The 144,179-nt window shown below is 37.3% G+C and overlaps 3 protein-coding genes across 5 annotated transcripts in view; 1 reads left to right on the top strand and 2 right to left on the bottom strand.

Moving 5' to 3' along the window:
* TMEM123 (transmembrane protein 123) overlaps window positions 1-16,470 on the top strand; it is a 74,976-nt gene extending 58,506 nt beyond the window's left edge. Inside the window, exons 3-5 of the mRNA XM_027849529.1 lie at window positions 2,721-3,041; window positions 6,125-6,275; window positions 14,402-16,470. Of these exons, the coding sequence (XP_027705330.1) occupies window positions 2,721-3,041; window positions 6,125-6,275; window positions 14,402-14,426 (497 nt within the window). The 3' untranslated portion in view covers window positions 14,427-16,470. The remainder of the gene's footprint in view (window positions 1-2,720; window positions 3,042-6,124; window positions 6,276-14,401) is intronic.
* A 9,898-nt stretch (window positions 16,471-26,368) lies between these two features.
* On the bottom strand, window positions 26,369-67,611 carry LOC114033884 (baculoviral IAP repeat-containing protein 2-like). 3 transcript variants are annotated; one of them, XM_027849510.1, is made up of 11 exons: window positions 67,459-67,611; window positions 67,208-67,271; window positions 66,747-66,968; window positions 56,458-58,647; window positions 56,248-56,347; window positions 47,938-48,016; window positions 45,921-45,969; window positions 36,967-37,209; window positions 32,931-33,185; window positions 27,889-27,930; window positions 26,369-27,713 (listed from the first exon to the last, which is right to left on the bottom strand). In XM_027849510.1, exons 4-11 carry the CDS (start codon window positions 57,299-57,301, stop codon window positions 27,520-27,522), a joined length of 1,806 nt encoding a protein of 601 aa, XP_027705311.1. In that variant the 5' UTR covers window positions 57,302-58,647; window positions 66,747-66,968; window positions 67,208-67,271; window positions 67,459-67,611; the 3' UTR covers window positions 26,369-27,519. The 3 variants fall into 3 exon arrangements, with proteins under 3 accessions (XP_027705311.1, XP_027705312.1, XP_027705313.1); XM_027849511.1 differs by lacking the exon at window positions 32,931-33,185; XM_027849512.1 differs by lacking the exons at window positions 27,889-27,930; window positions 32,931-33,185 and having other exon boundaries at window positions 67,459-67,610.
* An 8,402-nt stretch (window positions 67,612-76,013) lies between these two features.
* Window positions 76,014-95,199, bottom strand: LOC114033883 (baculoviral IAP repeat-containing protein 2-like). Its single transcript, XM_027849509.1, has 9 exons — window positions 95,096-95,199; window positions 89,225-91,555; window positions 89,022-89,121; window positions 84,125-84,203; window positions 82,385-82,433; window positions 81,708-81,950; window positions 77,874-78,128; window positions 76,763-76,804; window positions 76,014-76,661 (listed from the first exon to the last, which is right to left on the bottom strand). The coding sequence occupies exons 2-9, from the start codon at window positions 90,105-90,107 to the stop codon at window positions 76,468-76,470; spliced, it is 1,845 nt and encodes a 614-aa protein (XP_027705310.1). The 5' UTR covers window positions 90,108-91,555; window positions 95,096-95,199; the 3' UTR covers window positions 76,014-76,467.
* Between the last annotated feature and the right edge of the window lie 48,980 nt (window positions 95,200-144,179).

Raw genomic sequence — 144,179 nt, 5'->3', positions numbered from 1 at the left:
TGAACCTCAAAGGAGAAGACATTAGTGAGTAATGGTGGTAGAGGGAAAGCCTAGAAGTGACAGTGAGGAGCAAGGAGTATTCTAATTCTCCTGTTATACCACTGGGTTGGGGTATGAGTGAAAGCGCAACCAAAACTGAAAAGGGTAGCCAAGGATGTCACATCATGGGCGTGTGCATGCACTCACTTGGGCCTGTGTGCTGGAAATCAGCAAATGCTACAAATCAGAGCTTGATTTTGGTTTGTTTTGTTTTATTGATTGTCTAGACTTAAGAAGTGATGAAGAAAATGTTAGCAATACAGATTAAACTTAAAAGTGTCTCATGGGGACATTTTTTTTCCCTGGAGAGCTAGTTAAATTTGTTACCTCTGGAGTAGGAATTCCAGAGAGCACCTTGAAAGGTGTGGGTAGATCTTGAATGGAGTGTTGGGAACAAGGGAATAGGCAGTGAGGGGTGGGGAAAGGAGCATTTGTATTATTACAGCGAGGGGTTCAGAAGCACTGGGATGGGAAAGGTATGACAGGGAATAAGTATGGTAATCACAGCAGAATGAGTTCAGGCAAGCCGTCAGAGTTCCCAGGAACCCAAGCAGTTGGTATGTAGATGGGCAAAGAAGGTGAGCCAGTATTTGGAGAGTGAACAATGAGGTTGGGTCCGCAGAGGAGCACAATATAGAAGGGAAAGATTTCATGTCAATAAAGACAAATCTAGTTGACTTCCATTTTGCCAGAGGTCTCCTAACATAAATAGCAACTGTCCCCAGCAAGGACAGATAAACCGGTTTGGTGAACAACAACTGATGAAGTCATCACTATAATGTATTGAAAAGAACACACTGGATTTGGAGCCCAGACAGCTGGGACCAAATCCAGACCCTGTACTACCTACCTTTTTAGTGTTGGATTACTCAGTAAACTTCTCCATTACTCAGTTTCTTTATCTGTAAAATGAGGAAATAATACAGATAATACCTGAATTTAGGATTGTTATAAGGAAGGAGCTTCTCAGCAATTTAGCAATCAGTTTAGGTTAGCCAACAACACTAGGATCACCAAAGCCTCGTCTAAATTAATAACCAGACTTTTTTTTTTAATTTGGAGTAGAATCACTGCATTCAACAGGATAAAAACAGTTGGGGAAGTCATGGCTCATGAAGTCATATCATCTGACAAGATAAGAGGGTATTAAGGGTATTAATGGGCTGTTGTAATCTCAACATGAGTCAACAGTGAGGGTATTGGCCACTGGGAAAAGTGATGTGATCTTAGGCTTCTTATAAGAGGCTTTGTGGCCAAGAAAAGGGAGGTAACTCTGGTCAGATCAAAAATGAAATACTGTGTTCAGTTCTGAGCAATACGTTTTAGGAAGGACATTGATTAGCACAAGCATTTTAAGAGGCAGTTACCCAGGATGGGGAAGGGTCTCGAGTCAATGAAACATAAGGATCATTTGAAAGAAGTTGAGTTGTTTAGCCTGGAGAAGAGAAGCTGTAGGTGGGACAGAATGGCTGACTGCTAGTAAACTATTATTATTGCCAAATACATGTCTAGGCAATATCTGAGCTCAAGGAGCCCAGGGGAAGGCTTAGCAGCACATGGTATTACTGTGACAAATCCTGACTGGTTCATCAATTCCCTTACAAGTTCACATAACTTTTTAACATTGATTTTTGTTTTTATCCTGAACTTAACAAAGAAATAGAATGGGCATTTGCGTATACGAGGAAAAACAACAACAGAAAGCTTGCACGTGAAACTGCAGTTCTTTTAAAGTACAGTTTGCTCCTCATTTTAAGTGTAGGACAGGATTAACCAGTGTGGCTTTCAAAGCTAGTCTGCTTGTCTGGCTTTTTTTCTCTTCTTTTAATTTTTTAAAAAAGATGAAAAGCCACATACTAACTGTATCTGGAAATGGTCATATATCCGTTTTTTATTGTTCAAAGAAGCCTTTACCACCTCCTTTGCTGATGTACTTTGCATATTCCACAGGCAGTAATAGGAGCTAACATTTATACAGCGCTTACTATGTGACAGACACTGGGCTAAGCACTTTATTATCTCATTATTATTTCATTTGAACAACCCTGGGAGGTAGGAGCTATCATTATTCCCCTTTCAGAGATGGGGCAAACAGGTAAGTGACTTGCCCAGGGTCACACTGCTAATAAGCATGTGAGGCTGGATTTGAACTCAAGGCTTTCTGACTTCAGGCCTAGCACTCTATCCACTGTGCCACCTAGCTGCCTCTTTAGATATAGGAAGTTCTTTCTGAGAGCCAATCTAAATCCAAATCGGTTTCAGTCTGCTTATTCCCTCCTTAACTTGTTTTGAGTGAACGGTGAAGAATAACATTTTCGAGATATACATACATTGCTTTGTTATTTCCAAAAGTGCTTTCAGGTCCATGTTCTTGTTTGATTTTTGTAATTCTGAGAGATGTATAATATGAATATTATTGTCATTTTACAGATGAGGATAGTGAGGTCCAGAGAGGTTGTGACTGATCCAAAGTTAGGAGCTAGACCCTAGGCTTTCTGACTTAATTGTCCAGTGTATTCCATGTTATTGAATGTACCTTTCTCAATTATGCCAATTATAACTATCATTTAATAGAAAATGATGGAATTTTCAAATGAAACGGGCTCTCGTTTTCCCCACTCCCTCCCCAGCCTATTTCCAAAATTAATGACATTTTTGTTTTCTCTTAATGAAAATCACAGATAGAACACAGACCAGCCAGACCAGAGAAGAAATGCCAAGAGTTACAGCCAATGACACAGTAATCCAATTAAACCCGCCATCTACCACCACCAAGCCAGTGACATCTCCACCTTCCACAAATACATCAGCCTCTTCCAACAAAACTACAGAAGCACCTCAGGTAACGACCAGACTCCCAACACCTGCAGCCAACAGCACCGTGACACCTGTGGCGACAACGAGAAGTAGCCCTCAAAGCACAACAGCGCATAGTACCTCAAAATCATCCGCTGCCACAGCCAGCAACAGTACAATGACAACCACCGCCGCCCTGGCCACAGGTATGACCCTAACTAGCGAATGTTTCTTGTCTTGAGATTTCTTTACAAATTCTCGCCTTACCAAGGCAGAGGGGCATAGGCCTGTTAGTCACTGCCAGTAAGGAGGCTGAGGCTGCTAGGTTGCTCATGAGTTCTGAACTGCAATAGGGCTGAAAGCTCTCTAAGAGGGCATGGAGGGCCCAGATTGGAAAAACAAAGTGAAGGAAAGGTTCCATGCCCATCAGTAGTGGGGTCGAGTCCTAAGTGGCCACTGCACATCCCACTTTGGGCAAGGTTTTTGTTTTTTGTCATTTTCAATCATTTTTTTCCTACTCTGTGTGGTTTTCTTGGCAAAGATGCTAGAGTGGTTTGCCTTTTTTTTTCCTCCAGCTCATTTTACAAATGAGGAAACTGAGGCAAACAAGGTTAAGTGACTTGCCCAGAGTCACACAGCTAGCAAGTGTCTGAGGCCAAATTTGAACTCAGGGAGATGAGTCTTCATGATTCCAGGCCTGGCACTATATCCACTGTACCACCTAGCCACCCTATGGGCAAAGTAGGGAGACCCAGTCTCAAAAACAAAACAAAAGCCAAATTCTAGTCTTAAGGGATTGCCTCGTTTTGGTTTGCTTCTGCTGTAGACATCTGTATCAGAATCACATATACCAAATATTCTTAAGTTACCGTAAGCTCCTGCTCTTATTTGAGGTTGTATGGGATAATGGAAACTGCATTTGACTTGGAAGTCTAAGGTACCTGGGTCCAAATCTTGACTCTCCTGCTGCTGTATGACTGACCCTATGCAAGTGACATAACCTCTCTGGGCCACAGTTTACTCATTTTTAAGATGAAGAATTTGGATTTGATAGTCTTGGGACCCTACCAGCCTGGTATCTGTGATGTTCTCATTAGTGCTGTGGATCTTATTGGATAAATTGGTTTTGAAAAAATGTTACCTTACTTAATGGTCTGTTTCCTGATGAGCTTCTCTTTTCTCATCTATATAAAGGGTGGTGGATGATAATACATGCACAGCCTCCATCATGAAGTTGTTTTTAAAAAAAAAAAACTTTGCAAATTTTAAAGCATGTTAGGAAATTCAGTGAAGTTAACTTTATTGTCACAGTTGCTGTCAAGTGCCAAAATTAGAATAGTTTCCAAATTACACAAAAAAAGCAGTTTTTAAGGAAATGTTTACAGTAGTAGAATTTCGAGGCCTGTATTCAGCAAGCAGCAGCTGCTTTTGTGAAAGAACTTTGGAGTTAGAGTCAAGGAATCCAAGTTCAAATTCTAGCCCTGCTGCTTACTACCAGGATGACCTGTGGCAAGTCATTGAACCCCTAAGAGGCCTCTGTTTCCTCCTCTGTAAAATGAAGTGCTTGGACTAGCAGGAATGTCAAACTCAAATTGAAATGGAGGCTGATAAATCTTAGTAAGGCTTCCTGAGGGTGACAAACCCCAGATTATGGGGTCTATTTTTTTTTTTTTAATTTTTGATTATTTATTTTAATTTTGTTAAATATTTCTCAATTACTTTTTAATCTGATTCAGATACACTCTTTAGTAATATGGCCCTTTTGTGTGACGTTTCTGGACTAGGTGACCCCAAAGGCTTGTCCAGCTCTAAATCCTGAGATCCTGAGTTTGATCTGGTTCTAAAGTGTTTACTTTTCTGCGTAGAGCAATTGAAATATGTTCGGTCTTGAGATCATCAGAGCAGAAATAGGTACATGTATTTTTGAGGCAGCTAGGTAAGTGGCTCAGTGGATAGAACTCCTGGTCTGGAGCCAGGAAGACCTGAATTCAAATCTAGACTGGTACATTTAATAGCTGTGTAACCCTAGGCAAGTCACTTAACCTGATTGCCTCAGTTTCCTCATCTGTAAAGTGGGGATAATAATATGTAACATAGGAGCCACCACCTACGCCAGTTGTAAGGCAGGAAGCGTTGGAGGTTTTGGCCTGTGGCCTCTAGCAGGTTCACTCTTGATCTGGGCAGCCAGAAGGACAGGAATGGAGCCATAATGAGGGGTTAAACAATTTATTCTTCTTTTCTTCTCAATGGGATTGCTGATAATGGGAGCACCAACTACAGCATCTCCTAATTACTCTTCTCACAGGAGCTGGTAAGAATATACAAAGTAGGAGCACAACTCCTACGTGTCCCCCAAGTCTCGATGGGGGCCACTTGAAGCAGCACAACATTCCAGCTTGTGCATTCACCTAAGCCTCAATGGGAGCCAGTTGAGGCAAGCACAGCCTTACACTAAGCCTTGTTGAGGCAGGTCAAGGCATACACGGCATTCAGCTGGCGCCTTCCCCAAATCCCCACTTACTGACCAGTGCTCACTTGATTTATAGGGGAGCACACAAAGAAGGCAAAATTGCCAGCAATAGCCTCACGAGGTTACATTAACTTTAGCAATATCATGACGTAGCATAGCACACGCACAGTGGGTTGTTTACAATTAAACTCAAATGCTCAGATGTTCACATTATCTCATTATTATATCTCATTGCGCAGTAGCAGTAGAAATTGTTTACAATGTGAAATCCTGGGAACTAATAGATTGTTATAGCTGTGGATCCTGGGAACTATTATCTATAAAAGAATAACAAAATCCACTTTGCATATATAATAGCACCTATTTCTCAGGATTCTTGTGAGGATCAAATGAGATAATAATTATAAAACACTTAGCACAGTGCCTGGCATATAGTAAGCACTATGTAAATGTTAGCTGTTATTATTATTTTTTTGCACATGTAAATAACTTTACAGAAAACCAAATAATTTGCCTTCTGGTTCTTAGTAGAATATGACACTTTCAAGAATTGATCCCAAGATACAAGATTACCCAGGACCTGAACCTAAATAGCACTGGAGGTCTGCTTCAAATTAGAGTTCTTAGAGATTTCAGTTAAAGGAAGGGTATAGATTAAGATAAAAGAAAGGAGAAATGAGCTACGTGAGCAAGGAAGCCCTTTTGTTATCCCAACGCCATGATACTAGATTTGCTGGCACTAAAATTCAGAAGGATTTTTGGCTAATACAGTGTTGAAAAACCAAATGCTAAAACCCATTTCTCCCCCCTTTGTCTTAGCCACAGCCAACATCAATGCTTTGATGAACAAAGGATCAAAATTTGATATCGGCAGCTTTGTTGGTGGTATCGTACTAACTCTGGGAGTTTTATCTATCCTCTACATTGGATGCAAAACGTATTATTCAAGAGGCATTCGATATAGAACCATGTAAGTTTGAACATATTGGGACATTGTGTCTTCTATCTTTTTTAAACATATAAACATATGGCTAAATGGTGAAATCTGTCTAATAATGTCCAAAACAAAGGAAAAACTACGAGCAAAACTATATCGGTAATTTACACTGTGGTGGTGTCACTACAGTGGAGGTATAGACAACACCCCACACAAGGCTCCCCCAGTTATAACAGGGGTCATGGTATGGTGAGTGATATGTGCTGTGAAAAGCCTCTTACCAATGTCACACAAAATATAAATATCATCCTTCTCACAGAATGTGTTAACACACCACTCTTTCTTTGGGTTGGCTCAGTCATTCCAACCTGCCCTCACATTAACAGTTCTGAATTCCCAGCATAGTCCAAATACCATGTGGTTACACACAAACTCTATCAAGGACCTATGGATAAATCTGTTGAAGGTAAATAATACTCTCCTTACTTAGTACTTTAACTCTTGAGCCCTCATATAATGTCTACATATTTTGTCCATACAGCCAGTCATACACAAGGTAACTCATCCCACTGTGCATGATAGTTACACAGTTACTCACAATAATGGCACTTTTAGATCTTAAACATAACCACAAATTTAAATAATTAATGTATCTACAAATTAAAAGATCTTTCTTTAGAAGCAAGATAAATAATAACATTAATATTAACATTAAAGTCAGTGCTTAAATAATAATAAAAAAATTTCCAGATCACATTCTGTCAGCAATATACTGAGTGTCTTAGGTTGAACAGTGGGTGTACACTTAGAGGATTCTGGCAGAGAAGTACATGAGGTGGGAAAACCTATGTGCTTAGAGTAATTCACAACTCTGGTCAGCAGGTTTTGGTATCTTGAAGTCATTCAGAAGCATCAGTCAGTCACTAAATATTTGTTAAGCCCCTGCTATGTGCCAGGCACACTGCTAAGCCATAACCATAAGAAACTGCTTTTCTGTTCATTGTCTGACTATTGATGCTCACCGCTCTTCAAGCTCTCAATTTACCATTAACCTTAAAAGGACATTTAGAATGCCTTACCTCTTCATATGAATGCCAGTTCTCTTTAAGCCAAAGAACTGAAAAGTTCATCAAACCCATTATCTCTAGGTTCTGTAGACCACTCTAGCCAGTAATTCACTCATCCAAGTGCTGTGTTGTCAAATCAGAAGTTGACTGTTTAAATCAGGCGAACAAACCTAGCCAGCCCCATATTATCAAAGCAGCTGCAAAGTGCTGCTTTCCTTCTCCAGCCAAAGGTAGCAGAAGAGAGTAACCAGGACTTTACCTCTCCTTTGAGATGGTACTGAAAGGCAATAGCTGTTACTCTCTTAGCCTATGAAGTCAAATCTCAGTTCCACAGATCAGGAATCACTCAGCTGAAGCTTTCTGACTGCCACAGTTCCCACAGCTTTTCCAGCCTGTCCTGCTCTGGTTTCAGTTCTTCTCAGAGAAAGAGAGATGTCAAATTCTTCTTTTATGTGTCTGGGTCCTAAAAGCAGTTCCTCTGCATTTCAGTGGCTTAAGTGAAAGATTCCTGATGCTCAGTGACTCACCTTTCACTCAAAAAGTCACAGTTCCTTAAGTTTCTCAACAAATCAGTAGTCCTTTAAAAAAAAAAACAGTACCTCAATATCTAATTATATGATTTCTCATTTTTCAAAGTTTTATTCTCTGTAGTCATAAAACATGCCTGTGCAAATGAGCTGAGGTACCCTAAGGCTCTGCAGCCCAGAAGGCTTAAAAGTGGTCCAAATTCTCCTTGGTGTCGTTAAAACTGTTTTTCCTTACATTAGTATTTCTCCAGTTACTGATAAATTTAAAAATCTCTTTAAGATTGTTTGAACATAAGTGAGACATCATTCTACATCATTCACAAAAGGGATGCACTTTCAAGTACAATTTATTTTCTCTAAAACTGTTCAGATCCATCTGAAAACTGTATTTCTTTACATACATATTAGCAATTTTTATTTCTAGAAAAAAAATTTCCTGTTCCTTTTAGGTATCGAAATGTTCATCTTCAACAGTCGTAATATCTTACAACATTCAACAATATAAATCTTTCTCTTTACAAAAATAATTTCTATCCTTTTCATCATAAAAATGTCTTAAAGGAACAGTGTTCTTTGTACTACCATTCCTAAAGTTAGTTGTTTAGAGAGCTCTTCTTATGAGCATGGCCATCAATGGTTGAAAGAATGTCAACATTCTACAAGTACATGTGAATTTCACAAGTCTTGCATTTTATACAGAGAAACCAGGGTCAGCAAATGCTTTCATTTGCTAACACCCCTGATCAAGGCAGAAGGCTTTAACAAAGTAAAAGCCTTTTGAAGGCTTGTCCATATTGAATCTATCTATCTAGTAATCTTTCTAGCTCAGTATTCTGTATTTGAGGGTGGCACCAAACTCAGCTCTGTGGGAGAACATAGTACTTTTTCTCCATATTATCTCCATTGACCTCCCCATGTTCCCTTTTCCCTTAGAGCCATTAACAGTAAATGATGGTTGTAAATAACTTATTTTTATTTGCATAAAAACTAATTTGTTTAAGGCACCCCTTGTTCTAGTATTCTAAATTTGACCCTAAAATCTGTATTATCTGTACCATTTAGGGGTTCTCAAGAATTTCATCATATCCCTCATCTTTTTTCATTCTTACCCAGTAGAAATAAACATTTTTAAGTGACTGTTCTGTGGATGACACCAGAGTTTACATTTTACTTGGGATAAATACAGCATCTACATGGATAAGTAAATACTGGACATTTAAGTAGGAAGAAGATATTAGTAACTTGTGGGATATGGAAAGGATTCACATAAAAGGTAGTAGCTGAATTGTGCCTTAAAGGAAGTTAGGATTCTAAGAGGTGGAGGTTAGGAGGAAGTATTTTCTGGGCATGGGGAACATCTTGTCTTGAAGGCATGATAATTGAGTTTGGAAAACAGTTAGTTTTGCTATTTCTGCCCATATCCTCAGTCTTATTTAACCTCTCCTGTCTTTTTCAGGACTTTGTTCTACCAATCATCCCTCTACTTCTTTCATACTTTATAAATCATTCCTTCTACAAATACACTAGTCTCCTTTTATTTTTTTAGTAAAATATTGGTTCAGCTATACTTCTAAGCCATTTTCTATTCTTTCTCTGCTTTACTATTACATTTTAAGAGTTGTTATTTAGTTGTTTTTAAGACTCTTTGTGACCCCTTTTGGGGGGTTTCTTGATAAAGATATTGGAATGGTTTGCCATTTCCTTCTTCTCCAGCTCATTTTACAGATGAGGAAACTGAAGCAAGCAGTGTTAAGTGATTTGCCCAGGGTCCCACAGCTAGTAAGTATCCGAGGCCAGATTTGAACTCAGTAAAATAATTCTTCTCGACTTCAGGCCTGGCAATGTCTCCACTGCGCCACCTAGCTGCCCTAAGAAAGAGTTGGCTACTCTTGGTATTATTCTCTCTTGAATATTCTCCTTTGACTGCCAAGATAACGATCCTCTCTCAAGGCTCTTCTGCCTTGACCACTTTTGTCTTTCTTCTGCTGGCGTTGTATCCTGCACCAATCCAAAGTGATGGTGTTACTCAGATTTCTGTCCTTGACTTTTTCATTCTCACCCTTGATGATCTCAGCTACTCCCATGGTTTCAATTTTATTACATCTTTCAGATTGCCAGATCTTTTTCTACCCTCTGCTGCTTGTAGACCAGTTCCATCAGAATATACTACTAGCACAATAAGTTCAACATGCCTAAAACCAAGCTTTTCCTCTTTCTCCCATAATTTCTATTTCTTATTTTGATATCCTATTTTGATACCCATTTTGTAACTTCAAAATGATGATTAATTCCTTCCTCTCCTCTACCTTCATCTGTTGATTACACCCTGTCATTATCAGAGGCAAGGCCCTGGCATGGAAGGCAGAAGACACAAATCCGGAAGGGATACTCACACCCATTCACTTCTTTCCCCTACTATTGAAACTTTTTCATAACTGCCCAACTCTTGTTAACAGTCATAATATATGCATCTTAATTGGGTTTTCCAGAGTCCAATCTGTCATTTCTTCCTTTAGGCCTTCATTCCACCTTCCTGTTCTATTCACCAACCATCTATTTTAAAATCTTCAGTGGTTCCTCATAGCCTGAAGCATTTTGTTATAATTCTGATAGGCAAAAAGTCTTTACAATCTGACTGCAATTTTTTAGTTTTATATTATTTTCCTAGATAATAGTGTTGCAGCCACAGTAGACTGCTCATCCTTTCTTCTTTTTTTGCCTTTTCCTATGCCCTATGTCTTTGCTTCCATGATTCCCTATATCTGGAATGGTACTCCCATCTCCAGCTGTTAAAGTCCTTTCTTTCTTCAGGGTCCAATTCACAGAAGTATCTGCTCCATGAAGCTTTAATTTGCCTCATCCTCCATACCTGAAAGTGATTTCACTTTACTCAAATTTGTCATAGTTCTTGGTGAAGACCTCACTTCTTGGCACTGTCATGTTCTCTGTTATGTGTATACATGTTTCTTTTGATCTGTGTTGTGTTATAAGCCCTTGGGATCAGGGCCTATGTTATAGCGGTCTTTGTATCTCCAAGAACTTGGCACACTGCCATGTATATAGTAGGCACTTAATAAAAGTTTGTTGAATTGAATTGTATTGTATCTTCATATCAGAGCTAATCTGTTACCTTGATCAATTAGATGCCCTTCCCTGAATTTTTGCTAGCTTCTTTATATTTATCTTAAAAAGAAGCATGGTACAGTGAATAGAGTATTATACTTGGAGTCAGGAAGAACTGTATTTGAATACCACTTGACACTTAATAGAGTTGCAAGAGTATGGGCAAGTCACGAAAACCTCTCTGAGCCTCAATTTCCTCATCTGTCAAATGGAGATTCTTATATAGGGAATCTCAAAAGTCTTAATACAGTTTAAGTTTTAATAACTTCAGAAGTATAAATGCTACATACAAGTTAACAAAAAAGATTGAAATGTTAAGTTTTGAAATATTGGTATACTTATTACAATTCAACATCACCATTTTGTGCTATACATTGCTCTGGTCCATTTCTGACATTGCTCTAGTCAATTTCTGAACTCTATAAAAACTTTCATTAGCTGATTCTCAGTGACTGAAAGGATTGCATTTGTAATCCTAGCCTTAAGATCATATGAAGAATGAAGTTTTTTGGTTCTTTCTCTCCCCGCCCCCCCATTGGGATTAAGTGAATTGCCCAGGGTCACACAGCTAGTAAGTGTCTTGAGGTAGGATTTGAACTCAGGTCCTCTTGATTGCAGGGCTGGTGCTCTATCCACTGTGCCACCTAGCTGCCCCTTGAAGAATGAAGTTTTAATGCATGCATAACAGATTTGACATGACCCCCCACCCCACTCCTGTCCAAGAAAAAGTCTAATGGAAACAGATTGGGTAACTGAAGTGACAAGGCACGAGGACCTTTATCAGTCCCTGGTCTGAGAAAAGTGCCATCCAGAAACTGTTACACACACAATGCATAATGACAAGGTATCTTATCTTGCTAAAATTAAATTGAAAATTTTATTATTAAAAATCTACAAAATTAAATAAATATAGAGTAAATTAAATCATTAAACTGTCAAGTTATATTTTTGTAAGTTTGTGAGAATTATACTTCTGAAGTTATTAAAGCTTGAAATTGTACTAAGACTTTTGGGACACCCTGTACTTCCTTCATAAAATTGCTGTGAGACTAACATGAAATTAAGTATGTAGAGTGCATGCTTTATAACACTAAATAAATGTTAACCTCTCTTGTAGGTTGGGTGACCACACATGCGTTTTCAAGTTCAGATTGATTTTAGTTTGAACAAGGGGTAATATTTGTTCTTTAAACAAAGGACATGGAACATATTTACACTAAAGCATAAATTGTAAATATAAGTTGAATCGATTACCTGTTCTTTCCTGTTAGGACGTTTACTGTCTTTTGGTCATTAGTCATACCACACAATGAAAATATATCTCTGAATTTTTACATCAATATTTTACTTCCATAAATTTATAAAAGGGTTAATGGACGGAAAGATTTTATAATCTTATGCTTTCAGTTATCACCCTACAAAGACTAAATGTTAACATGTTAAATCTTAGCTTGTATTTATATAGAAATGTGTTTCTGTATAAATGTTATTTGTAATTCATCAGAATAATAAATGTGTAATTTTAAAATTCTTAAATAGAAATATTAAAGAGTTTTTAAGATCAAGAATCACTCAGATATGAACAAATGTTCAGAAAATTAATTGAGAAATGCCATGGCATTTTCTTTATTCTTCTGCAGCAGTAGAGGTTCTTAACCTAGGATCCATAAACTTTTTTTAAGAAAAAAGATTTTGTTAACTTTCTGTATAATTGTATCCTGTATTTTCTGTATAATTGTATTCCATTGTTATCCTGCTTTATCTTAATGTACTTGAAAACATTCTGAGGAGGGGTCCATAAGCTCCCTGATTATACCAAGAGTCCACAACACAAAAGGCTAAGGATCTTCTGATGTATTGTCATATGGTTGAAAAAAAAAATCTAGTTGGTGTTTTATCAAATTAGATGCAAATTTGGACAAATGCACTTTTTTTTTTTAATTTTTGTGTTTGGCCAGCCCACTGATTCAAGAAAATGTCTGATGTGACCCAAACCCAGTCAGCCTAGAAATACTTTTGAATATTGAATATTTTTTAATATTGAATATATCACCTACCAAATCCCACCAGCAAACTAAAAGTCATGATTTGATTATATTTGTTATATTTAAATGCCACTCATCTTTTATGAGATCAGAATTTGTAAAGCTAGCAACTGGTGTAGTAATTTTGTTCCAGCTCTGCTTTTCTTCTTGAAACCATTGTTTTCAGTGGAACATAATGTAATTTTAACTTTTACTGACTTGGTCTTTCCTCACAACTGTCTTAATTGCCCACCTGCTTATGAATTGCCATGAGATCTGTGATCTCCCTCAGAACAATGGATCACAATGGATCTCTGCTGGCAGGAACACTCCTTGTTCTGCAAAGGAAGTTTGGTTTTCATAGTCAATATTTACTGAAATAAAATCCATAAAGAAAAAGGGAATTTATTTCTTCCATTAAATTCTGACTTTAAAGTAAATTGATTTAGTAGTGATTGGGTTTAGTTGTAATCTGCAGCTGGGTGTTGCAGTGGTCTGGGCCTAGGGTCAGAAAGACCTGGCCTTAGACACCTACTAGCTGTGTAACCCTGGGCAAGTCACTTAACCTCTGCTTGCCTCAATTTCCTCATCTGTAAAATGGGGATAATTATAACACCTACCTCTCAGGGTGCTTGTGAGGATCAGATAAGATAATAATTGTAAAGTGCTTTGCACAGTGCCTAGCACATAGGAAGCACTATATAAATGTTTGCCATTATTATTACTGTCATTTAGTGATCTCATTTGGTAGTAAACTCTATTTGCTCAGCACTAAAGTAAATACATTTGTTTTAAATAAGGTGTAGTTCCTGCACTCTAGAAGCCAAAGAATTAGAAGTTTTTAAAATTTTGAAGTCATAGGCTTTTCTTAATACTTGAAGCATGCATGATTTCATCCATATGGGTACTCCCTCCACAGTGGAGATTTCTTCCTGTCTGTACCTTAGTGTAGGTATTTGTCATGAGTTGCACTCACCAAAAGTAGAATCACCCTATGGTGTCCACACAGTGGTAAATCTCAACTTAGTGAGGCTGGTCCTCAGGTTACGTACGGTCTGGCACCAGATGCATACTTGATAAGCTCTGCCACAGAACTCTCCTAGCCTCTAAGAACTCGGAACCACATCTACCCCATGAGGAAGCATCAAGAAGTACCATAGAGAAGTTACAGTTCTTTGAATTTAAAAAAAAATAGCTAAAATTTGGGAATGCTGACTAGGATTTTTGGCTTCCTGTTTCTTATAATCAAGTATGCCTTTATCTTTATGTAAAAAATGAAGCAGAGCAATGGAAATGAATCCAGATTGTCAGGATTTAAACTCTCCTGTAAGGTAACTTTCTTAATGAATGTGAATAATCAGGTATTTTTAGTACCACTACAAAACTGAGAGTAATTCTAGTATTTCATGTTGTTACAGCGATGAACATGATGCTATCATTTAAAGAAAACCATCCAAGAACCAAAGCAAAGGAAGAAGACAATGCAACCCTCGTCATTAATTTCAGAAAATGTTTCCCTTTTGAAAAGCATATAAACAGACCATACCAAGTAAACTGTATTCTATGAATGTGTAAAACTTCTCCATGGTCACTAAAGGTAAAAAAGGGTTGTTGCATTTGTTTCCATGTTTGTTTGTTTTTTAATGAAAAGGCTTGACAATTTCAAGATCACACAAATTAACACAAAGTGTATATCCTTTTCCCACAAATACACTTAAAAACAAATGAGTTTTGACACAGTAAAGCCATTCATGGTGCTGTGAAATTGGCTCCATAGTCAGCAATTGGAAGTCATCCACATGGAAAGGCAGGGATATCATCTGGGCATCTGTCCACATGGGGTGGGGGGAGGGACCACTGCTGCCTTGGTTGATCATGACTCTCAGTCTTTGGAAGTGCCCTTACTGTGGGAGCACATAACTTCTAGCTGCTGGAATACTTGAGAAAGCACCAGTTTGCCGATGATGTAGTAAAGCAGAAACTACCACACCAGCTAGCAGAGATTAGGCGGTGCTAATTATAATCAGTCTTCAAATGTGGCCCTTGTTTCTTTCATGCTAACAATACACACAAAATTCAGTGCAGTTTATTAAAATCATTCTCCAAGCCTTCCCTCCACAAAGAAACCCCAAACTTTTAGAGTAATTCAGAATTTTTGCTTCAGAGTTTTACCTGGGCTGTGTTCTATTAAGGATACCAGCTGGGACTTTGGATTTTTATTTTTAAGTACTTCATTTGAGCTTTTAATGGTAGTTGATAGGCAATCTTATTTTTACTTTTCCTTGCCATGGTTTCAGTGAATTATGTTTTACATGATGTGATTACAGAGTTAGGAACAAACAAATCAGATTGGCATGACAGGAAAGAGCTTACACTGTAGATTTTTTAAAAAATACTGTGAAAATATAGATTGCCACTGGAAATTGATTCTGTTTCAGCTACATTCAGAAATGTCAAAGGAAGTCTCTCCCACCCTCATTTAAAACAAACACCTTTGCTCTTTTTGTGATTCTTGGCCTCTTTTAGGACAGTGTATATTGTAGGGATACTATACTAATGAAAGCACAGTTCATTTCTGGGACATTTATATTAACAAAAGTATTGTTGGGTATAGTTAGGAGTAATTAAGTATCCAGGGTTATTCTTTGTGCTTGACCAAGTGTGTAGCCTAGCATGTGAATCTCAGGGCAAGTCAAGATTGGGGTATCAGGCAACCAAAGTAAACCACCATAAAATCCATATATCTAGGGTGCAATGAAGACTTCCTTAGATGCACTTGGAATTAACAGGAGCATAAGGAATATTTTTGTAACCAGTTCTTGTTTCCAGCAAATCCTGGGCATCAAATGACATTAAAATACTATGCCTTAAGGCACACACAGTGGCTAAGGGATGTGATAAATGTAGGACCATAGCCACTGATCCCAAAGACAGACTGTGTAGTTAGAGTCTGTCTGACACCGCATTTAGTAGGAAAGATTTTGTATGGCACACATCTGCATACAACAAATAGGCCAAACAGGCCCTCTGAGTTATATGCTACTGACATCTCTGACCCTGCATAGGTCATGCAACCACTCATTGCTTTTGTTTCTTCCTCTGTAAAATAAGATGAGAGAGTAGGAAGGCCTTCTTCCCAGGTCTGGTGCAGGAATGGGGCTGTATTGTTTGTTCCATGCCCACCCTGTGAGCCTGTTGTTTGAAGTCTACAGTAACTTGTGTGGAGCAGCCCTCCTGAGTTTTTCTAAAATACTTGTGTTGCACTTTGAAGATGACAAACTCCTGAAATTCTGAGTATCATTATTTGCTTTGAAATGTTCTACTTTGTCTTGTGCTTCTAAAGAATTTAGATATTGCTTTTCTCCTATTCTTTTTTTTCTCCTATTCTTTACATGACAATTAATTTGTTAATATGAAAATACCATTATTTCCAAAAGCCAGCTCTTGATTCTGTTCTCATTACCCTTCCCTCCCCCCCCCAAAAAAATTAGGGGAACTAATACAGATAATGAGAAGTAATTTTTATTTTATTTTACTTTGGATTACATGCTGGGTTTTTGATTGTGTATTTATTTTCTTAATTATGTTGACTTAGGCATTTATTAAAATTAGTTTGCATTTGGCTGACTTGACAACAGATAAGGCAGTTCAGGTGCATGGTGGGTGATGGGCAGCAACTAGCTCAAGTTTTAAAATAGTCCATTGATAACACACAGAAGGTGTGTCAAATACAAGTAATTGAGAGTTGGCAGCATATTAAAACAATTTTAATTTTGTCTTTTCAGAAATATTTTTAAAGCAAATTCCTGTTTTCTTTCTGTTTTTCCTTTTCTTTTGTTATAGCATTTGGGTATATTTTGTTGTTATTGCTGAGGTCTATTTTTAGATAAGTAATAAAATGAAAATTTGCACTTCATCAACAAATGGTTCCAGTGTTTTGATTTATTTAATTTGATTTAAGCAGTTGGGTAATCAACAGAAAAAGCCTGAAAAACAAGAGGCAGCTGTCAGGTGCTAAACAGACACTATAAAGTATTTTGACATGAAATCAGTGTTTTTCTCTGAGTGAGCAGAAGAGGGAGAGCAGAGATCACCTCATAATTCAAAATTGTAAATGCCTTCATAAACTGAATTTGCAAATGAAGCAAAACACAATAATTCTTTCATTCCACAAACATTTATGGAGCATCTTCACTGCTAACAAAAAAAAAAAAATCACACCTGGGGAATTAAGCAGTAATTTGGTAAATAATTCAGTCTGGTTTGGTTTTGTTGTTTTTTTAATAGTTTGCGCTGCTTGTGTTCTGCAGCTGGATGTTACAGTGGTGGTCTTAAGTAAGGCTTAAATGTAGCTCATCCAGACAACCTGGATGAAAGGATGCTATCTTCTGAGTTTTTTGTCCAATAAAAACTATATTCCCACCCTTTTACAGAGCCTGTGAAAAGTAAGCAGTCCAAATTTGTTACAGCTGCATATTAGGAAGACAAGCTTACCTAATATCCTTTGCTCATTAAAAATAAGCTCATTGAGGGCAAGGATGTAATTTTTTTTATTTTTGTTTCACCCAGCACCCTGCACAGTCAATGTTTAATGTGTATTGACTGACTGAAATAAGAGAATTAAACATTTTTTATCCACACTTGTGAATTCAATGATGTAGGGAACTTCCTCTTCCAAAGTAGTTTATTAGTGATTCTGTAATTTATAATATTTAGAATTGCTTGTCATTAAAAGACTGACTTGCCCATGTTCGCATAATATGTATCAGAGGTAAGCCTGAACACAAGTTTTCCTGACCCTAAGGCCAGTTCTTCAAATCCAGTGTATGGTATTGCCTTGCTTGAAAATGTGTAAAGGTACCAAATTTTACTCAACTTTTCCAATCCCCATTTCAAGACATCTCTGGGTGCTGGCAATGTAGGCTGTTTCATAGATAGGCTTGTGCTCTTGGTTTTGGCTATTATGATCACTTTCCATTCCCCCCCACAGCAGTGATTTTCAGTTGGAACCCCAACACACACATTCCTCAAGAGGAAGCAGCCAGTGTACCTGCCTAGACACCTGAAGGAAAGGGAGAGAAAACGGGAAAGAAAACAAGGCAGTGTAGAAGAGGGTTGGCTAGAAGGAAAAGGGGACTAGAAACCTATCTGAAGTCATCCACAGTTTGCCAGCCATTCCTAACATAGACCTTGGAAGTGGAAGGAAGAAGGGCTAAAGGGTAAGCAGGGAATTCAGAGAAGAGCCAACGGAAATAAAAGAAAAACGAAAAGTCAAAGGGAGAATGCCTAAGTATAAATCTAGTTTGCGAGTAGATAAATCACCAAAGAGGGGGAAAGACAAAAAGAAGAATGAGTTTAAAAAAATTTAAGGCCAAAACACATTCAACACATATTATACCATGAAGGAAAATTAACCAAAATTATCAGTGGAAAAAAGACTTTTACCTGTGTGACCCTCGGCAAGTCACTGAACCCCAATTGCCTTGCCAAAAAAAAAAAAACAAACCAAAACCCCTTTTGTGGACTCTCCAGAAATCAAAATTAGTGCAAAAAAAATTTTAATGGTTCAAGAGGGAAAAACTCTTAAAAGAATTACTAGAATGGAAACTGGGTCTGAAATCAGAACTCTCAATAAAGGATTAAAGACAAAGAACAAGATACAGAATCTAGATCTTACAGTGGAGACTCCTCAATAAGTTAATTACCAGTGAGCATTTTTAATGCTCACCAGGGATACAAATACAAATGCTCTTAGGGATGCTAGAAGCTGGGGGATCAGGAAGCATCTCATGTAAAAGATGGTATTTAAGCTTAGTCTTCAAGGAGAATAGGAATTCTAAGAGGAAGAGGTGGAAGGGAATGCATTTCAGGCACGAGGAATATGCCAATGCAAAGGCACAGAAATTAGAAAACAAGTGTTGTGTGTACTGTCATCATACATTAAGAATGTCAGTATAGCTGCACCATAGAGAATGTGAAGTAGAGTAATTGATTAAAAAACTATAAAGGTTCAAATTTATAAGAATATAAATCATTCCCCAAATGATAAATGGTCGAAGGATATGAACAGGTAGTTCTCAGAGGAAGAAACTTAAGTTATCTATAGTCATGTGAAGAAATGTTCTGAATCATCATTGATTAGAGAAATGCAAATCAAAACAACTCTGAGGTACCACATCACACCTAACAGAGACCTAACATGACAAAACTGGACAATGATAAATGTTGGAGAAGATGTGGGAAAATTGGAACACTAATGCATTGTTGGTGGAGTTGTGAACTGATCTAGTCATTTTGGAAAGCAATTTGGAACTATGCCCAAAGGGCTATAAAAATGGGAAAAGGATACACATGTACAAAAAATATTTATAGCAGCTCTTTTTTGTGATGGCAAAGAATTGGAAATTGAGGGGATGCCCATCAACTGGGGAATGGCTGAACAAGTTGAGGTATGTGAATGTAATGGAATACTACTGTGCTATCAGAAATGATGAGCAGGCAGAATTCAAAAAAACTTGGAGAGACTTGTATGGTCTGATGAAGAGTGAAATGAGCAGAACCGGGAGAACATTGTACACAGTAACAGCCACATTATGGCATCACTGACTTTGATAGACTTGACTCTTCACAACAATGCAAGAATCTAAGACAACTCCAAAAGATTCATGATGGAAATTGCTATCCACACCCAGAGAAAGAAATATGGAGTCTGAATGCTGATGGAAGCTTACTATTTGCTCTCCTTTTCCTTTGTTGTTTTGTTTTATCGCTTTATTCTTGTGGTTCCTCCCATTAGTTCTAATTGTTCATTACATCATGACTAATGGGAAAATATGCTTAATAGGAATGTATATGTAGAGCCTATATTGGATGGTGCACTGTCTTGGGGTGGGGGGGGGGGTGAAAAAATTTAAAACTCAAAATCTTATAGAAGTGAATGCTGAAAACTAAAAATAAATAATTTTTTTTTAAAAATTTAAAAAAAACTATAAAGGTAATTTGGGGCCAAGTGGTGAAGAACTCTTAGAAAGTGACAGATTTACAGAAATACAGAAGTAGAACAAAATTTGGTAGTAGAGAGGCAAAAGGCAATAACTTTAAAGGACACATTAATTCTACACAAGCCAGAATGACTGAACTTGAAGACAGATAACACAAAAGTGATTTAAGGACTGTAAGTCTTCCAAAAGAGTATGATTAAAAAACAAAAACAAAAAACACTGAGTATCCTACACTTAAGGAAATATAAGATAACTGCCCAGAACTGAATATCAACAAAAAATTACTGAATAGATCACCAGTGGAGAAATACAATGATGCTTAAAACTCAATGTAACAAGATGGTTAATTGTAACAATTCCATTGATAAATTTCGTAAGCATTCAGGTGAAATACCATCAACTGTGAAGGAACATCAATTTGAATTACTCAGGATTTCTCTTCAGTGACAAGAAATCAAAGAAAGAATGGAATGAGATACTCCAAATAGCAAAATGTCCAATCTTTAACCCAAAATGATATTCTGCAAAGCTAAGTGTAAATCATGGGGGAAAAAATGAACTTTCAACTAAAAAGAGGTATGTGAGGTGACAAAAAGAAGTGAGCAGAATATTTAACTTACAGATACCTGATAAGTGACAACACAAAAAAGGCAATGGAAAAAAAAAAAACCTAATCAATTCTGCTGTCTTTAAGCTATCATTTTTTTTTAAGAAAAAAAAAAATTGGCACAAACAAAAGGAACATAAATTTCCTAAGGGACTAAAAATTTAAGGAAACCTTAAAGAATTAGGTGATGATTTGAATTAATCCATGGACTAAATTCTGTCCTCCCCCAAAACCAAATCCATATCTTGGGAAGCCAGGAATAGAACAAAGTAGGAAGATATGTGAGTGGGGAAATGGAAGGCAAGAAACAAAACGGAGCTGAAAATGTATCTACGTCTATTCCACAGGTGAAAAGATACAGTAGTTTCTTTAGTCTCTTCACCAATGGGAAGACATGATAGAACTGGATAAAAACAATGATGGGGATGGAATGGGTTGTGGGGAACTGAAGGTTAGGTCTCACCCCTGAAGAGGAAATGAAAGGTTGCCTCTAAAGAACATTTCTTAGGGGCCTGGGGGTGACATAGTTAAATCTGCACTTTAGTCTCTTTTGACAGCTGAGTGGAGAACCAAATAATAGAAAGCAATTTGAAACTACGCTTTTAAAAAAGTGATCAAAATGCCTATGCTCTTTGACCTAGAGATTTCACTGTTACATACATACATCAGGAATGTCAAAGTCAGAAAAGTACCATATATACCACAATTTAATGTAATAGAAAAGAAATAGAAACAAAGTCAGTGTTTGGTCCGAGGAGGCAGAAATGTGCGCAAAGAAAAATGTAAGAGTGATATAAGGAAAAATTCCCTAATTTTTTCAGTCATGTCCTACTTCTTTGTGACCTCCATGGACCAACGCATGCCAGGCCCATCTCCCAAAGTCTATGCTCTTCCTGACACGAGGCCCAGTGCTTTATCCACTGAGCTACCCAGCTGCCTTTCCCTAACAATTAGAGCTGTCCAAAAATGGAATAGGGTGTCTTAAGAGATAGTACCTAGCAGCACATGCTAGGCAGTTATTAAATGCTGATTGATAGGAGTTACCTCTCCACTAATAGTCTTCAAGCAAAGGCTGGATGACTACAATTATGCTGTAGCGCGATTTTTGTCCAGGTGAGGGTTACATAAAGCCAACTGAGATTTTTGTGATCTCTTTCATCTTGCCTTCCACATACTCAAATACCTGAAAGAGCTGTTAGGTTAACAGTGTAAGAAACACCTCAAGTGAGAACTCCTCTTACCAACTTAGCAACTGTCTTTGACTTAGAGTTACCTGAAGTACACAGAAGTTAAATTACTTGTCTGGGGTTTGGAATCTGGTAAGGGTCAGCAACAGGGCACCATACTACCTCTAAGCCTTATCCATTACAGATGCTTAATGAATTTATTCATTTGAATAAAGGAGGTAGTGTAGGCCCACGGTGAAAAGTCACTGGATTCAGAACAAAATTTCAACACAGATGTCTTTTGACTCCATCATTTACCATTATACCACACTATTTCAAGTAGCAGAACCAATATTTGAACCCTGACCTTCTGATTCTATATATCACATTCTTTCAACTACCCCATACTGTTCCTTCAACTCTAAATTTAATGATCCTAATGAATAAACTTAAGCATTTGAAGCAAACTGCATGGGTTTTTTTGCTTTAAAGTTTGGAGAGGTCATTAAGAAATAGGGAAAAGCCTTCCTCCAACAAAGGAAGAACAATTCAAGAGAGACGCTAAATGAACAGTGGGACCCATTGATTTTCTGTTCTTAACCATGGAAGGGAGGCAGGACAAGAAAAAAAAGTGAATGACCTTTTTTTTCTACTAACCCTAGGATTCTGTATCTAAAAGCAATTAATTACAGTAGAAATTAGGAATTTTTGACATTTTATCAAATTGTAAAAATAAATCTTAGGACCATAACAATTTCTATCTTTTAAGCTAAACAACTGGGGTCAGATCTACTCAGGTCTGGTGTAACCTGGATAAAACTTAGCAACGATTGACTTGGTTTTTTTTATGTACTAATCTGTGATTTAATTGGCACAAGAAACCTCTTTTCCAATACATATTGGTATTTGCTCTGCAACTTACTCTTACAGAGTTTCGTAGGACAGTAGGAAGTTAAGTGACTTTCGCAGGGTTTATATAGCCATGTTGTTGGACAACTTCAGTCCAGGCTGACTGGTGAGGCCCAGGTCACTATTGATTAGATTACACTGTCACTCCAAAATACTTAAAAGTGCCAAGTTGTACCCAAGTGTTTGTATGCATTTAAATTAAGCATCGCCCTTTAAAATTTATCATATTTTAGCTATATTCACAGAACTTTAAGAGAATACATTTTTCCACTCAAATAAGCTGCTTTACCTCAAGTACTTTAGTTGACCTCTATTGTAAGCCTGGTTGCTCAAATTATAAAGTTCTAAGTACCTGAATGGCCATAGTATCTAATCAGAGGAAACAGAACAGCTACTGGAATGCTGTTCTTAAAACTTAAATGTATGGAATTATATGCTACTGCAGTTTTCTAATTTTTTAATGTAATCTTTTATTTACAGTAAGATTGTTAGCCCTACAATACTAGTCACGTAAGCAAATACTATGTACTGTCCCTGTGTTTATGTTCAAGACACCTGTAAATAGTGTCTTGAGCTATTTTTTCCAAGAAGTAATGGGTATTTGCTGATCTAACCTCAATTACTCACCTGGTTCTTCTTGTATTGCAAGTTATATCCTATAAAATGGGGTCCAGTCTATCAATCAAATAATCAATAAACATTAAGTGCCTGTGTGTCAGGCACTGAACAACAGGTTCAAACTTTATGCTTAAATCCAGCAGTTCATAACTTTTTTTTGTATCATAGACCCCTTTGGGAGCCTAAAGAAGCCTACAGATTCCTGCTCAGAGTGTTCAAAGGAATACAAAGGAAGACAATTATACTGAAATAGTAAATATATATGTATATATATATATGTGTGTGTGTGTGTGTGTATTATGTATATATATATATATTTTATTATTTTGCTAGGCAATGGGGTTAAGGGACTTGCCCAGGATCACACAGCTAGTAAGTGTAACCTCTGAGGCCATGTTTGAACTTAAGTCCTCCTGACTCCAGGGATGGTGCTCTATCCACTGTGCCACCTAGATGCCCCTAAAATATTTTTTAAAAGTTCACAGACTCCAGGTTTAGAATCCTCACCTAATCAAATGAACTAACTAGTCATGATACTAAAAATACTACTATCCTTTTCCAATCACCTAAAATTATTAACACTGTCTCCTTGTTGAATTTACTTTCACTCATCATTCTTCTCTGCCAAAGCTTCCTGATCTCTAATTCTACAGCTATGATCAAATCTACTTTATAATTATTCATGGAAGAAGTGTGCCAGGCTACTACCCTACAGCCTCAATCACCATAACTAACTTTCCAGACCAAAGTAACCCTCCCTGGCCACCATTACCCTCTATGTGCTGTCTCTTCCATTAGAAAGTTAAGCTTGCTGAAAACAGTGACTGGGAAGCCTTCCAAACTTATCTTTCAAATGAAAATTTCAAAGCTGCCTCCCTCTCAAATTACCAGTGATGTATTTGCCAATTCTAATGTTTTCTTCTTGATCCTCTGCTTTTTTGACCTGCAGCCTTTTAACACTGTCAATCACCCTGATCTCCTGGATAGTCTCTCCTCTCTAGGTTTTTGTGATACTGTTTTCCTGGTTCTTGTTTTGTTTGTCTGGCTACTCTTAGTTTTCTTTGTTAGATCTTCCACCACCGTCTCACCAACATTGGGTGTCCCCCAAAAGTTTTATCCTTGGCTCTTTTCTCCCTCTACAGTATCTTGTACTTTGAGATCTCATCAGTTCCTGCGGATTCCATTAATATTTACATATAGATGATTCTCAGATTTATTCATCTAGCCCTAACCTCTCTCCTAACCTTCAGCCTCTCATCACCAACTGCCTATTGGATATCTTGAACCGGATATTCCAGAGACATTTCAAACTCATCATGCCCCAAAGTGAATTCAGTATTTTTCCCTCAAACCCACCCCTCTTCAGAACTTCCCTATTCCTGTTGAGGGTACCACTATCCTCCTCATTTACTTCACTTACCTAATCTGTTACCAAGTTCTACTGTTTCTACATTCTTAACATCTCATATGACCTCATCACCTCACACTAAACTGCTGTAGTACCTTCTGGTTGGTCTCCCTGCCATAAGTCTCTCCCCACTCCAGTTCATCCTCCATTCAGCTGTCAAAGTGATCTTCCTTAAAGCATGTTGTTATTGTGGGAATTCCTTTCGTGTATAGACTATGGCCACTGAGAAATAATTCCCAACTCTCAAAATTTGGGGGTTTTATAAAATCTTCATTTTAAAATCACTGAAGATTAACTACTAATTAAGATTTACCTAGAAATGAGGATAAACTGAAAAGAGAGTCTGGCCAAGTATCATAAGGTCCCTAAAACTACACACAAATCAGTCTTTATAGATAATCACTTAGATAATAGATAATAATGTCCTTAGGCAATTCTGCCCTGACTGATTTTCAAGACAGTATTAATAACTTCTATTTGTAGGGTATAGTAGAAAACACACTGACTCTGGATTCAAATCACAACAGTGATACTACCTGTATGACCTTGAGCAAGTCACTTGAGTGTGGTACAGTGGATAGAGTGCCATGCCTGAAGGCAGGAAGACTTCATCTTCCCCAGTTCAAATCTGAGCTCAGACACTTACTAGCTGTGGGACCTGGGGAAGTCACAAATGGGAAATCACTCCAGTATCTTTGCCAAGAAAACCCCAAACTGGGTCATGAAAAGTCAGATATGACTGAAACAACTGAACAATAAAAAAGTGAGAGAATCAGATTAGACCTCTAAGATTCCTTCCAGGACACAAATTTATAGGAGATAATGCCTGAAACCTACAAAATTCAGGAGGGACAAGGTTTTCCTCTCTTTGGAGGTCTTCAATTAAAGAGTGGACAATCACTTGTCAGATTTGTTATAATGAGAATTCCTTTTGTGTATTATTTGAACTAGAGGACAACTGAGTAAGGTCCTTTCCAACTCTCAATTCTGTTATTCTGTGATTCAAAGATAGTAACAGTCCTTCGCTCTGGGGAATAAATGGAAATTAACAAAGTTAACCTAAAGTGGAACCACACAAAACAACTGTTTTGCTCTACCACATATGCTCTTTTCCACAATTAACAAGTTGTTTCTTAGCACTAAGGAACTGAATTCTATGAGGCAGGTGGCCTACGATATAATCTATGGCATGTAAAAAATAAATATATATTCTTCCATTTGTTCAACAAGCACTTATTGAGCACCTATGATGTGTAACATATTGTGCTAAGTGCTGGAGATACAAAGACAAAATTAAAAGTCGCCGTCCTTGTTTCTTTCCACCCAAAACATAATATACATACTGTGAATGTACATACACAAATACACAGACATATATACAGTTCTAAAATTGTAACAAATTTCTTTTATATTATCCTTTTTCTTTGTAAATTAAAATGTCTAGATTTTTTGATGAATATTAAGTTTATAATATTTTTTTAAAAATATTCCAGGATCCTAGTTCTTGCCCTAAACACATATGCCAGAAAAAAAAAAACAATACGGTTTCAAGGTTAATTATATTTTTAATTGTAATTTTTTTACAATATGAAAAGAATTACCAGAGAACAAGGCACACAAGGAGGCTTCTACAATGACAACTCCATAAGAAGACTATCAAAGCACAGGACTCACTGTTTCATTGCATTTGTTTGTTCTTTAATTAACAAAAACTTATTGAATGACTATGATGTGCAAGGCACTGTGGGAAACACAAAGATGACAACCAGAAAGTTGTAGATATCTTCACACTAGGTGGCATCATATGCAAACATTTTATTAAAACTATTAACACTACAAAGAATACATAAAAACAAATAATTACAATAGACACACATTATAAAAAGGGACATTATTACCTAAGTTTCACAAAACAAATATAATTTAGCTTATAAAGAATGTGGTATTATCATTCCACCACATCAGCATTATTTAGTTTTTTACAATGAACACATACAACAGCTACACTCCTGAAATAGAATCACTTTACATACACTACAGATCACTAAAGAAACTCTTTTGTAAATCACATTATTATAATGTAAAATGCTACTTTCTAATCTTATCTGTCCTAAATTCAGATACTCACTTTTTAGAAGAGTTTTGAGAAAATGAGATGTAATCTGAAATCTCTTTAAAGACAAGAAAACATCACACCAAATATATATATATATGTGTGTATATATATATATATATATATATATATATATATATGTATATAAACTCAACCGAGTCACAACATTTAAATTAAGTCTCTCTCTTTTAAATATTATGCTATTAATCCATTCCTCCTGTTAGGGAAATTTTTCACCTCAGCTAATCAGACATAGTCTCTACTTTACAACAAATTGTAAAAAGCACCCAAAAAAAGTGGCACCATAGTTATGATAAATTTGGGGCTCCTGGTTCCCACATCTGTGACTACACTTACATAGTATTCAAAGCTTCTAGTAAAATAATCATGTTCAATAATCCAAAAATGCTACATAATAGCAGTATGTCTGTACACTATCCTTATACTTTCAAGCATATAGAATCATATCCTGTTCTTCCAACACAAAAACATGCACACAAACAATATACACACAAACTTTCAAGGAATTATGACTATAGTATATGAACACCACGTAATTTAAGAAAATCAAGTAACTAATACCAACACAGAATTGTACATTAATTTGTTACTAAAAAGCCTAATAACACTTTCCTTTCTTCCAAAAGGCTTCAGTGGCTCATGACTGACCATTCTGAAGTCTGTTCCATACAAATTTGGATGTATGGATTCTTTTCATGAAAGAAATGTACGAACTGTACCTTTGATTATACCTCTGCAAATGGGGCATTTTCTTAGAGAAGGAGCACATTCTTTGCATACTACCAGATGACCACAAGGAATAAATACAATAGAAACTTCTTTGTCCATACAAACTTTACATGTTCTTTCTTCCTGTAATCTCCTAAGCTGTTCTTCCATAGGAAGACCTAGAAAGAAAAGAAATAATTTTAAACTAATTACAGTTCTTTTCCTCGTTCCATAATTCTAATTTCTGGTATAAGTGAGTCATGAAGAATAAAAGTAGAGAAAAGAAAATTAACAGCACCTAGAGTCCCTTTTAAGTATTGTTAACAGAGGCTTGATTGATTTTAACAGCTTTACCTGAAACATCTTCTGTTGGAATATACTTCATGTTCTTTTCCACTAGAAAAAAATATACAGGCATCACCATACGAAATGTCTTTTCCTCAAAATGAGAATATTTTGTCAGCGTAATATATAACAATTGGAATAAACTAGACTCTGAGGGAATGTTATATTCATTATAATCAGTTATAACTCAATTTTTTTAATCATTTAAGCATGTTCTATGAGTAATGAACTATCTTAAGTATGGAGGATACAAGCATAGATATGGCACAAACCCTGATCAAGGAATTTGAGATCTAATTGGGAAATTAATATGATGCAAAGGGAAATGTTATGTATGCATAGAAGAGATTTGCACAAAATGCAATGATAAATTTGAGGATGGTGAGATGACTTTCAGCTGTTAGATGAGGGATAGTAAGGGTTTTAAAAGATGGAAAACAGTATTATTTTACTCTTCTTCCCCGTTATCTAGAAATGGATGAAAGCATGAGCAGGATGACAACATGGGATAGAACAGTCAAAATCAACTAGAATGAAAAGTACAGAAAGAAAACATAGGGCACCAGATTGTGAAGAACCACCATTAAATCAGGCTAAGTTTACACTTTTTTTTTTTGTGAGACAATCGGGTTAAGTGACTTGCCCAGGGTCACACAGCTAGTAAGTGTTAAGTGTCTGAGGCTGGATTTGAACTAAGTTTACACTTCTAAGAGATAGTGAATGAAAATTTTTTGGAATAGGGAAGTGAAAGAGTGTAGTATTAAGAAGATTACATGACAAGTAGATTGGGTTAAAGAAGTAACAAACTGGACATAGGAAGACCAGTTAGGTAGCTATTGAAACAGTCCATTCTAGAGGAACAAAGATAACTGGAAACAGTGCCAAGGTACAACAAAATTTGGCAGCTGTGGTGCGGGCAAGGGAAGAGGCAAATGTAGGCTACAGACTCAAGGCTGGTGGGCCTCATTGAAATTCCAAAAAAAATTCCAGAATATATTTTGAAAGGAACAGTTAGTGAATATCTAGATAGATAGTGATCTCAAAAGCTAACACTAGTAAGTGGTGAACTAGGGTAAAGATGTACGTGTGTATATATGTATGAACACACTTTTTATATATCTATATCTAGATGCATATACATGGTTGTGTATATATGTACATATATACACATATATGTGTGTACATATATGTGCGTATACATATGTAAAAGAAATATAGTTTATCTAGATCTCGGCAAAGTCTCAAACTATTCTTATGGGAAAAATTGAGAGCTATGGGCTTGATGACAGTAAAATTAGATGGATATGGACGTGGCTAAATGACCGAACTCATAATCATTAGTAGTTCAAGGCCAACATGGAAAGTATCTTCAGTGGAATGATCCAAAAGTAACCCTGTGCTTAGTCATGTGCTAATAATTAACATATTTATCAATGACTTGTATGACCCAGAGATAGAAGGGATTCAGAACAGGATTCAAACAGCTCTTGGAACACTAAAATACTGACTTGAATCTAATAAAGTAGCACATAATGAAGATAAAGGCTAAGTCTTATTTTTGGATTTTTTAAAATTAACCTCACAAGAGGGAGATTTAGCTGAGAAAGATGACTGTTTTAGTGTATTACAAGCTCAACATAAATCGACAGCGTACTATGTAGCCTTGAAAACTAATAAAATCTTAACTTTAATGTCTAGAATGAGGGAAGAGATAGCTCTGAATTCTGACCTGATTAAACAACATTTGGACAATCATATCCAGTACTGGACAACACAGTTTAGTAAATACAATGAAAAGTCAAAGAACATGTGAAAAAAGGACAATCAGAATGATGAACAGTTTTCAGATGAAGGAACCAGGGATGTTTAGTCTGGAAAAAAGGCCAGAGGTAAGGGACAGAGGGTGGGAGAGGAAGGAATGGGGGATGGGGAACAGGAACATGGTAGCTATCTTCAGAAATTAAGGACTGTCATGGAAGATGTATTAGACTTGTTCTACTTGGCCCCAAAGAGTAAAATTAAGAAAGAAAAGGGAAAATTTAGTCTTGATACAAGGAAAACTTTCCTAATAATTAAGAGTTCTTCAGAAGTGGAACAGGTCTCCTTGGGACATAATGAGTTCCCCCTAAAAGGAGGTTTACTAACAATAATCCCTTACTAAGTATGTAGTAGTAGGATTCTTGTTGGACTGGATAAACTCCAAGACTACTTCCAACTCAAGATTCTGTGATTTAGACTTCGAGATTAAACTGAGGTGACTGTGATAATGATCAGTCTGAGCTTTACTTTTCTAATCTGTAAATGAGACATTTGGACTTGATGGCCTCTAAAGTTCCTTTCAAATCAAAAGGTATCATCCTACAGCGTCAACAACAGAAATCCAAAACAATTCAACAAATACTAAGAGCCTACTATTACCTGCAATGTACTATGAATACAAAGATCAGAAAAAAAAAAGGCAATCTTTACCTTCAACCTTTACTAAGAGTTGACATGAGAGATAGACAAATATACTAAAATGTAAAGAGTGTTAGAGGGCAAAGGAAAGACTTAGAGAAAACAAGAAATTTTAATTAGGGGTAGACTGAACCAGGCCTTACAGAGGTGGCATCACTTGAGCCAGGCCCTTGAAGTTAAAGATTAGGAAGGAGGCATTATTCTCTAGGCATGGGGCACACTCCCATGATTACAGAGACCCAGGAGGGATTATAAGGCAAGTTCAGGGAATAGCCAGTAATTCAATTTAACTGGAACAGAATGTCTGAATGGTAGTAATGTAAAATTAAGATGGGAAGGTAAGACTAGAGTCTGGCTGATGAAGACCTTAAATGTTAGGTTGAGGAGTTGGAATTTTATCCTATAAGCAATAAGGAGGCACTAAAAGTTGTTGAATAGGGGAGTCATGAGATCAGTGCATCAAACAGATGATTTTCACAGTTCTATGAGGGACAAACTAGAGATGTGGGAAACTCTAGTAGCAGGGAAATTAAAACTATTAGAATAGTCTAGGTGAGAGCATCAAATAGAAAAATTAGAAGGGGCAAGGATGAAGATGAACCACTATGATTTTGGGTATGTTAAGGTCATCCAGTTAGAACTATCTTGTAGGAAGCTGGAAATGTCTTCTGCACAGCCAGAGAAATGAATAAGATGAGCAATAGTGGGAGTGTAGAAAAAGAACAGAGCCAAAGTCAAAACTGGAGAGAGTCACATTTTAGAGAGAGAATGAGGAGATAGGTCAGTCAAAAAATTATGAGAACAAAATCACAAGCCAACAGAAGAAAAGCTATCAAAAAAGGGGTGAAGAAATCAACAGGCTACAGAGATCAAGGTAGGCGAAAACTAAAATAAAAAACCACACATGCATTAATTTGATACGGTGGTCATTAATAACTTCAGAAAAAGTCATTTCAGTTGACAGGCAGAGCTAAACTTTAGGAGTCTGATGAGTGAGTAGGTAGTGAGGAAATATATTAAGTGTAGATTAAAACTCAGCAATGAAAGGCAGAAGAAAAGCTTGAAGAAATAAGCAGTTATCAATATATAATTTTTAAATTTAAGTTCAAAGGAAAGAGGAAGAGATTCTATGTTAGGATATGGGAAATGTGATGTCTTTTGTCTAAGGAGAAAGAACCGGTAGAGGGGGGGAGAATGAAATGCATAAAACAAGTAAGGTTAACAGATGAAGGTCCTAGAGAATATATCAAGAAGAGCTAGCTTTAATAAGGTACCAATTTCTTTTTATTCTTCATCTTTAAGGAATATTAGTTAGTTATACAGGATGACTCTTTGGGAGAAAAAAGGTGAAAAAAGGGAAAATTTTGGTGATACAAAAGAAAATCAAAAATATGTCAATAAAACTTGTTTTTTAAAAAAGGCAAGGAACAAAGTTGCCTTTTCTTCTAATACTAGAAAGGAGAAAGAAATGATGGGTAAAGAGATTTAAAAGGGGATGAAAAGAGGGCTGCTGAAGGAGTACAAGTTGGATAGCTTCAATCTTTTCAATAAAGAGGGTGAGGACATTTCTTAAAACTAAGGTAGAACTGGAATATAATTTGTAGTGGACCCAATCAACAGAATTTCATGATTTCTTCAAATAGGGTTCATCTATTTGGGAATAAGAACAGAGGAAATGAATGCTGGGAAGGGATGAAGATGAATAAGTAGACAGGAGGGTCAAGGGTAGAAAAGGAAGACTTTACTGAAATGACTTCTTAACGATAGAGAAAAACTAAGGCCACAAGCAAATTGATGGATTGCAAAAAAAGCAAGAAAATCAAGACAAAGGTCATGATGAAAGAAAATAATAAATATAGAATAAGTAAAAGAAGAGACATAGAAAATAAGAGATTGTTGTCTGAGAGTAAAAATTCCAAGTTTAAGATCTTAGACATGGGGCAGTTTTAAGGTTATGGTGAGGTCTAAGCTATAACCACCCAAGTCGGTACATTAGGCAAAAGGATTTGGTTAGAATCTGAGAAACTGAAGGACCTGTACAGGTAGTAGGTCCATCATTAGCTGGGACACTGAGGCCTATAAGGATAGTGGCTGAGGAAGAGGTAGATGGCAAGCGAAATTAAGACTGCTAGTCAGGTAACAAAGGCATGGAGAACAGTAGAAAATTATTCTGGAAATCAAGATTCAGAAGCACACAGGCTCATCAGACCAGCAAACTTTCAAAGGATTGTGTGATGGTGGCAGAACAACAATCTAGAAGTGGCAGTGCAGAACAAAGAATATACTAATTCTACCTTTAGGCACTTTGAGATGGAGCAGTAGAAAAAGAAGCAACCAGCACAGTAAAGGAACGACGAAGAGCAACTTAGAATAGAATAGGGGTTTCAAGGGCACAGCAAGAAAGCACTAACAGGTGAAGAATAGAGAGGGAGGAAGGGTACTGCCGTGACAACAAGGTGTCCATTGTTTGGCAAAAGAATGAAATCTTTCTTACATTATTTGTATTAATTGATTGATTTTCATTGATATACATCAATGAAAACACCTCTCAACTGATCCACTGTGTTCCTAAAATAATTTTCCTACAAACTTACCAAATAAATTATTATATAACATAGAATCAATTTCTTTGAGACAGTTTTTAAAAATATTTGCTGCAGCATTTCCTTTGACTAAAATGGTATCAATCAGTTCTCTTGCTTGTAGAGATGTCTGTGTTTTTTGTTTAATAACATCATGTTCCTGCTCATTAATCACACCCGATGTTAAGAGACTATCCAGGATAGGAAGTACACAGGTCAAATGCTGAAACAGAGCCATTCTATTCTTCCGAATTAATGTCAGGTCATCTTTATTGAAAAGAGAAAAAAATCACATCAGACTTAAAACCACATAAATGATATGATTCCAAAGTGTGGAACTCCCAGTGTAGGGATTCCTTCCACCAAGACACTTGCAACTTGTGACCTGAGGCACAAAAAAATTAAATGACTTGTCCAGCGTCACAAAACTTGCATCAGGAGGCAGACTTGAACCTTAAGCTCTGCTTTACTCTGCTGCCTTTATTTCCCTCTATATACCTTTTTTAATCCAAACCAGGGGTAGGGAACCTGCACCTCAAGACCACAGGTTTCCCTCCCCGGTCTAAACCATCAATGTGAAAAATTCTTGGTGGAGAAACTCCCTTTCAAATACAGAATAGCACTCATCTATAATTTAAGTATGAATATAATAGGCACTTTAAAAAAAAGAAGACATGTTACGATTTTAAGGTCTCTACCATATACTTCTTTCACAAATTAAGAAGGTTAACAGAACATAGGACTTCTTAAATTTTAAAAAATCTTACATATTAGTATTCTGCTTTTACATTTTGCTGATGTTACAACAATATTACATCTGTTATTATGCCATTTTCTATTTCCATTCAACTGCTAAAAAAATTTTTTCATGTTACTTCTCAATCAAACTTGCCAAGAAAAGGAAACCTTTTTCACACTTCTCATAAACACTACAAAAATATTCATCTGGAATTTCTCTGCTTTGTGTGGTATAGGTATGAAATTACAACAATCTATCATTTATATTTAATTGAAATTTCTACTCTTACCTTCCCAGTATATTCTATCATACTCAATTTCCAAAGTGCATCCATTCTCTTAAGAAGCATACTCTCCTCAACCAGCACAATTTATCAATCTCATTTTTGTAATGAAAATGACAAATATTTGCAAAAAGTTTAAGAAACAAAAATCATGAAAAGAATACAAGGTCCAAAGAAAAAGAAGCTTCATAGTACAGAAATATCATATGAAAAAAATGATGCTCAGAATTCAATAAAATTATAAGAAATCATAGACTGTCAAGAGTTAAAAGGAACTTCAGAATTTATCTTGTCCAACCCATATTTGAACAAGAATTCCCTCTATAAGAAGCTCAAGTGGTCATTTCACCTTTGCTTAAAGAGCTTTATGAAGAAGAAAACACTACCCCTTCCAAGGTAACCATATCACTTTAGAACTGCTTTTAATTGTTAGTCAGTCAATAAAACGTTTATTAAGCACCTACCATGTTCCAGGCATTGTGCAAAGTGTTGAGGATACAAAGAATGTTTTTCTTTTCAACAGTCCCTGCTCCCAAGGAGTTCACAGTCTAAAACTGTAATAATTTTTTTTTCTAATATCAAGTCTAAATTTATCACTCTGCGACTTTCCTTCATCATTCCTGGTTGTATCTTCTAGGGGTAAACAAAACAAGTCTAATCTCTTTGCCACAGGACAGCCTTTCAAATACTTGGCAAACCACTATCATATCCTCCAAAGTCTTTTCTCTAAGCTAAATCCTTCAGCTGATTGTCATAAAGCATGAACTCATCATCCTAGTTGTCCTCAGGATGCTCTCCAGCTTATCAATGTCATTACTGAAAATCAGCTACCAGAACTGAATACAGTATCACAAATGTAGTCTAAGACAAAGCAGTGTGACTATCACCTCTCTAGCCTTGGAACATGATACCTCTAATGAGGCCTAACAAAGCATTACATAGAGAAATAAGCAGTAAAAGCTGAGATTTGAACCAAGATCATGTGTGACCAGGAAATAATTCTGTGAAAGTTAATTTAATTTCCATTTTTCTTTAAAGAAAGTACTATGTATCCATGTCACTTTAAGGTGTAATTTTTTTTTTTTGGTTCTCTCAAATTAAGGCAGAAGTTATTATTTTTTCAGTTAATATTTCCTAGGGGAAAAGTACTAAGTGCCATTAGCAACCCTCTGAAATAATATACTTATTCCTTTTAAATTACTATGCCAGCATGAGATGATCAAATGAGACAGATATAAATATAACTTGAAAAGTAGAATGCAGTCAACATATGTGGGGGTTGTGTGTGTGTGTGTGTGTGTGTGTGTGTGTGTATACCCCCCACACACACACTTAGCCCTTCTAGGTGTTGCTTAAAAAGCCCCTCTCCCTCCAATAGGAAACCCCTTACTAAACTTATCCCATATTCTAATTACTATAAATTCTCTATATAACATTTCTTGTGTTATTCTGTGCTTGTTTTAACACTTTTTTGTGGTATTCTTGTTTGTACCATATTTTTTTTCTTCCCAACTATGTTGTAGGCTTTCAAAGATAGGGACTTTGTCTTTAATGGTCTCTTTATCTCTTTCGGAACTGTGTGAGATAGCTAAAACAGCCATTAGATCTGGATATCGGAAGACCCACTAAAATATGAGCTCTGTTACTTATGATCTTGAGTAAGTCAATTAAACCTCTCTAACCTTTGGTTTCCTTATCTGTAAAATAAGGAAAACTGAACTACAATATCTCTAGTTCAGGTCCTATTCTCTATCTCTACCCTATCAGAAAATATTTATATATTTGTAATATTTTTTTCTCTAATTTAAAATCTGGCCTCAGACTCTAACTAGCTATGTGACCCTGGGCAAGTCATTTAACTTGTTTGTCTCAGCTCCATCATTAAAATGTGAATAACCACCACCACCTCCCAGGGTTATTGTGAGGCCCACATGAGATAATAATTGTAAAGAGTTCAACACAGTGCCTGGCACATAGTAAATGTTTTTCATATAAGTGTGTGTGTGTGTGTGTGTGTGTGTGTGTGTGTATTTTATACACACACACACCCCCACCAGTAACATGGAGGTCAGGCTCTTCATGAGATAAAGGAGAAGGCTTACCAGAGCTGGAGGGAATAACACTGATAATGATGATAATAACAGCTAACACGTACACACGTACACATATCTACATACATAGACGTGTGTTAGTGATTATCATCATCATTACCAGCTGATAAGTCTTCTTTATCTTACAAAGAACCAGATCTCCGTATCACTGCCTCTTCCTGCAGTCTCGATACTATATCCCCTCTCTCTCACTTTTCAGTACCCCATTATGTGATTTGTTCACCCATTAGAATATAATCTCCATCAGTGCAAAGACAATCTTACATGCTTTTTTTTGGTATCTTTAGAACTTAACACAATGTCTAGCACAAAGTAAATGCTTAATGTATATAGGTACCATTCATCCATCTCCAAGGTCCCTTCTAGTTGTAAATTCCTGACAATACAGTACAGTACTCTACACCAGAGGTGTCAAAAGCGTGACCTCTCAAGTGAAGCAGAAACCAAGTTAAAATGTAATTGGGAAAGGTTTAACAAAATAAAAAATATAATAAAGCATAATGTTAATTTGTAGTCTTCTAAATCAATAGGTTGCCCTCTGGGATCTATTTCTATTGAGTTCGAAACCACTGCTCTACACAAATTCTTGTAAAATAAATTCAAGGGCCAAAGCCAATTACAATTTCTCTAACACAACTGTGACAGAATGTAATGAATAACACTATCAGAGAAGCAAAACAGAATTATGCTGAATAAGGTATATTATGATAGCATTTGGAGGTAAAATGGGGGGAGTAATAACCTCATTTTATTATTTAAAATCTTATTTTTCAAGAAAAGTCATTTACAGTATTATAGGGAAAGAAATGCTACAAAACTCAAGAAAACTGCTTTTCCAAACACTAGGAGATTAAATTCTACATTAATGTTATGAACTAAAGATTGACCGCCTGTGACTAAAAATCCAATACATACCTGATGCCATTTCTTCAGTTTGTCTCTCTTTTTCCTCCTTCCTTTTTTCATCTTCTGCATTGAGGAGATCTGATACAACCTCATTGACTGTTTTATAATTTTCTCCAGTTGTTAAGATTTTACTCTGAACAATCTGTTTTACTAGACTTCTACTGAAGCCCATTTCCAAAGCAGCTTTAATCACTGGAGTGTTCATCATGACTGCATCTTCAGAATTATTTTCTCCAGGTCCAAAATGAATAACTGAAAATAACATATATAGGAATAAATTTTAAATTAGATTCATAGATTAATTTATAGATTAATAGATACAGAATCATAGTATAAATTAAACTACTATGAAAATACAAACCACAAAAGGCAAAGTGGTAAAGGGGAAAGAACACTTGACTTGAAGTCACATGACCTGGGTTTGAGTCTCAGCTCTGCCACTCTCTAGCTACTTGACCTTGGATAAATCACAATCGCTTTGATTTTAAGATCTTCACCTTCAAAATGGGGATATCAATTGCCTTGCTTATCTCACATAACTATTTAGAGGATAAGAAATCATCTATATGAAGGCACTTAGTGAACTATAAAAACCTCTATGAAAGTATAAAGTATTATTTCATTACTCATTCAACATATATCTAATATCAATTATTAAGTGCAAGCCCTGTTCCAGATGCTTATTAAAGCCTGGTAAAACATCTCTCTGCTCAATGACCTTACAATCTAGAAGAAGAAATAAGGCATGTGAGTAAAACTATAATCGAGACAGAATCTGTTAAATGTTGTAAGAGGACCTGAACAAAGATCAGTGGAAGTTCACAGAAAGAAGAGAATGTGCTTCTGGGTGAAGCAAAGGCAGGAAGGAGGCAAAGCACATATACGAATGTGTCTGGAGCATAAGGTATTTACAGATGGCTGTTATATATAGCCTGATTTAGAATGATGGAAGTGGGAATGGAAAGGAAGGGGCAAGATTGGATGTGGAAGGGCAAAGGAGAGGAAGAAGCTAGAAAATAACTAAGTTTCTATCCCAAATGACCATTAGAATAGTGCTTTCCACCAACAGAAATACAGCAATCAAGAGGAAAAAGAAGTTTTGGAGGAAGATGAGTTTGATATTTGGATATGCTGAATTGGACCTAGCTAGACATCCAGCTGGAAATGACCAGCAGTTAGATATGGAGGTCTAAAGAAAAACATTTGTCAATCAACTGTATAGCAAAAAGGCAATATGATATAACAAAGTCAGCAGACCTTGAAAATACTGATTAGAATCAAGCTAGCATACTTATTATGTAAACATGGGTAAATCACTTATCTTCCCTAGGTCACACTCATCTGTAAAAAGGGAGACAGTACTACTGAGCATTACCTCCCTCGCAGTTTATAGGATCATGGATTTAAGAGCTAGAAGGGATCTCTGAGGGCTTCTAGTCCAACCTTGTCTTTTTAAAGGTCCAGAAACTGAGGCCAAGAGAAAGTGATTTGCCCAAGGCAATATACATAGTAATAGAGTTGGGAATGTGAACCAACACTACTGTAGAGAAGCACGCTGTAAATCTTAATGTAGTACAGAAATTTTGTCTTCAGGTGGTAGCTTAACCATAATAGAAGATATTACCAAAAAAGAGAAAATGGAGAGGGGAAGAGATCGAGGGAAGGAGGGAAGGAAAGATGAAAAAGGGGAAACGTGAGGGGAAGAGAAGTGGAAGAGATGGAGAGGAGAAGAAGATGATGGAGAAGGGGAAAAAGAAAGAACACTGAAGAATACCAACATTTATGGAATAGGAAGAGGGAGACAATTCAACAACAGAGATTATGGACAGAATAATGACATAGGAGGGATAAGCCAAAATAGCAGAGTGCCACAGAAGCCAAAGAAAGGATGGCTAACAGTTAAATGCTGCGGAGAGGTAAAGGGGACCAAGGACTCAGAACAAAAACATTGAATTTGGTGATTAGTTGTTTGATAGTGAGCTTGGAGAAAAGAGCTTCATTTATAACATCAAGCAGAAACTAGATTGCAAGGGGGCAGAAATAGTAATTAGGTAGTAAGAAAGAGGCAGTAGGTATGAACTACTTTCGACAAATTTGTTGCTAAAACAAAACACAGGATATCCTGCCAAAAAAGCCACCTGAACAAAGGACAGACCCCCCCAGCTCTCATATCCAATCCAGTAAAACCCTAAGAATGTACTGTTTCAAATATTGGCCAAGAAATCCAACAAGAAACTACATTAAGTGACTTGTTCCACCCCAGAAATGCAAAAAGTCAGTGATGGCCCTCCAGCAAAATTAGAGCCAGTGCATGGTTGACCTTCTAGCTTTAGAAGAGAAACTTTCTATGTTCAGAGGCAATAAAAATGGACAATAAACAGTCCCCTAAGGAAGCCACAAGGTGGCCAAAAAGCCCCAGAATAGGTATCCTGGAAACCTGGTGAGTGGGTAGGGTGCCAAGCAGCATTGTACCAAGCAGCACTGTGCCACAGTGCTCAGACTAGGATACTTCAGGTCCAAAGGTTCTGAGGTCCCTAACATTCTATCCTGAAAAGGCAAAAAGGGACTTGAATCTGAACCTCAAAGATAAAGAGAGCCTGAACCCCAGATGGTGGACATCAGTGCAAGAACATAAGACCAGACCAAGCAGGAGAGACAATTACAATCAAAAAGCTCAGCAGGAGGTGGAACCAGGCCCTAGCATGAAGCACTAATTTAGGACCTAAAACTGGAGAGATAAGTAAATCAACACCAACCATTATCCAAAATTATTACGAATATAAGTGCATAACAACCATAAGCAGAGACTCAATGGGAAAAAAAAATGTATTTTCCACAAAGACCACGTAAGTATACAGAAGAAATGAAGCAAGATTTTTCCTGAGGAAAAAATTGGAAAGCAATTGAGTAACTTAGAAAAGTGGTAAACCTTACCCATGAAAAGATCTCCCTTAAAACAGGATGAACCAAAGATAAATGACTCCATGAGACATCAAGAAATATTAGAACAAAATCAAAAGACTGAAAAAAATTAAAGAAAATAAAAACAATTGACTTGGAAAACAGGTCAAAGAATAATTGAAAAAAAATTACTGGACTCTTTAAAAACCGTAATTTAAAAAAGAGCCTGAACACTATATTTCAAGAAATCATAAATGATTTATTACAAATTAGAACCACAAGGTAAAATAAAAAGAACCCACCAATCAATTCCTAAAAGGAATAATTCAAAAGGAAAAGTATCATAACTGTCATATCCAAAAACCAGAGCTCCCAGGATAAAGAATGCTACAAAAATCCTGAAAGGTGTTCCAAGGTCTGAGGAATTAACAGTCAAGATTGGATTACACAAGACCTGATAGCTTCTCCTAAAAACCAGAAACCACCTTCGAATACAATATTCAAAAAAAAACCAAAAAACTCAAAAGATACAGGCTTGTAACCAAGAACTTTTTGCCCTATAGAGCTGAGCAGAATTCTAGAGACGTAAAAAAAAAAAACCAAAAAAAAAAAACCACTTTTCATGAAATAGAAGATTTTCAAGCATTTCTGATGAAAAGACCAAACCTGAATCTTAGATAAGGAGGACGATAATAATACCAGGAAGGGAATAATCACAATGGAAGCAAATTTCTTGGTGGCAAACAAAAATAATCAGAATCTAAGAGAAGGGGAGGAGTTGATTTAGCCTGCCTCTTAGGCAGCTGTGGTATACAAATTTAATGGAAGAGTGTGTCATGACTGTAGGTTACCATGATACATAATAATCATTGGACTACCTGAAATCAATGATAAAAAAAAAAAAGGCCTGAAAAACTTTCAAGATATCAAAGAAAACTGCCTGATATATTAGAACCTGAGAGCAAAATAGAAATTGATAGAGTCTGCCGATCACTGCTTGAAAGAGATCCCAAAATGAAAACTCTGAGGAACATCATAGCCAAATTCCAGAGCTCACAGATCAAGAAGAAAGTATTGCAAGCAACCAAAAAGAAACAATTCAAATACCGTGGAGCTACAGTCAGGATTACATAGGATCTGGCAGCTTCCACATTAAAGAACCAGAAGGCTTGGAATATGATACCTTGGAAGGCAAAGGAGTTAGAATTATAACCAAGAATCACCTACCCACAAAAGTGAATATAATCTTTCAGAGGGAAAGAAGGACACTTAATAAAATAGAAGACTTTCAAGCATTTCTAATTAAAAGACCAGGGCTGAATAAAAAATATAACCTCCAAATACAAGACTCAAGGGAAACATAAAAAGATAAAAAAATAAAGAAAAAGGGAAAACATAAGAAATCCAATAAGGTTAAACTGTTTATATTTCTAGATGGCAAGATAATATTTGTAACTCTTAACAACTTTATAAGAGCAATTAGAAGGAGTATATGCAGGCAGAGAGCATGGATATAAGATGATTTTGATGGGATGATACCCAGAAAAACAAAATGAGAAAGAAAATTGCACTGGAAGGAGGGGGGAGATTGAATGAAGTAAATTATCCCACATGAAACAGCAATTATAATGGAGAGGAAGATGGGGATGGGGAGCAGGGTGGCGGGCAAAGCTTAAACCTTACTCTCATCAAAACTGGCTCAAAGAGGGAATAACATACATACTCAGTTGGATATAGAAATCTGTCTTACCCTCTAAAGAATTTTTTAAAAAGGATAAGGATAATAGAAGGGGTGAGGGAATTGATAAAAGGAAGGGTAGACAGGGGAAGGTGGTGATCAGAAGTAAAATACTTGTGAGGAGAGAAAAGGTGGTGGGTAACAGAGAGGAGGATAAACAAGTGAAAAACAGAATGGAGGGAAATATTAATCATAACAAAAAATGTGAATGGGATGAATTCACCCATAAAACAGAAGCAGAGAGCAGAATGGATAAAAAGCCAGAATCCTACAATATGTTGTTTACAAGAAACACATCTGGGGGCAGCTAGGTGGCACATTGGATAGAGCACTGGCCCTGAAGTCAGGAGGACCTGAGCTCAAATCCGGCCTCAGACCAAACACTTGACACACACTAGTTGTGTGACCCTGGGCAAGTCACTTAATCCCAATTGCAAAAAAAAAAAAAAAAAAAGAAAAGAAACCCATCTGAAGCAGAGAGATACACATAGGATAAAGGTAAGGGGCTGGAACAGAATTTACTATGCTTCAGCTGAAGCCAAGAAAGCAGGGGTAGCAATCATGATCTCAGTCAAAGGAAAAGCAAAAATAGATCTAAGTGAAAAAGATAAAAAAGGAAACTATATCTTGCTGAAAGGTACCATAGAAAATGAAGTCATATCAATACTAAACATATAGGTACCAAATGGTATAGCATCTAAATTTTTGGAAAAGTTGAATAAGTTATAGGAGGAAATAGATAATAAAACTATACTTCAATTTTTCTCCAGACATCTATCATATCAAACTTTTCTAGAATTTTATTCACTTCCTTAACTTCTTTCTTGTTTATTTTTTGGTCAGATTTATCTAGTTCTGAGAAGGGAACTATACCCAAAGGGCATAAAATGGTACACACCCTTTGATCTAGCAATACCACTGCTAGGTCTATATCCCAAAGACATCTAAAAAAAAGGGAAAAAAAAACTATTTGTACAAAAATATTTATAGCAGCTCTTTTTTGGTACCTAAGAATTGGAAATCAAAGGCATGCCCATCAAGCTGTGGTATGTGATTGTAATGGAATATTACAGTGCTATAAGAAATGACAAGCAGGATGATTTCAGAAAAACCTGGAAAGACTTTCAGGAACTGATACATAGTGAAGGGAACAGAACCAGGAGAACATTGTACACACCAATAGCAATATCGTTTGTTGAAGAACCATGAATGACTTGGTTATTCTCAGCAAGACAATCCCAAAGGACTAATGAAGCATACTATCAACCTCCAGAGAAAGAATAGATATTGACTGAATACTGACTAAAGCATGGTATTTTCTACTTTCTTTTTTTAAATTTTATTTGAATCTTCTTGTCTAAAATGACTAATGTGGAAAATTTTACATAACAGCACATGTATAACCTATATCTGATTGCTTATCTTCTCAGAGAAGGGAGAGGGAGTGAAAGGAGGGAGGGATAGAATTTGGAACTCAAAACTTCAAATGAAAATGTTAAAAAAAACTGGAGGAAAAAAACTGTTGCAACCACAAATTGATTATGTGGCAAGGTGTCTGGTGTAGTAGAAAGAGCATTGAACTAAGGAGTCAGAAAACCTGGATTGTCTTCCTAGTGACACTGCCTACCAGCCATATAACCTTACACATGTCATTTATATGTTATATTTTTAAAAAATATTTTTATTGTGAAATAGAAAATTATCAATAAACATGAACATTTTCTTATTAAAAAAAAGGCAAGGTCAAACATGTCTTTGGATGTATGATGAGACATGTTACCCACTTCCTGACACATGTCAAAGAGACATAAATTTCTGGACATGCTAATTGTGTAGATTAAATTTGTCTGGCTACTTATATGTTACAAGAGTTTCTCTCTTTCCCCTCCCTCCACTTTCTTTCTCTTAATTAGAAGGAGACAAGCAGGCACAGTGATGACCAAAAAAGAAAAAAAAGAGGAACCACTTCAACTTTTTTAAATGCAAAGAAAAGGATGCTCAGAAGGAAGCAGAGAAGAAGCAGGGCAACTTGAAAAGTAACATTTGGAATTTATGTACTTTTTTTTAAAAAAGCAAGTAGTGTGAATGGAAAATCAGTTTTATAAAGAACCCTTTTGTGTGTTCTTTGTGTTTGAATGTATGGAAGTGCTCTAATGTTTTAAGTTCAGGATTTTAAAAAAATAATAGTAATAAAAGCAAAAAGAAAGTGATGGAATAATAGTTGGAGGAATAGGCTGGGCTGAGGAAGGCATTTTTTAGGGGGTGAGCACTCAAGTCAAGACCTGCAACATGTTTTTAGGTAGAGTACTCATGGAAGAGATAAAGACTGAAGATAGAAAAGCAGAAAGAACAATAAAATGTCAAGATCCTGATTGAGACAGTAGAACCAAAAACACAAGTGGAAAAGCACAGGTTAGCCTCAGAAAAGAGAATACTTTAGAGAGAGGAAAGAAGGAAGAACAGAAGAGTGAAGGATATAAAGAAGTTTTGTGGTAGTGCAAAGACAACAAAAACTTACAGTATTCAGAGCTTAAAGGGATTTTGGAAATCGTCTAGTCTGTCTCATTTTATAGATGAGGAAATTAAGGTCCAAAGAGGTATAAAGTTATTTGCTCAAGGTCACTGTGTTAAAATTATTTCTTGTTCTGGTCCTCCTGACCACCTCACCCCACTTCTAGTCAATATGGTATAATAAGTAGCTAGTATAAAGGAACAACAGCAGGAAATAAGATTGCATTGGGGAACCTGGAAGTCACACACAAACTGTCCCAAATATCAAAGGAACATAATTTACAAATTGTATTATATATTAACCAAATTCACATTCTGGTAATGATATGTGCCAAAACAGTAGAAGCGAAATAGACAATGTAAATCTCAGACAAGTTCTAGACATCCACAAAACACCAAAAGGTACTGATAATTTTGAGGCAATATGGACATGTTAGCTTTAAAGTTTTACTAGCAATTCTGAAATGACCTGGATATTTTAACAGGTTAACTCTGGAAAAGAGTTAGTCCATTTCCCCCCACCCAAAAAAAACTTACAAAACTCCGACCTCAAACTCCTGCCCCCACCCAAGCACTCTTCCATGGGGTCCATGCTGCTAAGTGCTCCCCATGCTAACCCATGGTTATATAAGTGATTGTGCCTTTCTGCCCTCCCCATCTTCCTCTCCACACTGCCTGCCTTCCTCCACCATTCCATCCCATCCCCACACCATACCCCTTTCATTGCTTGTCTCTGCCATGATGTGCTTTCTGCCCCCATGCCCTACAAGCTTATTATTGAAGTGTGTTTGCAGCCTCACTTCCCACCACCATTGCAGACTTTCCCAGTGAATACTCAAAGAACTGGACATGCCTGCCCCCAATTCATAAATTACCGATTCACTCATGAAGTAAATAATAATGACAATGATGATGATAATGATAACAATAGCTAACGTTTATATTAATACTTACTATGTGTCAGGCTTTGTGCTAAGTACTTTACAAATATAATCTCAATTGAAGCTCACACCAACCCCTGAGAGGTAAGTCTTATTATTATCTCCATTTGACAGATGAAATTTTGGCTAACAGAGGTTAAGTGACTTGCCCAAGGTCATACATATATCAGAGTCTGATTCTGAACCCAGATTCTCTCACTCCAAATCTACTGTTCTACTGTAAGACTGTCTTAGGGACAATTCATTGAATAGCCTAGATCACCTTAGTAAAAGAGAAGACAAAGTCATCGGCTATGAGTAAGGAAAGGAGCAAGTAAGTTCAGGAACCTGAGGAGAGTGGAAAAGATATCGAATGTTCACTGTCCAAACTTTAATTTTTAATGTACTATTTAAAACAGACATTGCTAGAGGTGGATTTCTATAATAAGTACAAGGAAAAATTCCTATCCTTGCATTCAAAATACAAAACATATGACATCTTATGCAATTCTTTACATAACTTGGTAAAAAGTGAAAATTCATTTTACAATCACTATCTCCTTAGAAATAACTTATTCATTTTTCCTTAATGTGTCTATACCATTAATCTGAGGCTTAGCTAACAATACAAAATAATAGATGATATCTTTGTGTATTTGTGTTTTGTCTCCCCAGCTACAATATAAGTAGTTTAGGTGCCAGGTCAGTGTCTTATACTTCTCTGTATTCACCCAATCAAAGAGTCCGATGCCACATGCAGAATACAATACATAATCAAAACTCCATGCCTGATTCATCTTTTTTTAAATTAATTTCACAATTCTGTTACTTTCATTCTTATTATTTTTTTGCTAAGTCTTCCTTATATAAATTCAAAGTATTATTTCACATACTTGGTAGATCAGCACTTTCGTCCCCTGGAACATCTGAAGTTGACAACAACTACAGAAAAGAAGACAGAACAGGAATCAATATAAATTTCACATTATCTGCATGTAGCAAAAATGATAAGAATTCAGTACACATCAAATTTTGGCAAAACCTATACAACAGTATATTTTGTGTGTGTGTGTGTGCGCACACGCACGCGCAGTGTCCCAAAAGTCTGAGCTAATAAAATTTAAACCACAATAAAACTTTTTAAAAATTACATGTTTATAAGTCAATATGTGTGTCTCAGATAATAAATGCTGAATTCTATCATATGATCCCATTTACAGCTATTTTTAACTAACCCAATTATAGGCAGGGCTAAGGGTAAGACTAAATACCCTGCAGAGAAAAGAATTTGGGGGGGGCTCTCCTTCTAGTTAAAAGCAGGCAAGAGGCTAAAATTAAAAGTATAACAATATTTTCCATTAAGCTTAGCAAGTCTTATTTAACTGGCTTATATAATAGCTTCCAGAAAACTCTCACTCTAATGCATCAGGGTAACGTAAGGCATGATCCTGGATAGTCAAAGGCTACACCAACAGAACAAAAGCCCTGGACGGTCTAAGTTAAGACAGCCTTCTAATTTCTGTCCAAAGTTAGATTTTGTGTCATCTAGGGACCAACCAATGTATGGAAATAGAAAACCATCAAGTGATGTATATTTTTGACGCAACTAATGAAGACTGTTACTTAAGGTATGAAGATCTGAGAAAAGTATACTCAATGTTGATGAAATCATCCATCTAGCAATGTATTCTTTAAATCATACATTCATTTGGACCAACATTTCAACTCCTCCACCAAATTAGAAATATTTTAAAATTTATTTTTCTAAAAAAGACGAGGGAAGTACTAAAATCCTTTCTCCAGTCTCCACAAAAATTTTTAAGTTAGCCTATTCTCTGAGTGGTCCCCTTAAAAAAACTATTATGCCTCATTGTAAGATGTATAATGGATGTATCAGTATGTCTTTACCTTCTAAGATTCATATTTTAGAACTCTAACTTAAAAAAAATGACAAAATGTAAATATGTGTACTCTCTCTACTTGCATGTATCTTGAACCTTCTCACACGTTCTCATACTGTGTGGGTCTCTTTCATGTCTTTTTTTTTACCCCCCACTCCATTCACCCAATAAGCTGGAGATCTTTCTTTAATCCTTTAAATATCAAGGATACCAATGTACCACTCAAGGTGTATTTGCTCCTAAGGCTACTTAATTTTCCAATTTTACATGTCCTTTATAATAAACTTTTATGTCATGGTTCATAGCAATTAATCACTGATAATAGGCTAACAGACTACTTATACTTGCTGTGCATCTTCCCCTAGGTCACTTGCACTCTTTTATTCTTATGAGTTTGTGGTACCTCATAGTACTAGTGTCAGACATACATTTTTGTGGGAATAAACAGTTTGGAATTATTGAAAGTTCTGTGCAATTCAGTCTAATCTCCTGCTCCTACTATTCAATTAGTACCACTATTCAATTGTAAGCCCAGCTCAATGACCATCTAGAGCATTTCTCTGAATTATAAATAATGATTGATTCAATGGACTGCCTTCCCAATTATTTGTCACCTGGGGAAATATGCAATTTTCATTCACTTGGTTTTTCCAGTGAAGATAGTTAAAATGATCTCTCAATTTCTTACATATTCATGAAGGAGGCTTTGCATGTTCTAAGGGCTCAAAGCACAAATGTAACAATATCGTTGATTTTTCTCTAAAAAACATCAAATCATACAGTTTCATAATCATCAGTTAAGAATTACTATCGGGGGCAGCTAGGTGGCACAGTGGATAGAGCACTGGTACTGAAATCAGGAGGACCTGAGTTCAAATGCAGCCTCAGACCAAACACTTGACACGTACTAGCTGTGTGACCTTGGGCAAGTCACTTAACCCCAACTGCCTCACTTTAAAAAAAAAAAGAATTACTATCAGTACAGGCAATTACAATAACTCTTTTTTACCTGTTCAAGGAGATGAGGGTACCTGGCTTGAACTTGATCAACAAACTCTTGTCCTTTCATTCGTATCAAATATTCACACCTAAAAGATTAAGAGAAAAGAACATTTAAAAATTTTGTTTCATAAAAAGACAAGATATGATTCTTCCAAACAATTTACTTCTTAGGTCTAACCTGGATCTTTAAAAAAAGGATTAAGTGTTTCAGACCAGTAATGTACATAATAATTTGTATTATGAGGTATGTTTCACTTTAAAAGATGAAATCTTTAGCATTTAGTATTTATTTCCAGCCAAAAATTCATGAATGACATCCATAAGCTGGAGAGATTCCAAAGAGTAGTCAAGGACATCCAGGAGCCAAGACAATGGAGTAGTAGTAGGTAACCATAACTCTCCCATATTCACCTCCAAACTACCATAATAGTACCCCAAAACAAATCCTGCAACAGTAGAAGCAACAAAAAGACAGAGTGAAACAATCTCGAAACAATCTTTGAACCCAAGAAACTTGAAAGATCAGCAGGAAAGATCTATCTCACTCGGGCAAAGGGAGAATGCAGTCCAGGACAGGAATCATCCCAGCAAGCCCCACTTCAACAAACCAGGAGTAGATCCTGAGCCCCCATGCAGTGGAGCAGGCAATACCAACACCAGGATCCCCCACATGCCTCAGAATAACCAAAGGAATTGGAAGACTCCAGCTTTGAGAAGCAACATTGCTTCAGCTTAGCCCTGGGCAAACTGGCAACCTCCAGCAACCAGACCAGCATGTGCTTCAATGTATCCCCGGGGAAATGCTGAAACACCTCACGAGCCTCAGCACACACCAGACACCACCACTAGGACTCCAACTTAGCAACAAGTAAGCTGCCAGACCCCTAAGGCCTCCAGTAGCACCAGCCACCCCCCACCCTACCCCTTCAGCACAGCACCAGATACGAAGATCCCCCGTTGGCCTCAAGGCAACATCATTGCAGTACCAGGTGAACAGGCCACAAGAAGCCTGAGGCAGTGCCCCTTACCCCAGATACAGAGATCAAATTTAAAAGAAAAAAGCCAAAAAAGATGAGAAAAAAAAAAGAATCTGATCATAGAAAGTTATTAAGGTAACAGGGAAGATCAAGACAAACTCAGAAGAGGACAATATCAAAACTCCTATGGGCAAAACCCCAAAGTAAAATGGGAAGTGGTCTCAAGCTCAGAAAGAACTCATGGAAGAGCTCAAAAGGGGACTAAAAATCATTTAAGAGAAGCAGGAGAAAAATTGGGGGAAAAAATGAGAGTGATACAAGAGAATTATGAAAACAGAGTCAATTGCTTGGAAAAAGAAAACAATTGCTTAAAAAGCAGAATTGGCCAAATAGAAAAGAAAGTACAAAAGTTAATTGAGGAAAACAACTCCCTAAAAGTTCAAAATGGGCAAGTGGAAGCTAATGACTCTATGAGACTTTATGAGAATCAATCAAATGAATTCAAAAGAATGAAAAGATAGAAGAAAATATAAAACACCTCATGGAAAAAACAACTGACCTGGAAAATAGATCTAGGAGAGACAATGTCAGAATAATTTGCCTACCTGAAAGCCAGATTCAAAAAGAGGACATGGACAGCATCTTTCAAGAAATTATCAAGGAAAATTGTCCTGTTATCCTGGAACAGAGGGCAAAACAGGCACTGAAAGAATCCACCAATCACCTTGGGAAAGAGATCCCAAAATAAAAACTCTAAACAACATTGTAACCAAATTTCAGATCAGAACAAGAAAAAATACTACAAGTGGCTAGAAAGAAACAATTCAAATATTGGGGAGCCATAATGAGGATTACAAAGGATTTAGCAGCTGCAACATTAAAAGATCAGAGATCACAGAATATAATATTCCAGAAGGCAAAGGAGCTAAGACTACAACCAAGAATCACATACCCAGCTAAATTAAGCATAACACATCAACAGGAAAATGGTCATTCAATGAAATAGAAGGATTTCAAGCTTTCGTAAAGAGAAGACCAGAATTAAACCAAAAATTTGGTTTGGTAATATTAAGATCCAAGAGAAACATAAACAGGTAAAATGGGAAAAGAAAACATAAGGGATTCAACAAAGCTAAACTGTCCTACATGGGAAAATGATACTTGTAATTCTTAAAAATTGTACCACTAATAGTACAGCTAGAAGGAATATACGTAGACAGAGGATACAGGTATAAGGTAAATCTGAAGAAATAACAAAGAATAATTAAGGGATAAGAAAGAGGAGTACACTGGGTGCAGAAGAAAGAAGGGGGTTAATGATTTCACATGAAGAAGTGCGAAAGACCTATTATAGTGGAGAAAGATGGGAGGGTGGACAATGGGCATCACTTAAACCTTACTCTCATCAGTACTGGTTCAAAGACGGAATAATATACACAATCAGTTGAATATAGAAATCTATCTTACCCTACAGGGAAGTAGGAAGGGAGGAGATTAAGTAGGGTGGAAAGTGAACTGACAGAAGGAAAGGCAGATTGGAGAAGGTGGTGGACATAAGCAAAACACTGAGGAGGAGGGAAAGGATGAAAAAAGAGAGGACAAAGAAGAAAAATAGGATGGAGGGAATTATAGTTAATAATCATAACTGTGAATGTGAATGGGATGAACTCTCCCATAAAATGAAAGTGGACCAGAACCCTACAATATGTTGTTTACAAGAAACACACTTGAAACAGAGAGACACACACAGAGTAAATTAAAGACAATGGGCTGGAGCAGAATCTATTATGCTTCAGCTGAAGTAAAAAAAAACAGGGGTAGCAATCCTGATCTCAGACAAAGCAAAAACAAAAACAGATCTAATTAAAAGAGATATAAGGAAGGAGCTGATGGAAGTCTGAATGCAGATTGAAGTATACTCTTTTCACTTTTATTTTTTTCATGTTTTGCTTTTGGTTTGTTCTTTCACAACATGACTAATATGGAAATATATTCTACATGACTGCATGTATATAACCTTTGTCAAATTGCTTACTATCTTAGGGAGAAGGGTAGTGAGGGATAGAGGAAAAAAATTTGGAACTCAAAATTTTTAAAAAATGGTAAAAATTGTCTTTACATATAATTGGAAAAAAACCATAAAAAAAAAATTAGAGATATTAAGGGAACATTTCATGAAAAAAATGGGCATGATAAAAGACAAAAATGGCAGGGACTTAAGAGAAATAAAAGAGAATCAGTTGGTGGCAAGAATACACAGAACTATACGAGAAAGATCACCAATAATCCTAATGATGTGGTTACTTATCTACAGCCATACATCCTGGAGAATGAAGTGAAGTGGTCCTTAGAAAGCATTGCTAACAAAAAGGCTAGTTAGTGGAGAATTCTAGGTAAGCTACTTAAAATCCTAAAAGAGGATGCTGTTAAAGTGCTGCACCCAATATGCCAGCAAAAACAACAGTGGTCACTGGATTGGAAAACATCAGTTTATGTCCCAATGCTAAAGAAAGGCAAGACCAAAAAATATTCAAATTACTGAATGATTATGCTCAATTCACATGCCAGTAAGGTTATGCTTGAGATTCTGCAAGCCAAGCTTCAGCAATATGTGAACTGAGAATTACCAGAAGAGCAGGCTGGTTTTCAAAGAGGCAGAGGAACTAGAGATCAAACTGCCAACAGTAGCTGGATTATGGAGAAAAGCAAGGGAGTCCCAGAAAAACATCTACTTTTACTTTACTGTCTACACTAAAGCCTTTGTGTGGATAACAACAAAATGTGTCAAGTCCTTAGAGATGGGAGTACCAGATCATCTTACTTGTCTCCTGGGAACCTGTATGCAGGCCAAGAAGCAACAGTTTGAACTGAGCATGGAACCACCAGTTGGTTTAGATTGGAAAAGGGGTATGACAAGGCTATATATTGTCACCTTATTTAATTTATATGCAGAATACATCATGCAGAATGCCAGGCTGGACAAATCAAAAAGCTGGAATTAAGGCTGCTGGGAGAAATATCAACAATTTTAGATATGCAGACAATACCACTCTGATGGCAAAAAGTGAAGAATTTAGAAGCCTCTTGATGAGGATGAAAGAGGAGAGGGTAAAAGCTGACTTGAAGTTTAACGTCGAAACAAACTAAGATCTTGGCAAGAGAAGAGAAATTGAAGCAGTGTCAGATTTTATATTCTTGAGCTAAAAAAATCACTGCAGATGATGACTGCAGCCATGAAATTAAAAGACACTTGCTCCTTGAAAGGAAAGCTATGACAAATTTGGACAGCATACTAACAAGCAAAGACATCACCTTGCCAACAAATGTCTGTATACTCAAATCTATGATTTTTCCCAGTACCAATGTATGCCTGTGAGAGTTGGACTACAAGAAAAGCTGAGTGCCACAGAATTGACACTTTTGAATTATGGTGCTAACAAAGACTTTTGAGAGTCCTTTGGACAGCAAAACAACAGAATCAGTCAGTGGGGTTATTGTTCAGTTTTTTCAGCTGCGTCCAACTCTTCATGATCCCATTTGGGTTTTTCCTGGCAAAGATGCTAGAGTGGTTTTCCATTTCCTTCTCCAGCTCATTTTACAGGTGAGGAACCTGAGGCAAACAGGGTTAAGTGACTTGCTGGCAGTCACACAGCTAGTAAGTCTCAGAGGCAAAATTTGAACTCGGGTCTTCCTGACTTCAGACCCTCTGCTCTAATCCACTGCGCCACATAGCTAAAAAATCAGTCAGTACTTAAAGAAATTAATTTAAACTAGTCAAATATGGAAGCTGAAGCTTATATACTTTGGCCACATAATAAGACAGGATTCATTAGAAAAGACCCTGATGTTGGGAAAGATTGAAGACAAAAGAAAAAGAGGACAGCAGAGGATGAGATGGATAGAGCATTAAGGAAGCAACAAACAGGAACCTGGACAAACTTTGGGAGACAGGGGAGGAAAGAAGGACCTGGAATGCTATAGTCAAAGAGTCAGACACAACTGAACAACAACAACAAAAGTCAATATGTGGCCCAGAGGAATCTGTTTCTATTTGTTTTTTTTTTCTTTTTCTTAAATTAATTTATTTTAAACTTAAATACACAATAAGAAAAGAAAAACATTATAAACTTAATATTAAAACTTTTATACAAAATAAGAGAAGGAAAAAAGCATTGCCATGTACACACAGCAGAACATATGAGAGGATTCAAAATATACAGCAATAAATTTCCATTTCAAAAAAGCCTATATAATAAATACTACATTGTGTTCAGAGCTGTCCATCTTTTCTTTGCTTCCTTGTAAGTTTTCTTTTGTTCTCTGCTGTGCACTTTTTATTTTGTTCTTTTTTTCCCCCTTTTTCCCCATCTCTCAAGGAAGACACAATTAAGCAGACATATATGTGTATAGATACATAAAAATGTATACATATACACACATATACACAGATATCAATAATTATACTCATATATAGACATATACATTCATACCCATCTATGTTAAGACCATACTATACTTGCTTGTCCTTTTTTTCTCTGAGGGTGGATAACAACTTCCTTCATAAGTTCAAGTCTTACCATATTTTTCTAAGTCTGACAGATCATCATTTCCTACACCACAGCAATATTCCCAACCTTACACTATCTAGTTATTTTAAATAGTCTACTCTAAAACATTATTAATTCATATGGCTGACATATAGTGTAGTTTCCCTATTTTTCTCTTTTGAGTAAATCTATTTTAGCTTTAACGCTGTCTAAAATCATGATTACCACCCCTACTTTTTTTCCTAATAAATTCTACTCTTGATCTTTATTTTATACTTGTGTATCTCTTATTTCCTATCCCTCCTGACTCCTCTATTTTACTTCTACCTGCTACCTTGTCCTCTTAGTACTTAACCAATTCTACCTCCAAAGATTCCTTCCTTATTCTCTCCCCACCACCCTTTCCCCTTTCTCTCTTGTTTCTAACTGAATTTACAAAACTTTTATAGCCTTCCAAATATGTTATTCCCTCTTTATCCCATTCCCATTAATCTGGACACCCTCTGTTTCTATTTGAATTGAACACCATGGATCTAGTGGAAAATCAGTTGCCTGTTAACCACTTCTTTAAATAGAGGTAGTGAGGTCCATAGATGGTAGGCTATGTATAAAAATATGTAATATTGATTATTTTAATTGTTAATTTAATTAATTATATTATTATATACATGCATACATGCGCGTGCGTGCGTGCACACACACACACACACACTCTCTCTCTCTTAAAAATCAATAGGAGCCAGGATAAGCTACTCAACTACTGATATAACTGATATGCATGCCAACCCCAATTTTTGGAAAAGATTTAACCTGGAATTATATCAATTTCTACCACACAATTAATTTTTAAAGTCACCTTTTTATTATATTTACTTTCACAATTTACCTGCCTTTATCACTAAAAAAGAGAAGGGAAAAATAATGTAGAGATATTGTTGTAACAAGCAATAAGTCCTGAAAAAGAAGTAGTCTAAAATATAAATTTCCCCCCTGGAAGGCTGCTGCAGCTATAAGAGCAATTTCCTTCTTAAAAAAGTTTTGAAGCTATTTAGAAGATATGAACAGTATTTAGACCTTTAACTTCCTCATCTGTAGAATGACAGTAGACTAAGAGGAAAAAAAATTCATTTCAAATTCCAGTTAAACAGTAATTAGCTCCTAATTCCTTAAGTCTACTAGGTAAACAGGCAGTGATTTATTCTATGAAGAGGTTTTTCTTTTCCTTCACAATAAGCAGTAGCAATAAATAACACCTCAGCAATCTAAACCCCATAAAATCCAACCATTCTATTTTAGCTAGTTTTGTCATCAGTGCCAATTACTATATTTTTACTGAAGAGCATTAAAAATGCCAATTTTGAGAACTTTCTAGTTGGCAAACTGCTAGATAGCCGCTTCTAAATTAAACCCAATTCATGGCATTATTCATAGTAAAAATACTAATTCACTTATTTAAATAGTGCTTTGAGATTTATAAAGCACTTTCTTCACAATCACCATACTCTGGAGAGGATTCACCCAAAGACAAACTACAATTGTATACTATAAGAAGACATGGTTTGTGATCTACACTAGTATACTCAATACCAGTAAGATGACAAATTCAGCTAAATATTTAAGAACAAATGTTAATATCTATGGGTTATTTTAAATAAAAACCACAAATATATTCAAGAAAAGTCTAGAAAAAAGTCATTACTATAAACAATGTAATCTAGACTCATTTTAGTGATGAGGGAAGTGAGACCTAGAGGCTGACTTGCCCAACATCACAAAACTAGTTGAGGAGAACCCAGTTCTCTTAGCTCTAGGATCAGTGTTTTTCCACCACATCATAATGCCACTAATTCAGTTGTCCTAAGTTACAGCAAACAATCAACAGGTGGGCACATACATTCAAAATGTCAGAGAAATAACAACTGACACACAACATAGCAGTTTGGGGCAAAACAGTAAAGAAGCAAACAACACTGTCTTACAGAACCACTGCATTACAGCACAGTACAAATCAAGACTACCCTGAAATTTAAAAAGCAATTTAATTATATTTAGTATTATTAGCTTCCTGTCATAACAAATAATGTCATATTTTAGGAAGATTTCCAAAAAGAATGATTTAGATGGAAAATGATTGCTGTGTGGTAAAATTCAATCGTTTGGAAAACTTACACCCACAATTCCTTCATCATGTTAACAGCTAAAATTAAGGTAGACTGCAGTACAAAGAACTGAGCATGATCAATTTAGTAGAAAAGTATGAATTTACCAACAGATAGGATCTCAGCTTCCTTAGCTAAACTAAGACTCCAAATGAGGGGGTCAGCTCTTTTATTGTTTTGGGGACACTAGAATCATAGATGTAAGGAAATATGATTGGATGGAAATTGGGAATGAGAGCTCGCAACAACCCAGTCCTGTGACTAAGAAAGTTCACTGTTTGAATCCATCTGCCAGGTTAGAAATAGTGCACCCACCTTCCTTGGATAACAAAACAGACATCCTTCAGAAATAACAGGAGAACTGGACTTTTAAACTTAACTCATTATAGGACAGGTGAATTTTTTAATTAAGTTCAGAGACAACAAATCATGACTCAGGCAGTTACAAGAAAAAAATCAATTAAATTAATTGTAAATAAAATCAATTTCAAAAAAACACACATAACTAATCTGGTTATTTCAACCATAATATGTACATGAAGCTTTAATGTAATTTGTATTTTAATCTGATCATTTAAGTAAGCCTACTTCTCTTAACAGAAATCTTGAGTGAAGCAATCATCAGAGTACTTGCCTTGGGAACCATTTGGCATGTTCCACCCAAGGATCATCTCCTGATTCCCAACACCTCAGTCCACCATCACAGCAAAAGCATTTGACATCATCATTTCGACCTAACAAAAAAAAGTGAACCAAAACTTGAATGTGCACATTAAGTTATAATTTACAGATGAAAATTTAATGACTAAGACTTACAAATATTTCTTCTACTCAGGTTTCTTACCCACATAATAAAAGCCAGCACTTGCAAGCTGCTCTGGATGAACTGGAATTTGAGGTGGCCATGTCACAAAGGTTTTCGCACGGGCTGCATGTGTTTGCATGCTCAAATTAGAGACACTGAACCTTGATGTTTCTTGGATTTGATTTTCCAGGAAAGGGCAGTTAGGAAAATGTCTCCGATGTTCTGACATGGCATCATCTTTTGGTTCCCAATTACTCAGTTTCCCACCACACGCAAAGCAAGCTACCATGTCTCCAGGTCCTATGTAATAAAAACCAGCTCTTGCCAGATCTAATGGTGACAGAAATGTCAATGGCCATGTCTGATAAGTAAGAATTCTGGCATCTTCAGTACTCATTGAATAACTGTAGGGGCTGCTGTTCAAAGGGGACAAGTCCTCAGCTGCTCTGGAATTCACGGGCTCCAACGGAAAACTGCAATAAGAACCACTGAAATATCCACTCTGTCCTGAACTGGAAGATAATGAACGAGTGGCATTATTCATAGAAGAAGAAAATGTAGACTGAGAAGATCCCAGATTAACTGCAATCAAATTCTGAATAAAGGCACAGCTAGGATATAGCTGTTTATGTTTGTCAATAGCATTGTCTCCCTGTTTCCAATTATCCAGCATTAAGCCACAACAGAAACATTTAACTCTGTCATTCACACCAGTGTAATAAAATCCAGCCCGAGCAAGACTTCTTTCTGAGATTGGAACATTGACTGGGAAAGCAGAATATGTAGACATTCTGTAGAGTTCACATGACAAATCGTATTTCATTTCATGTGCGTCACTATTCATCAAACGTGATAACAGCACACCGTCCTCTACTGCGTTCATAATTGAGTATTTAGGGAATAAAATGGGACAAGTCTTTCTCTGGGAGGTAGTTTTGTGCGTGGGTTTGTAATATTACTTATACATTTAGCTAAAAACATACAAGTGTACTTTTTCATCTTACACTGAAACAGAGATCTGAGTAAATTATGTGCGTTATTGGATGTCCAGCATTAGAATTACATCAAGTGACCTCTGTAAGAAGTACAGTAATTCTCCCTGGTCACTTCAAAGGCGTCTACTACTGTATTTTGGATTTAATTAACTCTTTCAGGCTTACAGGGTGCTATTTTATCATCACGTCCCTCGTTTATTACAATGCTACTTCAATGGACTGAAAGTTGATGTATTTTTAAAGATGTGTACCTTAAATGCACATCTGTGTTCATATACATATGTATATTTCTATATTTCAAAAACCTTAAGTTGGAGAAAACTCAAATTACCTATCTTTGCTTTTTGCTTTTTGCTTTTGCTTTGATCATTAAAAAATATGTACTATACTAAAGAAAAAAAATAATTGCTTTAGATCCTAGTTAACACTTATTTTCCTAAAGCCATTTTACAAAGAATGAAAAATATCTTAAATACTTGAAATCAACTTTATAGTGTTAGAAATATTTTAAATTATATTGCTAAATTGAGGTGGTGCTTGAAAAGTTAATGGAATGCTTTACAATCTAATATTCTTTAACTTCACTTTCAAAGCCCAACACACACAAATTTGTACACTGAATATAGATATGATTTCATGTGACCAAATTTTGCTTTCCTTCTGTATCTTGTCACTTGCTAAACTGCACCCAAGTACTGATTCTTCTGTTTTGAAGTAAAATGTTGCTGATTCATTCAGTGTTTTTACAGTGTTTGTTACTCTTCTACTTCACTATAACTGGCACTCAAATTTTCTACAATTTAGAACCACTGGATGTTACACTTTGCCTACAAACTTCAAAAAGGTATTTAATTTCTATAACAGAAACTTTTCTTTACATTTAAAAAATTAAATTATAGCATGTTCATCTGGGGACCACATATATAGAGTGCTGCCATTTTTACCTAAGGATATACTAGGTCACAAACAGTTACAGAAAAACCTTACAGTTTTTTTCTATATGCTTAAAAATTGTTGCCCTATCAAGAAATTATTGTATAGATGTGTAATGCATCATTAACTCTGAAAAGGTACTTTTAAATCATCCTTCATTATTTAATCTATATTCAAGCACAAAACTACCTCCCAGGATTCAGACTATGTCCCTTTAAGAATTCTAGGTCTCCATACTGGAATTTATTGCTCTGAAGAAAATGAAAATGTCTACAAAACAGAGTCTTCTTTGATGTAAGATCTGAAAATAAAACATATGAAAAAGCTATTAGAAAATAGAGCATTTGTTGATATTAAATAGAACACAAAAAAAAACCCTGAAGCACAACAAATTCTAGAAATGATTTCTTAGAAGAAAAAGGAATTCAATTTCAACAATTTATTAGCAAAGTGTATTAATTGTTCACCATGGGAAATGGCTGGTACCTGTAGGTAAAAATAACAAGAAACTAAGGATATCATACTTCCAGAAAACATGGAAAACAGGAAAAATCCTTCCTACCTGACATCTCCTTTGCAGGCTTACCCACATAATGATACCTAACAGTGAGTATTCCTCAAGGTTTTTCTGTCCTTGGCCCTTTTCTTTTCTCCTCTATCTCGTAGCTTGCTAAACTCACTAGCTTGTACATATGGAGTTAACTGTCATCTGTCCGCAGATAGCTCCTATCTGGGGTAGGGAACTTGCTGCCTCAAAGTCACAGGTGGTCCTTTAGGCCCTTAAGTGCGGCCCTTTGATTGAATCCAAATTTAATAGAACAAATCCCAGAACAAATCCCCTTAATAAAAGGATCTGTTCCGTAAAACTTGGACTCAGTCAAAAGGCCACACCCAAGGACCTAGAGTGCCACATGTGTCCTTGAGGTTGTAGGTTCCCCACTCCTGTGCCTAGATCTATATATCCAGCTCCAATACCCCATGAGCTTAACTCAACATGATTTAAACTTAACTCATTCTCTTCCTCCAAAAACCTTTCTTCTTGTTTCCTTTCTTTTTCTTTTTCTTTTTTTTTTTTGGTGAGGCAATTGGGGTTAAGTGACTTGCCCAAGGTCACACGGCTAGTAAATGTCTGAGGCTAGATCTGAACTCAGATCTTCCTGATTTCAGAGATAGTGTTCTCTCTACTGTGCCACCTAGCTGCCCCCCAAAACCTTTCTTCTCTTCAAATCACCATTTCAGCATTATCCTCAATTCCTCATTCTCCCTCACTCTACCTATCCAATCAGTTCTACCTTCACAACATCTCTTTCATCAGACCCATCTTTCCACTTGTGCAGCCACCACATTGTTTCAGGCTCTCTTCATCTCTCACTAAGATCACTGCAACAGGTTTTCCTGTCTAAAATCTCTCAATTCTAGTGCATTCTACACTCTGCTACCTTACACACATATCTGACCATGTGACTCTTGAATTAATCAACTCCAACAATTTCCCATTGCCTCCAGAATATAAACTCCTTTGTTTAGATTTTAAAATCTTACATAATCTACCTTCAACCTGCATTTCTGGCCTTGTTGTACCTTACTTTTTCTCCTTCACTCTACAATTGAAACCAAATTAGCCTTTTCTCTATTTCTTATTCACTACATTCCAGAGTCTTTATGTACTCACTGTTTCCCATGCCTGGAATGTACCTCCTTATAGAGTCTCTTTAAGATGCAGTTCACATACCCTGTGCATGAAGCATTTCCCCATTCCCCACAAATGCTAGTACCCTTCTTTCCATGGTACCTTATATCAAACTATTTTGGATGTTTGTCTGTGTCCTCATGAGTGAATGTCTGTATTTATTAACTTGTTATTTATGATATATGTATTATATATGAATTTGTTGTTTCTTCCATTAGAATGTGACTACTCATTGTGAGTAGAGTTCATTTCATTCTTTGTAGTTTCATCCCCAGCATCTAGCACACAATGTCTGGCACATAGGCATTTGACTGAATGACCTGTACAGGAGGTGCAGCTAGGGGAGTAATAGATAAGAGCACTGGACCTGAAATCAGGAAGACCTGAATTCAAATTCAAACTCAGAGATTTACTAGCTAAATTTACTACTAACCCTGGCCAAATCACTTAACCTCTGTCTACCTCAGTAGACAGAGGTCTACTGTAAAATGAGAATAATAGCACCTACCTCCAAAGGTGTTGTGAGGATTAAATGAGATATTCCTGACACAGAGTAGATGCTTAATAAGTGTTTGTTTCCTTTGTTCCTTCCTATCGGGTACAGAATTTTTCTGTTCCACAGGCTTACATAACCACACTATCTATCTGGTCAATCAATATTTATCAAACAAATTGTGTTCTATGTGCCAGATACTGTGCTAAGCACTAAGCATGCTTAGTTGAATGAAAGTTTAAAGATGAAGGCTTAAAAAAATGTATACTGGTCTCCCTCCTAGAAGACAGAGTAAAGGAATTAGAGGTATACCATATCCTTATTATTATCTGTGTGACCTTGGGCAAGTCACTTAACTTCTCTGGGGTCAATTCATCATCTGTAAAATGAGAAGATTGAACTAGATGACCTTCCAGCTCTTCCATCATCTCCCTACTCTCCAGGTTATCTATCATAGAGAAGTTTTCCTTTAAAACAGAATGCTTTTACATAAAAACAAAAATGAAAGGATTTGAAGAGGTAAAAGGGATTCTTGCCCACTTTTCGGGAGGTAGAAAAATAGGACACAGGCTAGGCTGGACAAGAAGACCGCTAAACACTCCCAGTAAAGATATTAGGCTTTTCCCATAAAAGGAGTTGGATCCTTTAAGAAAGAATCAGCTGCTTCTCTTACAAGGAACAATGATATGTATCCATAGTTGTAATCAAGACAGAGATTATCTGGAAGATGAGACAAGTAGTGGTGGTTAGTGACTAACTCCCCATCTGAAAGACCACAGAAAAATCTGCAATCTTCAATGAGCAAGTATTCAAGACCTGACAAAAAACTTTATAAGATAATGTTAATATTGATGACTACTATCTACTTAGGGTTGTGTAAAACAAATGAAAGAAGGATTGCATTGCTGAAAGCATTTTGTTAAATATTATGAATAGTCCTGGGCAAGAAACTGAAGACTTTTTGATATTTTCATCACTATTGTTTTAAGAAAGCACGGGCTTCAAATAGGACGTAAATGTAGGAGTAAACAGTATTGGGTTTCTCAACACCTTAAAATACAGAAATGAACTCTTGGCAAGGGACAACATGCAGATAAAATGTTGCTAAGAATGTATTTGCCTGGAGTCTTATAATTCAATAAAAAGGATTTTGAGCTTAAAGAGGAAAAAATACGATTATACATAAACATATACACATATGTATGTCTACCAAGTTTCTGAAGAGTTTCTACAACGTAAGACAACGAATACAGCTAGAGAAAGCCTGTTATTCAAAACAGCCTTCAATAAAACTTATGGCCTCAGCTGCCTTTACACAAACACACAAAGTATGAGTAACAAGTAAAGTGACCAAGCTAGTGTCAAGAGCCAACTCTAACCTAACATGAATCACTGAGATTTGGCAGGAAGTGCTCCATAACTGGAATATGGCAATCAAAGGGAATACCTTATTCAAAAGGCACAAGTGCAGTAGCACTACATATGCAGAAGACTCATGTATATTCTTGTGAAGAAATCCAGAAAAAAGAAGATGGGAAAAGAGCAAAGAGCACTTGGGTACAAAGGGATTAAGAGAAGTGATACTGTCGTTAGAGTTTACTAGGGACATATATCAAAGTAGAGAGAGAAAATATCACAAGTCAAGAGAATACAGTGATAGGAGATTTCAAATTTCTAAGTATTTGCAGAAGCTCTCTCTGCCCAAAACAGAACTTCAAAAAACTTCTTGGTTTGCCTTAATAATAATTTACTCCTTCAAAAGGCTGAAAGAAATGGCAAAGATTAACTTATTCTGGATCTGATTCTTACCAACATGGAGACTTCATTAAGGAAGATACTGTGTTCAAATGAAGGTTATAATCTTGTTCAATTCTGCCATCACACCATATCTGGAGTATTGCATTCAGTTCTGGATACCATAAGTTAAGAAAGACACTGATAAGCTGGAAAGAATCCAGAGGAAAGCAAACAGGATGGTGAAAAGCCTTGAAATTATGCCATGTGAAAACTGGTTAAAGGAACTGGGGGGTTTTCGCCTGGAGAAGAGGAAACTTGGGCAGTAGGGGCATAACTGTCTTCAAACACATAAAGGGCTATTACATAGAAAGGGTCTATTAGACTTTTTCTGTTTGGCCCCAAAGGGCAAAACTAGGAGCAAAGGAAGTTGCAGAGTAGAACTTCAGCTAGTAGTAAGGAAACATCTTCTAGCAATTAAATGGCTTTATGCTTTAAAAGTAGAATAGGTTACACACCTCAGGAGTTGGCTTTCACTGAAGGTCTTCATACAAAGGCTGATGACTGACTCTTGCCAGGTAGGGTATAGATCTCTATTGACTTCTCCGTAGCATCTTACATCACTGACCATCTTCTCCTAGATATTCTAACTCTTTCCTGGGTTTTCACAAAAATACTCTCTCTGTTTTCTTCCTCCCTATCAGTCTCCTTTGTTGGCTTACTATCCATATCATGTCCCTCAATTGTAGGTTTAACCCAAGGTTTTATCCTGGGGAACCCAACTACTCCCATGGATTTATTATAACTCTGCAGATTTCCATTATCAGCCTCAACTAATTTGTTTCTAGAGCTCCAATCTTACAGCAAAGTGTGTACTGGTCATTCCCAAATCAATGTTCTCTAAATTTAATATGTCTATGACAGGACTCATTTTCCTCCAAACCTACCCCTCTTCCAAAACCTTTCCTATTTCTGTTGTGGGCACCATCGTAAGTTTGTAAACTTGACATTATTCTTGATTGTTCCCACATATCTAATCTTACTGTTTCTTTGTGTACAACATCTTTCACATCCAATCTCTCTACTCACAGAATCAGAACCTTAGTTCAGGCCCTGTCACCTCTCCCCACAATTTGGAAAGCCTACTAATTATAATTAGTCTCCCTACCTCAAGTTTTTTTCTCACTACATTCTATCCTTCACATAGCTACCAGTGACTTTGCAAAAAAAACAGTTATGACCACATCACACCCCTATATAAAATTCCACTCGCTTCCTATTGCTTCTATGGTTAAAATATAAACTCCTCTGTTTAGTTTTCAAAGACCTTCACTTCATGGTACACAACCTATCTTTCCAAAGTCATTGGCCACTATCTCCCCCCCCACAACTCTTTGATCAGCCAAATTAGACTTCTGTCAGTTCCTCTGTGGATAATTACAGTGACAAAAACAAAACAAAATAGATTCTAATTTAGGAGGGAAAAGTCAAACAAAAGTTTTCATATCCAGGAAACAAACTATTCCTGAATGATGTCCCAAGTTCTTCTTCCTACTCAGCACTTTTGACTAACACTTTCACTATCTGTATCCAGATCTACCATTCATCTCTAAGAGCCACTTTGTAGGAAAGAGTGGCAACACCATCCACTCAGTCTCCCAGGCTTAAAACCTAGGTGTCATCCTTGATTTTTCACACTCTCTCTCATCACCTTATCCAAGCTGTTGCCAAGGCCTGTCAATTTCACCTTTGCAACATGTCTCAAATACATCCTTTTCTCTCCTCTAATATTCCCACTACCCTGGTGAAGGCTCTTATCCCGGTACACATAAACTACCGCAATAGTCTGCTGATTTGTCAGCCTGCCAAAATCTGTCCCTACTCCAATCCATCCAACATTCAGCTGCCAAAGTGATTTTTGTACCATGACTGTATCATTCATTACCTCTCGAATCAAATATAAAATTCTATTTGACATTCAAAGCCCTTGATAACCTAGCTCTACCCTACCTCTACTTTTCTAATCTTCATTAACCCAAACCCCCCCCCCAAATACTTTTTGATCTAGTGACACTGGCCTCCTTGCTGTTCCTCTTACAAGACACTCTATCTCTTGGTTCTAAGCATATTTTCTGGTTGTCTCCCATGCCTGGAATGCTCTTCCTCCTCATCTCTGCCTCCTGGCTTCTCTGGTTTTCTTCAAGTCCCAATTAAAATCCTACCAACTCTAAATGTATGAGCCTTTGAAAAGCATTACTAAATTCAAAGCTTTTTGTCATGTATTCCCTCAATCAATAAATATTAACTACTCTGTATATATCTGCATATATTAACTGCATAATTATGCTCTCTATATTATTATGTGTACTAGTTTCTCTCATTAGAATGGGAAAGCTCCTCACAGAGATTGTTACTTTCTTTGTACTTTATATCCTTAGCACCTTAGTACACAGTGCTGGGCCCATAATAGATGCTTAATTAGATGCTTACTATCAGTGACATTAAGATGCTTACTATCATTTGACATTAAGAAGGAATCTTCATGCCAAAAAGGCAAAGAACCACTAGCCAATCTTTCATATTGCTGCCCAAATTTTCCTAATGCACACATTTTGATTATGCTATCCTCCATTAAAAAACAAACTTCATAGGAGCAGCTAGGTGGCGCAGTGGATCAAGCATTGGCCCTGAAGTCAGGAGGACCTGAGTTCAAATGTAAGCTCAGACACATAGAACTTACTAGCTGTGTGACCCTGGGCAAGTCACTTCACCCCATTGCCGAGCCACAAAAAAAAAAAAAAAAAAAACTTAATTCTACAGAGTATCAACCTTATCTTGGCATTCAAGACTACCACATCAAGCTCCAACCTGTTTTCCCTCTTTATATATGCTGCTACAAACCAGCCAACATGAACTACTTCCTATCCTCTATCTGCATCCCGCCCTTACTCATTTCTGTGCATTTGCATGTGTAGTCTCAATGCCTAATATATATTTTCTCCAACTCCCCACCCCCCACAATGCCAAATCTATTTAAATTTCTCCTTTCTTTCAAGGCTCTATTCAGATACTACCTCCTTTTCAAATTTCTCACAGCACTTTACTTAGATTCTTCTTTATACTTATCAATCTCCCATGTATTTGTGCCTGTCTCTCCTCCCTCATTTAATTATAAGCTCCTCCAGAACTAGTGCAGTGTCTTGCATATTTATTAAGTACTTAATAAATAAGATTAGCTCACATTTATATATTACTTTAAGGTTCCCAGAGCACTGTCCCCACCAGGCAGGTACGCAGTGCGAGTATTATTGTCATTTCACAGATGAAGAAACAATTTTAGAGAAGCTAAGTGAGACTTGCTCAAAGTCACAGTATCAAAATCAGAATTCAAAAACAGGTCTCTAGCAACCAGGTCCAACATCCAAAGTGCCTGGCATGTAGTAAGTTTTTAAGCAATTTTTAAAATAATGCAAAACTACAACTCTAGTTTAAATTATTATACATGCAATCTCTCTTATCCTAACAGGTAGTGTGACAGTGACAAAAGTCCTTAATCTGGAATCACAACACCTAAGCTGGATCTCCTTTTGTGACAATGGACAAGTCACTTCACCCCTCTGGCCATCAATTTCCTCATGCCAATCAGTCAATATTTATTAAGCACCTACTATTTGCCAGACTCTGTTTTAAAAACTGACCAAAAGTCTGAAATTTTTAACCCGAGGTCCATGAACTTTCAAAATTTTCCTCACTGTATTATAATTGACTTCTTTTATCATACTATGTATTTTATTTTCTGCATTTAAAAATAACGATACGAGGTGTTCATAAACGTCACCAGATTGCCAAAGGGGTCCATCTCTCTCTCTCGCTTTCACACATACATACATACATACATACATACCCACTACAAGGAGATGATCTCTAAGGGTCCTTCCATCTCTAAAATCTTATGAACAGTATATGTTGCTACTAAAGATAAAGGGCAGGAAGGAACGGGTTATAAATAATATATATTCATTCTAGATCTCTGATCACCAAACGAAAACGCTGCAAACACTTGGAAAAAAGTAATCAAGTTGAATAAACATTTATCAAGCGCCTACGATGTGTGAAAGAAAAGCGGCGTAGCCTGGCATTCCCATCTATTAGCTGGGGACCGGGAAAAAAAATAAAAATGAAAAAACAGGCAGCTGGGAAATGCCCAGGAACCTCGCGGAACGGACAATTTCCCCTAGGGGCAGCCCCGACCAGCCCGCTCTCCAGGCCTTGGGCCCGCAGGAGGTCCGGCCTAGGGACCCCGCCCCTCCCCTTAGCGTCCCCTCCGACCCCCTGGGGCGCTTCTCCGGGCAGGGCCCCGCCCAGGGGCAGCGGCCGCCCCTCGGCCCCTGCCTTACCCCCGCGTTCCCTAGGGCCTGGATGCCCGCCTCCCCTCACACTCGGATCGCTGGGATCCAGGGAGAAAAAAAAGGGCCGTACTCACCGTAGCCCCCGGGGGGCGTGGCTGGCAAAGGGAAAAAGAGACGCAGGTCCGGCTCCTAGGCGGCCTCTCAGGGCCTCGGCCGATCTCTCCTGGAAAGCTGAGGCTGTGGGGGTCCAGGGCCAGGGGCAGTCGTTAGACCCGTACCCTTCTCACAGACAGGCGCCCCCGGCCCTCTCCCGGCGGAGGCTGACGTCGCGCTGACGTCATCACGCCCCCTCCTGCCTGGAGTAGAATGAGAAGCAGCTGCGCCAACCGCCACCCAGGGGGCGGAGGCGGGGGCGGAGGCGATGTGTGAGTGGACTGAGCTGCAGAGCCAGAAACTGGTGGGGATGAAATGCCAAGGGTTGGGGTGCGAAAGAAGCCGCCGGCAGTTGGCTTAAGCTGAGTCAAAGGCTAGGCAGGGAAAGTAAATAAAATCCACACTTTTTTGTTGTGAGTTTCCCACCACCACCCTCGATTACCTGGGATCACCTAAACAGCGCTTCGCTCCGCGTTTTTTTCACCAAAGCAAACCCCGGCCCGAGCCTTAAAGAGACCAAAAAAGGGACAAGTCGTTTTTAAACGATAACAAGAGCCGCCTTAGGGCAGGTGAGGGCCTGCGTCTTCTGATACCTGCGCATGCGCGGGGTGCCTAGAGCCGGCCTCCGCCCTTCTGAAAAGGCCTGAGCTTGAGTCTTTTTTCGGCTTATGTAACCTTAACGCCCGCACTTACTTCATTCGTCCAATTCCTAATTCATCTTCTTTTTGAGGACGAAAACAAGCCCTTCTTTTTAGGGGAACTTGCTGAAGGACGCAGACTTGATATGAGTTCCTGTTAGGCCTGGAGTAGTAACCAGTCAGCCCGGGGAATTCCAGGACCCTCAACCATTTCCTGTTTCCAATGTCTTGTTGGCCCGATAGTCACTTAACTTCCTGTAATAGAAAAGAAATGTCACATCCCCCTAGTGAGCAAAAACAAGAACCTCGACATCTATTGAGAATTGGTTCTGAGTTTCATTTGTCAGATGTAAATGACAAAAACACATAAGGCAGGGGAAAAAGTCATATAGAAAGAGAATAGAGGGTCACAGTGCAGGAAAGGAGGTCATCTAGAGAGACTGATGCTTTCATTTTATAGATGAGGAAACTGAGGCCAAGAAAGATGAAATTACTTCTCTGAAGTTCCAGAAGTGATGACTGTAAACCTAGGTTTTCTGACCCTGAATCATCTGTTCTTTCCCCTACACTCACTCATGGCTTCAACTATTACCACATCACTAGTTTTCCTGGATCCCTCTAAACCTGTCCGTTGGACTAATCTTAGGTATCCAACTGACACCTTAAATTGAAGTGCTAAAAGTGAATTAGTCGTGTGTTATATTTATTGCATACATGTCATCTCCTCTACAATACATCTGTAAGCCCCATAGTATTAGGACCTGTATCTTATTCTGCTTTGTATTTCCCTCAATCCCTAGCAACTCCTTTGCTATTAAAACCAAGTAATTATTTGCCGATGGATTGGCAGTTGCCAAAACGAGAAGCAGACCTACTCTTTGTAGAGCCATTATCAGATTAGCTTTTAACTGATGCCTTAGACAAGGGTGGAGAATCTTCAGCCTTGAGGCCACATGTGGACCCCTAGGCCCCCAAGTGCAATGCTTTCACTGAATCCAAACTTCACAGAATCTAGAGGGCCACATGTGGCCTCAAGACGGAAGGTTCCCCACCCCTGCTGGAAGAACCAGAATTAGCTGATTCGTTGACAAGAGACTGTTAAAAGCCACTACCCAAAGTTACCACTTTAGACCACCTTGAAGCTAAGCAGATCAGCTGAAGGGCAGCCCTAAAAGTTTATTTATTTTTCACTATGGAGCATTCTTCATAGTCAAAACAGCTGCTTTAACCAGACATTTCCACTACTCTGACCTTCTCCTTGGATTCATACTTTTTTAAGACCTCCACCCCCACCCCCCGCTTTCTGTGCTCTTTCTCTGCTGCAAATCCCATTATATTTCCTCATTGTAACTACTTCCTGTAGTTTATCTGCTACAGTTCTCCTGTTGCCATTCTGAAGAGGTTTTGGGGTACTGGGACCCTGAGAATGCCAAGGCAGAATTGCCTGGAATGAATTCACACATTCAAGCCTTCTCTTAATCAAGTGCCAAAGAGTTTATTGTAATGCTTTAGTAAAAGTGGAACCTGCCAGGGACTGAATATAGTGGTGGGGTTTATATGGTAGAGGGGCATGGGAAAGGAATGCCAGGGCTACTAATCTAAAGGTCCAGGTGTATTTGGAGCTATGAATGGGAAGGAGTAAGGAGTATGCTAGATATTGAGGGAGTTGTCAGAGGCAAGGACCTTGGGGATCTGGAGGGAGGAAGAGTCCTTGGGCCAGCCAGGGACAAAAATCATTGGACCAGGAGCCCCTCTGACTGTTCTGATAAGAGAATGTGTTCTGCCTGGAGAGACTTGTATGGACTAGTGCTGAGTGGGGTGAGTGGAACCAGGAGAACATTGTACACAATAACAGCCACATTGTACGATGACTAATATTGGTGGACTTGACCCTTCCCAGCAATACAAGGACTTAGGACATCTCCAAAGGCCTGGTGATGGAGGGTGCTATCCACATCCAAGGAAAGAATGCAGATTGAAGCATACTATTTGCTATTTTTTTCCCTCTTCTGTTGGGTTTTGTTTCCTCTTTCTGGTGGTTCCTCCTATTGTTTCTAGTTCTTACTTGCAACATCACTGATGTGAAGATGTGTTTGGTAGGAGTGTATATGTCTAGACTATATGGGATTGTGCGCTGTCTTGGGGGTGGTGGTGGGGAGGAGGGGGGAGAAGGATTTTAAACTCAAAAGCTTATGGAAGTCATTGTTGATAAATCAGGATAAATTAATAAAAAAATTAAAAATAAAAAAAAAGAGAGAGAATGTGTTCTGCAACAAGAGAAAACTTTCCCCCAGGATAGGGGCCTACCGAGAAATTGGGAGGCTTCCAGAGACATGAACTTAAGGCTGGGGCCTGAGCACCCCATCAATTACAGCTACCAAACAATTCCCTTAGAACTATCCCTATCCAGCTTACAGCAGGCTATTCGAAGACTGTGGGTATACTGCAGCCCTACTTTCTCAGATAATTGATTCAAGGTCTGAGGAGTTTCCTTTTTCTTTTGGAGAAAAGGCCCTGGCAAGGCCTTAGTATGCAATCTCTTTCTAATCTAATCCCCTTGAAACAGTAAGAATCACAGGGATGTCTGAAATGCAATGTTTTCTCCAAAGAGGTATCATTGGAACCAAACTGATTCTTGCAAAGGCCTACACGTTTACCCCAGCCCTACAGCTAGTATAACCCTTTGACTACCATAATAAGGATCAGAACACTAACTTTAGACAAAGTATATACATAGGTACAAGCATTTTTGTTGGGTGTTTTTTTTTTCCAGTTGTTCAGTCATATCCGACTCTTTGTGATCCCATGAGCCACAGCTTGGCAGCCCCTTCTATTCTCCACTGTCTCTCAGGGTCTATACAAGCTCAAGTTTGTTACTTCTGTTACACTATCTATCTCATCCTCTGTCATTCCCTTCTTTTGCCTTCAATCTTTCCCTACATCAGGGTCTTTTCTAATGAGTCCTGTCTTCTCATTATGTGGTCAAAGTATTTAAGCTCCAGCTTCAGTATTTGACTTTCCAGTGAATAATGTGAATTAATTTCTGAATAGCTCTGAATTTCTAATAGTTCTCGATTAATTAAAAAGTATTGATTGATTTGATCTCCTTGCTGACCAAGGAAATCTCAAAAGTCTTCTCCAGCACCACAATTCAAAAGCATTGATTCTGCTGTGCTCAGTTTTCTTTATAGTCTAACTCTCACAGCCGTACATTGCTACTGGGGAAAAAAAACATAACTTTGACAATGGGGGGGGGTGTGCAGCTAGGTGACCTAGTGAATAAAGCACTAGCCCTGGAGTCAGGAGGACCTCAGTTCGAATCTGGCCTCAGACACTTAACACTTACTAGCCGTGTGACCCTGGGCAAGCCACTTAACCCCATTGCCTAGCCCCGTGCCCCCCCCCCCCAAAAAATAGAAAATGACAATACAGACCTTTATCTGCAAGGTGATATCTCTGCTTTTTAGTATGCAAATACTATAAATGAAAAATTTTCCTCCAAATCTTTTTGGAAACAAAATAAATCCCAAATCTCAGAAGTTATCTAGTCTAACCTGAACAGAGTCCCCTCTAGAAATAAAAAGGGCTTTAAACTAAAAAAGCCAAGGGAAGAGAGAAACTTCCAGTATATCCACCAATATATGTCATAGAGAGTAGCTACATTGTAGGAAGAATAGCAGTAGAAATTCAGAAGAGACAAAAATCTGAGGGGAAAAAGCCAGCAATAAACATGTGACTACAGATGTTTATGCACAAATATACAAAATAGGGGCAGCTAGGTGGCGCAGTGGATAGAGCACCGTACCTGGATTCAGGAGGACCTGAGTTCAAATCCAGACTCAGACACATAACGCTTACTAGCTGTGTGACCCTGGGCAAGTTACTTAACCCCATCGCCTAGCCAAAAAATAAATAAATAAAAACAAATATACAAAATATAGGTAACAAGAAAGGTAAACCTGATCTTGTTTGCTAATCTGCTGGGTGAACCCCCTGTGGCAAACTTATGGAAAGGCATGGTGGAGTCATACAGGATGAGTAAGTATGGTCAAGAATTACACAAGATGGGGATAAGAACTCACTACTTGACAAAAACTGCTGGGAAAACTGGAAAAGAGTATGGCAGAAACTAGGCATAGACCAAAATCTTGCACCATATACCAAAATAAAGTCAAAATGGATTCACGATTTAGATATAAAGGCTGATACTATAAGCAAACTGGGAGAACAAGGAATAGTTTACCTCTCAGATTTATGGAGAACAGAAGAATTTATGACCAAACAAGAGATAGAGAACATTATGAAATGCAAAATGGAAAATTTTTATTACATTGAATTGAAAAGTTTTTGTACAAACAAAGCCAATGCAACCAAGATTAGGAGGGAAGCAGAAAACTGGGAATTTTTACAACCAGGGTCTCTGGTAAGGGCCTCATTTCTAAAATGTATAGAGAACTAAGTCAAATTGATAAGAATACAAGTCATTCCCTAATTGATAAATGGTCAAAGGATATGAACAGACAGTTCTCAGATGAAGAAATTAAAGCCTTCTATAGTCACATGAAAAAATGCTCTAAATCACTATTGATTAGAGAATTGCAAATCAAAACAACTCTGAGGTACCACATCATATCTATCAGATTGACCAACATGACAAAACAGAAAAATGATAAATGTTGGAGAAGATGTGGGAAAATTAGAATACTAATGAATGCATTGTTGGTGGAATTGTGAAATGATCTAACCATTTTGGAGGGCAATTTGGAACTATGCCCAAAGGGCTATAAAAATGTGCATATCCTTTGACCCAGCAATAGCACTTCTAGGGCTGTATCCCAAAAGAGATCATACAAATGGGAAAAGGACCCACATGTACAAAAATATTTATAGCAGCTCTTTCTGTGGTGGCCAAGAATTGGAAACTGAGGGAATTTCTTATCAATTGGGGAATGACTGAACAAGTTGTGGTATATGAATGTAATGGAATACTATTCTGCTATAAGAAATGATGAGCAAGTGTACTTCAGAAAAACTGGAAACACTTGTATGGACTGATGCTGAGTGAAGTGAGCAGAACCAGGAGAACATTGTACACAGTAACAGCCAGGCTGTACGATGACTAACTTTGATAGAGTTAGCTCTTCTCAGCAATACAAGGATCTGAGACATCTCCAAAAGTCTCGTAATGGAAAATGCTATCCACATGCAGAGAAAGAACAATGGAGTTTGAATGGAGATCGAAGCATACTATTTGCTCTTTTTTTCTTCTGTTTTGTTTTGTTTTCTCTTTCTTGTGGTTCCTTCTACTGATTCTAATTCTTCCTTACAACGTATGTGAAAATATGTTTAATAGGAATGTATATGTGTAGCCTATATCAAATTGTGTGCCGTTTTGGGGAAGAAGTTAGGGAGAGGGAGAAAAATTTAAAACTCAAAAGCTTATGGAAGTGATTGTTGAAAACTAAAAATAAACTAATTAATTTTAAAAAAAGAATTACACAAGATGGTAAAAGAAAAATCTACCTGAAATCATATTCATTTGAATATTTGAGTGTAGCATTTTAAAATTTCCGAAGTGCTTTATATGTTGTGTTGAGCCTCAAAACATGCCTATGAAGTAGGTACTGAAGATATTATTATCCCCATTTTACCAATCAGGAAATCAAGGCTCAAAGAAGCTTAGAAACTTATCGATGGCCATTAAAGAAATAAGTGGGATTTGAACCCAGATTTTCCCAACTCCAAATCTGACAAATACATTGTACTGAGTATGTCACTGTCTTGATGACAAATCTGCAATGAATTTTTATTGCCTAAGATAAAACACAAACTCCTCAGCTTGGCATTTAAAGCCTTCCAAAATCCTAACACTAATCCTCCGACTCTAATTCCAATGCTAACCTCAAATCCTAACCCAAAACTCTAACCCTAACCTAACATGTATTTAGAACAATGTATTTGTCAGATTATTTTGGCAACTGTTTGAAGGATGCGAGAGGAGAAATACTGAAAGAACGGAGACCAATTAAGAGGCTAACTGTTAAGAGGTAATGAGGGCCTGAATTAGGGTACTAGCTGCATATAGAGAAGGCTACAGTTGCAGAAGATTTGGGGATAGAAAGATTCAAAAAATGACTGGCAGTTGTGAACCTAAGTCACAGGAAAGATGGTGGTACCCTAACAGAAAGAGGAAAGTTTAAACAACTGACTCAAAGGAGAAGAGGCTAGGTGAAGACATAGAATGGTTTTGAGGTATGGAGTAGTCGGAAGAAGTACCTTTTTAATGGATAGATGACTTTGATTTTCTCAATAAAGTAGGGAAGGAGAAGCAGCATGGGCTCTTAAGGAGAAAAGTTCTTGGAATAGCTAATAAAGGAATGCAATGATAAATAGGGAAAAAGAAAAGGAAGTAATCCTTTTCTTAATTGGGCAGTAATGAGGGCCCAGTTAAAATTAGATAACATTAATTATTTTGGGGCCCAATTAGCATGCTTGCATGACTTCTCTCAGTAGTTTTCAGCAGAGAAGGTGGAAGGTGGGGATAACCCAGGATTGAGGTTTGTCAAGGTGTGAGCAGCAAAAGTGTAAAAAGGCAAGGTATTCAAGAACAGAGGGCAGATAAACCTCTCAACTACAGGGACAAGACTGAAATGAGACTGGAGGAAAGTTAATAAAATGCCTCTCCTTTCATCATTATACAAGTAGAGAACTATAAGAGTTGTGTATTATATATGCTAACAGACCCGATATGGATGTTAGTTATGCTGAATTTCTTTTTTTTTTTCTTTTACAATCTTTGTTCAAAGAATGGTTTCCTAGGTCACAAAAGAGGGAGGGTTATGAGATGCAAAAAAAGTGAAGCAGAGCAGAGGGTGAGAGAGCAAGAAAGTATAGAGGGATTGTAGACAGTCATGAGGGTGAGACTGAGGCAAAAGGAGAAATGGAAGTACAGGATCATGACTGTGGTAAGTAATGGTTATAGTGAGATCCAAAGTGTGGCTCTCTCTGTGGATGGTTTGAGGTACTATCGTTGGAATTATTGAGACTGATGATCTGGGAGGTGAGCATTTTTGAGGGGACATAAACATACATATTAAAGTTCCTAAACATAAAGGCAGGGGTTTGAGTGAACTATATTTTGAGGAAGAGTGAGCTGGAAAGGTAGATGGAAAAAACCTCAAAGGAATACCCAGACCCGGAGCAGATGATCAGGGATATTGTTTTCCAAAGAATAGTTTCCATGAGAATAAGATGAAAAGTTCAAAAACAAGAAGTTTAGGATGAAGGGAAATTTGTTGATAACAGAACACAGACTCCAGAAGGTATAATAGGAAGGGAGGGCAGAAAAGAGTAGGGATAGGAATGGGTGGGACTGAGCTTAATTATGGTGAGCAGAGAACGGTAGCAGGGGAAGGAGGTTCACATCTTGAGATACGGCAATTCTGAATCATAAGGATTTGGGGTACAGAAGACTGTCTTTTGAACCAAACAGAAGTTTCTATGTTTTCATCATTGCTACTGATTGAAGGTAGGGGTCTCATTCTAGATAGGTGGATTTAAGAAGAGATTAAATGGATTAAGATACTGGTGTTGGTATTGGGCAATGAGATTTGGATTTCTAGATCACCTCTTAAAATATAGGAGTGGTAGTTCTTTATCTTGCTGTGTAGAATTGTTGAAGAGCTGAAGAACAAATGTCCTGAAGTTTAAAAAAAAAAAAAAGCAAAAGAGGATTGAGTCTTCACATAAAAGACGGGTTGGCTTCAGTTGTTGGCAAAATTCGAGATAGTATTATTTAAAGAAAAAATAGTTTGTGAGGACTTAGGAAGAGAAGTAGTGACTTCCAGAGCCACACTAGACTCCTCAAGAATAGGCCATTTCCTTTTTGTCAAAGCATTACTAGAGTAGATCAGGAGAGTACTATAAACATTATCTGTTCATTGAAAACCCCAGAGTCCCAAGTCTCTGGACCTTTGCGTAGGCTCTCTGACAAGCCTGGACTGCACTCCCACCTCCCCTCCATTTTGTAGAAATATACTTTATATGTACATTTTTTTTCCTCCCTGAGGGTTGGAAATATTCTATTTCTGTCTTTGTATTCTTAGCACCTAGCACAGTGTCTGGCACATGGTAGGTGTTTAATAAATGCTTGTCAGGGCAGGTAGGTGGCACAGTGGATAGAGCAATGGCCCTGGAGTCAGGAGGACCTGAGTTCAAATCCCATCTCAGACCAGACACTTGACCCTTACTAGCTGTGTGATCCTGAGCAAGTCATTTAACCCCAATTGACTCACCAAAAAAAAAAAAACCAAATTGAAAAACAAAGTGCTTGTCAATTTTCTGAACTAGTAGTCATTAATGGTTTGATGTCAACGTGGAAAGAAGTCCCCAGGCTTTAGAAGTCTAAACATTCTGTCTTTGTCCTCATCCTGTTCAAGATTTTTATTGCGACTTTCATTAAGGCTTAGATGGCATCCTACTCCAGTTGTCAGATTGTACAAACCAAGAAGAATAACTACCATATTGGATAATGGCATTGAGGTCCAGAAAGCATAGCATGGAAATGATTACATTGACGGTTTGTATAGTAAAAACATTTGGACCAGAGTAGCCTTTTTGGATTACTTTATTACATTATTCATTATAGATTCATTACATATGAAACTTCTCCCTATATCATGTTTTATTTCCCATTTTACCAAGAGGTAGAGTGCAAGAACTATGAAATGCTGTATTTTTCAGTTCCCATCATTCCCCCACAGTATAAATAACAGTCAGAAACATTAAATAAAAACTCTCAAAAGTCTGTTCATTTACAAATTTCACACTGTGAAACATTAAATTATTACAACCCCTCTAACAGTCTACATTCCTTTCTTTGTTCAGGAGCAAACTGTGATACTTCCTCTCATCTTCCCACCTTTATTTTTGGTGGGAGAGAGGGAAAAACAAGTCAGAATAGAAGTTAATCAGGTACAAAGAATAATAATCTTTAGTTCTGAAGGTTTAAGATAACATCTCAAATTCCTTAGCTATGAAAGTTTGGAAGATAATTGACTTTTCTTTATGAAAGAAATGTACGAACTGTACCCTTGATTGTACTTCTACAAATGGGGCATTTTCTTAGAGAAGGTGCACATTCTTTGCAAACTACTAGATGTCCACAAGGAATAAAGACAACTGATACTTCTTTGTCCATACAAACTTTACATGTTCTTTCTTCTTGTAATCGCCTCAACTGTTCTTCTATTGACAAGTCTAAAAAGAAAAAAATAATAATGAAATACAATGTGCTTTTTCACATTAAAAACAAGAAAAAAGACCATTAATATTAATTTTAAGTGATAATATTATTTTACCTGAAACATCTGTTGCTGGAATATACTTTATGTTCTTTTCCACTAGGGGAGAAAAAAAATGAAAAAAAGTATTATCATATTAGAGATCTACTTCTTAAAATATAAGCCACAGAGCATATCTTCACAGAACATTGTAGTTGGAAGGAACCTCGGAGGCTATGTACTTAAATGAGAATCTCTACAAATGGCAGAAAAGTGATCTTTAAGTGTTTTCTTGTAAGAAAAAATAATAGGGAACCCAGTATCTCCACTGTATCCTATTCTACTTTTGGATAATTCTAATTATTAGGGAGTCTTCCTTTACATTGAACCTAAATCTGCCTCACTGTGACTTCTAACCATGCTCTTAGTTCTGCTACTGGGATGCAATCTAATCCCTTTTCCATAAGACCATCTTTCAATACCTGAAAGCAGCTATCATGTCTTTCTTAAATATTCTCTTTGAAGGAACATCCCTCCCTCTATCTTTGCAGAGGTTGGGAACTATGGTTGTGGAGCACTGTATACAACATCAGCCTTTTTTGATGGATTGGTTAGTTTTGATGAACTGTTTTCTCCTCACTTTTTTATTCTTTGTTTCAAGGGCTAGCTTTCTCCAGCCCTTAGCACAGTGCCTAGCACATAGTAGGTGCTTAATAAATGCTTATTCACTGACTGACCCTGAGAGAGGAAGGAGGAAGAGATATATTAGATAATATAGATAATGTAAAAGCAAAATATATCAATAAAATTTATTTTAATTAAAACATTTTTTTCTTTTCTGGCTAAGCATTCTTTATATTCCTCCAACTGATCATCTGAATATTCTGTGGCTCATCTATGTCCTTCCTAAAATGTGGTACCTACCCAGAACTTAATAGAATAATTCAGATATGAGTACAGTACAGTGGAACCATCATTTTTCCAAAGTGTAACAATTGAGATTCAGGTTGACTGTCATAATTACTTATGATATTCAAATAAGCTGTGATGAGAATAAAATCCTTTAATCTTGTCACAAGTGAAATGCTTAAACTGTTGACTATAACTTGGGTTAAAATGATCATAGATATTGATGATATATGGCCAAAGATCTATAATGTTTTTAAAAATACTTTTTCAGTAAACTCACCAAACAAATTCTCATGTAAGACTGGGTCAAAATCTCTGAGACATTTTTTGAATATGTTGGCCGCAACATTTCCTTTAACTAAGATGGTATCAATCAGCATTCTGACTTGCAAAGATATCTGTGTTTTTTCTTTAATAACATAATATTCTTGTTCACTGATCACAGTGGCAGTCAATAGGCTATCCAGAACAGGAAGCACACAGGTCAAATGTTGAAACAGAGCCATTCTGTTCTTCCGAATTAATGATAAGTCATCTTTATTGAAAAAGAAAAATACATTAATTTAAACATATTAACTCTAATCATAAAACTTCAATATTGCTTCATTTCCTAACTTTGTTTTCTTTAATTATTCTATAATCTTAAGAATTATAACTGACAAAATAATGAAATACCTTTTTTATGCAGTCTTCATATGAAAATAACAAAATAAAATAAGCAGAGATAGGCATCATGGTGAAATTGATAGATATAAGTTGAAATACAATGAAATTCAGATTTCAAAAATATAACAAAATAACAGATACAGTACACAACTATATCTCATGTTTCAACAGAACCATAAAATTCATGATATGCAAAACCAAATTTAATATCTTTCATCTAAAACATCTTTTTTAATCTCTTTCTTCATCAGTAATATCACTGACCTAATCTGGGTTTAAACCTTGGTATTATCATCAACTCCTCCATCTCTATCACCTCTCATAGATAGTTCTGTCAATTTTACCTTCCCAATTTAATTCATAGCCATCTTCATTTCTCTGTTCTTACTGACACCATCCTAGTAAAGTCCTCATCTTCTCGGCTGCTACAATAGCCTCCCATTAGGTCTTTCCTCCAATATGTAATAGGATCATAGATTTAGAGTAGGAAGGAACCTTAGAGGCCATTGAGCCCAGCACTTTCATTTTATTAATGAGGAAACTGGGGCACAGCGAGGATAAGTGACTTACTCAGAGTTACCTATCTAGTAAAGGTCTATGACACAATTTGAGCACAGGTCTTCCTGACTCCAAGTCCAGTGCTGTATCCACTGTACCACATTAATCTTACTTACACATGGTTTTGGTCATGTCAGTCATCTGTTTACAACCTTTCAATGATTCCCTATAGCTCACCAACTAAAGTTCAAACTCCTAAGCCTAGCATTCAAGGCCTTCTATAATATGATGGCAACCTACCTTTCCTGCCCTACCTTGTACTAGACCTCTCCACATACTTTATATTGCAGAAAAACGAAACCACTTACTATCACCTTCTATATGACTTCATTTTCTCGCTCCTGTACCTTTTATTCAGACTGCTCCCTTTTTTGCATCATCCTCTGGCCTCCTCCTACTCTTATGAATTCTTGCCCACCCTTTAAAATCCAACTCAAATTAATCCTATACCTGAGCTGGTAATTCACTTTTCTCTTCTCAAACTTCAACTAGCAATTTGTCTTCTTTTAAACTATTCATGTTACTTTCTATTACTGTGATTGTGTCATAAAGTCTAAGACGAGAAGATGAGACCTACACAAATAACTATAATAAAGGCAGGCTATTATACAAGATAAAATTAATTTCCAATAATGCTTATGATATAATGAATCTAAAACAATTACATATGACTACAGTTAAGAAATTAAGAGTACTGACTATTTCTTTCCTTGTTCTCAGATTTCAAATATGAAACATCCAGCATAATTATTTTTCTAACTATGAAGTAGAGTAAGACAGATTTCAAATGTCTTCCTCATATTTATGCTTCCTTCAATTTTATAAATCCAGAATTCTTCTATATTAATTTTTATAGTAATCTGATAAAGCCATTCAGCATATAGAGGACTAGACTTGGATACAGAAAGACTTGTGTTGGAATGCAACCTCAGATACCTATTAGCTATGTGACCATAAAGTAAACCATTTATCTTTTCCGAGCCTGTTTCCTCAACTTTTAGAGGAGAATAATAATAGGAGTAGCTACTGCATAAGGTTATTAAAGGCTCAGATAAGATATCTAGGAGGCATTTTGCAAACCTCGTGTTCAATAAATATTAGTTGTTATTATTTTTACTACTATTTAACATTATGTTGTAGTGCATAAAGGCCCAGCAAGACATAATGGCTGTGTAACCCTGGGAAAGTAACTTAACTTCTTAGTGCCCCAGGCAGCTCTAAAACTATAAGTTGCAAAGCCAATACTGATCTAGAGTGATCCAAGAAATTTCTTTATTTGAAGTTCATTATGCCAATAAAATAACCTTTTTCAAATAATTACATAATTTCATCCTTAAAAACAAATGAAAAGGTTTTATTTAAATTCAAGGTATTATCATAATTATATATACACAGTAGACTCTTAGACAGTAAGCCTCATTAGAGCAGGGCCCTGTTTTATCTAAATGTTGTATGTTTCTCAGTTCCTAATGCAAGTACTCTACACAAAGTGGATATTTAATTTTTTTTGGACATATACAAATGATTATAATACAAGGTAAACTTTGATAAGTACAATACATATAAACAAGGTATTATTCTGTTACTTAAATCAAACAAGTAGTTATTGAGGAATTACATGCAAAGCACTGGGAATATGGAAAAGAAAAAGATCAGTGAAGCTTCCAGTGGAAGAGATATGATACGTGAACTGGGTAAGCAGGATTTCAGCAAGTGAAGACAAAGAAAGGGCATTCAGTCCAAAGGGACAATACAAGCATAGGATCACAGGAGGGGTGTTCTGGAACCAGGCCCAGTAGAGAGCCAATTGTTAAATATTCCATGTAAGCATTCACACCTTGGAAATCAGCAAATGCTTGATTTATTATTTTATTGATTTTCTAGACTTAAGAAAGTGATGGAGAAAATGTTAATAATGAAGATTAAACTTCTAAGCATGTCATGGGTACTTTTTTTTTTTCTCCAGAGAGTTAGTCATTAAACATTTGCTAGTATACTGATGGCTAGAATAGACCTTAGAAACCATCTAGTCCAAAGGATCTCAAACATTTTGGTCTCAGACCCCTTTATACTCTTAAACATTATTACTGAGATTGTGTTTATGTGAGCTGTATCTATTATGATTTACTGCATTAGAAATTAAAATTGGTACATTTTAAGTCTTTACTAACCTAAATTTAACTAATTTAAAATAGTAATAATAAACTAATATGTTAACACAAATAACATATTTTTATGAAACATAATTATATTCTCCCTACTCCCCCAAAAAAGTAGAGTAACTTTGTTTTATTTATTTTTGCAAATTCTCTTTGGTGCCTGGTTTAATAAAGAACTACTGAATTCTCATATCTGCTGTATGCAATGTTACCATATGTTATTTTAGTTGAAGTACATGAAAAAAATAAGGCCTCACAGCTATGTAGTTGGACAAGGGAGGAATATTCTAATAGGCAAAAAAAGTCTTAGGATTATTATGAAAATAGTTTTGACCTTGAGGATTCCCTAAAATGGTCTTGGGGATCCCGACAAGGGTCCACAGACCACACTTTGAGAGCTGCTGATATAGTCCAATCATTCATTTTACAGATAAGGAAACTGAACTTTCAGCTTTGGATATATTTTAGGAATAAAAAGAAGAAATAATATTGTGGAAACAGAAAAAGAACATCCAGAAAGATAGAACTAGAACAATATAATATGCATATGTAATTAACTTTCAATTAAGTGTGCAGTGACACACCAAATAATCAAAACATCATTTACACTTGATTTTAGGATGAATTTATAGAAGAGAGAGAGGAAGAATAAATTTTCAAGCACTAAAAGTAATTTTTACACTTGTTAAGAAGAACATAGAGCTTGACTAAAATCAGTAGCTCATATATACCTGATTCTATTTCCTCAGCTTGTTGTTCTTTCTCCTCTTCCCTTGTTTCATCTTCTGCCTTAAGTAAATCTGACAAAAGATCATTGACTGTTTTGTAATTTTCTCCAGTTGTTAAGATTTTACTCTGAACTGTCTGTTTTATTAGCCTTGTATTAAAGCCCATTTCCAAAGCTGCTTTGACCACAGATGTATTCATCATGATTGCATCTTCTGAATGGTGTTCTCTTGGTCCAAAATGAATAACTATTTAGAATGAAGAATTTTATGAAAATTAGAATAATTTTAAATGGTTTAATTTGCAAAGATATTCAAATGTTAAAAATATATAAATCAGAATTACATAAAGTTTGCATTTTACATATTAATTTATCTGTGATTTATTAACTTAAATATTAATAAATAATTACATGACTAAAGTTGAGTAAGTAAAAAAGAACATAGAAAATTCCCTTCTCCCAAATCCTCAAAATCCAGTATACAGTTTATTTTTAAAAATATTAAATGGAAGAAGGAAAACAAACTTTATTTTTATTCAGAATTGAACATCCTTCAATTTTATAACTATTTCATGTACTTATTTTTATAATGATCTTGTAAACCCTTTATTTATATGTTTTCTTGACAGTCAATGTAAAATAATGAAATTTAAATTTAAGGTGCATTATCATTGTACATACTTGGTAGCTCAACACTTTCATCCTCTGTAGTATCTGAGGTAGACAGCAGCTGTGGGATAAAAAGACTATATAAGTAAAAATAAATCTAAAATTACCTTCCTATTGCAAAAATAATTGTTCGATACATACACTCTAATGCTAACAGCAAAATTATGTGTATGTGTGTGTGTGTGTGTGTGTATACCACAAATAAGACACTAAAATATTTCATTTATATTTAACAATACAACTCCAGGCCTTAAATTATTAAGATTTCCTCCTTGTGGCTCTAACCAAAGCTATATTTTTTCTTTCTCATCAGTAAGATAAGGAAAACAATGTTTTTTGGGCTTTTTTAAAGATGTCTTCAACAAATATTTAATAACTATAAGAAAGAGTCACTGGGTCAGCCCTTCTGGTGAGCACACACACACACACACACACACACACCACAAGCATATACACGTAGGCATCATCTCATCAGTTATGATCACTGCTATTTTTGAGTTTCCTAATCCTCAAACTACAATGTCACTTATTCAAAAAAGCTGAATTTCAGGAAGGATAGATAGAACAGCAAAGATTTCTTCCTACATCTTAACATAAGTTTACACAGTTTGACAATTTATCTTGTCTGCTTTTGGTAAGTATTTTTCCCCCAAAATGGGAAAAATATACATATATGCACCACAAACTATTTTTCCGTGATCATGACGTACTAGAAAGAGCATTGGTCATAGAATCAGAAGATGTATAAAAGTCTTATCTCTGATACTTGTTGGCTATGCTTTCATTTGTTTAGCCTTCCTGAACTATTTTTCTTATCCATAAAATGGGAAGAAATACACTTATCTCACTGGGTTGTCATAAAGATGCTACTTTGCAGACATTAAAAAACTATATAAATATTAGGTGCTATATTTACAGCTAAGTAGTATAGTAGATGTTGTTCCTAGAATCAGGAAGAGCTAAATTTAAATACAACTCAGATACTTAGCTGTGTGATTTTTGACAAGTCATTTAATCTCTCTTAGTCTCAGTTTTCTCATCTATAAAATAGAAATAATAATAATAGCACCCATCTCACAGGATTGTGGTAGGGACAGAATGAGATTAATATGTAAAGTGTGTTATACATATATATGCTATACATATGCTATCTATAAATTTGCAGTTTATTAATTTTTTTCTAAAATTTTTTTCTTGCTTTTCTAAATAATAACAAAAAGACATAAAGCAAACATCTATTTCAGGTCAAAGATTTTTTTTATTTCATTTGTGTGGAAATAATGCAGATTACAACCTATCCAACAATGAATAGAGAGTTTTGCCTGAGGTTCAAACAAGTCAAGGGCCTTGATTTGCCCATTCTTAAATAGCTATTATCAAGGGAAAGAGTTAAACCTAAGCTCTTCCTGACTCCAAGACCAGCATTCTATATAGTATACAATACATGCTACCTCTTGGATTTTTTCATTAAGAATAGCTGAATTTATTGAACTTCCTAAAATCATCAATTGGAGGAAACCCTAGACCAAGGGTGGGGAACCTGTGGCCTCAAGGCCACATGTGGCCCTCTAGGTTTTCAAGTGTGGTCCATTGACTGAATCCAAACAGAGAACAAATCCCCTTAATAAAAGGATTTGTTCTGTAAAACTTGAATTCAGTCAAAAGGCCTCACCTAAGGACCTAGAAGCCCACATGGGGCCTTCCCCACCCCTGCCCTAGATAATATTGACAATTACAAAAACTTCTTTATACCTGTTCAAGAAGACGAGGATAACTAGCCTGAATTTGACAGATGAACTGTTGTCCTTTCATTCTGTTCAAGTACTCACACCTACAATGTTAATGAATAAATTAATGCATGAAAAAGCACTTATTAAACACTTATTATGTGCCAAGTATTGTGCTTGGGGATATGATATAAAAGCAAAGAAAATCTCTGCCCTCAAGGAGTTTATATTCTAGTAAGGGAAGATAACACAATTTTGAAAGCTGACTGACACAACCTTTCCAGGAGCAAAGGCAGTTGATTCAATCATGGTTCTAGGACTATAAGGGGTGAAAGGTGGATGGTAGTGGTGTGTGTAGTACTGTGATTGGTGAAAAGATGGCCAGTGTGTAAGGAGAGAAATATAGCTGAGCTGTGGCCTGCCTGAAAAAGTGGCTAGGTAGGGTAGTCACCAATCAGGAGAGGGGTGGATGCTCCAGGAGGGAGAAGCCTAAAATCCCCAGTGCTCTAATAAAAAAAGTGAAGCTTGTGATTAATTTTATGCAACTTGTAAAGAACCTTTTTAAATAACATGAATGTATACAAGTTAGCTTCAAACAGCCCAATGGCCCAAAACAAGAGTATTCTAAACCATTAGAACTATTAACCCTTTACTTGGAATAACATGAATAAATAAATCCCTAAAGTTGAGAACTAGTTTTCTTATACTACCTTGTCTTTCAACTTCTAAATATCAAGTTCTAAATATCAGTCTGGAATGGACAAATGGAGGCCCAGGAAAGACCTTAATTTAGAAAGGCTAAGGTCACCCATTGCATCCCAGGCCATTGCCAGTCTTCTGGACTTATGTCTTGCCACTGGACTTCAGTGGGAGGAGAGAGTGAGGCTGATGACTTTGTGCAGCTCTGCCTCACTTAAATCCAATTCATATGCACCTTGTGATGTCATTAACCCTCTTCAAAACAAAGAAACAACAACATTATATGTCTCAAACTTAAATATCTCCCCACAAAACTATTAATAAATTTGGGGGTTTATTCTGAACACTTATTCAAAATAATATGACATTTGCATTTCTAAGACTGCAGCTCTCCACCTTCATTTTCCACACTTTCCATTTTAACCTTATCCTGGGGAATTTAGAAAAACGAATGTGGATATGTTTTCTCACTCTTTTAATTGAATAATACAAGTAAGCAGAATTAATCCTTCATGGTTTAATTTTAACTCCTCTATAGTTTCATATTTTCTTCATTAGAAAAGGGTAAAAATATACATAGTGCAGCTAGAAAAACATTGCTGTCAGATTGCTATTTATTGTGCTTGAGAACCATGTAGCCCTGTAGTGAACAAAGTAGGACTGGTCAGAGAATCCTCAAAGGGAAAAGGAGTAGCTTTGGGGAATTCGAAACCTGTGTGAGCAGTCATATGCTTTGTATAGTCAATATCAGAGGAAAGAGGGCAGGGGTTTGGCATCTCTCTTGAATCTGAATTAGTCATTCCTTTTTTCTTTTCTCCATAGACAATCCTAGTAGTTTGCCTTATAATTTTTTTTCCCTTTATCTTTCTTTTTTTTTCCTTTCTTTTCAATTATTATTCATTATTACCACCTTCACCTGACTATGTAAAGAAACATTCTAATATAAAGGTAAAATATTTTACAGTTTAATTAAAACCCCAAAGCTTAATCAAGTAAAAATCTGAAATGAGAGGACATGAGGTATATTTAATTCTATTTTTAAGTTTATAAATACATTTTAAGAGTTTTATTCACCACTTTCAAATACCACTTAAAGTCAAAAACAGCAAGCATAGAAAGGTAGTGAGTTACAGTGGAAAGAACACTGGATTTGGAGTCAGAAGTTTTGGATTTTAATCTCTCAAATCTGGTACTTCCTACCCATGTAATCTGGGGCATCATTTCTCTTCTCTAGGTCTCAGTTCCCTATCTATAAAATGAAAGGAGTAAACCTCTAGGGTCTCTATCAGCTCTAAAATATTTTTATCCCAAGTACAGAGGATTCATATGATATATACTTTAAAATTTTTTTATTAACTAATTCATTTCAGCTCTTTTTCTTTTTATTGGAGACCTAAATGGCAGCTCTTATCCAAAATAAGCATAGTTTATATTATATTGTTCCTCACTTCGCTTCTCCAACTTATGTGGCCTCTTTACTCTGAACGTGAGATCTCTTCATTGTTTTTGTTCTAAGATTCCATAAAACACTGAAAGGTACAACAGCTTCATGCATTAAGAATAGTCATGGAACTTGAAGGAAAGCTGACATACTGTTGATGATACTGTTTATCTCATATATGGATCTTGGAGAAAGGAGATGAGTTCGGGGAAAAGAATGGGAAGGAATAATAAAACTGAAAAATAAAGGGTGGACATGTTGCCTAATGAGTCTTCATTATTGTGTATTCTTAAATCACTCTCATGTACATGTAAATACAAAAATGTGTTCCAATGTTAAAATGAATTATACATTGTTTGGGGAAATTAATATGATCAGTAGCACTAAGGGAACTTTTAAGTGTGTTTTTCTTTATAATAGTCATATTTATTAAAATCTGATAGGCGTAACCGATATACTATCTGGCTATCATCATAAATGCAGAGAAAGTACAATATATCTGAAAGCTAGTATATTAAAAATAGCTTATTAACAGTCTATATTAAAATATTTTAAACCATGAAAAATTCAATTCTAGGTCATCTGAAGAAAAACACAGAGGAAGGATAGAAACAATGTCCTAAGTACCTATAATCAAGAATATAATACTATTTCAGTTTTTAACTATAATTTTATATAACAAAAGTGGCTAAGCAATCTATAGAAAGGTTATTCATAAACTAATTTCAGAAACCTTACAGTGTATTGTAGAGCACCTTTCTTATTTCAAAAAGTCAATTCAATTAAAAACACAGATTTAGCACCTACTATATAAAAAGCACTGGGATCCAAAGAAGAGAAACAGTGCAGTCCCTGCCCTAAAGAACAGTTCACTCAATACCTCTATTTCCTTACCATCCCCTCACTCTTTGAGCACCTGTAGTCGAAATTAATTTTTCATTGACTCTAATGAAACTACCTTCTCAAAATTCTGTAGTAACTTCTTAATTGCCAAATCCAACGGCCTCTTCTCGGTTGGTTCTCCTTTTGCTCATTGTGTTTAAAAGGCACTGAGATCCGAAGATGAAAACTACAGTCCCTGCCCTATTACAATCTAATAGGAAGTATAAGACATATACAAATAAGTATGATACAAGGTTAAATGTAAGAAATGCAAAGGAAAGAATCAAACAATATGCTACAAGAAAAATGATAAAGAGATCACTTTTAGCTGAAGATGAAGCCACTTTGTGAAGGGCCATAAATGTATTGTATACCAAAAGCAATGGGGAAATCTTTAAAAAGTTTACATGCAGAGGAGTGACATAGTCAGATTTGTCCATTAAGAAGAATACTTTGACAGCTGTATGAAGAATAGATGGGAAAGCTGATTGTGAATTCCTCAAGGGCAGGGACTATCTTTTCTCTTTCTTTGCAACCCCAACACTTAGCAGTAGATTATAGATGTTTAATAAATGTTTATTGATTGAGTTGAGGAAGAAGATGCAAGTGGACCAGGTAGGAAGTATTTCACACAACCTATCAACCCCAAACCTGGACTACATTCCCTCCTCATCTCTACCTTTCAGAATCCTTGTTTTCTATCCAGGTTCAGTTCTGTTGACACCATTGTAACTGAAGGCATTTTTTTCCCTCAAAGATTCCTATCAGATTTCAACTCTCCCTTGATCTCATCACAATTGAGCTGGTAGCAATATAGTGAAAAGAATTCTGAACTTGTAGTCAGAGGACCTGGGTTTGAATCTTGCTTCTGCCACTGATTACGTGTGTGACCTCAAGCAAAGTAGCCCATATTTATGGCCCTCAATTTCTTCTTCTATAAGATGAAGGATTTGGACTAGAGGGATTCCAAGATTCCTTCTACCTCTAAATCTCTGATCCTACTTAATCTGTGTATATGTCATATCCTGACTAGTAGAATCCTTAAGGATATTTTAAAATATTTTTATTCCTGTGCCAGAACTAAATATCTGTTGAATTGAACTACAATAGTCTAAGTGAGTGACAATGAATGACTGGTTTAATGTGGTGACAGGGTGAGGAGTGAGGGGTTGGCATATAATAGAACTTGACAACCAACTGGATAGGGGTGTCTTAGAATGATAGAGAATCAAAGTCAATTGAGTTTTTGAGCCTAAATAGCCAAGATAACAGTGGTATCATCAATAGATGATGATGAGAGAGAAAGCACACTCACAAAGCTGGCAGAGGGAAAGAAGTCAATACAGAAATTGAAACTGAAGATGAGAAAAAGAGAATGATCAAAGACATAAGTAGAGGGGTTCAGTCTTGTCAAAGAGGGTTTCATCCTTGAGAGCAGGAAGAAAGGAGAGAATGAGAGAAGATAAGGGAATGGGTAAAGACAAAAAAGGTTTTGAGATTTGAAGAGGAGTCAAGGGAGCTCATGACAGATTGATTAAAGCAGGAAATTAGGTCTTCTGCCCCAGGGTAGGATGAGGTAGTAGTTTGAAATTCGAGCTGAAGAAGAGAGGATATTTGAATCAACTGATCAACTGAGAAGTATGATAATCTGTTAATCAGTCAGTCTATGTGCTAGGCACAGTGCTAAATGCTAGGGATACAAAGAAAGACAAAAATCAGTCCCTCAAGTTCTCAAGTAGCTCATAGTCTAATGGATGACAATCAGAAATTGAAGAAAAGGATTATTATGTAGTAGAGAGGGGCCAGTTTATATTAGAGAACATGAAGCTCTAAATTTATCCATTTAAACAACCTTTCTCATTATTATAGAATTTTACAAGGCAGAATTTAAAATAATTACCTTGGAAACCATTTGGCATGTTCCACCCAAGGATCATCTCCTGATTCCCAACACCTCAGTCCACCATCACAGCAAAAGCATTTGACATCATCATCGCAACCTAACAAAAAAAAAGTGAGCCAAAACTTGAATGAGCACAACCAATTAAATGAAAATTTACTGGTTAGCTATGAATATTTCTTCTACTGAGTTAGGTTTCTTACCCACATAATAAAAGCCAGCACTTGCAAGCTGCTCTGGATGAACTGGAATTTGAAGTGGCCAGGTCCCAAAGGTTTTCATACGGGCTGCATGGGTTTGCATGCTCACATTAGAAACACTGAACCTTGATGCTTCTTGGATTTGATTTCTCAGGAAAGGACAGTTAGGAAAATGTCTCTCATGTTCTGACATGGCATCATCTTTTGGTTCCCAATTACTTAGTTTCCCACCACAGGCAAAGCAAGCTACCATGTCTCCAGGTCCTATATAGTAAAAACCAGCTTTTGCCAGATCTGATGGTGACATAAATGTCAGTGGCCATGTCTGGTAAGTAAGAAATCTAGCTTCTTCAGTACTCATTGAATAACAGTAGGGGCTGTTGTTCAAAGGGGATAAGTCCTCAACTATTCTGGAAGTCAGTGGCTCGGGTGGAAAACTATAGTAAGAACCACTGTAATATACACTCTGTTTTGAACTGGGAGATAAAGAGCATGTGTCATTATTCATCTCTGAAGAAGAAAACGCAGACTGAGAGGAAAATCCTAGATTGTTAACTGCAATCAAATTCTGAATAAAGGCACAGCTAGGATACAGCTGTTTATGTTTGTCAATAGCATTGTCTCCCTGTTTCCAATTATCCAGCACTAAGCCACAACAGAAACATTTAACTCTGTCGTTCACACCAGTGTAATAAAATCCAGCCCGAGCAAGACTTCTTTCTGAGATTGGAACATTGACTGGGAAAGCAGAGAATGTAGACATTCTGTACAGTTCACAAGAAAAGTCGAATTTCAGTTCACATAGGTTGCTATCTTCTGCTATGTTCATGAGATTCCAGGGGCAAAAATGGGACAAGTCTTTCTCTGGGGAGGTAGTTTTGTGCATCCTTCATGGTTTTAGTTCCAGGCTAAAAATCTTGAAATAAAATTCTTTATAATTTTTCATGCCAAATATGTGAGTTTCATGGAGATATCCTAAATTTTATTATGGTAGCTAGAGACTTCACATACTTTGGAAAGGGGTATAACACATTTTGAAGTTACATATCCCTGTCTTTATATTCTTTATATATGTGCCATTATATAAACTTAATGGTTAAAGGTAGATACCTTTGGAGGTATGTAAAGTGTTTTTGACCCCTAGTTAGTGTCAAACACTTTGAAGTACATACATTATTTCAGGTAACTATGATGCAACAGTATACCACCAGCCTTTAATAGTTAACATATTTAATAGTGTTTGACTTATACAGCATTTTTTTGTTAGCTCTCTATGTTCAACAAATGCTTCTATTTTGTCTAGCTCTCCTTGAAAGATCAAATACCAAGTCAGCAAAATGCAGCATATATTTCTCAGAAGCATTCTCCATGTTCAAGTTTTATTTTTTTTCCTGAGTAAATCCATCTTTATCTAAATTTAACTTTTCATTCATCACTCTTCCAATGACTATGTGACTGAACTAAATTTCAGACCCTTTCAGCACCTCATAGTCTTAGTGTAATCTGTGCTAATCACACAATATCTGGAATATTACAGATGTTACCAGGGAGCAGAGTTCAACTCACAAAAGAACTATACTTGCTACCTAGAACTATTCGTCAATGGAATGGACTGCCTTGTAGGGTGAGTTGTTTGAGTCACTAGATGTGTTCATACAGCAGTCACATGACCTTAGGGATACTGTAGGGGAGATTTATTTACTGGACAGAAGGAGTTGGAGTAGGCAACCTCTAAGGTCCTTTCCAATTTTAAATCCTCTGATTCTGTGATCTTCATTGGTCTTTCAGGTGATTAGACAACTATTTCATGTACCACCACTGACTTCTTCCTTGCTTTCTTTAAACCTTTCATGCCAGTCAAAAATTTTTGGTCTTGCTATTTTTTCATCCCCACAAATCTTTTTTAACATGACACATCTTATTTGAAGATTTAGTTAACTTCACAAAAAGTCTGAGGCTAATTCTTTGCTCTAAAGAATTCATTTTTATACTAATAGAAAATATTCACTTCTCTTAGCACTGGGTGACTTTCAAAGGATTATTGACCTTGATATGACCACTTATATTTTCTATATGCCACAATGAGATATCAATTTTCATTATGGTATAGTTAGAGCATTTATCAATGAACCGTGTTTCAAAATTTGACAATCATTAGGTACCAATAACTTTAATTAACTATTTTCTTTACTCATGCACAAAACTACCTCCCCGAGTTTAGACTATGTCCCTTTTAAGGGTTTAGGTCTCCATTTTGGTATTTTTGGTCCACAAAAGAAAATGAAAAAAAAAAAGAGAGAGAGAGAGAGAACAAGATTCTTCTTCCTGTAAAATCTGTTAAGAAAAAAAGGAGAATTTTAGAATACAAAGTATTCATAGGATATATTAATATTGTAAAATATAATTTTTATAAATCATAAACTTGTAAATATAATTTAATTTCAAAAATCTGTCAAGCAAATTCCTTTTCAATACAGACTATTAATATTAATTCCATTATGATATGACCCAAATCATAGATTTAATTTCACATAAATGAATTAATTTTGCTCTTTTTGTCCATCATGAAAATACCCATCATTGGTTATGAGATAGAATGGGAAAATATACAAGTGGATGAACTCAAATTTATTACCATTACTGAAGGCCCCCTCATTTAGTCTCAGTATCAAATATTTGAGAGCAGGTCTCAAAACTAAGAAGTGGATTCAAGTCCAATCTCTGACAAATAGTAGCTGTGTAACCCTGGGCAAGTTTTTTAACCACTCAATGATCTAATCAAAAATTCAGAGAAGGTCCTGATCTGCACTGATACAGGGGAGTTCTTTAGGATGAGCTTTTTATCTACAGGCCTAGTTCTATCCCTCAAATATTTGCCTTCATTGATACACAGAAGAACTCCTTACCGAGTTTCTGGAGTTTGCAAAGAAGAAGCAACAAAGTAAAGAGTTTTCTGCAGCAAATTAATTCTAGGGCTTTTGCCTTATTCCCAACACAAAATCTTTTTGAATTAGATGTTAATTTTAATAGAATTTTTGCAAGGTTAAGGATCATTAATTCCATGATCTGACTTGTCTAAACTCCATAATCTCTTAGTCCACAGAGCAATCCCAATATGAAATATTGTAAATGGGAAAGAAAAAGAGAATTTCATAAGTAAGGAGAATGGCAAGAGAGCCCTGGGCATTGTAGGGAGGAGAAAGAAAGTTCATGTGGAAGAAGGTTTCCAAAGGGATATGGGAAAAAAAACAAAGAGATACTGTGTACTTTATAATTCTGCTTCTGACTCCAGAGATAGTGGGACTAGTTTAAGTGGATACAAATTTAGTTTTCCTCAATCTAGTTGTCTTCCTATAAATGGGTAGGAAGAAGGACGGGCAGAGCTATGCTACTTTCTCCTTCTCCATATCAATTTTTAGTCTAAGATAAAACACAGTATTGTGTAATTTTCCTTTGGAATACATCTTCTATCCCCTCCTCTGCTCTCTGCTCTACTTTCCCACATGAAGAGTGTTGCACAGGCACCCCCTGCATAATGGTGCCCCAATGTAAGATGATACTTCACTCTAACATGGATTATCCAATTGTCCATATATAATATTCTTCCTATGGAAATACCCGTGTCTGTCTCATTTAATGCAGTGCTTTTAAGTAATCAATGATATAAGATAGGATATATCTGTATTGGCAATAGTTTAGAGCAAAGGCTCTACTACAAGTCAGTCAGTGGCTTTACACAAATATATATAGAATAGCCTGTTTTTTAGAACCAATCTAAAATACTAATGCTGTGTACATTAGGCAAGACCAATCTAAAAGCCTGTATTCTTTTCTCTCAGATCTCATGGACTCCTTTGTTGATAATCACTGCTGGCGAAATGATTCCCAAGTTGGCATTTCCATCCCTGGCCTTCTTTCTCAACCATCATCTGCTATACAGCTTTTTCTGGATGTCTAGAACCAAGCCCATCAATTTTTACTCCCAAACTGAATTTCTTTATTTCTATGTTCATAGTATCAACATATGGCAAATAAATCTTCAAAATTCACCTCATATCCAATTACCAGAATTTGTTAATATTTTCATTCACAATATCTTTTTTTTTCCTTTAGTGAGGCAATCAGGGTTAATTGACTTGCCCAGGGTCACACAGCTAATAAGTATCATGTGTCTGAGGCCAGATTTGAACTCAGGTCCTTCTGACTCCAGGCCAGTACTCTATCCACTTCACTATCTAGCTGCCCCCACCATATCTTTTAATAATAAATAAGATGTTAATTAGATATCAAGTAATAATAAGTATTAATAAGATAGTATTGCCACTACGTTAGTTCACACCTAGACTTCTGGAAGTCTCTTAGTTTCCTTCTCTCAAATTTCTTTCCTTTTAATTCTATCTACATATTGTTCCACATGAGCTTTCTGCTTTGATCATTTTACTCCTTTACACCAAAACTCCTTTTCAATGCCTATGGAATAAAATGCAAACAACCTCAGCTTTTAGAACAGTCAGCCTGTCCTAGTGGATAGAGAACAGCCAATGAAGCCAGGAACGCCTGGATTCAAGTCCCTCTTCTCACAAATATTGGCTGTGTGACCAATAGTGTCCCTGTCTCAGGTCTCCTCATTCCAATCTGTTTTCCACACAGTTGCCAAACTGATATTCTGACCATGTCACTGCTCTACTCAAAAAATCCTGTGGCTTTCTATTGCTTTCAGGATCAAATATAAAATCCTCTGTCTGGTTTTTAGCACCCATGACAACTTGCTGCAACCTGTCTCCCCTATCTTCTTATACATTCCCTCATTCTCTTTTTCCATTCAGAGAGGCCTTCTATTTCTCAAACTTTTCCTCTTTCCTTTATAATTTAGCTGCCAATCTCATCACTCCCCTTCACATCTACAGCACCTGGCACAAAGTTTGGCACATTTGGCACATGCTTAATAAGCTCTTGAATCATCTACCTCTTCACCCTCTTTTATCTATTCCTAATAAACATTTCCCCTTCTAAACCAGATTCACAGGTCAGGAGGATTCACACACACACACACACACACACACACACACACACACACACACACACATCCTCCCCCTGGTGGTCATTGATCTGGCATCCTGAGGGGGTACCTGAACCTTAAGAAGTGGCTCCAAGGTGTATAGGATGCTTGATTTTGGAGTGGAGAGGACCTCAGAAGTCATTCAGTCCATTTTACAGATAAAGAAACTGAATCCTAGAAAGGAAAACCGCCTTAACCTAAAGTAACGCAGAGAGTAACAAACCAAGCCAGGATTCGGACTACTTTCCACTGCACCCTGTATGACAACGTGCTTAAGAAGGAGAGGATGAAGGAAAGAGCTAAACTAAGTTTAGGCAAGGCCAGGAACTTTGTTTTCAGGGTCTGGCATTCTTTGCTCTGTGGGTAGCTGCTCCCCAAGTCTTCACACTTTCCCACTAACTGTGTAACCCTGGTCAAGTCTTTCAATCTCTCTGTGCCAGTTTTCTCATCTGTAAAAATGATGAGGTTGATTTCCATAGCCTCTAAGGTCCCTTTCAGCTGTAAATCTATAATCCTATGACCTCCATAGCACAAAACCGCCCATCCTCTGATTCCCTCCTCTTCCCACCTCCCCCAGCCCCCTTTCCCAACCGGGACTGTTTGAATTGTCCAAAATTAGCAAATCCATTCTACAGTCCCCAGGCAGAGATTTCAGTGGCCCTCCCCCCCCCACCCCAACTTGAGTAGTGACCCAGCACCAGGTGGAACTTTCTCTTATAAACTTCAACCTTCAACGCTACTCACACAGATGCTCCCGCTAAAATACATTAAGAAAGGCAAGAGTGGTATTATACAAGACTCAAATCAGCACAGACCTGCTTCTCCCAAGCCAGACACCTCCTTTACCGAGAAATGATAAGTCTTCTGTGATGACTGTTAAACGACTGGCAACGGCAAAGGGTCATTCGCTGTTCAGTAGTGCGAAACTTTTTAAATCGTCTCAGTTCCTCCCTATTTTAGCCCGCCCCTCGACCTTTGAATGAGGTGCTTTCCTCATTCTAGGGGAACTCCTAGGGCAAAAACCACTTAAGACTTCCCCTTACTCAGCAGGCACACTAGGGGAATTCCATGACACTAAATCATTTAGTATTTCCTGACTCTCCTAAATGGCTCGACAGAAATAAATAGTACAGAAGTACTGTGATAAGAGATATGTTATTGTTTCCTGTGATTAGAAAAACCCTCTTCTCTTCCCCCCTCCAAAAATATACTTTTGGTTTAAACATTATTTAGTTTTCCATTTTTAAGTCACCATTTTTTCAGACCTTTAGGTATAAAAAACCCAGAATAGTTTTCTTTTAAATTGTGGTATTTTTTTAAATGTCTTTTTTTTTTTTCACTTCTGGTCCCAATCAAGATAAGATTATGAACATAGGTGTGGGAGGAGATTTGAAACTGGTTGTTAAAATTGCTCAACTTTGCCCTTTCATCCCAAATGGAAGTACTTTATTTGAACTGGCTTTTTGTACACAGAACTTGAAGTCTGAATCTGGCTACAGGGCACCCTCCCTCTCCCTCAACTTTCCAATCTGGTGAAAGCTTCTACAGTAGACAATTTAGGCAATACTAGCTAAGGATAAGCTAGATAGCAAAGGTATCTTCTAAATGTAAACTATAGTTGTAGTTATTATTACATCTTCCTTCTTATCCTTTCAACTCCCCTCCTCCCAGGAAGATAATCTTAGAAAGTTAAAAACCTTCCAAAATTCATATTCCTCCAGCATCCTTCCCATTCTTCAGAAATCCATCCTTAAGTAGAAGTAAGCAAGGCAGATACCCTTTAGATACTTAGAGGCTAGCTCTAAGAATGTGGATCTGTCAACAGGACCAAGGTAATAAATCCACTATGGTCCATAGCAGCCTCCAGAGTGCCACATGACTTTTTATAGTCAATATAGTATGATATATCTATGGAAGAATGAATCAGTTTTTAGTGATTAAGTTTCCATGTTAGAGAGATTTCAGTTTAGTCTACAACTTTCTGAGCCATTTTCTACCCACCCTGGAGTCAAAACAGACTTCTAGAGTAGCCCCTGAATTGCTCTGATCTCTTCAGGGCCCTTCAGTTGAATCAAAACTTTGAGAATTGTTTCAGCCTGTAATGATACCTCTCTACACACTTTGGCATACCTCTAAGATTAATGTAAAATTAAATTTGATTCAATAAAAATATTAAATTTGATTGAGGATAGGACAGATTCCTTTTTCTATTCCCTTGCCCTCTCATTTTTCTTTTCCTCTTACCTTTTCAATATGCTGCATATAACTGTCTAACACCTATGAATGTCATTCTTTCCCCAATTCTCATTGTCTCAATTTTTTTTCAGATATCCTTCTAAAGTTAGGAAACAAAGAAAGTGTTTTTAGAAAATGGTGAGATGGATGCCCTGTTTATTCTCCATATGTATCTTCTACTTATTCTAAAACCAACATTACTCTGGTTTATCATTCCCCTTCTGCCATTGGTCATGTAGAATGGAAGGTGAAGAATGGCTTTCACCGACCACTAAAAACCATCAGGAGGAAGTAATATATAGCTAAACAATAGTACCTGTGAAAAAGATCTTGGAGTTTTATTGGACCATAAGCTCAACATGGGTAACATAGCAGTCAAAAAGCTAGACTGCATTAGAAGAAGCATGGTGTCAAGAACAAGAGAAGTGATAGTCCTGCTGTCCTGGTCAAACTACATCTGGAATATTTCCTTCAGTCTTGACTGTTGCATTTTGGAAAGTATATCAATAAGCTGGCATATGTCCTGAAGAAGATGACCAAGATGGTAAGATGACAGACAACTGGGATGGTGGGAGATTAAACATTATGCCATACAAAGACCAACTGAAGGAACTGGGAATGTTTAGCCTGGAGAAGAGAAGACCTGAAAATGATGTATAGGTCTTTTCAAGTACTTGAAGGGCTGTCATATAGGAAGGAGATCAGACTTGTTCTGCTTAGTCTCATAGGGCAGAATGAGGAGCATAAAGATAAAAACGCAGGCATTTAGGAAAGCAGAGAGGAAGAGATTTAGGCTTGACAGAATATAAAACTTCCTAACAGAACTATCCAGAAGTGGAATTGGGTGCCTTGGATAGTAACAGTCTCTTCCTAGAGACTGGATGAATGCTTGCTGGTTATGTTTTAGATGAGATTCTTGGTCACATACAGGCTGAATTACATGTCCTCTGAAGTTCTTCCCCTTCACAGCAGAATTGAAAATGAAACTCAAGAGAGGGAACAGGCTATTTTAACCTCTAAGTACATCTCAGTCATTGTGAATGGTTTCTGGGAATTTCCCAGTACTTTGACAGCCACATAAGAATTTTCAATGAAGAATCTCTGGTTGAATTTTTAAAACGTGATTCCCCACTAAATATTGTTTGAAGGTCTACTGTCTGAGAATGAACAAATTTTAACATTGACAAAAATATCTAACAAAGAAATATCTAGGATTATCAGAGAGTTATATCTTATCAATGTTACTGGTGAACAACCTTCAGTTATAAAACCTTGATACTGGACTTTGAGAACATGAGAAATTTCAGTTTATAATCATTAACTGCTTTCCATGTGTAAAAAAGTAGATGTGACAGATGTTTCTTAGGGGACTATATCTGCTCCTAAGCATATGTTTCTCTCAATACTGCCATAAAATCATAGGATTCAGAGTTGTAAAGGATCTTTGGACTAGGTCATTTAGTCCAAATTGCTTCTTTTACAAATAAGAAAAATGAGGCCCAGAGAGATGTCATTTGCCCTATGTTGATTAATTTCTAAGTAGCATAGGTAGAATTGAAACTCAGGTCCTCTGACACCAAATCCAATGTTCTTTCCTAGTGAAGTCATAGTTTTAGTGTTAGCAATTATCCTTTCCCTTGAGAAATCCCCTGGATAGTTTACCCAAAGTATGTCCCAAGGGCATGTCTCCTCCAGAGATGGGGGTGACCAGCTGGATTTTTGATAGAATGGCATTCCTGATCTAGGTGCTGATGCCCTAATAGAAACTTGCTTTCCCTTTTAAGTAGTATTACATAGACCAGTGGTACCCAAAATGCAGACCCCTGCCTCCCTACTTGGCTATGATATGACCCCAGAAGTGTTGAGGCATGACTTCAAGGCATAACCATTTGGAGGAGTTCAAGAATGGATGAAAAGATTTAGAAAATTGCTGTGATAAGTAGAATAGATTTGATTAGGGAGGTGTAAAAGAATTACCTTGCTACTGTGAGGGCCCAGTTGAGATTATATGATGTAAATCTGTAGTAGATCCAGTTAACACTTTCTCCAGCTTCATTTGACAGAGTAGGAGCAAAGGCAGCACCTGATAGGAGTAATACTGGGCTCAAGCTTGGCAGGACAAGATTAGTGATGAGATAAGGGGGAAAGTATTTAAGACAATAGGACAGTGCAGATTCAACTAGTTCACTAAGGGGTCAAGATGGGGAAGGAAAGAATGTAGCAGGTGCAATAGTGATGGCCTTGGAAAGACTTAAGGGCTCGAGGAATCAGAAGTCAGGATGAGAATGAAGAATAAGGTCTGGGGTTTCAAGGCAGAGAGAAAGGTAGAATTACAACAAATTGTGATTAGGTAAGGGAATTTCAGAGTTCATAAACATAGAAGTGGAGCATTTATGAATGATGCCAAGATCAAAACTATGACCATCTCTGTGTGTAGCTGAGGCAGGATGGAGAAGTAGGTTATGGGAAATGAGTAAGTTGAGGAACTGGGAAGTTAGGGTTTTTGAGAGAGTACCAATATGTATATTGAAGTCCCCTCCTGTGAGGATGGGAGTTGGGGAGGAGAGAAAGACTCTGAGCCAGACATAGAACTTCTAGAGGAAAGAAGAGGAATGTCCTGGAGGTCCATAAACAACAGCTACCAGAATTTTAATAGGGTAGTAGATATGAATTGAGTGAACCTCATAAAGAGAAGAGGTCACTGAGTGATAAAGGTGATATAAGAGCTTGGAAGTGGCATTGAGGTGGCAAAGAATTGGAAATTGAGGGGATGTCCATCAATTGGAGAATGGCTGAACAAGTTGTGGTATATGAATGTAATGAAATACTATTGTGCAATAAGAAATGAGGAACAGGTGGACTTCAGAAAAATCTGGAAAGACTTATATGAACTGATGCTGAGTGAAAGGAGCAGAACCAGGAGAACATTGTACACAGTAACAGCCACATTGTGCAATGACTAACTTTGATAGGCTTAGCTCTTCTCAGTAATTCAAGGATCAAAGACAACTCCAAAAAGACTCACTATGGAAAATGCTTTCCACATCCAAAGAACGCAGATGTCTGAATGGAGTCTGAATGCAGATGGAAGCATATTATTTGCTCTCCTTTTCTTTTGTTGTTTTGTTTTGTTTCTTCTTTCTTGTGGTTCCTCTCATTAGTTCTAATTCTTCTTTACAACATGACTAATGTGAAAATATGTTTAATATGAATGTATAAGTAGAGCCTATATCAAACAGCTTGCCGTCTTGAGGAGGGGGAGAAAATTTAAAACTCAAAATCTTATGGAAATGAATGTTGAAAACTAAAAATAAATTAATTATTTAAAAAAAGGAAGTGGTAATGAGTATTCCAATTTCCCACATAGGTCCAGAAAGTTGGGGTAAATGGAATGTGAAAGCAGTGCTGAAGGTTGCTAGAGAGACTGAGTAATCAAGAGGGAGCCAGGTCTCAATGAAAGCCAGAAGGTGAAAGGAGTGGGAAAGGAAAAGATTTAAGATGAAAGTAAGTTTGTTATCTATAGAGTGGTATGCCAGGGAGTACAATGAAAGGACAGGTAAAAGACACAAGTTCAACGATGTTACTCCCCTACTCAGCAAACTCCAATGACTCCATATTGCCTCCAGAATCATATACAAAATGTTGTTTGGCATTCAGAGCCCTTCATACCCTAACCCCTTCCTATATTTCCCATCTTCTTACACCTTATTCCCTGCCTAAGTACTCTTTGATCCTATGACACTGGCTTCCAGGCTGTTTCACAAACAAGGAGACAATCCGTCTCTCCCCTCTGGACATTTTCTGTGGTTGTCTTACAAGTGGAATGCTCTCTATTCCAACTACTGACCTCTCTGGCTTCCTTTAAGTCCCATCTAAAATCCAGTCTCTAACAGGAACTCTATCTCAGCCTCTTTTAATTCTAGTGCCTTCCCTCTGTTAATTATTTCCTATTTTTCCTGTATAAAAGTATATAAACATGTATATATATATATATATATATATACACACACACACATGTATGTATATACGTATATATGTCCATATACACATCCTGTATATAACTTGTATACATTTGTTTGCATGTTGTCTCCCCCCTTAGATTACCTGTTTAAGCTCCTTGAGGGTAGGGACTGTCTTTTGTCTCTTTTTGTATCCCCAGAACATTTAAACTGTGTGCAGGCACAGTGCCTGGCACATAATAGGCAATTAATAAATGCTATTGATGGATTGAAGGGGTAGGTAGGTTTGAATGACAACATGGGGAGGGGGTTGGGTTTATGTGAATAGAAGTAAAGGAGCTGGCAGCAGAGGATAAAGAGCAGGGTTTGTACAAAAACAGCAGGGGAAGGCAGAATCAAGACGCCAAAAACAAGAAGAAATGCAGTGTAACTCCTCAACCAACCCTCCTTCACAAAGATCTAGAAAATGCACCAGAATGAACTCTGAATAGGAAATCCAAGAAAAAGACACAGGAAGTCATTTTTCTGGCTCTGAATGGTTTAGGGATACAGAGAAGAGGTTGTTGGACAGTGGTGATATGCAGACAAAGCAGGGGGAAATTTTATAATTCTAAATGCTTTAACCTATAAAAGAGAGAAAAAGTAGATCAATGAATTGGACATGTAACTAAATAAAAAAAATCCAATGAATTAAAAGCCCCCAATTAAACACCAAACTAGATATCCTGAAAATTAAGAGAGAAATTAACCAAAGAGAAAGCAAAAACCAACAAAAAATAAAAAACAAAAAATCCTATTGAATTAAAAGAAATAATACTAGAAGCTTTTTTGAAGAAAAAAAAAGATGTCATTAGCTAACTTGATTTTTAAAAAAAGAAAGTAGGAAAACAAATTAGCTTTATCAGAAATGAAGTTAATTCACAGCCAATGAAGAAGAAATGAAAGAAATTAGTAGGAGCTATTTCACCCAACTATATGCCAATAAAACCGATTGTCTAAGTGAAATGGATTAATATGTACAAAAATAGAAATTGTCCATATTAGCAGAACAGGGAATAGAGTCCTTAAATGGCCCTATTTTAGAAGAATAAATTGATAAATTTTTTTAAGTTAAGAAAAACTAGTGATACATTTATATGTTTTTGTGCAAAATAAATTAATGGCAATAGATTTTTAGAAATCTTATTATGTAATTCTGTGTGAAAGTCTGTATAGTTCCCTTAAATATGCATCATTTTACTTATGAGTTTTTTACTGAATTAATCTGAAATGTACAAGCCCTGGATTTGCTTTTTTTTTTTTAATTCTAATTTTGGAGATCATGCAGAAGAACTTTTACTGTGGTTTGAGCAGAGAGGCAAGGGGGGGGCCTTTATATTCACAGCTGAACTCCTCTCTCACCAGATCTAGTTCCACAATGAGCACACATGGTAGGTAGCAGAATGCCCATTTATACAAGCTGAAAACAAAAAAATAAAAGTCAAAAAAAAGGATATGGAGAATATATACCAGATAATACAACATGAAGGAATTCTCCTATTGGGAGCTATGTAACACAGCTCAACCAAAAAAGAGTCCTAGATCTCACCCAAGAGGAAGTTTCCTGGAGTCTCTAGTGTAGTAAGCTGTGGATAGGGATATGATGGAGATTGGCAGTTCCTTTCATCTTGGCTTCTTCTCAGAATCTTTTCCTTCAGCAACCTGAAGGCGGGTTGACATCAACCATTTTCTCTCTTGAAGATGGTAGACAGAAGCACCTGAAGTCCTAAGACACTGAAGAATCTCAAAACAACCCAAAAAAATCAAATGATTTGAAGAAAACTGAAGAGCTCTCCTCTCTCCCTTGTAGCCAACTCTTCCCTGCCCTTCATGCAGGTGCAAAGCGTTGGTCTCCATCAATGAGGAAAGAGTCTCATACCAGTGGGCTTTGGGACTGGAGTTACATGGGGAACTGAATGAAATTTATAAGAATAAGAATCATTCCTCAATTGATAAGTGGTCAAAGATTATGAATAGGTAGTTTTCAGAGGAAGAAATCCAAGCTATTGATAGCCACATGAAAAAAAAATTATCTAAGTCACTAATAATTAGAGAAATACAAATTAAAACAGCTCTGTGTTTCCACCAGATTGTCAAAAATGATAGAGAAGGGAAATAAATTCTGGAGGGGATGTGGAAAACAGGTACATTAACGCATTGTTGTTGGACCTATGAACTGGTCTATCCATTCTGGAAAGCAATTTGGAACTATGCCCCAAAAGCTGTTAAACTAAGTGTACCCTTTGACCCAACAATACTGCTACTAGATCTATACCACAAGAAATCAAAGAAAGAGGAAAAGGATCCACATGTACAAAAATATTGATAGCAGCTCTTAATGTAAAAGAATTGGTGATTGAAGGGGTATGTATAAGATGGGGAATGGCTGAACAAGTTATGGTTTATGAATGTCTGAAACCAATACTATTGGTTTATAAAAAAATGTTGAGGTTTAGGGGTGCTGGGACCACGAAATCACAACATGCAAGTCCTCCCTGAAAGAATTCAACCCAAGCCTTCTTTCAGCCAAAGACAAGATTTATTAGAACATCCATCATATTGGGCAGACTCTTAAGGTGTCTGAACATTAGTGAGTAGATTATAAGATTATAAGAATTTGAGCAGTGGCTAGATTTTAAGAATCTAAGCATCTTAATGGAGATAAGATGGACCTTATATACAGAAAGACTGTGGGAGGGATCTAGGAGTGGCCAAGTAGTTTGAGGGGGGAGGGGGACTGACAGTGAGGTAATAGGATGCCAGAGAACTGGACCACGTGGTCAAGGAAGAGTGGAGCCTAGCTAGGATTAAAGGTGGGAAGTGGCTGGGGGCCAGGCCAGGCTAGGTTTAGGGTAACAGAGATACAGAGATTGGGCATAGCCACAATGAAAGGCCAGTTGATGGGATTATAGCCTCAGGCAAACTCCAGAGATTTGGCCTTGTGGGAAAGTCCAGGGTTTTTCCTTTTTGGGGTCTAGATCCCATCTTCATCAATTTCAAGAAACCTGGGGAAACTGATATGACCTGATACAAAGTAAAGTGAGTAAAACCAAGAAAGCAGTTTATACAATAACAACACTATTGAAAAAATAAACAATTTCTGATCAACACAAAGATCAACCACAATTCCTGAGATTTATTATGGTACATGCTCCACGTCTGAGAGAGAGAAGCGATAGACTCAGAGTACAGATTACAGCATATTTTGGAGGGTGAGGGTGCATGGCTAATGCTGGAATTTATTTTGCTTGACTGTATATGTTTATAAAGCATTTAGTTTTTCTTGTTTCCTCAGTGAGGGGAAGAGAGGGAGAGAATTTGGAAGGAAAATAAAGTTGAATTTTTAAAAACCACCCAAATGAAAATAAAAAGAGCTAAGGGTTTATAGTCACTGGGCTAGGGTATTGACAGGGTATGGGCCCAAGCTGAGACCTTTGCCCCTTACACCAAAAGAATTTGGGTCCCATTTGTTTGAGGGTGGAATGACAGGTACAGACTCTGGAAACCTCCACCTTGAACTCCTTAAATTTTCCCACTTGATCAAGTAAGTCTCTAGGTTAGCCAGAGGCTATAATCCTATCAACTGGCCTTTCATTATGCCTATGTGCAATTCTCTGTTACCCTTAACCTAGCCCAGCCTTTCATCATCTTATTACCTCTGGGATTGCCTCCTGCTACTTTCCACCCTTGATCCTATGTAGACCCCATTCTCTTGGTCCCTGGAGTTCAACTTCCAGTCACTCCAGCCTACTGGATACTGCCATCAACATCCTCCCTAGACTCCTCCTCCAGTCACCCCAAACTACTTGGCCACTCCTAGATCCCTCCCACAGTCTTTCTGTTTATAAGATCCATCTTGTCTCCATTAAGGGGCTCGGATTCAATCTAACCAATCCCTCAGATTTAATCTGCCCATTTGTCAATATGAACATCACAAATGTTCAGATTCCTTAAGAGTCTGGCCAATATGGCAGGTCTTTAATAAACCTTGTCTTTGGCCAAAAGAAGGCTTGGGTTGAATTCATTCAGGCAGGATCCATGTGTCACTATTTCGGGGTGCCAGCACCCCTAAACCTCAAGAGTATGAATGGGTGAGAGTTAATTTTTGTAGAATAAATATAGGAGGTTTATTAATATCACTAGGGGTTCTGCTTCAGGGTGACAGACTCTCAGCTTCTTAGGTATCTCAATCAAGGGGACCAGACGTGGGAACTGATGGAACAGCATTTCTGTCCTATCCCTGCAGGCAGGCCAGGCCAGGATATCGATAAGTAGAGGGAACAGGAAGGAATGGTGTCTCTCAGTCTTCTGCAGGTAGGAAGGGTTCCCAGTAACCAATAAGAGGCCAGTCCAGAGCACCAGAATGATATAGAATGGCACCAATTTCCTGTTGGCAGGAAAAGGCTAGGCTGCTAAACTGGGAAGAATGCAATACATCTCCCTGATCCTGATGGGGTTGGGATCTAGACCCCAGAAAAGAAAAACCCTGGACTTTCCCACATGGCCAAATCTCTGACGTTTGCCTGAGGCTATAATCCCATCAACTGGCCTTTCATTGTGGCTACACCCAATCTCCCCTCCATTGTCTTATCTCCCTTTGGTCCCCGGTCATTTCCACTCTTAATCCTAGCTAGGCTCCATTCTCCCTTGGCCACTAGGTCCAGGTCCCAGGAGTTCTGTTCACCCCAGCTTACTGGCCACTCCTAGGTCCCTCCCACAGTCTTTCTGTATATAAGGTCCACCTTGTCTCCATTAAGATGCTTAGAGTCTTATAATCTAGCCACTGCTTAGATTCCTAAAATCTAGCCAATAACTTACTAATGTTCAGACTCGTTAAGATAGATGTTCTAATAAACCTTGTCTTTGGTTGAAAGAAGGCTTGGGTCGAGTTCTTTCAGGCAGGACCCATGTGTTGTGATTTTGGGGTCCCAGGACCTCTGAACCCCTAAACCGCATCACCAGGACCCTTTCCCGTCACTCCAGCTTCCAGATCCTCCTCCCAGTCCCTCTTCCAGTCACCCCAAACTACTTGGCTGTATATAAGATCCATCCTGGCCACCATTTAGGGACTGAGACTTCTTCATCCCCACTCATCCTTAAGAGCATCACAAATGTTCAGATTCCTTAAGAGTCTGGCCTGTATGGGTTCATCTTTAATAAACCTTGTCTTTGGCTGAAAGAAGGCTTGGGTGGAATTCTTTCAGGCAAGACCCACATGTCATGATTTTTGAGGTCCCAGCACCCCTAGCATGTAGATCTCAACAATGGAATAGTTTCTCTCTAAATCCCTGCTAGCAGGAAAAGTCCAGATTACTCACCTATTCAGTAAATCCAGTGTTTTCCTACTGATTCAGATCACATTCTATTTCATCTTTATCTCATCATTTAAAATTTCTATTTTGATGTAAGTTTTGTAATTTACATTACTAGTATATGGACTACAATATAGTAACACATTTATAAGTAAGTAAGTGTCCATAGATTGAGGAGAGGGGATGTCTTTCTTTATATAAGGTTCATCTGGCCTGCTTTCATTAGTGATACAAATGCTTAGATTCCTTGAGAGTCTGGCCAACATGGCTGATCTTTAGTAAACCTTGTCTTTGGCCAAAAGGCTTGGGTTGAATTCATTTGGGCAGGACCCACTTGTAATTTTGGGGACCCAGCACCCTCTAAACCTCAACATAGGGAAGCGTTGTTGGTTCATAGTTGCAGAATTACAGGCTCCCTTTGATCTGGGATTCCTGCCCTGGTTATTCCTCTGTAAGCTAAACTAAATGCTAAAAATGAGACCCTGTTCTAGGCCTGGAGTCTGAACTATGCAATTGCTGGTGGCAGTTTTTGAACTTTCCCTTTTCTCAGTAGACCACTCTCAAGACCTCCCTACTGCCATGTTATGGTCAGGTCCCCTTCTCAGTCCACCCAGGATCTGTGACCTGAAACTGAGTAGAAGGTGACAAGTTGCCTATTCACCTTGTCGCTTTCTCAGTGCCATAGCTTACTGTGATCTGGTGATACCCTAGAATGTGTCTGGGACCTTCTCTTGCCCTGGTTCACAGCCTTTCTTTGAGCACTGGAGTGCTTTGATGGCATATTCTGGGCTTACCCAATCTCTGATGTCCATAAACCTGTCTCCCTATGCCAAAATGGGCCGGACAAATAACTCACTGCGACTTTTTATAGATTATTCAGTCTGGTACATTTTCTAGATCTCTTTGGAGGAGTTTTGTGGAAGGACTTTCTTTTCTGAGTCTTCAGTGCTGCTGTTTATCCTTCATTCTCAGAGAGGACCATGACATCAAGGAGGTGATGCCATGATATATAAGTGAATTGGGGATTTAAGTGAGGGAGGTTGTGCAAAGTCACCAGCCTCACTTTCTTCTTCAGAGCCATCTGGGTCTAGTGGCCAGATATGAATCAGGACAAGGGGAGATGGCCCTGGATGCCATGGGGGACTTTGCCCTTTTCAAGCTAAGATCTTTAACAGGTTTCAGTTTTCCAGGCATCCAGTACAAGTACAGAGGAAGATGCTACAGAGCCAGACCTCAAGGAGCTTACACTCTAATGGGGGGAGGAGTGAAGGCAGCACATACCCAAGTAACTAGTGCAAAGGAGAGTGACTTGGCAACATAACACCAGAAATCAGAAGAGGGGACTCCAGGCATTGCCAGAGCCCTGGGGCCAGATGACTGAGCCTTTTGACAGCAAAGGTGAAGGTGCCAACAACCAGCAGCCCAAGCCTGGGCCTTACCTTCACACCTGACCCTGGCAGGCAGCATCTCTACAGGATTTGCTTCCCAAGATGATGGCTGAGATCACTGGGCACCTGCTATTCCCAGGGCTCTCCATTCTGGCCCATCTCCATCAGGATCTTAAGGGAGATGGTGGTCAAGGTGTGGTGGTTTTACTTGCCTGAACCATGCAGATGCCTCCTGTTTCTTCTTTGGAATGCTTTGGTGCTTCAGCTAGGTTAGATAGCTTCTGTTTGTGACAACTGATTGGCATTTGGTGGGGTAGGCTAGATCCTTCTCCACAGGAGTTGCTTCCACTGATGATGGTTGTGAAGGTTGGGCTAGAAGTAGTCCAAGTAGTGTGAGAGGCCCTGCCATTCCCCTACCATTCTGGGCCTATCTGTTGAGATCTCACAGATGGTTTAGAATTAAATGATAAGAGAACTGGAGGCATCTATCATAGATTACTTTTTAAAGGAGGCTAATAGAGGAGAGCTATAAGACTATAATTAGTGGAGATGGTAGGATAGATAGAAAGACAGAGAATTTTTGAAGCATTTACTATGTGGCAAGATCTAGTGAGCATTTTATAATAATGGGAGAAATGAGCATGTGTGTAGGCAGCAAGAAAGGAATCAGTAGGTAGGAAGGGATTAAAGACTAGTGAGGAAAGTGATAATGGGGACAACATACTAGAGAAGATAGTAGAGGATAGGATCAATGGAAAATATAGAGAGGTTAGCCTTGAGGAGAAGAGAATAGAGAAAAGAGAATATAATGGAAGATGAGGTCAAGTAGATGTAAAATGAAGAATCAGGAAAAAGAGGAAGTTTCTGGCAAATGGCATTACTTTTTTTCAGTAAGATATGAGGCAAGCACTTCAACTGAGGGGGGTGGGTGTTGTGGGAGACTTGAGGAGAGAAGAGAAAGTTTGGAACAGCAGCTGAGATGAGTGTGATAGAGAATCATTTAGGAAGGAGTGGGAGGATTTCATTGCTGCAGTGAGGGCCCAACCAAGATAATACAATTTAAATTTTTAGTAGATCCATTGAGCATGGTTATGTGGTTTTCTTAGTCTATTTTCAGCAGAACACATATAAGAGGAAAGGCGGCATATGGTTGGGGTAATTCAGCGTTGGGGTTTGGCAAGATAATAGGACAAGGGACCATGGGATTTGAAAGCAAAGAACAGAGGTCAGGTGGAGCCAAGATAGCAGAGTAAAAGCAACAACCTAGCAGAATTCTCTCAACATTCTCTTCTAAACAACTTGAAAATAATGCATCAAATTGAATTTGAAGTAGCATAGTCAACAAAAGGTCAGTGTGACATTTTTCCAGTCCCAAAGAACTTAGAAAGTTGGCAAAGAGGTCTGACACCAGAGTGGGGCTGGCCCAGAGTGTACCTGAGTAGCAGCACCAGTAGGACCTTGGGACAGCAGCAGCTTCAGAATCTCTCAGCCCAGAGACTGTAAAGGGGTCTGATAAATTGTCAGAAAGAGAGGAACTTTTGCTGGCAGTAGGTAAAGGACCTGGCACTGTTTGGCCCATAAACAGTTCTGAGTCAAAGGTCCAGTTTCAGAGTAGAGAGGAGCATGTGGTTGGTCACAAAGGAGTAGAGGCCCTGGCCACAGTTCCATAGAGCATTAGCTAAGGAGCATTAGCAGGGAGTAAGGGGCACTTCCTGAGTAAAGACCAGAGTACAGCACACCTCCTCCCAGATCACATCTCTTTAGAATCACTGAAAACTTACAGACTTACAGATAAAAAAAAGAAGCTAAATATGATATTTTAAAAAATTATAAAGGAAAACTACATTAATATTTAGAACCAGAAGGTAAAATAGAATTTGAAAGAATTCACTAATCACCTTCTGAAAGGGATTCCAAAATGAAAACTCTCAGCAATGTTATAGTCAAATTGTAGAACACCCAGGTCAAGGAGAAAATATTGCAAGCAACTAGAAAGTTGGAGTCACAATTAAGATCACACAAGATTTAGCAGCTTCCACATTAAAGGAGTGAAGGGCTTGTAATATAATATTCAGGCAAAGGAGCGAGGATTGCAACCAAGAGTAACCTACCTGGCAAAATTGAGTATAATCCTTCAGAGGGAAAGTGGTTATTTAATTAAATAGAGAACTTTCAAACATTTCTGATGAAAAGTCCAGAGCTAAATAGAAAATTTGACATTCGAGAGAAGTATAAAAACATAAACATGAAAGAGAAATCATGAGATTTAATAAGGTTAAATTATTTATATTCCTGTATGGGAAGATGATACATGTAACTCCTAAGAATGTTATTATTATTAGGGCAGTTAGAACAAGTCTACATAGATGGATAGGTGTGAATCAATTATATTGGGATGATCTAAAAAAAAATTGAAAGGTTGAGAAAGAGGGATGTACTAGGAGAAGGGGGAAGAGAGAAGAAGAATGGAGAAAATCATTTCCTATAAAAAAAGAATGCAAGGAAGAGTTTTTACAGTGAAGAGGGTAAAGGGGGGTAGGTAATGCTTGAACCTCACTCTCATCAGAATCAGTTCAGAGGGAAGAGGACAGATAGATAGATAGATAGATAGATAGATAGATAGAATATACATACATTCAGTTGAGTATAGAAATCTATCTTACCCAAAAAAGGAGTAGGAGGGAAAGGGGATAAGAGAAAGAAGGGAGATTAAAAAAAAAGAAGAGAGCAGTTTAAGGGAGGCAGTGCTCAAGTAAAACAGACTTTTGAGGAGAAACAAGGTAAAAAGAGAGAAGGATAAACAGAAGAAAATAAGATGGAAGGAAGTAACAGTAATCATAACTGTGAGTATGAATGAGATAAACTCACCTATGAAATGGAAACAGATAGAAGAATGGATTAGAAACCAGAATCCAACAGTACGTTGTTTACAAAAAACACATTTGAAACAGAAAGACACACACAGAGATAAAATAAGGAGCTAAAGTAGAATCTATTATTCTTCAGCTAAGGTAAAAAAAGGCAGAAGTAACAATCATGACCTTAGATAAAGCAAAAGTAAAAATAGATCTAATTAAAAGAGACAATCAGGGAAACTGCATTTTGCTATAAAAGGTATCATCAACAATGAAGTAATATCAATACTAAATATATATGACAGAGCAAATGGCAGAGCATCCAAATGGCAGAGCATCCAAATCTTAAAGAAAAAGTTGTGAGTTACAGGAGGAAACAAACAGTAAAATTAGACTAGTGGGGCACCTCAACTTTCCTTTCTCAGAACTAGATAAATCTATTAATAAAATAAATAAGAAAGAAGTTAAGGAGATGAATAGAATTTTAGAAAAATTAAATATGATAGACCTCTGGAGATAACTGAATGGGAATATAAAGCAATGCACCTTTTTCTCAGCTGTACATGATACCTTCACAATAATTGACCATGTATTAGGACATAAAAACCTTACAACCAAATGCAGAAAAGTAGAAATATTAAATGTACCCTTTTTGGATCATAATGCAATAAACATTACATTCAATAAAAGACCTTGGAAACAGATTAAAAATTAATTGGAAATTAATCTAATCTGAAAGAATGAATGGGTCAAAGAACAAATCATCAAAATTATTAATAATTTTATGAAAAATAATGACAACAATGAGAAAACATATCATAATTTGTCAGATGAAGCCAAAGAAATACCTTGGGGAAATTTTATATCTCTAAACACTTGTGTTGTTGTGTTTGTCCTTTGTTCTCAAAGAGGACCATGATATCAAGGATGTCATGACTTGCAATTGACTTTGATTTGAGTGAGGGAGGGCTGTGCAAGGTCACCAGCGCTTTCTCCTCCAGGGCCATCTGGGTCCAGTGGCCAGATATTCATCAGGATGACTGGAGATGGCCCAGGATGCAATGGGAGACCTTGGCCCTTTTAAACTAAAGTCTTTTCAGGTTCTCACTTTGAGTGAGGTAACACCCATTCGGTGAATAGGCCTCTTTAAGAAATGAGTCAAAGGATGGCCCCTTTAATTAAAAAAAAAAAAGCAAACAGAGGGGAAGACCCTCTGGGTTGCTGATCAAAAGAGAAACAGTTACTCTTTACATTCACTTTGAGCCAGGCGGGCCAAAAAATTACCCACGTGCTCACCTGGGACCTATCGTTGTTCAATCTCTAGAGGGAATTGGGTTTAAGGCTTGGCCTTTGAGAAAGAAACATAGCCTGTAAACCCCAGAGAGGAGAAGGAAAAGGAAAGGAAGAAGGAGAGGGAGAGGGAGAAGAAGAGGGAGAAGGGATGACAAGCTGAGTTACCCAACTGGACTTGGCCAGCTGGGTCCCTATTCTCTAAACACTTACATATGAACACTTACATCAATTAAAAAAGAGAAAGAACAGATCAATCAATTGACACGGAATTAAAACACTAGAAAAAGAACAAATTAAAAATCCTCAAACAATAAAATGGAAATCCTGAAAATCAAAGAAGAGATAAATAAAATTGAAGGTTAAAAAAAAATTCAAGTAATAAATCTAGGATCTGATTTCATAGGGAAAAAAACAATAGAATAGATAAACCATTGGTTAATATGATTAATAAAAGAAGAAGAAAGCCAAATTACCAGTATGAAAAATGAAAAGTGAATGTATCACCAATGAAGATAAAATTAAAACAGTAATTAGGAGCTATTTTGCCCAACTGTATGCCAATAAATCTAACAATCTGAGTGAAATGGATGAATATTTATAAAAATATAAATTGCCCAGATTAACAGAAGAGGATATAAAATAGATAGCCTTATTTCAGAAAAAGAAATCGAATAAGCCATCAATGAACTCCCTAAGAAAAAATCTCCAGGACCAGATGGATTTACAAGTGAATTCTATCAAATATTTAAGGAACAATTAATCACAATACTATAGAAACTATTAGAAAAAATAGGTAAAGAAGGGGCCCTACCAAATTCCTTCTAGGGCACAAATATAGTTCAATTCCTAAGCCAGAAAGAACACAAGCAGAGAAAGAAAACTATAGGCCAATTTCCTTAATGAAAATCAATGCAAAAAAAGATTTTTAAATAAAATACTAGCAAGGAGTTTACAGCAATATATCACAAAGATCATACAATATGACCAGGTGGGATTTATACTAGGAATGGTGGGCTGGTTCAATATTAGGAAAACTATCAGCATAATTGACCATATCAATAACTAAACAACAAAAATCACATGATTATATCAATAGATGCAGAAAAAGTCTTTGACAAAATACAACACTCTTCCTATTAAAAACACTAGAAACCATAGGAATCAATGGAACCTTTTAAAAAATAAGTAGTATCTATCTAATACCAAAAGCAAGCATTATCTGTAATGAGGATAAACTTGAAACCTTCCTAGTAAAATCAGAGGTGAAGCAAGGATTTTCATTATCACCACTATTATTCAATATGGTACTAGACATGCTAGCTACAGCAAACAAGAAAAAGAAATTGACGGAGTAAGAATAGACAATGAGGAAATAAAACTATCACTCTTTGCAGAGGATATGATGATATACTTAGAGAACCCTGGAGAATCAACTGAAAAACTTGAAGTTTCAACTAAAAAAGTTGAAACAATTAACAACTTTAGCAAAGTTGCAGGCTATGAAATAAACCCATATAAATCATCAGCATTTCTATGTATTACCAAAAAGGCCCAACAGCAAGAGATAGAAAGAGAAATTCCCTTTAAAGTTCCAGTAGACATTATAAAATATTTAGGAGTCTACCTACCAAAACAAACCCAGGAATTACAAAACACTTTTCATACAAATAAAGTCAGATCTAAAATAATTGGAAGAACATTAGTTGCTCATGGGTAGACAGTTCTACCTAAGCTAATTTACTTATTCAGTGTCTTACTTAGGAGGGAAGCAGAAAACTAGGAAAGAATTTTTACAACTGGTGTCTCTGATAAGGGTCTCATTTCTAAAATATATAGAGAACTAAGTCAAATTTATAAGAATACAAGTCATTCCTCAATTGATAAATGGTCAAAGGATTTGAACAGGCAGTTCTCAGATGAAGAAATTAAAGCCATCTATAGTCATATTAAAGAAATGCTCTAAATCACAACTGATTAAAGAAATGCAAATCAAAACAACTCTGAGGGGCCAGCTAGGTGGCGCAGTGGATAGAGCACCAGCCCTGGATTCAGGAGGACCTGAGTTCAAATCCAGCCTCAGGCACATAACACTTACTAGCTGTGTGACCCTGGGCAAGTCACTTAACTCCATTGCCTAACCAAAAACAAGAACAAAAGCAAAAAACAAAACAAAACAACAACAACAAAAAAAAAACCAACTTTGAGATACCACATCACACTTACCAGATTGGCCAACATGTCAAAACAGGAAAATGATAAATGTTGGAGAAGATATGGGAAAATTGGAACATTAATGTATTGTTGGTGGAGTTGTGAAATGATCCAGCCATTTTGGAGAGCAATTTGGAACTATGCCCAAAGGACTATAAAAATGTGGATATCCTTTGACCCAGCAGTAGCACTTCTAGGGCTGTATCCCAAAGAGATAATACAAATGGGAAAAGGATCCACATGTATAAAAATATTTATAGCAGCTCTTTCTGTGGTGGCCAAGAATTGGAAACTGAAGGAATGCTTATCAATTGGAGAATGGCTGAACAAGTTGTGGTATATGAATGTAATGGAATACTATTCTGCTACAAGAAATAATGAGGGGGCAGCTAGGTGGTGCAGTGGATAGAGCACTGGCCCTGGATTCAGGAGGACCTGAGTTCAAATCCAGCCTCAGACGCATAACACTTACTAGCTGTGTGACCCTGGACAAGTCACTTAACCCCATTGCCTAGCAAAAAAAAAAAAAAAAAAAAAGAAATGATGAGCAAGCGGACTTCAGAAAAACCTGGAAAGACTTGTATGGACTGATGCTGAGTGAAGTGAGCAGAACCAGGAGAACATTGTACACGGCAACAGCCAGGCTGTGTGATGAATAACTTTGATAGACTTAGCTTTTCTCAGCAATAAAAGGATCTGAAACATCTCCAAAAGTCTCATAATGGAAAATGCTATCCACATGCAGAGAAAGAACAATGGAGTTTGAATTTAGATCAAAGCATACTATTTGCTCTTTTTTTTTCTTCTGTCTTATTTTGTTTCCTCTTTCTTGTGGTTTCTCCTATTGGTTCTAATTCTTCGTTACAACATGACTAATGTGAAAATATGTTTAATAGACCTACATCAGATTGTGTGCCATCTTGGGGAGGAAGGTGTGGAGGGAGGGGGAAAAGAATTTAAAACAGAAGCTTATAGAAGCAATTGTTGATAAATCAAAATATATTAATAATAAAAAAAGAACTCAATATTGACAAAAATTGCTGGGAATGCTAGAAAGCAGTTTGGCAGAAACTAGGTATAGAGTCACTTCTCATACCATATATTTGACTTTAGGTCAAAATAGGTGTATGATTTAGACATAAAGGGTGATATCATAAGCAAATTAGGGGAACATGGAAATTTTTATCTGTCAGAATTTATGGATAAGGTAAGAGTTTCTGACCAGACAAGAGATAGAGAGGATTATGGGAAGCATAAAGGATAATTTTGAAATTAAAAAGGTTTTGTACAAGCAAAACCAATGCAAACAAAATTATAAGGAAAGCAGGAAATTGGGAAAGAATTTTTACATAGAGTTTCTCTGATAAAGGCTTCATATGTCAAATACATAGAGAATTTAATCAAATTTATAAAAATAAGAGCCATTCTTCAATTGTTAAAAAAAAATAGGTTGAGAAGCAGTAAGATATAGAAAGAGATGAAATGATAAAAAATTTTGACTGGATAAAACAATCTCAGAGTTCTTAAGGATGGAAGTGGAACATGTGTGTGGTAATAGCAAGATAAAGACTATGACCATCCCTTTGTGTAGCTAAGTGGGAATAGATAGATGAGTAGATCATAAGAGATGAGTAGATTCATGAACTGGGAAGCTAGTGTATTTCAGGGACTATCAACATATATATTGCAGTACCCTGTTATAACAGTAAGACTTAAGGGTAAGGAGGAAGGCTGTGATTAAGGCCCTAAACTAGTTAAGAAACAAGGAGAATGTCCTGGAGGTCCATAGATAACAAGCACCAGAATTGGATTGAGTGATAAATTTGGATTGAGTGAACTTCAAAAGAGGAAAAACTGCTGTATGAGGAATAAATAGCATTGTTTTTTTGGCAGAGAAATAAGAGAATGATGGAGGAAAATGGAAATAGAGAGGAAAGTGGGATAGAATATACTATAATATATAAAAGATAATATCAAAGTCAGAAGAAGCCTGGATTTGATAGTGGGAAATGGAATCTAGAAGTGGCAATGGGAGGCAAGGAAGATTCTGACTCCCCTTCCAGAACCAGTAAGTAAAGGTCCATAAAAGAAGGTACAATTAGTAAAATAATGTCATTCGGGGGGGAACCTGGCTTAGTGACTGCCAAAAGTAAGAAAGAAATATGAGAGGAAGAAGTCTAAAAGTGAAAGGATGTTTCCATGGGAGTTCTTGTGGGGCAAAGTAGAAGGATTAGGCAGATCTGGAACGGAACATGGGGTTGGGGAGCCAGGGTTGTAATTGACAGGAAAGAAAGAGCAGGTGAGGGTTGGGGGGTGCTATTCTTTGGCAATTGGGGAATAAATATTACTAGGGTAGGGAGGGTAATAGGAAACCTGCTAAACCATTGGGAATGAATCTAGGCCAAGAATACATGCAGGGTCAAAGTTCCACTGATGAAGGCAGGTGGTTAGACATCTTAGTGGGACTCTTAACTGCCTAGATCAGTCACCTGTGAATATCTGAAGGAGTTAGGATGATAGAGAGATTGAGAATCAAAAGTAGGGGGAAAACAGACGGTATCCTGATAAGAACATATTATTAGATTAATTTAGGGTAGAGGTAAGTGTAGTTATGGAAATCATTTCTGCATCAGCATTCAGTAAATAGCCTGTCCAACAGGCCTACAAACACCAGACCCCCTTTGTGTTGTAAAAGGTAAATATTAGTGTTGTAATCTTGAGGAAATTAATGTGTGGCCTCTGATCTTCAGAGAAGTCAGACCTGTTGACTGTATCTTTCCAAGGGTGTGCCCATGTTTATTCTTGTTATGTTAAATGATATAAAACTATAAATGAAAATCCTGTATTTTACCCTTCCTTTGTATTACTGTTGCAATAAAAATTGCTTGGAATTTTGTCCAAGCAGAGAGCTCCTTGGCTAGCAAAGGAAGTTTTGTTGGTCAGTGTACTTCTCTAGCAATTGCTTGTAAATTAATACTATTATCTTCAATCTTAACCACATAAGATATCTCTAACAAATGCTAGCTCCACTTGAAAACTTTTATTTCTGTTGACTTCACTGTGAAAACCCATTTAAACCAAATCATTCCATCATATTCATTGGTTTTACTGTTAATATTCATCTTTGCTCTAGTTCACTACAGAAGCACAAAACAATAGGTGAGTATTCTCTATTACAGAGGATAAGACCTTTGATGAGCATATATCTGTAGTTTGTTTCTCACTTGATGTTAATAATCAGACACTTTAATAAAGTTATCTTGAAAATCAAATCTATCAAAGAATTCTATATGATAAACTATTCAACTATTTGTTCAGGAAATGTATAATATGTCAAAACAAAATCAATTTACAAAAGTCTTACTAGTGACTTTAGAAAACCTATTTCATGGAGTGACAAAGAAGGGAACCATTTGTAGAAGATTATGGAGGGAATTATGTGGCCTGACTTTTTGACTTCTAATTTTTAGTCTTAGGCAGATGGTTAAAAACTCTAGAAAGCTGATCTGAGCTATAGTTTTAAGGTAGTATGGTAAATATTTGGAAATACAGGGGAGAAAGTATGAGGAATAAATAGCATTGGTTTTTTGGCAGAGAAATAAGAGAATGATGGAGGAAAATGGAAATAGAGAGGAAAGTGGGATAGAATATGCTGTAATATATAAAAGATAATATCAAAGTTAGAAGAAGCCTGAATTTGATAAAAAGCAAAGTAACTAATAACAATAGCACACTGCCAATCTTAAAGTGCTTGTTAAGTTGTTGTCATTTTTTCAGGCATGTCCAACTCTTTGTGACCCATTTGGGGTTTTCTTGGCAAAATTCAAGTTTGCCATTTCTTTCTCCAGTTCATTTAATAGATGAAGAAACTGAGGCAAACAGGGTTAAGTGACTTGCCCAGGGTCACATAGCTAGTAAGTGTCTAAGGCCAGAATTGAACTCAGGAAGATGAGTCTTCCTGACTCCAGACCTAGCACTTTGTCCACTGTGTCATCAAGCTGCTTGCTATATAAAGGACTATATAAATTCTATGTGTTTAATAACAGTAGTAATAGTAATAATCCATATTAGTGACTGTCCCTATTGCAAAAGATGATAAAACAGACATATACTCATTAAATCTGATGATCCCAAATTGAGTGAGATAACCAACACCTTTGTGAACTAGATTAAAATTCTATTCAACATGTATAATAAGTGCACATAAAGGAGCTGAAACAAAGGAAGATTTGAAGCAGGCCTAGTTTTTGCATAAGCCTAGAAAAAAAAAAGATTAAGGAAATGAATATACTGCAAACTGAGTCAGAAGTGTAATATGTAGTATGCATCAGCAGTATAATATTCAATAAGCATAATCACCAGTTTTATGAATAGGAATATTGACATACAAAAGCAAGGCAATTGTTCAGCACTGGTCAGGCCCTTATGACTACCGTATTCAACCTTGAGCCCTATAACTGAAGCAAGAACTTGGAAAGGAAGTCAGAATGATTAAATGATTAATCATGATTAAAAGATATGAAAAATTAGTTTTTATGAGGAAAGACCAAAATAACCATGCTTACTTCATGAAGTCTAGAATGAGTGGGTATTTAAAACTATTACTAGTCTTTTAAAAAAATTATATATTTTTTCATTTAGCAAAAATCTTCCTTCTCTCTAATCCTAACTCTCTTTTCCCTACCTCCATTGAGAATGAAAGAAAAGAACAACCAACCTGTCACAAACATTTATAATTAAATAAAACAAATTTCTTCATTGGCCACGTTCAAAAAATATATACATCTCATTCTGCACTCTGAGTCCTTCATCTCTCTGTCAGGAGGTGGCAACATGTTTCATCATTAGTCCTCTGGAGTTGTTATGCTGATCAGAGTTCCTAATGCTTTCAAAGTTGTTTGTCTTTACCATATTGTTATCACTGTATAAATTGTTCTCCTGGTTCTTTTCACTTCACTCTGTATCAGTTCTTATCAATCTTCCCAGTTTTCTCTGAAACTATCCCCTTCATTTCATAGAGCACAATAATATTCTATCACATTTATCATAACTTGTTCAGCCATTCTCCAATTTATGGGAACTGTCTCAGATTCACATTCTTTGCTGCCTCAAAAAAAAAACTATAAATATTTTCATACATTCTTAGAGTTTGTTTTGCTTGGACTTTGTTGTTCAGTTGTTTCAGTCATATCCAACTCTTTGTGACCCCATTTGAGGTTTTCTTGGCAAAGATACTGGAATGGTTTGCCATTTCCTTCTGTAGCTCATTTTACAGATGAAGAAACTGAGGAAAACAGGGTTAGGTGATTTACCCAGTCAGTCGCTAATAAGTGTCTGAGGTCACATTTGAACTCGACTCTTCCTGACTCCAGGCCTGGTGGTCTATCCACCGTGCCACCTAGCTGTCCAGGACTAATTCTCCCTTAATCTACCCTCCCTCTGATTTACTTTTCTCCCTTCTCCCTTTCCCTTCTATTTTCCTATTGCGTGAAATGTACTTCTGTACCCATCTATGTGTGTATGAGAGCATGTATTTTTCCCTCCTTTGAACAGTTCAGGTGAGAGTGAGATTCAAGTGTCAGCTCCATCCCCTTGTACCCTCTCCTCCTTGTTTGTATAGATGTTTACTTGTGCACCCTGATTATGTGATATGATTTTCCCTCACCTTTCTTTCCCTTCCCTTCCCTTCCTCCAGTCCTCTGTCCAGTGTACTCCTGTTCCCCTCTCTTTCCATTCTTCTCTTGAGATCATCAAGACATAACAGAACCACTCACAGACCTTGTCTAATTAGGCTCCTTTATGACCTCTAATGATGAAAGAATTCAGAGAGGACATATGTATCATCTCCCCATATCTTAGTGTAAACAGTTTGTCCTTATTTCTCCCTCATAGTTGTTCATTTATGTTTACCTTTTTTTTGTTTCTCTTAACTCGTGTGCTTGAAGTTCAAAGTTCCTATGCAGCACTGGTCCTTTCGTCAGAAATGCTTACAAGTCCTTTATTTCAGTAAAAATCCACTTTTCCTTCTATATTACACTCAGCATTATTTTATTTTCAGTTTTGCTAGCTAAGTTATTCTTAGCTATAAGCCTCTGTCCTTTGCCTTCTGGAATATTGTATTCCAAGTTCTCTGTTTCTTTAAACTGGTGATTGCTAAACTGTGTGTGATCCTGACTGTAGCCCCTCAGTACTTGAATTCTTTCTTTCTGGATACTTGCAGCATTTTTTCCTTTTCCTGGAAGCTGGAGTTTGACTATGACGTACTTGAGAATTTTCATTTAGTGGTGTTTTCCAGGAGGTAACCAATGCATTCTTTCTACTTTCCCCACTGGTTCTAAAGGATCTGAGCAGTTTTCTTCTAAGATTTAAAATATGATGCCTGGGTTATTTTTTTTTCTTTTTTGGTCATGGTGTTCTGGTATTCTGATCCAAATTACCTTTTTTTCTCCTCAGTCTATTTTCCCAGTCAATTGTTTTTGCTATGAGATGCCTTACATTTTCTTCTATTTTTTTTTTCAGTCTTTTGACTTTGTCTTAGAGACATTGGCTTCTATTTGATGCATTCTAATTTTCAGGGAGTTTGTTGCTTGGGAAAGGTTTTATACCTTTTATGCCAAGCTGTTAATTCCCTTCCCAATTGTTTTTTTTCCTTAGCTCTCATTTTTTCCTTCTAGTGCTCTATTTAATTTATAAATTTTTAAAAGAATTCTTGCTTCAGGTCTCCCGAGGATTCTAGATGTAGTTAATAATAATAAAAACAACAACAATAATGATAGATAACACTTACATAGCATGGTGTAAGGTCAAGGTGCCCCAGATGGGTTTGAGACCACACCTTGTCACATACCTTCTCCTTAGTGCACGCTATCCACACCCCATCTCCAGTGTCCATAGAGCTGTCTCTCTATGCAGACCTGGGCTGGAAAAATGAATCACTGTGACTTTTTATTGGACTTCTCCCTTCAGATTTGGTCTGGAGCATTTTCTAGAGCTTTTTGGAAGAGGGTTTATTGTTTGTTTTGTTTTTTGCAAGAGGTAGAATTCAGCCACACTTCCTCCTGCTACTCCACCATCTTAGCTCTGCCTTCTCATAGCCAGCAATGGTCTTAAAATATTTTATTGAATGAATGAATGAATCATTATGTAAATTATGGTCGAAGCAAGACAAAGTTAGTTTAACTTTTAGCAGGAGGATTGAAATAGATCTGCAAAGTAGGTTGTAGACTTTTTTTCTCTGGTGTTTTAAAAGTATACACAATTATTTTACTAGTGAATTGCCCATGTACATGCAACATGGTTATGTGTATATCCATATGAGTTTGTCTAAATTCGGCTTACAGAGACACACATAAATAGATCTTTCAAATCTCATACAAATTTCTCCAAAATAAATTGATTTCTGCCTAGAGAGAAGCAGAAGACTTGGGTCATGAGGCTAGTTTTCTCTGCCCTCCTCATAGAGAGAATACTGGAATAGAATGATACCTATCTGTTGCCTGTTCCGCCCCCCCATATTACTAGTCTAGAGGAAATGGTTTTTAGATTCAAACTTATTTTCTTGTTATTATTCCTTAACAGAGAGGGAATGCCACAAGCTATATTGAAAGGCTTGACTCCCTTTCCAACAAATGCTAGTTATACAAGAGACCATAATAATACTGACTAGTGAATAAGTACATTTATTCAAGCTGATGTAAAACAGAAATAAAAGAAGTTATATAGATTAGAAAATAGCAAATAATACAGAGAGTAAATCAACTTTGCCACTGGCGGTGAGATATCTCAACTCAACCAAGGGAAAGACAGAGTTCTCAATCTCATAGGAGCCAATGAGAAATTTCCTAAAGTCTCTAGTGAGGCAAGCTATGAGGGACGTATCAAGGGACCAGCTCTTCTACCTATCAGCTTCTTCCCAATCTTTCCCCCCGCTCCAGGGACCTTTCTCTGAAGAAATCCTGGAAATATATGTGTCACCTCTCAAAGTCAGAAGTCAGAAGAAGGAACTCTCCTCTCCCAAGTTCCTGTCAACTCTGCCCTTCCCTCAATCACTGGGTATTGAGTAATTGTTCTCTTTACCAATGAGGAGAGTCTTGAGCAAATACCCAAGCTTGAACCCCAAGTTATACTAGTATGACTTCAGAAGCAAGATATATGCTAAACAATAGAATCTGAGCATTGGAAGGAACTTGGAAGTCAGTTAGTTCCACCCCCACTTAACCATAAATCCCCACTACAACGTTCCTGACAATGATCTTCCAACTTCTGCTTTAAGACCTCTAGTGACAAGTAACTTATTACTCCCATTCCATTTTTGACAGTTATAGTTTTTAGGAAGTACTATCATAAATCTGTAGCATAGGGAAGGAAAACTATAAGTTCTGAAGCAAAAGTAGGCATAATAAAGAACTGGTGTCAAAAGAAAGGAAGAAAAAACTGGTGTCATCAATCTCCAAAGCTCTTGAAAATATCTAGAAGTCAGTAGTAGCTTGACACAGGAGAAAGAACTAGCCTCAGAATGTGGGCACACTGGTCTCGAGTTCTGCCTCTGACACATATTGGCTTTGTGACCATGGGCAAGTCACTTGACTTTTTAATTCCCCGGATACTCAGACTGTAAGTTTCAGAGCAGTTGCCAATCTGCATTGGTGGAGGGAATTTCCTCACCAGGGGGCTCCCAGTATCAAAGAAATCACACATTCTGACCAAAACAAAAAGTTCAAAAGTCCCCTTCATAACCTCTGCAAATGTCTCCAACTACCACCTTATTCTTATCTAATCAAACCTGATTTTCCTTAAGCGTGAACATTGAAGACAAAAGAAAAGAACACAACAAAAAAAAAAAAAACTGAAAAAGCATAACGCTGGAAGGGAATGATAATTCAATTGTATTTCTTTCTCTTTTTTTTTTCAGTTGTATTTCTAAAGAAAACTAAGGCTCAGTTCCAAGTTTCAAAACACTAGAAGTTGTAGAAGACCATTTCCTTAGTGTTATTACTGCACCTTTTAGTTTAAGAAATACTGAATGAGTTTGAGAAAGATCATTCACCCTCCCATCAGGAAATTGTTTCCAAAAAAGTATCAGTTGACTAACGTTTTGCATTTGGCACATTAGAATATAATTGAATTCATCATGTAATTATAACCGAAAATTTTATATATTGTAAGTGTTGTTGTTGTTTAGTTGTTTCAGTCATGTCCAACTCTTTATGACCCCAAAGGTAGATGAGCAGCCCTGGAAAGGGCTCGGCAAGCCCTCACATCAGAGGTGCTAGTCCTCCCTGAACACCCCACACACCCCACAAACCAGGTTGAGGGTAACCAATAGGCCTCAAACCCATCAGTGAAGTAGGGGGGTGTCTACCCCAATCATGTGAAGACTTCCCCTTGTGGAATGGGCAGATAAAAAAACAATTTGTTCCAATGGTCATGTAGGCATTTAGAGCTTGGTCAAATGTCAAAGATGCCAAGGTCACTGCATCCTGAGCCTTTGCCAGTCATCCTGACTTTTGTCTTGCCATTAGACTTCAGTAACTCTGGAAGAGAGAGTGAAGCTGATGACTTTGTGCAACTCTGCCTCACTTAAATCCAATTCACGCATAAATCAAGACATCACCCTGTGATGTCACTGATCCTCTTCAAAAACAAAGGACTGGGGCAGCTAGGTGGTGCAGTGGATAGAGCACCAGCCCTGAAGTCAGGAGGACCTGAGTTCAAATCCGGCCTCAGACCAAACACTTTACACGTACTAGCTGTATGACCTTGGGCAAGTCACTTAACCCCAATTGCCTCACTGAAAAAAAAAAACAACAACAAAAAAAAACAAAGGACCACCACCAACAACAACAACAATATATTCTAGGTATGGGGGACAGCCTGTGCAAAGATAGGAGATGGAATGTCAGGTGTAAGGAACAACCAGAAGGCCAGTTTGAATGGATTCAAGAGGGTGTGAAGGGGAGGAATAACAATAATGATAACAACAATAAAAATAGCTAACATTTGTATAGTTCTATGACGTTCATGAAGATATTTTGCATATATTATTTCATCTGATCCAGACAACAACCCTATAAGGTAGATACTATTGTTACCCCCATTTTAAATAGAGGAAACAGAGGTGGAGAAAGGTTAAGCAACTTAAAACCATGAAGCAACTAGTCAGTGTCTAAAGCAGGATATGAACTCAGGTCTTCCTTACCACCAGTCTGGTTCTCTATCCATTAAGGCTGGAGAAAATAGTTTGAATCCAGAATGTGAAGGCTTTAAATGCCAAACTAAGTTTATATTTGATCTCAATGTAATGTGAATGAGTGGAGTAATATTAAGCAGGTGAGTAAGGTGATAAGACTATGCTTTAGGAATATCATTTTGGAAGCTGTTGAGTGTATGGATTGGAAAGGAGAGACCCTTGAGGCATGATGTTCAATTAGAAGGATACTGCAATAGTCCAGGAGAGAGGCTATACAGTCTTAATCCATGTTCTGTGAACATAGAGAAGGGAACACATGGAAAATGTGAAGGTCAATTCAAAAAGACTTGGCAACTTGGATAGCTGGAATGGGGAAGAATAAGGAGTTGAGGATGATGGTGTAGTTGTGAATCAACTGCAAGAATAATGGTTCTCCTTAGGGTCTTGTGGTACCTTCATAGTAGTCATTATGATTTTTTTTTAAGTACATGGAGAAAATTATTGTTCTTCTCTGGATAGTTTACTGTTCCTACAGATTGGAAGTCAGTTAAATTTCCCCAAATCATTACTGTTTTAAGAAATTTTGTGAAATTGTGGGGAGTTCCTTCAACTATCAATAAATAGTTACTGTCATTATAAAAATGCTCATTTTGTTTTTCTAGACGATCTAACAAGACTTAATTTTAAACTTTTTTCAATTTATAAATTTTTTTCTTCTCATAAATAAAACTAACATTAAAGAAAATGCAGCTAGAGTTATAATCAAAGAGATATAGAACAAAAGAAAATTTAGATTTTATTATCCTTAGCCAAGTGTCTCTTCACTATATTTTCAGATTTGTCTTAATTTGAAATTAATAGAAATAACAAAGCTTCTGCTAATAGGTGTTAAGTTAGCGCCCTCATGTGGTAAGAAAGCAAAAATTGGTGGTAGAGGCTGGTGAATCAAAATTTCATTTTTCAGAGTTAAAAATGAAAATGATGAGTTATGTGGCTAAGTTCAAATGACTCAACTTCAGAAATCATAGTATGTTTTTTATTGTTAAGTGAAGGTAGTAATGTCCCAGGAGTTTATTGACCTGAGAAAAAGCAATGAAAATCCAAACAAAAGAATAAAACAAATATTTTAAGGTAAATTAGAACACAAATATTTCTCAATAAAAATAACGATATGCTCTATAGCTTAATTCTAAAAGGCTTTAAGTCTTCATGAGTTTGGCATTGTGGGTTTTTGCATGATTTTTTGCTTGTTTGTTTTCATAGGTCACATGAATAAACTTGACAGAATTTTGCTAGTTATGTTTGTGTATCGGGTTTTAAAACCCCTACTGGGCTGGGATTGCATTTGTTTCTAGTCATTAAATGTCGTGTAGCATTAAATATGACACCATAACCAATTATATATGTAATAGAAGTTTTATTATGTTAATGATAGTATTTTTCTGGTAATAGAACTGTGAAATCATCAATTCATTATGAGTGAGAATATAAAATATAATAGTAACAATTCACATTCATACAGAATTTTAAATCTTACAATTTTTTTTTCACAACAACCCTCCTGTCTACCCACCACTCCCATTTTACTAATGAGGAACCTGATATCCATAGAGGTTAAATGATTTGTCCAAAGTCACACAGCTACTAAGTCTCAAGATTGAGATTCAAAGCCAGTGCCCCTTTCCTACTTTAATGCTGTTTTTCTGTTATTTCAAAGAGAAAAAAAAAAAAACCAGTTGCTCTAGTTAGAACTTTAAGATATATATTTAACAGGGGGCAATCCCATAGAGCACATACTCTGGCTCTGAGGGGATGGACATGTTTTCTGGCTCAGTGCTGAGGAACTTGTATTTGGGGAAGATAGCAATTTCTTATTTGTCCCTATTTGTCCCATCACTGTGGGGGGCTGTGCCAAAGATGATGGGCAATTGAGCCAGTAAGAACAACCCACCAAGTAGGCTATAAAAGAAAAGTACTCTCTCTCTCTCTCTCTCTCTCTCTCTTCTCTCCCTCTCCCCCCACCCAGGTCTTCTCCCCTTCTGATTACTTCTGGGATTCTTCAGGCTCTCCCTTGGTAGCTACAAGCACAAGACAGTGAGAATCCATGTTTTTCTAGGCAAGACTGGACCTCAAATGTCTGGTTGCTCTGCCTCTTTTAGGTTTGTCTCCTTGAGATGCTAGAGATGCTTAGAGATGCTAAACTACAATTCTGAGAAATGGGTGTTTCTCACCAATTCTGAGAAATGGATGTTTCTAGGATGTTTACACAGAGGGAGGAATTTCCTGTGTTAAGAGTTGGAGTAAAAATCACCCTACACCACTTAAGTCTTATACCTTTATCAGGTGAAAACATATCTTGCACTCTACGCCTGGACACCATTTAATCAAATGGCATTTCAATTAGGTGTAAAAGGATGTCTGTTCATATTTGTTTAGGATCTTGGTTTTATTTATACCCAGTTCCTACATCTGATTGATTTGACACTGATTGTTTTCCAGTCTGATAAAGGTATCAGGGCTAAGTGAGGCTGAAGTGATTATGACTTTCATGAAAAACAATCCTTGGCTGTGGCTGGGGCAAGCAGATTACACCTTAGGGCTGGATCCTTAACAGGCTTGGCTGCTGGCCTTCTGGTGCCTCTTCTAACCCTTTGAGATCCAATGAAACTGTACCAAAAAGGAAAGAAGACCCAAACAGAAGGAAGTCCTAGATCAGACATAGACTCTAGGAGGCCATCCTCATGTTCATTTACTATCCCAGGGAGGAGAATGGTGACAGACTTGGTGACCAGCAAGAAGGACGTAGTGAGATCTGGCCCATCAGTGCCTTTTATGCACATTTTATGCACACTGCTATATAATCAGCAGCCAAATGAAAAGTTTTCCATCACCACACAGCAAGCTGACAGTAAATAGTAGTAGACTACCTGAACATGCTCTGATGGGGAGGGCAGAGTCCGCCTTTTTGCTTTTGCAGAAGCAGGCTCCACAAGCATCCATAGGGGTTGCTACCAGGCAAAGCACACTACATATACTCAATTAACTTGGCGTACTATTGGCCACTCCCTGGTTACACCTGTACCTGCTCCGCTTATCAGGGGAGAATCGCTACCACTTCCAGGAGAAATAGTCAAGAGAAGCTATGAGAAAGGATGAAGAAAATCTAAGCCATGCCCTGGCTTGCCAGGCAAGTCAGACTTAGGAATTGTGCAGACAGTGCAGGTTAAAGGTGAAAGCTAAAATATCTGTTTGACAGTCCCACAAAGGGCCTTTACCCTTGGAGAGAGTATAATAGGTGTGATAGGGTACTTTTATGGTTTAAATATTTGGTATGTCCATTTGTGAGTGTTTCAAGTTTTAAGCATTTCTTTAATGGTGGAGAAAATAAATACCTGATATCTAGCTAATATCAGCTAGCTATCGCTGAGCACCTCTTCTAGAAAGAACTCTTTCTAGAGCATTTTGGGGCTACCCTAAGACATGAACCATATCTAAGCTTTGTTGAAGAGATTTTTCCCCAGAACTTTGGGATGAGTGCATAATGAGCCAGTATGTGAGAAAAGCCAGGCTCCCTCTTTTTAGAATCAGGGTGCCTTCTGGATGAGTGCAGGTCAGCTTGAGCCCAAAAGTCAGTCAACTAGCTTTTATTAAGTGCCTACTACATGCCAGACATTCTGCTAACTTCTGTGGATACAAAGAAAGGCAGAAAACAGTCTCTGCTCTCACAGAGCTCACAGTCTAATGGATGTGTGATGATTTAATATTAGGAAAGCAATTAGAATAATATGTTGAAAATCTTATGATTATATCTATGGATGCTGAAATAGCCTTTAATAAAATAACACCATCTATTTAAATTTAAAACATAAGGTATAGGAATATATGGATCTTTTCTATAATGAATAAAAGCATTCATTTGAAACCAAGAAGCCAGTATTATATGTAATGGAAAAACAGAGGCTTTCCCCAAAAGAACATGGGTAAAGCAAGTCTGTACCTGTTCATCATTACAATTAAGCATAGTTCTAGAAATTCTATCCATGGCAATAAGTCAGGGAAAAGAAATTAAAGGAATAAATGTTGGCAAAGAGAAGTTAAAACACTCTCTACTTACTGATGTTACAGTAATTTATTTTAAAAAAAAAACAAACCAAGAGATTCAATGACAAAAATTGAGATAATTAATAACCTTAAGAAAATAATGGGCTCTGAGATGAATTCACACACACACACACACACACACACTTTTATTAATTAACAACAACGTCCAGGAAACAAATTTGATGGAAAGAGAAATACTATTTAAAATAATGTTAAGCCAGACCTAGTAATGTAAACTGGTAATCTCTTTTCTGGGGAGATTGAGGCTGGTGCATTGTTTGAGCCTGGAAGTTCTGAGTTGCTATAGGGATCAAACCAATAAGATGTCCAGGCCAAGTCTGGCACCAATGTGGTAACACCCTGAGAGCAAGGAGCCTGCAGGCCGCTGAAGGGGGGTCAAACTGATCCAGATTATAAATGGAGCCAGTCAAAGATGCTGTTCCAATCAGTAGTGGGATTGGCCACTGAGTGACCACTGCACTTCCAGCCAAGGTAACTTAGGGTTCCAGTCTGAAGAAATAAATAAAATAAAATAACTACAAAATTATTAAATATATTTGAGCATGAACTCACTAAGCAAAACACATAGGATCTATATAAAGAGCATTATAAATGAATTTTTACAGAAATAAAGGATTTAACAATTGAGGAAATATGATAGCTTTGTTAATTTGAGCTAATATGAGCAAAATTATCTAAATTAACCTATAGATTTAATGTCCTACTAATCAAAATACCAATACATACTTCATAGAATTAGACAAAATAATAAAATATGCTCAAAAACATTAAAAATAAAATTCACATAGACAAACAAAAGTTCAAGAATAATAAAGGAAATTATGAAGGGAGAAAAAGAGAAAGATAACCTTGCACTGTCTGATCCTGAATTATACCATAAAATACTGTATAATCATCACAGATTTTATGCCAATCTTTTGCAAAAAAGTGGGATGCAACCATTATGTGAAGCTTTTAAAAATTGCGCCAGTATTTCTTAAAAATCATTTCTTACTATACTGTCTTTGGTGAAAGATTAGGATGCATGGATACTCACGAATGTATGTTAAAATTGGGAAGATGCAAGTGTTACCATATCACATGATTTATTCATGGCAGCTTCGCCTGTTGCGCCTATGGCTCTTCGTTGGGTTGAGTAATAATACGGTGAGTATTGCAGCGCTTTAAACAAACCACACAAATTGGCTTTCGGAAATGTACTGATAATGCATGTACGCTGAGAATTCTAGGCTTGAGGCTCCTAATGTGTGAGAGACAAATGCGTATCCATATGCCTCTGGTGAAATATTGCTGCTGTGTTTACCTTTTAAGCAGCATGATGAACAGAACTATACCATGCGACAATTACTCAATGAAAGGTTATAAACCAATTTTTAGACTGAAAAGATAGGATGAGATGAATATATGGTGGTGGCAGTTATGTGGTGAAATATGGTAATAAGGAAACAATTTGGTACTAGATAGAAATAGGAAAATAGATGAGTGAAGTACATTAAATAAACATAATCTAGAACCAAATGTCTTCTACTTGGACTAATAAGTCCAAGATCACAATATAATGGGGAAGGAATCCACTATTTAATAAAAACTTCTAGGAAAAGTGGGAAAGAATTGGATGAAAAAATGGTAGTAGGCTCACATTTTATAACATGTGTCAAAATAAATTTAAAATGGACCAATGATCAAAATATCTTAAAACCACAAAAGAGTAAATGACAACAACACAACTTTTGACTCTTGTAGAGGTGAATAATTTTTAGACATGTATCAATGAGAAGAAATTATGAGCCAAAATAGATTAATTTTATTACAACAGATTGAATGTTATTATTTATAAAAATAAAAACATTTTGCATGATAAAAATAGTGAGCACTAGGTGGCACAGTGGATAGAGGGCTGGGCCTGAAATCAGGAAGATTTGAGTTTAAATCTGGCCTTAGACACTTACTAGCTATATGACCCTAGGCAAGTCATTTAACCTTGTTTGCCTCAGTTTTCTCATCTGTAAAATGAGGTGGAGAAAGAAATGGCAAACCACTTCAGTATCTGTCATAAAGAAACAACTGAACCAAAAAGTGATAAAAATAATATGTTCAAAAAAGCTATAAAAGGACACCTTTGCAAGTTAAAATACTACTTTTAATTCTGGACTCTACTCTAGACCACTATTTAATGAATATTCATGAAATATTTTAAATAAAAAACCAGCAAGGATTGTACCACAATAACTAAAAAACTATTCACTATGACCAACTTGCATTTATAACAGGCCTACAAGTGTGGTTCAACGTTTGGAGAACAATTATAATCACTAATAAAATAAATAACAAATATATGTACATACATATATATATTCAATCATTATATATACATATATAAATAGACACACACATATACATAGTGATTGAATCAACAAATGCAGAAAAGGCCTTAAAAATACTGTACTCATTTATGCTAATAACGATAAAAACCATAGGAGTGAAAGAAACTGTCTTTTACATGTTACAATTATAAACATTTTTAAAGCTAGTATTATCTGTACAGGAAAAAACTTGAAGCTTTTCCAAGATCAGGATGGAGCAAAGATGCTTACTATTATCACTATTATTTGACATAATAGTGTCAGAGAAATGCTACTAACAGTAAAAGCCAGTTTATGAACAGGCTGTACTCAAAACCCTTCCAACTTAGTATTTCTCACCAAAGTTTGAGTTCCACTGGCATAGCTTTGAAGAATCTAGGGCCACCTCTACAACACCATAAGGGATTAGGACAGGACATAAGTAGACTATATTCTTCATACACACACACACACACACACACACACACACACACACACACCTATATATAAAATCTTTTTTCAAATGCTATCTTCTCTTAGATTTTATACATAACTATAGGTAAGTAATAGTTAATTCATATTTATTCTGTTAGGAGACATATCTTTCTAAGAGCTGCTTATTTTGTAATTCTCAATTAACAGATGTACCTCAGCCACAATTGTACCTGAACTCCAAACCGTATGACTCTGGAGAAGTCACTTAACCTAGTGGGCCTCAGGCTTCTCATGGAATAAATGAGGAGGTTGAACTAGATGGTTTTTAAGGTCTTTTCTTCTGTTATTCTATGGATTAACAGACTGAAGAGACTTGGACCCATTTTTAGCTACGTAGGAAAGCAGTGCCATGTAGATATACTAACTCCAGTTACTGTTCAAAGACCCAGCATGGTAAATACTTGAGCTCCTCAGAGGCTGTGTTAAGCAATTAAATCACATAAAGTGACTTAAAATTCCTAGGCTAAAAATAAAGTCAAAACATTGCCCTTTCTTTATAAAGGATGAATGCATATCTTACCAATATAGGCATAAGGATGAACATGTCTCCATGCTGTTTGCACTGAGCCCACTGTAATGTTCACAATCAATATTAGTCTCAGATATGTTCTTTTTCTTCAATCCCTGACTTTGCTAGAACTATAAGCAAGTGTATGCGTTAAAAACATACATACATATATACATACACACACGCATATATGTGTATAGGTGTATATACATGTGTGTGTATATGTGTATATACACATGTGTGTATGCCTATATACACACGTGTATATACATGCACATATACACAACAACACACATATATATATGTATGTATAGTTGTCAGTCATTTCAGCTGTGTCTGACTCTTTGTGACCCCATTGGGAGAGTTTTCTTGACAAAGATACTAGAGTAGTTTTCCATTTCCTTCTCTAGCTCATTTTACAAATGAGAAAACTGAAGCAACAGGGTTAAGTGACTTGCCCAGGGTCACACAGCTAGTATCTGAGGTCAGGTTTGAACTCAGGTCTTCCTGACTCCAGGCCCAGCATGACACCTAGCTGTCAGATAAATAGATAGATACAAACATAAAGGTTGACATTATAAACAAATTAGGAGAGCAAGAAAGAAAATACCATCAGATCTATGTATAGAGGAAGAGTTCATGACAAAACAAATGATAGAAGGATTCACAGGATATAAAATGAGCAACTTTGATTATATAAAGTTAAAAAGTTTTTATATTAACAAAACCAATACGGCTAAAATTAGAAGAAAAGCAGGTAATTGGGAAAATAAATCTTCACAGCAAGTTTTTTTTTTTATGTAGTCTTATTTCCAAGATATTTAGGGAACTGATTCAAAATTATAACAATAAGGGCCATTCCTCAACTGATAGGGAAAGAATGTGAACAGGCAATCTTCAGAGGAAGAAATCCTTTAGATTTCTAGAAATCTATCAACAGCTATATAAAAATGCTCCAAATCACTAACTAGACAAATGCAAATTAAAGCAAAGTGAGTTCTCACCTCACACATAACTCACTGGTAAAGTTGATAAAAAGGAAAAGGACAAATGCTGGAGGGTCTGTGGGGGGAAAAGGTACATTAATGCACTGTTGGTAGAACTCTGAACAGGTCCAATCATTCTGAAAAGCAACTTGGAACTCACCTTAAAAGTTACTAACCTCTCATGTATAATACATAAAAAATTGCTTGCCTTCTCAAGAGGAAGGGAGAGAATTTGGAACTCAAAAAAATTTTAATGCATTTTAAAAATTGTTATTACATGTAATTGGAGAAAAAATACACACACATATATATATATTTTAAAAGTCACTAACCTGTGCACACTCTTTACTCAGTGATACTTCTACTAGTTTCATATGCCAAAGGGATCAAAGAAAGAAGAAAAGAATCCATATATACAAAAATATTTATAGCAGCTTTTTGTGTGGGCAAAACAAAACAGAAATTAAAGGGCTATCTGTGAATTAGGGACTGGTTGAAAAAATTATGGTATGTTAATATAATGGAATACTATTGTGCTGTAAGAGATGATTAAAGGGATGATTTCAGAGAATCCTAGGAAAACTTGCCTGAACTAATACAGAGTAAAATGAGCAAAACCAGGAGAACAATTTATACAATAACAACATTGTAAAGACAAACACCTTTGAAAGACTTAAGAATAATCAATACAATGACCAACAACAATTGATTACAGAGGCCCCATGATAAAACATGCTACCCTCTCCTGATAAAGAAGTGAGGATTCAGAGTGTAGATTGAGATACATGTATATTTTGGACATGGCCAATGGCAAATTATTTTTTTTAACTATGCATTTTAGTTACAAGGATTTCATTTTTCTTTCTTTTTCAATTGGATAGGAAGAGGTATGCAAGAGAAAAAAGATTTTTGTTTATTGAAAAAACTAAATTAAATTTGAAAGCCACTGGCAAATTAAATATATACTTATATGTATATGTGTATATATATATATATACATATATAAGAACGCAAGGTTTTATTGTTGCTCTTTAGCTCTAGAAGGTCTTAATTAGTTTGGTTTACATTTTAAGATAAACACTCTTTAATTAGCCTTTTGATTTTGTGTGCTATAGTCTCCAAGCTCCAGATATTCAACCTAAATAGCAGATAATAGAGAGGATAGGGCCAGTTCATTTACAAAGATGAGTACCTGCTACAATTCCATCAACAACTCTAAGTTACTCTCTCGGCTCCAACTGCCAAGAATTTTAACATATGACTATGGAAAATTACTGCTCTATTTCCCCTTATCCAGACCACAAAATCTTGTTTATTAAAATATATTTTATCTACATTTCCTTTTTAATACCACATTAACTTCCCAGTAACCATTCACCACTATTATCACCCTCATATAACACTCTGCCAGTGTAAAGTATCTTCTGGATAATGTCTTTTTTTGTCAGTTCTTGCATCCAAGTCATTCTGGGTAAGGTGCTATAGCCTATTTATACCCACCATGTGTCTTCCCGTTGCCTTGTGAATTATTTGAAATCGAGACATTTTAGGGATTTGTAGAATTTCAGAGATTTCCATGATTCCTACCAAAGAGTATTGCTGGGCCATGGTTTCCTCATCTGTAAAACCAAGGGGCTAGCCTCTATAACCTCTATGGTCTCTTCTAATTCTAAATCTATGACTCTATGTTTAAAAACATCTCTGGAAAGATAATATTTCACAGGATTTTCCACATAGCAATTAAGTTAACAGAGTCAAATCCCTTTGTGAAGTCTATGAACATAGCTTACCAATCACGAAGCTGTTCTCCCCATTTCTTTTTGCAGCTGTCGGAGGGGGAAAATACTGTCTGTCATTCTGTAATGAGCATAAAAGCCATATGTACTCACTTTCAAGTAAGAACATGTATGGCGTTGTTAAGACATGAAGAAAACAGCAAAGGGTAATGTAGAAGTTACTAAATTCGAGAATTTTAGTCCAACTTCTCTTACTAATTAGGAGTAGGAGTCATTTAACTTCTCTAGATGTATGTTTTCTCATCTGTAGAATGAGTGTGAATTTCATTATTTGCAATATCTCATCTAGCGCAATGTTTCTCATTGTGACTCCTGTGTACCCCACAAGTGACACTCGGGGAACTCCAGCACAGTCAAAATCAGTTTGTGGGCTGCCTTTCTTAACCTCACAGATATCTGTATTTCATCATATTAACTATCCCATGAGGGAGCTGCCCACCAATTGCTGCTTTCTCTCTGTGAACTACCAGCCCAGTAGTCACCTCAGTTCCTCCCTGATGCAATTTGTCACTCAGTCATTCAGTAGTGTCCAACTTTTTGTGACTCCATGGACCATAGCATGCCAGACCTTTCTATCTTCCACTATCTCTTGAAATCTGTCCAAGTTCACGTCCATTGTTTCCATGACATTATTTATCCATCTCATCTTCCCTCTCTTTCCCTCTTGCCATCAATCTTTCCCAACAACAGGGTTTTTTCCAATGAGTCCCATCTTTTTATCATATGGCCAAAGTATTTAAACTTCAGCTTCAGTATTTGACCTTTTAGTGAATAGCTTGATGTAAACTTCCTAATAGCTGCAGTATCCATGATGCCACCAGAGGGCAATCAACTTGAAAATACCTAGGTTGCTTTCTCACCAGTCTGAAGCAGTTGAAACTCCTGGCGTCTGGATTCAGAATTTGGTGAGGAGATAATGTGTAACATTGCTCCAAAAAAATAAAAAAAAAAGAAATCTATAGCTGTAGAGCCTATACCCCAACTCCAATATCTATCCTCTGTGGTCATAACATAACTCCCCCACCCTTCCAAGTACTCAGAGAGTTTATTGAACATAGCAGAAAATGAGAGGAAAAAGGTAAAAGGCACCGACATTATATAGACATAGGCCTCTAGTCATAAGTAATCTCTTGCTATCTCCTGGGGACCCTCCCAGTTCCTTAAGTGTGGCTAGGGGAGTCTAACCATAGTTGCCCTACTTGTGGAAAGAGTATGGGTTGGGATGGGGTGACTGGAGCAGGAAACTGGGTCCCCAAGAGTCCAGCTCCAGATCAAGGATGACACCAAGGGGAGGCAGATGACAAGTGGTGAGAGAAAAGACAGGCCTTCCTGCCTGCCTAACTGCCCTAAAGGATCCTCAAGGGCTACTACCTTGATGACTGGGGTCCTTTTTCCTCCTCTTGCTTCAGGCCCTGCCTTTGTCCCAGGACCCAAGTCCAATAGCCAGAAGGACCATTGGGGTTGATGTAGTATCAGCCATTGTAGCCTGCCGGGAAGCCTGACAGTTCCAATCCAATAAGAGATGCTTGATGACCCCAATTACCCACGTAGTGAGCTGGCTAAGAGAAAGGAAGAAGAAAATAAGGAAGAAGACTCCAGACCTGTACTTCACATCTTTTCTCCCACACTACACAATCCTTTCCTCCAACCCAATCCAGTCAAATGGCTTCCTACCTCTTCTGAGAGCCTGATTCTCACTCCCAGTGAGAGGGTGTGGCCAAATGTACCATATTCTTTCTTGCTGAATCATGATCCCCTTGAGCGCAGAGGAAAGCAATTCAAAGGTAAGAGGGAACAGCATGGACACAGATTATTTCCAATTACTGTGAGATAACAGGACTGGAAGAAAGCAGTCTTTGAAGCATCATGTCTACTCTCTTAAAGGCAATCCTGGATACAGAACTAATCGTTTGTTCACCCAAGCCCTTTGTTAAAAGACATTAAATACCCATTGGGCTCCCATTACACTGAATTGAGATGTATTTATTCTATTTTTAAAGAGCTTAAAATGACCTCTCAGAAAGCCCAAGGACCAGGCAGAAGCCTTAAGAATCTGTTTACTCTCCAAGTTTTGATGTTATGCCATGATTCTCCTGATCCAAATTCTAAGGAGTCCTTAGTATAGGCTTCTACTTTTAAATAAATGGCAAACCTGAACACTCCATCTTAAAGAAGATTCCCCAAAAGCAAGATCTAGATTGCTAGTACTTTGTAATCTTATTGTTCACACACAATTCTCTGTACATAGTAGGCAGGCTTTCAATAAACCGCTTGTTCGATGGAATGAAATAGAAGGGAATTTAATTGACCTCTTTAACCTTCTTTCTACATACACACACACACACCAACCTAGTCCAAGCTCTCATCACATCTCCTATAGACTACTGAAATAGTCTTGTAAGTGATCTCGCTGCCTCCAAGTGTCCCCTCTCTCAAATCTATGCTTGAGCACAGCATGTGGCCCACAACCCTCAACCCTTCTAAGTGTGTAGAAACCAGATTGAAATATAATTGGGTAATATTTAACAAAATAAATAAAAATACAATAAAATGTAGATAATACTACATTTTAAAATCAAGTCGACATGCAGCTTACAAGGATACTTCCATAACCCCTCCAATATTGTCACTTTTTGTCATTTTTGTTAATTTGCAAGATATGAGATGAAAGGATTTGCATTTTTCTTAATATTAGTGATTTGGAGCATTCACCCACGTGGTTGTGAACACTGCAATTCTTTTGAGAACTATTTGTTCATATCCTTTGATGATTTATCTGTTGGGGAATGACTATTAGTCTTATAGGTATATTTCTGCCATCTTTGTGGGTGCTCTCTTTTCCCTAAATCCTTTCTGCTGCACCAGCACCAGAGGAGAACCTGTGAGGGGGAAGGACTTACCCTACTTTCCCTCTTTTAACCAACTCTGAGAAATGGGCCTAAAGGTGTTTGTTTCTGCTCACGCAGCCTCCTCATAGCCTGCCTCTTCGGGTGAGGAGACGTCAGTCTCTGCCTGAGCTAGCATCCTAGGCCTTCCATCTCCTGCTGGACACAGCTTGTCTCCTGAAGAAAGGCTGCTAGGGGCAATACTGAGAATCTTCAATCTGTCCAGGGAGTCTACCATGTCAACTAGGCCCTAACTGCTGCTGGCAATCCTACTATACCTCCTTTATCAACTCACTATTCCACTTTCCTTGGTGGCTCTTTCAAACCTTTTCATTCCTCCTCAAATCTCTCCTGGCTCCCTCTTTCCTTACTGTCTTACCTGAGAACTTTGCCTTACATTTTAAAGAAAAAAATTGCAGCCATTTGCTATGAACTCCCTCTTCTTTCCATTTCTTTATCTCAAACCACTCGGATGCCTTCTTCTACTCTCTCCTCCTTTACCTGTCTCACATAATGAAGTGGTCTTACGCTTTACCAAGGCTAACCCCAACCCCTCTTCCTGTTCAAGCAATCCCCTTGCATCCTGTCTCCTCCAACAGATTGCACTCTGTTATTTCTATTCTTTCACTTATTTTCACTCTCTCCCTTTCTACTGGCTTATTTCCTACTGCTTACAAACATGCCTATGACTCCCCTATCCTGAAAAAAAAATTTCTCTTGACCCTTCCATCCTCACTATCATCTTATATCTCTTCTGCCCTTTGCAGCTAAACTCCTCAAAAAGGCAGCTGCAGTAAATGCTTCCACTTTCTCTTCTCTTACTCTCCTTGTAACCCCTTACCATCTGGCTTCACACTCTATTCCACTGAAACTGCTCTCTCCAAAGTAATGATCTTTCATTATCTAATCCAATGGTCTTTTCTCAATCCTCATTTTCTTTGACCTCTCTGCAGCCTTTGACACTGATGATCACTCTCTCTCCTCCTTAACATTCTTGTTTAGGTTTTCAGGACACCAGTTTCTCTTGATTGTCCTCCTATCTATCTGACCACTCCTTTTCTGTCTCCTTTGCTGAGTCCTCCAGATCCATCCTCTAACCATAGGTGTTCATCAGGGTTCTATCCTGGGCCCTCTTCTCTTCTCCCTCTATCCTACTCCTCTTGTCCATCTCTTCAGCTCCCATATATTTAATTACCATCATCTCTATGCTAATGATTCACAAATCTACCTCTCAGCCCCAATCTCTCTGTTGACCTCCAATTTCACATCTCCAACTGCCTTTCAGGATCTCAGACTGGATGTCCAGTATATCTTAAATTCAATATGTCCAAAATAGAATTGATTATCTTTCCCTCTAAACCATACTCACCCCTCTACTTTCCCTATTACTGTAGAGGGCAACAGAATCCTCCCAGTCCTTCAGGCTTACAACCTAGGAGTCATCCTGGATTCCTCACTGTCTTTCACCCCCTATATCCAAGCTGTTGCCAAGGCCTATCATTTTCACCTTTGCAACATCTCTGGAATATTCCCCCCTTTCTCCTCTGACACTGCTACCACTCAGGCACAGGCCCTCATCACCTCATCCCTGGATTATTGCAATAGCTTGCTGGTGGGTCTGGCTGCCTCAAGTCTCTCCCCACTCCAATTCATCCTCCATTCAGCCACTAAAGTGATTTCACTAAAATGCTGGTCCAGTTATATCACATACACACATACACATCATTCAATAAACTTCAGTGGCTTCCTATTGCCTCTGGAAACAAATACGAAATGGCATTCAGAGCTCTTCATAACCTCATCCTCTCCTACCTTACCAGTCTTCTTATACCTTACTCCCCACTAAGTACTCTTTGATCCACAAACACTGGCCTCCTGGCTCTTCCATGAATAAGACACTTCATCTTTGTACTGAGCATACCTAGTTCAGTGCCTAGTACATCGAGGGCACTCAATAGTTACTTGTTGATTGATCGAACTGTCTGAATGGATACAGACTGTGAAACACGAAACCCAAATATTTATTAGGCAATGTTGAAAGAAAAGAATCACAAAATGGGGACAACCTGTATTCTATTCTTACATCACATCCAGCACGGGGAAAACAAGGATTCCAATTCAATTCAACTTAATGAACATTTATTGAGTGCCTAGGTGCAAGGCACTTTAATAGGTAATGGAGATACAAAGACGAAAATGAAGTCGTGCCTACCCTCAAGGAGTTGATTCTCTACCTCTAATTGTGTATGTACCCCACTCCTGCCTGTCATCATACTTGTCTGATGTGGCTACCATCTGTGACCAGGAAGTCAGGATGCTGGCAACAACTTGTACTTCATTATTCTGACTCCCCTGAATCAATGATGTCAAAGTGCTTTCTTTCCAGGAGGGTGTTCACAACAGGAACCAGGCTGCCCATATCTTCCTTCTTCATAGCATTAGACTCTTACTGGAAAGTCAAAGATGTGGGGATAGTTGGATATTCTTCTCTCCCAAGGAAACAAGAAAGATGCATAGGTGTATGAGATGGCTTACCTCATTAGTGGAGGTAGCTCTGTTTACCTCTTAGAGACCAAAGAGTGACATCATCACAGGATCATACAATTTAGAGACTGAAGAGATCTTAGACTTATGTAGACCAGCCCTTCATTTTATAAATGAGTAAACTATGGTACGAAGAAGCGATATGTCTTGCTCAAAGTCATGCTGTACTCCTTCCATCTATACTGCTAGCTACTGGATTATCTCACCCCACTAAGAGCAAGAGGGCAGTTCCCCAGGCTCCTAAACCTTTCCTCCTATATCTCAGCCTATGCCCTCCTTGTCCCATCCTACTGCAGATCAAATGTCCAAGTCATGTGGGAGCCCATTTGCCAAGGCGTCAGCCCTCTCCCTGCCAGGCCAGATCCAAGCTCTATGGAACAAGATGGCAGAGCCAACCAAGTTATGTTAGAGCCTTTCCCCAACTGTCTCCTGCCTTTATCCTACCAGTATCTTTCCTTCCCAGAGGTTTTGAATCTGAGTGCCTCCAGGTCCTGAGATGTTGGAGGACATGGGCACTCATACCATTTGGCTGAGCAAGGAGTCACCTCTTTCCTAGAAGATGGAAGACAACTTAGCCTTTACATTTATCCTGCCAAGATGACCCAAGGATACCTATGGCTCTCTACCCACCCTAAAACTAAATTCTTTATTTGTTCTCTCCCTTAATTAGAATTTGAGCTTCTTGAGAATAGGGACTGCCTCAATTTTCTACTTGTATCCTCAGTTCTTAGTATGATCTTTGGCACATAGGGAGCACTTGAATGCTTTCCTGTTCCATCATAACTCTTGTCCTCTATATTTGCAAATCTTCTACTTCCCCAAGGGAGGACACTTATTGTAACATGTTGTTGTTATTCAGTCATTTTTTGGTTGAGCTTGACTCTTTGTGACTCCATTTGGGGTTTTCTTGGCAAAGATACTGGAGTGGTTTGCCATTTCCTTCTCCAGCTCATCTTACAGACAAGGAAACTGAAGCAAATAGGATTAAGTGACTTGCCCAGGGTCACACAGCAAGTAAGTGTCTGTGGCCGAATTTGAACTCAAGAAGATGAGACTTCCTGACTTCAGGCCTGGCCAGCCCTCTATCCGCTGTGCCACCTTGCTGCCCTTATTGTAGGATAGGATTCTTTAATATTATTCTCTTTCATTAGGACTGAAACCATCAGAAATAGCCTTGGATAAAATTGTTAATTGTGCCTTTAGTATCCTATTGTGAAATTGTCCTATCTAATTATTGGGGCAGGAGAGGCTAGGATAAGTTGATATCTTCATATGCCTATGGATTATTATTTATAATTAAATTAATAACATAGAGTTTGAAGGACGGTGGGGAGCAGGAAGTGAGTACCAGTCAGTGACTCATGACTTTGATGTGAAGTTATTAGATCTCTGAGGATGAGGAAAATTCGTCTAGTCTTTCTTGGTCCTCTTTGAGTGTATCTGTCAGCTTAGCTCAGTCAACAGGAGATCTAACTTAGGGACAAGGCCACCATCAGAGATACAAGTGTAGAATGAGAGTGAGATTCTCTGGACAACCCTGACCACTTGGGTTACAAACTATAAAATATAGGTGGAGAAGGATGAATTGGCCAAAATACCTGTATTATAGTCTGCTTCAGAGGACCAGTCAGAACAAGAGGCAAGACAAGCAGGTAAGCAGCGTCCAGTGGGGCCAAAGCATGTGGTCATCGAGGGAAGATGAAAGTGGCACAAGGCTAGAACCCAAGGAAAGCTACCTCTGGAGCCCAGATGGAGAAAAGTTACTTCCCTACTTTCCCAGGCTTATTCTACATTACTCCCCTTCAAACTCCCCATCTTTGTGGACCCAGGAAAGCTGATCTTCCTGTTTCTCACACAAGGCAGTCCATCTCCTGTCTCTGAGAGACACAGAGGCTGTGCTAGGAGTGTCTGGATTGGACTCCCTCCTCACTTCTTTCCTCCCCTCTACCTCTAGGAATCCCTAGCTTCCTTCAGAGTGCAACTGAGATGTGGCTGCTTCCAACATGAGGCCTCTACTGACAACTTACACCCCCATGATTGCTAAGTACTAGTGCCTTCCCTCCAAATTATCTTGTAGTTACTTTATTCTTACATGTATACATTTATTTCTCCATCCCACCCCCATTTGATGGTAAGCTCCATGAAGGCAGAAACTGCTTAATTTTTATCTTTCTATCTACAGTGCTTAGCATAGTGCCAGGCACATAGTAGTTTCTTGTTTGTTTTTTTGTTTTTGGTGAGGCAATTAAGTGACTTGCCCAGAGTCACACAGCTAGTGAGTGTTATGTGTCTGAAGCTGGATTTGAACTCAGGTCCTCCTCACCCCAGGGCCGGTACTCTATCCACTGCACCACCTAGCTGCCCCACATAATAACTTCTTAATATATGTTAGTTGATTGATTAATTCTTGCTGGATTTAGGATAGGGAAAGGATAGGCTTTCCCAAACCTTGGACAGTAGAAACAGGGCAAAGTTGCACCAGTTGGATGATCTGGAGAAATATCCCATTTGTGCATAGTCTCCTGTATGCTATAGTGAGGAAAGGAAAGCAGGTTCCTAGAGGTCAGCTCTGACCAGTCAATTCTACTGCTGTAGAACTGGAACTGGGCAAAGTTTACATACAGAAACGTGAGCTGTTTATGACACGGAATCTTCTCCAGGTCCCAGCACTGCTGAACTTGGATATGCACAGGTAGCAGCACAAATGTCACTGGACTCTTTGTTGTTATTGTTCAGTCATTCATCCAACTCTTCATGACCCCATATGAGGTTTTCTTGGCAAAAATACTAGAGTGGTTTGCCATTTCCTTCTCCAGTGGATTAAGGAAAACAGACGTTAAGTGACTTGCCCAAGGTCACATAGCTAGAAAGTGTCTGAGGCTGGATTTGAATTCAGGTCTTCCTGACTCTAGGCCCAGCACTTTATCCACTGAGCCATCTAGCTGCCATTGGACTCTTTACCAATGGGGAAATGCACAGGAGCCTTTGAGACCAACAAGCCTTTGTACAAATAAGCATTATGAGTCAGCACAAAGACATTAATTAGTCATAGCACCGAGGAATAACCCAATAGGGACCAACCATTGCAACACAGGTAACTCTGTGAGGCATGGCCACCTACAACAAGGTACTATAACACTTGGTCTAGGTAAACACAGGAAGATGCTGCATACAAGGGATGTAAGACATCTTTAATAATGAGGTCCCTTGGACATACTAAAGGGACACCAGGGAACTCACACCTGGCCTTGCTGGTGGAAAAAAACAATAAGGCAGTGGGGTGAGGTAGTCTGTTGCATGGTACCCTACACACCTAGTCCTTTCCTCTCTCAGAGTAGGTCATTCTTGCCATTGCCCCTCCAGAGCTTGGTACCTTCATGTACTTTTCTCCCTCCTTATCAAAACATTTCAGGAAAGGATCTAAAAATGATTCACATTAAGGTTGAAATACTGATAACAGTTTGGTTTTACCACTTATGGAGGTGTTTCCATTTTTAACAGAAATCCAAGCCTAAAGAGATAAAGCTTTATTGGTTTAACTTCAGTCACCAGCTATAAAATATGAGAGGTATTTTTGAGAGGCAGGAACTTAAATGGATAGAGTGCTGGACTGAGAGTCAGGAATAGTTGAGTTTGAAGCCTTCTTCAGACATTTACTAGCTCTGTGACTAGAAGAAAGTCACTTATTTAGCCTCTCTGGACCTCAGTTTCCTCATCTACGAAACTAGAGCTCTGGACTGGATGACTTTTATAGCTGCTTACCTATGTCTTCTGGTGCCCTTGAGATCATACCATTGAGGCAATCCCCTATTCTGTCTACCCTTGGGACAGTTAGAATATTCTGAAGCAGTCTGTGATGGAATCATTATTATTATTATTATTATTTGCTTTTTGATGAGGCAATAGGGTTTACCCAGGGTCACACAGCTAGTAAGTGTCAAGTGTCTGAGTCCACACTTGAACTCAGGGCCTCCTGACTCCAAGGCCAGAGTTCTATCCACTTGTACCACCTAGCTGCTTCTTTTCAACACCTTGAAGGCAGAGACTAGTTTCATTTTTATCTTTTTTATTATCCAAACCTGGCATATAAGAGGTGTTAAATAAGTGCATATTAAATTGATATCGGACATGATTTTTGCTGTTACTTGATCCAGAATGAGACTGAGGAAACCAGAGAATGAGCCAGCAATTTACCCGTAACACAGAAAGCACCAATCTTTTGGTGTCTGTTTTAGAGAAAACTGAGTGCTTTCCTAAAACTTTTAGGAGAAATGCTTCCAACCTAAGGAACTTTCTGTACTCAATTTTTCAGTTGCATCACCTATAAATTGAAAAGCCAGAAGTGTTTGGCAACTGGCTAGCAACTTCCGAGAGGGGAGGAAAATCTCAATTAACCTTTATATTGCCTTAATTTATATGAGTCACAGAAAATATATAAAGAAGCAGCCACTTCCCCGCCCAAAGCAAACAGACAACAACAAAACTAGGGCTCTGTACGCTGTCCATCCCAGGTTTGGTGATATTGCTTTACTTGTGCAAATTGAGAGCGCAGACAGACTATGAGACGCTGAGAAATAGCTCCTTCTTATCCAAGGACAAGCTAACCCAATTAAAAATATCCCAGAGCTCATGCAGTTCCCTGCGTGTATTTCCCCTCTTCCTGTTTTTCGTTACCCGGGGCCGCCACTAGATGGCGGGCTTTCTGAAGCTGCCTGCCCTTCCTGCCATCTTGAGGGAGAG

The sequence above is a fragment of the Vombatus ursinus genome, unplaced genomic scaffold (assembly GCF_900497805.2).
Source record: "Vombatus ursinus unplaced genomic scaffold, bare-nosed wombat genome assembly UNPS02007612.1, whole genome shotgun sequence".
Lineage (NCBI taxonomy): Eukaryota > Metazoa > Chordata > Mammalia > Diprotodontia > Vombatidae > Vombatus > Vombatus ursinus.
Note: the sequence above shows the minus strand (reverse complement) of the source record. Positions and strands in the feature narration are given on the sequence as shown.

Excerpts from the sequence above, each read along its gene's own strand:
- LOC114033884 (XM_027849510.1), bottom strand. The coding sequence starts at position 57,301 with ATGAACGCAGTAGAGGACGGTGTGCTGTTATCACGTTTGATGAATAGT. Across the intron at positions 48,017-56,247 it reads CATGCCAAATGGTTCCCAAG|GTGTGAATATTTGATACGAA; the intron begins GCAAGTACTCTG and ends TTAATCTTTTAG. Across the intron at positions 33,186-36,966 it reads AACTGAAGAAATGGCATCAG|ATGACCTGACATTAATTCGG; the intron begins GTATGTATTGGA and ends TTTTCAATAAAG.
- LOC114033883 (XM_027849509.1), bottom strand. The coding sequence starts at position 90,107 with ATGCACAAAACTACCTCCCCAGAGAAAGACTTGTCCCATTTTTGCCCC. Across the intron at positions 82,434-84,124 it reads ATCCTCGTCTTCTTGAACAG|CTGCTGTCTACCTCAGATAC; the intron begins GTATAAAGAAGT and ends TTTATCCCACAG. Across the intron at positions 81,951-82,384 it reads TGAAAGTGTTGAGCTACCAA|TTATTCATTTTGGACCAAGA; the intron begins GTATGTACAATG and ends CATTCTAAATAG.